General features: G+C 43.7%; 1 protein-coding gene across 3 annotated transcripts; it reads right to left on the bottom strand.

Annotated features, from left to right (window-relative positions):
- Positions 1-44,983: 44,983 nt before the first annotated feature.
- On the bottom strand, positions 44,984-93,305 carry PRAG1 (PEAK1 related, kinase-activating pseudokinase 1). Of its 3 annotated transcripts, none has more exons than XM_014867403.3 (6): positions 93,137-93,305; positions 87,733-88,149; positions 84,160-86,006; positions 64,620-64,777; positions 52,826-53,583; positions 44,984-46,344 (listed from the first exon to the last, which is right to left on the bottom strand). In XM_014867403.3, exons 2-6 carry the CDS (start codon positions 88,060-88,062, stop codon positions 45,151-45,153), a joined length of 4,287 nt encoding a protein of 1,428 aa, XP_014722889.1. In that variant the 5' UTR covers positions 88,063-88,149; positions 93,137-93,305; the 3' UTR covers positions 44,984-45,150. The 3 variants fall into 3 exon arrangements, with proteins under 3 accessions (XP_014722889.1, XP_014722888.1, XP_070355898.1); XM_014867402.3 differs by lacking the exon at positions 93,137-93,305 and adding an exon at positions 92,625-92,781; XM_070499797.1 differs by lacking the exon at positions 93,137-93,305 and adding an exon at positions 92,625-92,739 and having other exon boundaries at positions 84,160-86,042.
- Positions 93,306-144,179: the final 50,874 nt, after the last annotated feature.

The raw sequence follows: 144,179 nt of genomic DNA, 5'->3' as shown, positions 1-144,179 counted from the left end.
GAAAGCCATGGTGGTGGAGTTGGTGTTAGTTCTGAACTGTTTTAGTTCTTCTAAATGCGGTCAGCCTGACCTCAAAAAGCTGCCTCCTTGGCTCCTGCCTGATACTCTCACTTGGCAGTTCACTTCTTTTATTTTGTTTTTCTAGCCCGTTTGGCACCTTACCTTAGTTTCCACTCACTGCTTGGCCCCTGGGATTGCTGACCCAGTTTAGAATGTTTGTTTTGGCTCTGACTTTGCATTCCTCGGGGACCTGCTTTCAGTGTTCACCTGTGTGTACACTGCACCACCGCTTCCAGCACTGGAAGCCCCATTCCTCTGCCCCTTCCCAACCCCTCTGACCCAGGAAGGCAGTTGCAGAAGAGAATTCTATCGTGGAGAATCTCATTCTTCCTTTCCCTCTGCCCTACGAAGGATGCTATTCCTTCCAGGTTCTGAAGAAGTGGGAGGAAAGGGATCTGATTGAATTGATTCCATCTCATGTGTGAATTAATAATACCCATTTAAGCCTTAAGCTTATATCTTAAATGTGTTTCTGGTTTTTAGAGGTAAATAAATGTAACAGTACAAAGTGAAATATTGAATATTTGGAGTCCAGGAAGTCTCAGTGGTGTAAGCCACTCCGTCCTGGGAGGCGGGATCTCCCCAAGTCTACCCTCAGCTGTACCTTATTTTTCACCTCTTTTGTTACCCTACTCCTGAATTCACAGGTCCCATAACAGTTTCCATTTTTCAAATGACTTCTGGGGTTGTCATAGTGGGGATCACAGGTATGAGAGAACACAGATATTTAGTTTTTTTGTGGGATCCGGCTGTTTTGGTAGCAAAACACATTTGCTTTAGCCAATATTGACTTTGTGTGTGTGTGTGTGTGTGTGTGTGTGTGTGTGTGAGGAAGATGGTTGCTGGGCTAACATCTGTGCCAGTCTTCCTCTATTTTATGTGGGATGCCGCCACAGTGTAGCTTGATGAGTGGGGCTAGGTCTGTGCCCAGGATCCAAACCTGCAAACCCCAAGCAGCCAAATTGGAAGGGGCCACCGAGCCGGCCCCCAATATTGATTCTTTACTGTTTTCCTTTGCTCATTGCAGAGGGCTGATGTTCAGAACTATCTGCGTCCAATTTCTGCCTGAACGTTTACTCCAATTATTATTACTTTGTGTTTTCTGCCTCACTCTATAGAAGAGCTCCACAAAAGGGAAATGAAAGACAAGAGGGAGAATAAATTAGACTTAGAAAGAAATAAACTAGGTTTTAAAATGTAAAATAAACGATGTCTTGAATTTTCGTAGACGTCAATTGAGGTTTTATTCCTTCCTTCTACCTTGTTGTAATGGAATGTTATGAACTGCAGGTAAGCAAGACCTGCTGCTGGCGTGATTAACTTTCACCCGCTTAACTTCTATAGCAGATATTTTAAAATATAATGACGCTGTTAAGGTTAGTGTGCTATTGTGTTATAACAATAAATGTATATTTTGGTCTTCATTCTCAGCTCCTGGCCAGAGCTCCCAAAAGCTTTGTAATTTCCTAAGTGAGGAAGGTACTAAGAGCATCTTTCATCCTATTATTTGGCCTTTGACCCCAGTTCTCGACACAGAGCTCCTAAATCCCTTGGAATTTCCTGGATGAGAGGAGCCTCTTTTGTTCTAATGAGGCAACTCTTGGTGGGTTACTGGATAGCTTCATGATTGGCGCTGGTCACCAGAAAGACCAAGCCACGATTAGAAGCTTAGAACTTTCAGCTCCACTCCCCATCCTCCAGGGAGGGGAGAGGAGCCAGAAACGGAGTTAATAATCAATCAAGCCTCTGTAAAAATTCCTCAACTACAGTGTTGGAGAGCTTCCAGAGTTAGTGAACACATCCACGTGTAGGACGAGTGGCACACCCCAATTCCATGGGAACAGAAGCACTGCGCCTGGGACCCTTCTGGACTTCGCTCTATATATTGCTTCATCTGCCTGTTCATTTTTATCCTGTTTCATATCCTTTATTATATTATAAACTGATAAAAATAAGTAAGCATTTCCCTGAGTTCTGTGAGATATTATAGCAAATTATTGAATCTGAGGAGGGGATCGTTGGAACCCCCAATTTGTATTCAAGGTGAACAGAAGTGTGGATAACCTGGGCACCCATACTTAAGATCAGCCTCTGAAGTGGAGTCAGTCTTGTGGGATTGAGCCCTTAACCTGTGGGATCTGATGCTAACTCCAGGTGGACAGTGTCAGAACTGAGTTGAATTACAGGACAGTCAGTTGTTGTCAGAGAATTGGCTGATGTGGGAAAAACACATGAATCTGGTGTCAGGACTTTTGTGAGTAGAGAGTAGAGCAATAGAGTTTTTCTTTTCATTTAGTAAACTAAAGGTTAGCAGGGCCATTACCAGTGATGTCCGGTTATATGTATGAACCACGTGTTGATCCCTGAGTCAGAGATGCATATGAAATTTTGTGTGGTTTTGGAGACTCTAAGGATATAGAAATATCTGTAATTAACCCTTTACTTGCACTTACCACCAAACCTTTACTGAGAAAGCCTCTTTTACCCCTAAATCCCAGAACAGGAGCCTTTAAAATGTCTACATAGTGTGGGGGCCTGGATTTGGCCACCCCAAGATATGTCTCTTTGGCATGAGGATTATTTGGGGCTGGTTAGTTTTAATAAACTGCAGACAGGAAAGTAACTCTGAGAAGCAGCGTTTACTTACCCTTTGTTAAGAGACATTTACATTGTAAAGGAAATCTCCATCTGTAAAGGTGTTTCCCTCTCTGTACCAGGATGAAGTGGGGATGACCTTATCTCTAGAAACTCTTAATCAATGCCAAAGGCAAGGACTTAAATCTGCATTTGTTTACTGTACCTGTGTGGTAATCTCCCATGATCCACTCCCCCTCCGTCCCCAACATCCTCCTTTGTCTTTAGCTGAAGATGATATTTAAGGTGGGGTCTTCAGCCATTTTGGCGAGTTGCTCAGCTTGCCTGAGCCTGTCCCATGTATACATGTTATAAAGCTTTGTTTAATTTTCCCCTGTTATTCTGTCTCATGTGAATTTAATTCGTTCTCTGGCCAGAAGAACCCAGAGATGGTAGAGGAAATGTCTTCCTCCCCTACAATAGACAGTTCTCTCAATCACTGCCAAGACCAAGTCATTAGTTACAATAACTCTAGATGTTTTTATAAAACTGATTAATAAAAGATTTGAATATATAAACATATATAACTTCCTGCAATATATAAGACCTGTATAACTCAGGATATGATGATACTATGGAAGCCTGCAAAGGAAACAGGCCTGCTTTGGGGTCCCATTTGGTGTCCAAGTACAAGGATACTGGAACATAACCAAACTCCAGAAAATTTCCATGAGCCAATGAATTGTTTTCCAGTGACTACTCAGGACTAGCGATAGTGGGCTGTACATGAGGCCAGAGGTTTATATCAATATCAAGTTGATATTAATATCAATTTGCAAGTTTGTTTCAATTAGATGAGCTTTAAGTTTGAGAATAAGCACATTGTTGGTATAGGATGTTTATCTTCCTTCCTAGAGTGATATTAATTTTGTTGTCTCAAAAAAAAAATGGATGATTCCTGGAACATTTATCTATTTACCATGGCAAAACCAGGAAATATGTCTATTGACACTCAAAATAAGAAACATACTTGCAGCTAGAAAAAAAAAACAATAGAAAAAAATAGTTTCCGAAATTGAATACCTTTCAAATGTTTATAGATTCTTTGTTTAATCTGAGCCACTGACAATAGTTAGCCAAACAGCACAGCACTTCTTATTTTCTGTTTGAGAAGCACAGACTGAGAAGAGCCAAAAGACTGAGAAATTACAAACAACTATAAAACTGCCCTCTTTTTTCCTAATTAAAGAGTAGGCTAGTCTGATTCACAAAAGGGCCTGAGTCAGAGAACACTTTATAAGAAAGGTAATTTATGGCAGCCCTTGACAGGGATAGGAGAATGAAATTTAAAAATTTTTCAAAAACAAATATAATAAAATAGAGACATTTGTAAGGCATTCGTTATTTGTATAAAAGCTACTACTACATTGGTTTCTAATTTTTCCTTTTTTGGAAAAAATGCATGTGCCATAGCACTTAGCGACTAAACGTTCCTTCATTGATTACCACTGGCAATATGGTCCATCTGGAATGACACCAAATTGCAGATTAGTAGAGTCCAAATTAATAAACTGTGTTGGCTTTGCCTATACATATCAGAGATCTATCAGTTTGGAGGATATGTTTTTAACTTTCTCAGAAAACGAATTTACAGTTGTATGACAAAATGATTGTACATTTCTAAACGTCCACCAGAGGTCTACTCACCACTACAAATATACGAGGCCACGCTACTGAAATGTGAGCCACAGAGGATCAGTGTCCCTGTTGGTAGAAAATATGCCCTCCCTCAGACCTATTGAATCAGAACCTGCATTACAACATCCCCAGATGAGTTGTAGGTACAATAAAGTTTTGGAAGCTCTGTTCTAAGTTATGGGGAGAAAACATTTTATGTTCTATTTATGATCAAAATTAAAAGATTTTAACTCAGAGGATCTTGCCATCCAGTTTGAAGCTCAATCTCCTGTCTTGAGATCGGTTGGTTTTTCATAAAAGCATGACAACTTGAAAACCATTCTCTCCTTAAAAGCACTCGCCCTACAGTGTTCCTTTCAGGACACACTCTAATCCCATAAATTATAGTTGTGAATCTTCCTTATTTAATCTCTGACATAGGTTTTTGGAACTCCAAAAGTTCTTAAGTATTACCTAACACTAGCCTAAATCTTCTCATTTTACAGAAGAAACCCTTGGGCAGGGGATTTTCAGAACATGATGATCTAAATGAGACTCCCTTCCCCTCCACTCCCAAATCCAAGAGAGTTGCCTTTCAAGAGCCAGGACCTATGGTGGATATAAACGAGGCCTTGGGTTCTTGGTAAGGACCCTCCCCACTTTTTTCTTTGAAGAAAAAAATGGTGCTGAGCTGGGCGAGCTCAGAGAAAGGGGCAGGGCTTGTCAATCAACACATGCACAAGCCTGCAGGTAGAGTGTCCACTCCGTCCTACTTGAAAGTGCCAAGATTTCCTAAAGGGACAAGTCTTCCTTGCCATGGGCACTGGGAGAGCCCAGAGTGACATAAGAGCGGGGATGCTTCCTCTAGGTGCCTCAGTGGGGCTATGATCAGCCTCTCTACCAGGCTTACAGGGAGGAGACCTCTTGGCCTGAGAGTTTCCTGATTTTTAGATTGGTACAAGAAAATAGGTCTCCAGTTGGCCAACAGAGAAAAATAATCATGTATCTAAAGGTGTCCAGACCCAAAGAGAGTACAAATAGATACAATAATCAGACCCAGTGGAACAGACCTGCTGGAGCAGACAAATGGGTTCCTAAATAAATGTTAAAAAGAGCGCTTAAGAACAAAACTGCAGAAGAACAAATGAAATAAAAAGACTTCGTAGGGCTTTTTTAAACCTTAGCAATTCAGTAGATGAATCAAGAGGGTGGATGGTGACTGATGAGACTTGTATTAGTGGCCTGGAAGATTGATGACGATCAGCATCACAAATCACAGAGGAAAACACACAAAGAGACAGAAATCACGAGAGATTTGGAAAATGAATGCAGGATACCTATCCCTGGAATAGCAGACATTCTAAAAGAAGAAGAAAGAACATATGAAGCAGAAGAAACAATTTTAAATAACTTCGGAGAAAAGTTTCCTAAGCCAAAGAAAGACCTGAGTTTTCCAAGTAAAAAAGCTCAGAATTCTTGGCTGGATTGATAATTAAGCATATCCTGGTAAAACAAGTTTCCAGGCTTTTCCCTTTTTGACTGTCTTTGGACTTCTTATCTGCAACACAGGAAGCTAGAGGACAGTGGACTTGTATCTTTAGGCAACTGAAAGAAACCTCCAAGAATGCTATACTAGGCATTTACCATTGTTTACCTGTTAAGGCAAAAGGAAGATATTCAAGGACATACATTAATTCAGAGAATAAATCACTGTGTACCCCATCTGAGGTAAATACTCGAGAAAAGGACCTTTCCAAAGACCAAGTGAACTGAAACAGAGACTTCAAGATGGGGAAAGGTAAAGTTAGGAAAGAATTAGAGATGAATAATGCATTGGTCTTATAAATATGTCATTATATATAAATGGATAAGGATAGAGTATATGATGTCAGTCCCACATGTGGACCCTGAAAAGAAACAAATAAACAAAGAAGCAAACATTAAGTGAAATTCTGTGTTCAACCATTTCAGCAAAACCTTGAATTAAGAGTGCAAGAGGAAGTAAAATAATTCAAGAGTTTAATGAGGGATGCTTTGGAGGAGGGAAGAAAGGGTAAAAATGAAAGAATTCTAAAGATTCCATTCCATTTGGTTGATCGTAAGCAAAACATGGAGAAATCAGAAGGAGGAAATAGTGGATCTCAGTGGGAGAAACAGCTTTGAAATAATAGAGCAATAGAGGCCTTTGGTCTGATTTATAGAACATGAAAAAGCCAGGTCATTAGTTGAATGGCATATGATGGTAGAACTCCTAAATTAACAAGATGAAAATGGAATGCATAGCAACGTCATCACACCAGCAAAAATAAGAAAGGAAAAAGAGGAAAAAGTATGTGTTTGTCATGTTAAGTAAGAGCTCTAAGGTAACAGTGAAGGAATATTTAGTGTTTCCTTTCTTCCGCATTATTTTGATTTATTACAGCATTCTTTGTTTACCTTCTTAAATTTAATTTTTAGCTCATATATTTTCATCTTTTTAAAAATATAAGCATTTAAGGCTTTTGTTTTTGTTTTTTGCTAAGTATAGCTTCAGCTGCAATACACGAGTATTGATGTATAGAATTTTCCTTACTTTGTAATTCTAAGTATTTTTTTAAGAAGTTGAGACTTCTTTTGACCCATGGATTATTTATTTTTAGTTTCTAAAACCATGTTTTTTTTGAGAGGTGTGGTGGGGGATTAACTTTTTGGTATTTGTGTCTATTTTAATTGTGCTGTAGTCAGAGATTGTTGTCTATATGAAATAGATTTTAACAATATTTGTTGAGAGTGATGTCAGCAACATGGTAGAGTGAGCTGTTCCTTTTATCTCTCTCCTTTCAAACTACAAGTAAATGGACATTCATTGATAGATGGAGGATACCCACACAGTACAACAAGACTTCTGGGAGACCTGTGAAGCTATACATCTGAATGTGGATGAAGTATCTCTGGGGAGGTGGTGGAAATAGGTGAGCACTCTCCAGCCCTGCAGCAGCCCTGTGCACATGTGTGACTGCTCTCCTGGCTAGAGCACCCATACTACCACTGCAGCCCTGAGGGTGGGAATGCACCTCAGTGTGACCATGGGAACAGGTGCTGGCAGCCCTGAGCTCCCACATGATTGCTTTCCCATCTGATGGGAGAGCCCACAGTGCTGCTGTGGTCCCAGGGAATGGCCCAGGTTTGGACCCAGTGAGGAGGCCCCAGCCACCAAGCAAAATGGCTGGTGTAACCTAGGAAGAGGTGGTGGCAGATCTGCGTGCCCGAGAAAATGAGTTCCAAGCTGCTGCAAACACCCATAGTACTGTTGTGGCTCCAAAGGTGAGAGCACACCTTGGTGGGACAGTGGGAGTAGGCACTGGCATCCCTGAGCCCTTGTGTGATCACTTTCCCATTTGGTGGGAGAGCCCACGGTGCTGCCGCAGTACCAAGGAGTGGCCCAGGCTCATACAAGAACAGATGCCAGGGATTGCAGTGGGCTCAGAATACACAGCTCCTGCTCCCCACCCCTTGGTGGTGAGAGGTGGATTCTGGAACCAGATATTATCACTATGTGAAGGCACAAATCCAACCCATTGAATAGTATGAAAAGGTATATTAATACTCCAGACAAGAAGGAAAAAGAGAAACACCCAAAAATAAATCCTGAAGGCACAGAAATTTATAATCTTAATGACCCAGAATTCAAAATAGCTGTCATAAAAAACTCAATGAGTTACAAGAAAACTCAGAAAGGCAATTCAATGAATCAGGAATAAATTAATGAACAGAGGGAATTCCTCACAAAAGAGATTGAAACTATAAAGAAAAACCAATCAGAAATTTTGGAGACGAAAAACAGAATGAATAAGATAAAGAAAAATCTGGAGTCCTTAAATAACAGAGCTGATATTATGGAGGACAGAATTAGCAATCTAGAGCACAGAAATGTAGAAATGCTTCAGATGAAGGAGGAGAGAGAACTACGACTAAAAAGAAATGAATAAATTCTCCAAGAAATATCCAACTCAATTAGGAAATGCAACATAAGGATTATAGGTATTCCAGGGAGAGAAGAGAGGGAGAAAGGAACAGAGAGGTTGTTTATACAAATAATAGCTGAGAACTTCTCAAGCCTGGGGAAGAAGCTGGAATGGTAAAAGAAGCTAATGGAACTCCTAATTACATCAATGTAAAAAGACCTTCTCCAAGGCATATATTCTTAAAACTGGCAGAAGTCAATGACAAAGGAAAAATATTAAGGACAGCAAGAGAGAGGAAATAACCTACAAAGGAACCCTTATCAGGCTTTCAGTGGATTTTTCAGCAGAAACCTTACAGGCTGGGAGAGAGAGGAATGATATAATCAAAGTTCTGAAAGATGAAAACTTTCAGCCAAGAATAGGCTATCCAATGAAAATATCCTTCAGATATGATGGAGAAATAAAAACTTTCTCAGATAAGCAAAAGCTGAGGGAGTTCATCACCACAAGATGCCCCCCCCCCACACACACACACACAAGAAGTAATAAGAAGGCCCTCATACCTGAAAGAAAAAAAAGAAAGAAAGGGTTTACAAAGCCTGGAACAAGGAGATAGACAGACAAAATCAGAAAATTGCATCTCTCTATCAGAATAGGTTAGCAAACACTTAAAAAAGTATGATATTAAAGATAAAGGGAAGGTAAACATCAAGAATAGCTAAAATCACTTCATTTTAGCCACAAATTCACAACACAAAATGGAATAAGTCATGACGAAAATAACTTAGATGAAGAAGAGGAAAGGGAGGGAAACTTCTTAGACTAAGGAAATAAGAGGCTATCAGAAATTGGACTATCTCATCTATGAGATCTTTTATACAAACCTCACAGTAACCACTAAACAAAAAATCAGAACAGAGGCACAAATGATAAATAAAGAAAAAATTGAGAAAACTATCATAGAGAATCACCAAACTGAATTGGTGGTCCAAAATACACAGGATGAGAAACAAGGGAAATAGAGAACAACCAGAAAACAAGTGATAAAATGTCAGAATTAAGCCCTCATATATGAATAATCACTCTAAATGTAAATGGATTTAATTTTCAAATCCAAAGACAGAGAGTAGCAGGATGGATTAAAAACAAGACCGAAAAATATGCTGCCTCCAGGAAGCACATCTCAGCTCTAAAGACAAACACAGGCTCAGAGTGAAGGGATAGAAGATGATACTCCAAGCAAATGGCAAACAAAAGAAAGCAAGTGTTGCCATACTTATATGAGACAAAGTAGGCTTCAAGATAAAACAGTTAAAGAGAGACAAAGAGGGGCAGTGTATATCGATAAAAGTGACATTCCACCAAGAGGACATAACTCTTATAAATATATATGCACCAAACACAGGAGCACCGAACTACATAAGGCAACTATTAACAGACCTAAAAGGAGATATTAATAGTAACACAATAATAGTAGGGTACCATACCACCCCACTTACATCAATGGATAGATCATCCAGACAGAAAGTCAACAAGGAAATAGTGGAATTAAATGAAATACTAGAACATATGGACTTTATATATATAGAGAACACTCCATTCAAAAACAGCAGAATACACATTCTTCTCAAGTACACATGAAACATTCTCAAATATAGCATATGAGGGGAAATAAGGCAAGCCTAAATAAATTTAAGAAGGTTGAGCTCATATCAAACATCTTTTCTGAACATAATGCTATGAAACTAGTAATAAACTACAAGAAAACAGCTGGGAAAGTCACAAAGATGTAGTGACTAAATAACATGCTACCAAACAACCAATGGATCATTGAAGAAATTAAAGAAGAAATCAAAAGATATCTGGAGACAAATGAAAGTGAAAATACACCATACCAAATCATATGGTATGCAGCAAAAGCAGTCCTAAGAGGGAAATTAATAGCAATACAAGCTCACCATAATATAAAAGAAAAATCTCAAATAAGCCATCTTAAACTACACCTAACAGAATTAGTAAAAGAAGAATAAACAAAGGCCAAAGTCAGCAGAAGGAGGGAAATAATAAAAGTTAGAGTAGAAATAAATGAAATTGAAACCAAAAAAACAGTAGAAAGGACCAATGAAACTAACAGCTGGTTCTTTGAGAAGGTAAATAAAATAGACAAACCCTTAGCCAGACTCACTGAGAAAAAAAAGAAAGAAGGCTCAAATAAATAAAATTAGAAATGAAAGAAGAGAAATTACAATGGATACCATGGATAAATACAAAGGATTATAAGAGAATACTATGAAAAACTATATACCAACAAATTGGACAATCAATAAGAAATGGATAAATACTTAGACTCATACAACCTCCCAAAACTGAATCGAGAAGAAATAGAGAATCTGAATAGACCAATCACAACAGTAAAGACATTGAAACAATAATCAAAAACTTCCCAAAAAATAAAAGTCCAGGACCAGATGGCTTCTCTGGAGAATTCTACCAAACACTCAAAAGAAGATTTACTACCTATCCTTCTCAAACTATTCCAAAAAATTGAAGAAGTTGGAACACTTCCTAACACATTTTAAGAGGCCAACATCACCCTGATCCAAAGCTAAACAAGGACAGCACAGAGAAGGAAAATTTAAAGGCCAATATTGGCTGATGAACATAGATGCAAAAATCCTCAACAAAATATTGGCAAACTGAATACAACAATACATTAAAAGAATCATACACCATGATCAAGTGGCATTTATACCAGGGATGCAGGGATGGTTCAACATCCACAAATCAATCAATGTGATAGATCATGTTAACAAAATGAGGAATAAAAATGATATGATCATCTCAATATACGCAGAGAAAGCATTTGACAAGATCCAACATCCATTTGTGATAAAAACTCTCAATAAAATAGGTATAGAAGGAAAGCACCTTAACATAATAAAGGCCATATGTGACAGACCCACAGCCAACATCATACTCAACAAGGGAAAACTGAAAGCCATCCCTCTGAGAACAGGAATAAGACAAGGGTGCCCACTCTTGCCACTCTTATTCAACATAGTACTGAAAGTTTTGGCCAGAGCAGTTAGGCAAGAAAAAGAAATAAAAAGTTTCCAAATTGGAAAGGAAAAAGTGAAACTATCTTTGTTCGCAAATGACTTGATTTTATGTATAGAAAACCCTAAAGAATCCATCAGAAAGCTATTAAAATAATCAACAACTACAGCAAAATTGCAGGATATAAAATCAACTTACAAAAATCAGTTGTATTCCTATACTCTAATAGCAAACTAACAGAAACATAACTCAGGAATACAATCCCAGGGGCTGGCCCCATGGCTGAGTGGTTAAGTTCGTGCGCTCTGCTTCTGCAGCCCAGGGTTTCACTGGTTCAGAGCCTGGGCACGGACATGGCGCTGCTCATCAGGACATGTTGAAGAGACATCCCAAATGCCACAACTAGAAGGACTCACAACTAAATAAAATATACAACTATATACTGGGGAGATTTGGGAAGAAAAAGCAGAAAAAAGAAAGATTGGCAATGTTGTTAGCTCAGGCGCCAATCTTAAAAAAAAAAAAAAAAAGGAATACAATCCCGTTTACAATTGCAACAAAAAGAATAAAATATTAAGAATAAATTTAACCAAGGAGGTGAAAGATCTATACAATGAAAACTGTAAGACATTATTGAAAGAAACAATGATGACATAAAGAGATGGAAAGATATTCCATGCACATGGATTGGAAGAATAAACATAGTTAAAATATCCATACTACCTAAAGCAACCTACAGATTCAATGCAATCTCAATCAGAATCCCAATGACATTCTTCATGGAAATACAACAAAGAATCCTAAAGTTCATATGGGGCAACAAAAGACCCTGAATTGCTAAGGCAATCCTGAGAAAAAAGAACAAAGCTGGAGGCATCACAATCCCTGACTTCAAAACATACTACAAAGCTACAGTAATCAAAACAGCACGGTACTGGTACAAAAACAGACACACAGATCAATGGAACAGAATTGAAAGCCTAGAAATAAAACCACACATCTGTGGAAAGCTAACCTTCAACAAAGGAGCTAAGAACATACAATGGAGAAAGGAAAGTCTCTTCAATAAATGGTGTTGGGAAAACTGGATAGCCACAGGCAAAAGAATGAAAGTAGACCATTATCTTTCACCATACACAAAAATTAACTCAAAATGGATTAAAGACTTGAAGGGAAGATGTGAAACCATAAAAAACCTAGAAGAATATATAGGCAGTACGGTCTTTGACATCAGTTCTAGAAGGATCTTTTCAAATACTGTGTCTACTCAGGCAAGGGAAACAAAAGAAAAAATAAACAAATGGGACTTCATCAGACTAAAGAGCCTCTGCAAGATGAAAGAAACCAGGATAAAAAAAAAAAAAACCCCACCAACTGAGAGAAAATATTTAAAAATCATATAACCAACAAAGAGTTAATCTCCAAAATACATAGCGAACAACTCAACAACAACAAAAAAAACAAACAACCCCATGAAAAAATGGGCAGAGGATATGAACAGACATTTTTCCAAAGAAGATATGAGATGGCCAACAGGCACATGAAAAGATGTTCAACATCACTAATCATCAGGGAAATGCAAATCAAAACTACAATGAGATATCACCTTACTCCTGTTAGAATGGCTATAATTACCAAGACAAAAACCAACAGATGTCGGAGAGGTTGTGGAGAAAAGGGAACCCTCATACACTGCTGGTGGGAATGCCAACTGGTGCAGCCACTATGGAAAACAGTATAAAGATTTCTCAAAAAATTAAAACTAGAAATAACATATGACCCAGCCATCCCGCTACTGGGTATATATCCAAAGAACTTGAAATCAACAATTCAAAGAGACTTACACACCCCTATGTTCATTGCCACATTATTCACAATAGCCAAGACAGGGAAGCAACCCAAGGGCCCATTGACTGAGGAATGGATAAAGAAGATGTGGTGTATATATACAATGGAATACTACTCAGCCATAAATAAAGACAAAACCATGCCATTTGCAACAACATGGATGGAACTTGAGGGTATTAACTTAAGTGAAATAAGCCAGACAGAAAAAGACAAACACCATATGATTTCACTCATGTGGACGATAAACAAATACATGGACAAAGAGAACAGGTTAGTGTTTACCAGAGGGGAAGGGGGTGGGGAGAGGGCATAAGGGGTAAAGGGACACATGTGTATGGTGACTGACAAATAATCATTTATAACTGAAATTTCAGTGTTATAAACCATTATGACCTCAATAAAATAAAAAACATATGTATTTGTTGATACTTGCTTTATTGCCCAAACTATGACTTTTAGGTGTAACGACCTTTTGATCAAGCGTACTTTTTCTTGCCTGCTTGATCTGTCAGTTGCTAAAGAGATATATTGGAGTCTTCTACTATCATGACTGATGTGTAAATTTCTTCATGTAATTCTTCCAAATTTTGTTTTATATATTTTGAAGTTGTTTTATTGAATCTATGCAAATTTAGAATTGCTACATCTTCCTGGTGAATTGTGACTTTTATCAATATCTTCATTGTCATTAATGCTTTTAGCTTTAAAGTCTCTTTTATCACTTACTACAATAGCTATCCTCCTTTCGCCTTTGTAGGATCTGCTTGGCATATCTTTTTCTACCTTTTTTTGTTCAACCTTACTGTGTTCTAAAGTGTTAAGCTTCTTTCTTATAAACAGAATGTAGCTGGATTTCTAAAAAGATCTGGTCTGACTATCTTTATCTTTGAACTGGAGATATTAGTCCATTTATACATAATGTGCTTATTATTTTGTACTAATTGTCCTTTTCTCCCCCTCGAGGCTTCTCTCTCTCCTGCTCCTTTCTTGCTGTCTTTTGGATTAAGTTTTTGTTCCATTCCTTAATATTTTCCTTCTAGTATTTTTAAGTGATACACTGTTTCCAATTTTTAGTTTTGACCTAGAAAATATAGCATGCATATTTAATTTAACAAAATGTAAAGTTAATTAATATCTTCACCCTCTTCCAAAAAATATAAGAGCTTTTCTTTTATTTACTTTCCCTCCTGACTTGTATGCAATTTTTGTAGAGAAATTTAGGCATTACTATTATTACTTTATCAGTCAATGTTAATTTAAATGTTCTTTGTTCATTTCTTGTATTTTAGACTCTTTCTGGAGTCATTTTCCTTCTCTTATAAGGAAGTTACTTTAGAGAGGGTCTGTTGATCATGACCCCTCAATTTTTGCTTATCTAAGCATGTCTGTCTTTGTTCCTTATTATCAAAAGAGAGTTTTGCTGATATGCAATTCTAGTTGAATAATTTTTTCAGCACTTTGAAGCTATTATGCATCGTCTTTCTGGCTCTCATTGTGCTTGCTGTCAACCGAGTTGTTATTCTTGTATAGATTTGGTGACCAAATGCTCTCATTTGCCTGGCACAGTCCCAGTTTGTGCTTGCTGTACTGGTCTCATTTTTGGTTAGCACTCTCTGTCACTCTTAAAAGTATCCTGATTTGGATGATAAATTATATGGTTAGCCAACTAACAGGCAATCTAGCCTTTCCTTCTGGCTACTTTTAAGATATCCTTTTTTACCTGTGGTGCTCTGCAATTTTGTTACGTATCATGGTGTTGAATTTCTTTCTTTCTTTTTTTTTTCCTACTCCACTTAGGATTGCTTGGGTTTCCAGAATCTAAGACATGGTTTTTCTAGCAGTCCTAGAAAATTCTCAATCTTGTCTTTCCAAATACTTATCTTTCCTCCTTTCTCTCTAGTCTCTTCTTTAGGAAACATTAGACATATTTTAACATTGACTGACTGTACTCTACTCTCCAGATTTCTTAATGCTCAGATTTTCCATTTCCCTGTTTGTGCTATCATCTGGGTAATTTCACCAGCTCTATTTTCCCATTATCTATTATATATCCAATCATTGAGTTACTAATTTCCAGTTTTTCATCTTAACATATTCATTTGGTTCTTTTTCAATTCAATCTGGTCAATTTTCATAATCTCATGATATTGTCATTCTTTCAATTTGCCTTTTTTTCCTTTAAGCATACTAAACATACTTATTTTATGTTCTTTGACAATTCCCATATCTATCATGTTTGCATATCTGAATCTATAGTTTCTTGTTTCTGCTGAATCCTGCTCATAACAGCCTGCATCTGCTGTCTCATCTGTGGGAAGAAGGTCTGGTTTAGAGTGTGAGCATTCTGACAGTGGTCTGGGAACACTACTCACTTAGGCACTCTACCAGTTCAGCATCACTTTAAGTTTAAAGTTATGGTTTTTCAGACCACACAGATAGTAGAAATTCTGGCCTTGAATATCTGTTAGTATGGTCTTGTGGTTAGGCATTTTCACAGGAAAGTTTTTTTCCTGCCTTCTCTTAGTCTAACAACAACCAAAACCAATCCAGGCAGGTCTGCTCACTGTCTTCCTCTCCCCGGCAAGTTCTTTCTCGGTTCAAACTGAGCATGTCACTCATGGAGGTGCAGCTTTATGAAGGAGCTCTCGTACGGGATCTCTCAGGATGTTCAAGCTTTAGGCTTTGTCTCCTGCTCCTGTGTGTGGACTCTTAAATCCCAGGTTCTAGGTCACCAGGCCACCAAGACACCTCCAGGGCAAACTTCAGTGCCAGTGCTTGCCCCTTGGATTCAAGATTTCTTTTCATTTCTGGACACTGTGGATATTACCTTACTTTCCACCAGCTAAGCCAAGTGTAAGATACATCTATCTAGCAATCAATCATCTATCTATACATACACATAGGTTTATGTGAATACACATCTAGCATTTTTAGGAGAGTTCTATTTAAAGAGGTTTATCTGAATATCTTGTCCGCCATTATTACTAGAAATGGGACTGGTCTGTGTGTGTGTGTGCGCGTGCACTTTTTGCCTTGCTCAAGGAAGTCTAACCCTTCGCAGGGCCTTACCTTGCTGCGTGAATGACTTCAGTGTCCCAACTGGGCTGCCTCGACCGCGTACCCCTCTTCTACTCTATCCTGACAGCCTGAAAGCATTCTAAGACAGATTTTTGCTTTGACTGGATTTTTGTCATATCCAGTAGCAAGAATTTGACTGCATTTTTGTCACATCTAGTAGCAAGAATTCAGAAGCTATCTTCTAGTGGAAACATAAGATGAGAATCACATGCTTCACTGGATTTCTGGGCTACTGAAAAATTTAATAATTATACAACCAATGAATGCCAAATACAGAAATAAAGGCAGGAAAAGAAAAGAAAAGGTAAGTATATGTCAATAACCTAAAAAAGTAGAAATCCCTAGGTCTTGTAGGACGCTAGGATATTGATCCTTGATGACTGTTTATAATGAGTATTAGATAACTTTAAAGTTACACTCACTGTAAGGTGATTTGATGTCTAGTTTTTATAATGGAAAGAACCTTCTGCCTAGGTGAGCCCCACCCTTGATTAAGGAAACATCCTTCAACTCCCAGAGACCCATATTCAATGGCAATTAAAGCATAAGAACAATAGTTTCTCTAAGGAAGTAATTGTTTGAGGTACATTAAAGCTTTATTCTTTACTCTTCATTCCTTACTTCATTTTCTTACTGTTTGTTCTAATTTTCACACTTTCTTCAGAATCCACCTCAGAGTCTTCTTTTGATCAAGCTAATTATGTCACTTACTTTTTAGAAACATAATTCTATGTGTACAGCTCTGTCTTCATTTCCAAGCAATATTTATTACATTTTCCTCGCTTTCTTGAATCATATGTTGTAGTATGCCTGTCTTTGGATGACTTTATTCAGAAGAAATTTACCGATCTTTCTCCGAGTGTCATTCAGTATCGCTCTGTTGATTCATTTGTGTTGTCATTCCACCGCATGCCTGTTATAATTAATATTCAATCTAGGACATTAAGGAAAGAATTTTTAGCAATTAAATTGCCTCAAATCAAGTTAAGAAATTATTGTGGGTAGGTCTTGGTTTCTTATCTGACGTACTTGATGCATGGCAGGATAATTCACTTAAACACTAAAATATGTTTTTTCGCTCTGTTTCCCCCAGTGTTCATAGAGGCTGGACGCTGACCTCTTGTCTCAGGCGCTCTGGGCAGGGCGGAAAGCAGAAGCTAATGGTGACCACATCTCTACCTCACTTTTATGAAAGTTCGAGTTCACTGAAGACAATATATTCTGTGTTCCAGAGAGGGAAGAAAGAGACTCTGCTGTTATTGTTGCTATCGTTCTTTCTGTCCTCCTTCGTTCGTTCCTTCCCTCCCTCTCTTCTTCCCTCCCTCTCTTCCTTCTTCCCTTCCTTCCTTTCCTCCCTCTCGTCTTCCCTCCCTCTCTTCCTTCCTCCTTTCTCTTTCTTTCTGTAGTGAGATCATGAGGTCCAAGTGTAATCCTAATTTCCCCTAATCTTCGGCAGCCCCTCTGGGGAAATCCTTGTGGTATAACTAGACACCTGGGCTTCAGAAAAGGACAAGGAAGCTCTGCTTGGGCTCAGCGTGAGGAGCAGCTCACTTCCAGAGACCACAGGCTCGGAGGATTATGTGATCAGGGGCAGCAGTAGGGGCTGGAAAGCATGCGTGTCCTTCCTTCTGAGTACCATGCAGGCCTCCTGGGCTCTTGGTGTCTGAGAGAGGGGAGAGGGACATTTGTAAAGATAGAGATGGAATTTTCTGCTGGTCCCCTCAGAACGGGAATCCCAAATCAGAATTACTTTAAGTTAAAGTAAAGAAATGGTTGCATTTCTTATATATATGAATTTAGGTTTATAAATACACGTCCTCCACAAATACCTATATAGAACAGCAGCACTGTACTGGCCCAACTTCCGTAAAAGTTTTGAAGTTCTTGATGCAAAGATACCTGCAGCTCACATTGATTCTATTACTGTTAGTAATTTATAGTGTCCAGGCCTGCCGAATAAGCAAAAGTTCAAATTTGACTTAGGGTAAAAATCTCACCTCGTCCTTCCTCCCACTCATACACCCGGCTGGGGCTGCTGAGGGCTGACCCCTTGAAATGGGCAAGGAGGTCATTTCCTCTTTTGTCTCCTCCTCCCATGCAGTTTATGACACTGTGGTGTTGTGGTTTATAATAAGAAATATAGATCTGATCTTTCTGGGGTTCTAGCGCAGAGCTCTTAAAAACCCTTGGAATTTCCTAAGTGATGTGGCTTTTGTTGTGTTAATAAGGTGACTTGCAGAAAGCACCATGGGATGGGGGCTGGTTGCGGGGAGAACCAACCATATGATTGGAGGGTTGGAATTTTCACTCCTACCTCCTCACTTCTAGGGGCTGGAGGTTGACTCAATTTCCAGTGGCCAATGGTTTAGTCAATCATGCAATGTGATGAAGCCTCTATAAAAACCCAAAAGGCCAGGGTTCAGAGAGCTTCCAGGTTGGTGAACAGGTGTACCTGGAGAGGGCGTGGAAGTTCCGTGTCCTTTCCCTGCACCTTGTTCTGTGCATAGCTCCCATCTGGCTGTCCCTGAGTTATATCCTTCTATAATAAACTGGTAATCTAGCAAGCAAAATTGTTCTCTGAGTTCTGTGAGCTGCTCCAGCAAATTAATCAAACACAAGTGAAACGGGCAAACAGTTAGCCATTGGTGATTAAGTAGCAAGGAACTAAAGGTTTTTTTCCTTTCTACAATTATTGCTTATAACTTTTAGCTGTTTAATTTACCCATTGTTAACTGTGCTGTTTAGCCGATATGTTATCCGGCTCCCACTAGGGTCCTATAGATAACATCTCCCTGGAGCCTGGGTCACCATGGGAATGGGTGTGTGAGCTGTTTTTCAGGAATTAGAACCCCTTGTCCACTTCAGCCCAGTTGAGACCACCAATCCATCAACTGGGCCTGCACAGATGTCCGATAAGTGACACTTTGATGTCATGAGGCTAAAAACTCCGCCCTCAAATCATGCTAATGCCACCATTTTGTGACCATGCCTCCTATGAAGAGGCTTGAAGTCACTACACTTGCGCATATCATCAATCACCTCACCTCTCCTCACCTCCAATCACCTATCTCCACATTTCAGACCACCTTGCCCCCCTACCCCATAAATATCCCTGAGTCCCTATTTTCAGAGAAATAGATTTGAAACTCATGCTCTCGCTTCCTCACCTGGCTGCCTGGTGAGTAAACCCTCTCTCTGCTGCAATCTCATTGTCTTGGTGTTTGGCTTTCTGGGTGGAGGGCAAAAACAAACTTGGTTCAGTAACACAAGGTGGGGAGCGGGGTGGTGGGGGGCGAGCGCTGGAACCTCCAATCTACAGCCAGTTGGTCAAAAGCACAGAGAACAACCTGGACTTGTGATTGACATTTGAAAAGGACAGGGCAGTCTTGTGGGACTGAGCCCTCAACCTGTGGAATCTGATGCTGTCTCCAGGTAGACGGTGCCAGAATTGAGTTGAACTGGGGGACACCCAGCTGGTGTCTGAGAATTGCTTGTTGGTATGGAACACTCCCCTCCCCCCATTGCAACTGGTGATCAGAATGGTTTAGGCCCTATTGGGCTGATGCAGGGACAGCAAGAAGTAAAATGTGGTGGAAAGTTTTCACTTGAATGGTTGTTCTAAGATGGTTTCACCCTCTCTGAGTCCAACTCATTCTCTCCTGGGGTACTTCCGAGATTTTTCTGAGAATCTTTCCCAGGGATCAGAAAATGTTTTCCATAAAAAGCCAGGTAATAACTATTTTAGGCTTTGCAGGCCATGCAGTTTCTGTTGGCTAACTACTCAGCTCTGCCATTACAATGCCATAGAAAGTACGTCAACGAATGCGTGTGGCTGTGCTCCAATAAACCTGTAGTTACAAAAACAGGCAGCCAGCCTGCGGGCCACAGTTTGCTGATTCCTGATCTCTCCAACCTTGGGCAGCTCTCACTTATGGTTCCCTCGGCCTGGGCAAATGGAATTTATTTTGTCGTTGCCCACTCCAGTCTCAGGCTTTGGAAAGAGCAGAGCACCTCCAGCTTCTCCTCTCCTGAGGCCGGTGCTTTTCTAGAGGCCTCTTGCATAGGTTCTAAGGCAGGTCTTCATTCCTTCTGTTTGTCGTGGATGCACCAGATCAGGTGCATGAAAAACACTCATGAATTATTTGCTCCCCGAAAAAACTGAGCAGCCAGGCAGTTCTGGACCTTAGATTCCTCAGCCATGAGTCAAATCCAAGTCTACTCCATCCGTCTAGATGCCGGGACAGGAGTTTTCTGAGCGGTCCTTTGAAACCACCCCCTTGAGGTAAGAAGCAGGCATGGGTGGGACTTGAAACATGTAAGCAACAATCTACAAGTAAATAATCTTCACAAATCCCCTTCAATTTCCAACAATGCGACCTCTTTTGACCCTTACTGTAGGTGAGTCATCTGACATCCTTTCAAATTTCCATTGAAGAGTCGGTCTCACAACTCAGCTGGAATATGGCGTCTGTTGTCTTCATGCCTCAGACAAACCGAGACACAAAGTGCCCCTTTTCCCATTGTGTGAATAAAGCACCCGTCCCGGGACTGTGCTCGATAATTATCAGTTCCTGTGTTTCTCTTCCCTCCACCTGAATTCCAGTCCCTCAGTGAGTCTCCAGCTGGGGTTGTCCATTTCTATAACATAGATTTTTATTTTTATTGTAATGAGAATCTAAAAGGTGTGATGGACACACACAATAAATTAATGCATGCATGTTCACAATCTCATTCTTTCCCCCACTGCACATTTTAAATGGCAGAGAGGGGCTGCCAGAAGGAAAGAAGACAGGTTTGAGGGGAGGAGGACAAAAAGGAGAAAGTGCAGAACAGCTGTGAGAGAATTGTGTGGATGGAGGGGGGACATGGTGCGAGGAGATGGGGAGGCTGCTGCCATGGAGATTTTGGGGAAGTTGATGGGGAAGAATTTTAGCATGCTTGGCTCTGTGCATGATGCACTCATATAAAGCATTGAACCCTCCTTTGAAGAAAACCTGTAAGAACTATCTATATTCCTCTTGGAAGTTTCTGGAACAGTCTTCTTTTTTTCCCCCTTTGTTATTGTTGTTGGTGGAGCAGGTGGATAAATACAAGTATTGTTACTTGATTTCAGTGCCCACAGAGGTCTTACTAATTACAAGTCATCATTAGGTAGGGTAACCTTATGGCCCAGTTTACCCAGAACAGGCCTTATTATTGCCTCTTGTCCCAGCACGATAAGTAACAACACATTCTTGCACTTTCAAAAGTGTCCTCATTTGGCTGATGCATCATATGGTCACTCTTCCTTTGACTGACAGCTTCTAACTTCATTGCTCTGCTTCTCACTGCTCATATTGCTGAAGATTAAAGTATGTTTTATATTACGAAAAAAATAGAAGTCATTCATTATTTCTATTGACAAAAGCAATCTGGGACTTAAAAAAAATGTTCAGAGAATTAGTGACACATTTGATCCTCACAGTCTCCGGAAATGAGTAGTAATTTAATTAGCTGTGTTGCAAAAGAAGCGACAGTGACTCTACATAAATGTGGCCCAAATGTTGCCATGCTCACCTGCCTGGATACACTTTAACATCCGTAACCCGGGGAACCCCTTCTGCCCACACTTCCACACACAGGCAGTTCCCTGCACTGAGACCTCCTACCCCCCTTCCTCTCAACCAAAATATTTCTAGGACTTTCCAAATAACCAGACTTTCCAAATAATCAGTACCCCAAGACATCTGCTACATTTTCATTTCCTACTGTCTCTCCCTTTTCCACATGAGCTGCCTACAAATGTACTTGAAGGAGCCACGTTCTTGCTACAGATGATTGAGTTGCAAGTAAGGCCCAATGTCTGCGCAAAGGTGCCCTCACTCAGTGTCCCAAAGCTGCCGATCCTCAAGGGGTTGCAGCGGAGCGCTTCCTGGAGAACTGCAGGGAAGAGCTCTCTGATGGCCGCCCTTGGTCCCTGGGTCCCACAGTAGCATGCTTGAGCTCGGAGTGTTTCATTTTCTGGCCCTTAATCCTTGTTTCCATTGGGGTCCCAACCAGGCCAGAGGGCTTGATAGGAAACTCTGTGCAGTCTCTGTTCTCTTTGTTTCCCATTTCAACCTCCTTCTTTTGCTCTAAACAAAGTTCCCAATCATATCACTTCATGCACATAGATACTTGGTGAGGCACATATAAACTTCTAGAAGTATCTGGAATCTAGCCCCATCATATCACATAAGGACTTCCTAATAATTAGAACTGTTTGACAGTTGAATGGCATGCCTGCTTAGATCATGATTTGCCCCTAATATTGGCCATATTCCAGGAGTGGCAGGATCTGGTTCATTCCCCTGGGTATGACAGAAGGAGTCCCTTCATTGAGTGAGAACTTTGATGTCAAGGCCATCAAGATACCTGCAATTCTGGGTCTGCTTTTCTAAACGTAAGTTACTTCTTATCCACTGACATACTCAGAGATGTGAAAAAAAGATTTTTTCAATCATGGTACATTGATTAGATCATGTGATTTATAAACCGGAAAAAGAGAATGAATAAAAGATGTATTTTCTAATCAAAGCTACCCTTTTCCCTTACATGATTCTTCTTCTCCCCTCACTCTTAATTAATATTTTGGTTTGGGTCAAGATGTTCATTTTGGACTCTATCCTCCTGACTGATCTCCTTAGACCTGAATGTCAAACCCTTTTAAACCTGTACTTTGTAACAGAGCCAAGGCTGCCTACAGCAGCATGATGATGAATGAACCAGCCCCTGTGCTGAGGTGCATGTGGCAAGGTGCCTGGTATGCAATCGCTCAGCACTCCACCTTCCCCTTCAAGGAGAGGGGGTTGTTAGGCCTTTTATCACTTCCTGGTTTTCCATCACGTACGATTCATCAGGCAGGGTAATTGACAGGATGTATACCGAGTTATGAGTAATACTCTTTCCTCAATAGCGCCTAATTGTTTATTTGGTTGCTGTTGCCATACTGTTCGCATTTCTTACCAGGGCAAGAGGTCGGCTAGTGGAAAAGCTGACACATTTGTGAGGACGTGAAGTTTCAACAAAGGTTGCTATTATAATTGTGTTTGCAGAAAACTTAGGACTTTGGAGAATCAAAGAAAGCCAAGATAGTCTAAAAAGCTTTTGAATGCTTCGTTACACCCTCACATTTAAAAATATCACTTTACATAAGCTATGCATATGAAAACCCTATGTGATATCCGTATCCATTTCCTCCTCTGTATGTGAAGGGGCTGTAGAGCCCCTCTGCTCTCTCTCCTTCTAACAATTTGCTATGCACTCAAGCATGATGAATATGGAAATAATTAATTCTAGAAAATGTAACTCACAATGCCATCAGTTAAATGTATGTGTACAAATATTTGCATTTACCTTGCAAAAATGATATAGTCAAATACTAAAATGTACACTTCCTCTCATATGCAAGTAAATTAGGAGAGTGGCTGCTCTGCTTGTGCGTGGTGACATGAGAACTTTTCCAACTGAGCCAGGTCTGACCAAGTGGCAAGCTGTTGCTTGATGCTTCTCTGCCTTCCTAAACCTTCCCTGTTACATTCCTCCATTCCGGGTCCTGTTTCTAAGCCTGCCTCTCTAGTTTGTAACTTCACAGTGTTCCATTTTGGAATTTTGCAACTCTTTATATAGTTCTATGATCTTTTTGGATAAATTTGCTCTAAAGAGAGACAGACAGAGAGACAGAGAAATATTCTTCGTTCGTTCTTTTGATCTTTGTTACCATGTATCTCTTTCTCCTTCCGTTTCTCTCCCCTTGCTGTCTCTTTAACACTGTTAAAATAATTTTATTACATAAATACATGACAAAGTGCAATTATGGTTTGTTATTTATGCAAAAATATTTAATTAATAACCAACTGGTGGGAGTGAGAAATGTTACCCTTCGTCTTTTCTCCTCTGCCCTGCAAGTTTCTATCACCATTTGAGTTACAGCATAGGATAATGCAAGGAGCCAGAGAATCAGTCCTAGGGACCAAAGTTTGAATTCCTGTTGAGTATTATTAGGTTTGACAAGTCATGTAGCCTCCTGAGGATTCCTTCCATGCCTATCCATTTCATTCATGTTATGCAAATTTAAGAATTATGCAAATGTAGACACATAGGCATGCACATATGTAGATATACATACATATTTTTATGTGCTCATATAGTCACTACAAGCTTCATTTTCTTCTTTTGCTTTTTTCAGTATAGATTCATAGAGATTTGTGTTGCCCCAAATTTTGCACAGCTAAAGTTGATTTGGTGGAGTATACTAATATTATTTTTCATTTTGTTTTCGAATAAACAATCAACATCGGGAAGTGGAGGTGTGTGCAAGGTCTGTAAACATGTGCTCTCTGTGCGGAAGATGTCAGGTCTATGCTAACTCTCTCTTGTGTACAGAGATCATCTCTAAATCCCCTGAGTGGCTGTGCAGCTAAAGTTTAGAGTCTCTTAATCTTGTATTTGATGCTAAACCAAATAGGCCCTTAGGGAAGAATTAAGAACAAGCCAGACAGTATGAAATTCTTATTTTGCTAAAGTTGAACAGTATTTTTTGCCTTAGGTCCAACCAGGTACAACATCATCGGGTTAGCTGAGCACACTGTCTACACGCAGCCTCTACAATAAAGTGACCTAGGCATACAGATGGACTAAAGAGATGAAATACTTTTGTCTCATCATTTACCCTTCAGAGTATGGCCCATTCAGAAACCAGAACGTCATTCAGATTAACAGATAAGGTCGTGCCACCAAGACCACAACAAATTGAAATCGGGGCGGGGGAAGAGATGAATAGCAAATCTTGACCTAAATGCCATGAACTTTCTTTTTGTATTCTTGAGTCTTGGATTTTGTCCACAGAAACACTAATATTATCCAAACAATAGGAAATGGAAAAGATTCATCCGTAATTAGCAAAACTTAAAGGAAACAAAACCGAACATGAATTCCTAAAAAACTGATTTTTTAAACACCAGTTCTCCTTTGGGTTGATATTGTGATAACGTAAGATATGTTCTTTCGTCCCAGGAAAATTACTCTTCGTGAACATGTTTTTCGGCTAAAACACAAATTTTGCCTAAAATCTAAGTTACAATGAAAACAACTCAAATACTGCTCCATAAGTCTAGATGAATTTTTTTTTAATTGGAGGTTATATACACAGTAATCTCTTGTGTTTGTTGCTCTTGCCAGAGATTTTTTTCAGGGATTCTTTGGAGTTTATTTTTATATTTATTTGTGAATAAGATTATTTCTCTTTTTCTCATGTCTTCTGTTTGGACACAGCTCTGCTAGATGCTTCAGTAACTGCCAGGTCCCACCATCGCTTCCAGATGCTACAGCAGCTTTTATGTGGAACGGGGGTTCTGGCTGGGACCTGCTGCCTCTCCTGGATACCATGCTGGCTGCACCAGGTGCCAGGCCAACCTTCTGCTGAGCCCTGCCAGGCCCCTGGGTGCTTCAGTCTCTGCCGTCCTGCTGGCACCATTGCCTCCCACAGTTTACTTTCACCCCAGACACCCTGGAGCCCATACAGCAGGTTCAGATATTGAAACGTCAGGGTTGGGCTGGAGGGAGGGATGCTGAGATGCATAACGATCCTTGGAAAAGAGGGAGAAAACTCTTGACTCCCTTTGTGTGCTATGCTCCGTTAAAGTGGTCCAGAAGCCGGGCAGCTTGAATCCAAGTGTTTTGTGAAACAGCTATATTCACTTTATACTATTACTCTACTTACACTCTGTTCAATACAAGATTCAGGCATGAGTCCACAGGCTGGACCAGGAAAGAGATCTGAAAGATAAACACAGCCATCTTTTTCCTGGATGACTCCATCTTTAGTCTTGTAAGAAGCAGGTTGGCCTGCTCCTCTTTCACTTAGGACCAGTTTTATGTACGTGTGTGTTTTTCTTCTCCAGGAGTCATTTCGGTTTTCATGTAAATAGATTGCTATTTCCCAGGCTGCTCTGAGTCTCAAAGTTGGATGTACTTCAGACTTAAGCTGGCATGACACTCTGTATAATGCAACCATCTCTGGTGAGAACAGGAAGAGAAGGAGGGGAGAATTTTCTTAAACCGCTTAAGTAAGCTTGTTCATTGTAAACTTCTGTTATAATATATGCAGACTCTTAATTCTTATCTATTGCATATAGCCTTAGGTTCTTTACCTGTCTGTGCCTCAGTCTCTCCATCTGTGAAGATAGTAGTATTCCAACTCATAGGGCTTCTGGGACGCTTAAAGGAGTTAATAAATGTTTCATGCGTAGGAAAGGGCTCATATGGTGACTGCTATTTAAGTGTTAGCTATAATTATTGTCCTAGCTTTTTCTAATTCATTTGGTCATATCCTGTATTTCATTAGCTAACTTAGTGGTTTTCACAGGTGACCTAAGTTTGCTTGTTTTTCCCTTTCTCTTTTTTATTTTTGTCTCCTTACTTCCTGTGTGAGGATTTTCCTTTGAAACATCCTTCCCGCTTTTGTTTAACACTTTTGCTAGGAGTCCTTGTATGGTTGATTTCTCATTCAGTTTTTTCCCTCCCACCCTAGGCAAAAGGGGAAGGGAGGCAGTGCTTAGGAGTCAAATCAAGGGCAAGCAGGATTTGTGACAAGTGAGGCCGGATCTGGGTGAGAGGGATGTATTAATAAATCACCCCAGAGGAGGAAAGGAGGGGGGCCTGAGAGGAAAGTGTGCCACGCTCCCTACACCCTCCTCCAAGTTCAGGGACTATCTGGGCCTTAATGGAGAGTCAGGAAATGGAAGTCCCAGTCCTGGTCCCACCTACCCTGTACTCCTGTGGCTTCAGCAAACTCAGGGCACCCTCGGAGCTGTCACTCTTCAAATGCAACGTGCTTCTCAAATCTGGACCTTTGTGCACTTGTCCAGGAATGAGCACCACTTCTCTCTTTGGGAAAACTGTACTCCACCTTCAAGACCTAGCTCACAGCGTGGTCCTAACTACCCTCTAAGAAGCCTCACTCCACCCCAGCTCCCTAACAGGGCCTATTCTTTGTCCCCATTCTTCTTTCCTCTTGCCACCAGCATGGCCCTTACCAGGGGTCTGCGCAATGATTCGGGCTTATTTTTCTAATGTGAATGTGAGCCCTGGGTGGGCTGGGCCTTTTCATCCCCAGGCCTACTAAGGGTTTGGCACACACGGGAACTGCTCAATTTGGTGGTGACATGACAGACTGATTGACAGAAGAGGGAAGATAAAAGAGATAAGTTGATAAGAGGGGTTAAAAAGCAAAACTCAACTGAGTACATTTTAAAGATCTTATTGGCTTTATTCAACAATTCATGAATCGGGCAGCATTTGATCTGGCAGATAGAAAGGAGCTCCGAGGAGCTGTACGAAATGAAAGACTTTTATAGGCAGAAGGGGGCGGGAACAAGGACATTATCCTAGCAAAGAGCAGAGTGGCTGTGGCAAGGTCACTTTCCTTTAGGGGATAGCAGGGGTCTGTCAGGCTGATGACCTCACTAGCACTGATCAGGCGATTCCTGATTGACTGGTTTAAGACTCCATTTCAGGGAGAGGCCAAAAGTGTAATTAACTTAAGTCTCAGTTTGGTGATGTGGCACTTAGCATAAGTGACTCCATTTCGGGCCTATTGTCTTTTTTTTTTTTTTTTTGAGGCAGATTAGCCCTGAGCTAACTACTGCCAATCCTCCTCTTTTTTGCTGAGGAAGACTGGCCCTGAGCTAACATCCATGCCCATCTTCCTCTACTTTATATGTGGGATGCCTACCACAGCATGGCTTGATGAGCGGTGCCATGTTCGCACCCGGGATCCAAACTGGAGAACCCCAGGCTGCTGAGAAGCAGAATGTGCAAACTTAACTGCTGCGCCACCAGGCCAGGCCCTATTGTCTTATTTTTAACAGAGGTGAGATTGTCCATGTGTAAAGAATGAGGAGCTATTAGAAGCAAAATTGCCTGTCAGTCCGGGACAGTGAGATGTCTCCATGTTTTAAGAAGTAAGCAAGGACAGCGGGAGGCGGAAATCGTGAGGAAGGATTCAGTGCCGTCCCTCCTGTGAATGGGGCACTTGACCAGGACTTCCCCTGAGAATCTTCATCCACCTGGCTGCTTCAGCTGGGGCTTCCATACCTAACCCCCATGGCTCACACGGCTGAGGTCAAGTTTACCCCTCTCCGTTCACCCCTTCCTGACCATACAGTTGGCTACTCCTAGGAGGGTGAGAACGGAGCCGGGTCCATACATATAAGGCCACACCGTGCGCATCAAGGGCCAGCAAGACAGCTGACCTCCCAGCTGCCGGGGGCTTCATTCCCCTTAGCTGGACACTTTTCTTCGTGTTTCGCTCTGCTCACAGAAGTGGCTTTTTGAGCCCTTCAGAACCAGGGGCTCCCAGTTCGGTGCTCCAAGCAGTCTACCTGCCTCAGCTCCAGGTTTTGGGCCCCTCGGCCTCACGCTGTCCTGAGGCCTCAAGTCCATGATGTGCTCCCATCTCAGTAAGGCTGTGGCACCTTTGTGGAAACCACTTTCTTCCAAGTCATAGGCTGTGTTCCCCAATTAGGCCAACGTAGTCTTCTTAAAGCTGCCACATCTCATCTTCGGAGGTGCTGAGCCCGTCAATGCCATTTCTCAGTCGGTGAACTGTTCTGAGTTCCCATCCATTCTGCTGAGAAAATGTGACTCTGCAAGAGGTTGTGGGAGGATCTCTGAAAAGTGGTGCAAGTGCAGACCTCCCATTTCTCAGCTCATCGACTAAATATTCGCTGATCACCTACTACATGCCTGGGGCAAGACGCCGGCTCACCTGGTCCTCTACTGAGCAGACTCCTCTTTCCTCGTGGAGGTTGATGATGGAGGCAAGTGACATCCTCCCACTTGCTCCCAAGGAGCCTGAAAAGCAAACTCATCCAGAAAGCAACAAAAAGATTCTATTTGTTCAAAGAAGAGAATGCGTGGGATTCAATGGATGAAACCTGTGCGGAGAGTCTGCCCTGTGCCCCAGAACAGAGGAGAGTGACTAACCTCCTGTTCCCTGTTGGAGGTGGAGGGCCAACATGGCTTCCCTCCTTTTTCGGCCCCTGGAGTGCAGTTTTATTCACCTCTAGGTGGGGCTCCTCTCTACCCTCTGACTCACGGACCTTGACAGGGAGGGAGTGTTACCTAGATGCATTCCTCCAGGCTGACCTCAGCAGTCTGCTCAGCCCTGACCTCGCCCCGGTCTGCAAGGGCACTCGGGGCACTTGTGGTTCATGACCACTGCAGCTTCCTGCCTCCCCCTCAGGCCCTCTCTCTGTGAGTAGGCAACTTTTCTGGGAACTCGCAAGTAACACCTTCTTGGAGACCTTCACGCCTCCACACGGAGCGAGGCCGGTGCAGGGCAGCAAGACAAACCCTCACGGAGAGGAATCCGTGGGCCAGGAAAGGGAGATCATCAGAGCAGTACTTTGGGGGTTCCATTCCACAGTTGGGATCATTCATGGAACAACAGGACATAATCTCAGTCCTAGGCACCTCTGTGGTGCTGCTAGGGGAAAACAGGCTGCTAGGGGACCCTCCCTTCAGCCAGGCTGGGAAGGACACTAGGAAGGCAAGATGTGGCTCTGCGGAAGGGGTGGGTCGTGGGGTGAGTCCTCCCTATCTTCATGAGTCCACGTGGAAAATCCCGGGACAGGTAGGAAAGAAAGAAAAAGCAACGTCTGATGTAAAGGGACTCATCGTTAGGAGAAAACTAACATCAAAATTCAAGAAAGTCTCTCCTTCAGTGAGCCATTTGGCCGCCTTGAGAAAGCCTTAACTTCTTGGAGAAATGCTTCAGCTAAACACAAAGACTGTGGATGGATATTCCAGAGGAATGCTGGTGAGAAAGAGGACAGGATAGAGGCCCTTGTTTAGAGACTTTGATTGCGAATGGTAGCTGCAGAGGATCTTAATCATTCATGTATTTAAATAACTTTAATCATAAGTTAAAAGAATAGTCACATCCAGTCATTAACAGTTTATCTTGTACCACCTCATATGCCCCCAAACACGGCCCTCAGAGCACCCACGAAAGACAGGAGAGGCCAAATCAGATGCCACCCCAGGACCACTGACCACATGGAGGGCAGTGTCAGAGTCCCCCTGACTAGTGTCCCCCTGTGAGTCAGGCAGCCTGGGAAGGCCTCCGCCTTTATCCATGGTCCTCAGCTCAGTCTGGCTAGCGCTTGACAAGAATGGTCATGTCCAGGGCCTCATTAGGTTGGAGTGAGCCAGTCATCTGAGACAAACCTCAGCATACTGCCAGACTGTCCAAATCAAGAATCGTGGGTAAAACTTGACAGGAAAAATAAATCCCCGAATTCCCAAGGTAAACGTGAAGGTAAGGTGCTGAGGCTGCGTTAATGATAAAGTTCTCTAACATCTGTGAAAGGGCAGACATCTCCACTGCTAAGAAGACAGAAGCAGCAGTCACCGGTTTTTTAAAGGGAAATGGCCTCAGGAGAACCACAAAACTGGAAAAGATGTTCCAGATTGTCTTCTACTGTAAGCCCTGGGCTAAGTTTTTCCCAAAGAGATTTTAGATGGACTGACGATGAAAAAATGAACATATTTATAAGTGATTACTAGCAGTGAGGTGGAGCTTGAGAGACAGAAAAATAAAAGCTGTAGTTTTAATCAGGCTTTAAGGACCTGCAAGTGAGTCCTATGCTTGAGTAAAAGAACCAGCTCATGGTCTGGAAAGCTGCCCTGGACGCTCATAACAATACCTTCCCCTGCCCGCCACAGCCTGCATTTCCTGGCTCTCTACCTCACCAACTCCTCCTACCTCGTGCAGTGGAGTCCTTACCTCGGAGAAACACCTGGAAGAGCAGAGGCCACAGTGGAGGCCAGTGATAATAGAAAGAACCACTCCTCAAAGACCCTTCTCCACACGCTGCCCCGGTGGAAGGATGGTACATGGGTTCTTTCGGCACAGGCTTTTGAGGGAAACGAAGGAGGATTCTAAGCTATGAAGGCCAGTAAGATGAAATCTTTGTTAGGAGAGTAAACGAATGAAGGATTTTCTGGAAAACAATTTGCAATACGAAAAAAGACGTTTAAAATGTTCATATTGCCTCAATGATTCTTTCCCAAGAAAATTATCAGAAATGCCCCCTCCCACACATAAAATGGGCAAAAATTAAAATTAAAAAGCCTGGCCAGGCCAAGTCCTGTGGAGGAACTTGAATTCTCATACGCTGCAGCTGAGTACTGTATATATCATTGTACAACTATTCTGGAAAACTTTGTGGCAGGTTCTAAAAAGTTAAACTGACATTTACCCTATGACACAGTCATTCTACTCCTAGATGTTTACCCAAGAGGAAAGAAAGCATATGTCCATATGAAGACTTGTACATGAGTGTTCTTAGCAGCAGTTGATGAAACTAAAAACAACTCAGATGTCCATAACCGATAATGAATGCCGTGTGGTATATCCGTACAATGGAAACTGATTCAAAAATAAAAAGGAATAAACTACCTATATATATAACAACAGAGATTAATCTCAAAATAATTAATGCTGAGTCAAAAGGGTAGGAGTTCTATGATTCCATTTATATACAATTCTAAAAAATGTACATTAATGTATAGTGAAAGGAAGCATATCACTGGCTACTTGGGGATGGGATGAGTGTGGGATGGGATGAGTGTGGGATGGGATGAGTGTGGGATGGGATGAGTGAGGGATGGGTGGGGCAAGACCGGAGGAGGAGTTATAGTGGGTCACAAGGAAACTTTTGGGAGTGACGAATATGTTCATTAGCTGGATTGTGGCATGATTTCATGGGTGCATACTGTAGGGGAGGAAGAAATTTTCCTCTCCCCTTCTAGGTCCTTCTGGCTGATCTAAGAATTAAATTGACATGAGACAGAATAATAGGAGAAAATCAAACAAAGTTTAATAACATGTATACATGGGAGAGATCCAAGAAAAGTGAGTCACTCACCAAAATGGCTGGAGCCACTACCTTAAATACTATCTTCAGCTAAAGACAAAAGAGGATGTTGGGGGTAGTGGTTTGGGACTTCAAAGGAAGGAAGGCAATTTACATGGTGATAGAGAAGCAAATGTAAAGAGATGTTTGCCATGCCTTGCAGAGACAATGGAACATAGAGAGGACTTTGATCAAATGGGCCTTGCTAGGTTCCTCCCTGTCTACCACACCTAGTTCATGTTATCTATGGTGACAACTCCTTCCTGGAATGGGGCTTCTATCCTAACTTCTTTTAGACAGCTAGGGGGAAGGTCAAAGTTTCCTCCTGAGTCTTGCTTTCTTAAAAATATTCAGCCCAGGGGCTGGCCCCGTGGCCTAGTGGTTAAGTTCGCATGCTCCGCTGCAGCAGCCCAGGGTTTCACTGGTTTGGATCCTGGGCATGGACATGGCACTGCTCATCAGGCCACAGTGAGGCGGCATCCCACATGCCACAACTAGAAGGACCTGCAACTAAGATATACAGCTATGTACCAGGGGGCATTTGGGGAGATAAAGCAGAAAAAAAAAAAAAAAAAAAAAGATTGGCAAAAGTTGTTAGCTCAGGTGGCAATTTTTAAGGAAAAAAAATTAAAAAAATAATCAGCCCTAAATAATCCTCAAGCCAAAGAGACACATTTTGGAGCGGCAAATTCTGCTCCCCTACAATATATATGTCAAAACTTACCAAATCTGAAATTTAAATATGTGCAGCTTCTTATATATCAATTATACCTCAAAGTAACTGTTAAAAAATAAAATGTCCTTTCTACCCTTGTCTATCTTGCATACTTTTAATTATCCCTCAAAATTCACCTCCAATATCACTTCCTCTGTGATGTTTCCTGGTTTCTCCTCTTCCTCACTTCGTAAGGCAAAATTAGCTTTTTCCTCCTCTGTGCTCTTCCAGTACCTTAGCTCATATTACCATTATAGTTCATATTTTATAGTTCATAGTTCTAATAATTTTTGTTGTCCTTTCTTTTTAGCTATACTGGGAGCCATTCCTGTTGATAGTCTAGTCAACATTAAGATGCTTAGAAAGGTTTATGATAAAAATAACATCCTAAAGATTACGTGACCAACACCATGAGCTCTTACGAGGAGGGGTATTACAAAAACCTAGTAAATAACTCATAAAGAAATGCATAAAGCTATTGTTTAACTAAAGCAACTCGTCATGACATAAATTTGTCATGCCTGGCAAAAGCAGAGGGAAACGAGCAGTTTAATTAACGTAATAATAAAAGGAAAGCTGGGAATAGAAAGCTTGTCTTGGACTTAGCTTTTGTGTAATTATCTTAAAAAATATCTTCCCTTCAGACTGCCTTGTGCAATTAAAACATTGATTAGAAATGAAAAGTTATGAAACACTTCATTTTTTTTAATGAGTCCAGCCTAAAAGCTAGAGAAACTATATAAAGCTCCATCTACTATCTAGGATTTGGACAAGGAAAACTATAAATCCAAGATCACAATTTTCCTTTAGTAAACTAAATCTTTTGGGTGACCTTGGAAAGACCAATTAACCTGCTCACTTTCAGTTATCTCATTTACCAATCTAATGATCTAAAAGTCAGAAGACAGAAGTAGACAAGTTTATAACACCTCAGGCAAGTCAACTTCTTAGAATTCAGTTTCCTCATCTTTTAAATGGGGACAGCAGGACTTGCTGTCTCTGAATCACAAATAGGAAAATACTTTAAAAACATCAAGCATGACTCAGCAATTCCACTCCTAGGTCCATGCCCAGAAGAGATGAAAGCATATGTCCACACAAACACTTGGACATGAATGCTCACAAGAGCTTTATTCATGATAGCTAAAGGGTAGAAACAACCCAGATGTCCATCAACTGATGAATGGGCAAATAGAATATATCCACACGATGGAGTATTATTTGGCAATAAAAAAAAAGGAGTACTGATACGTTACAACATGGATGAACCTTGAAAATATTATGCTGAGTGAAAGAAGACAGTCACAAAAGAGCACATATCATATGGTCCCCTTTACATGAAATGTCCAGAATTGGCAAAACTATAATGACAGAAAGTAGATTATGGGAAAAAACTAGCGATCAGAGGCATGACCATGTCCCCCGTGACTTGGGGGGACATGGGCCTCAGGGGAAAGAGGTATTGGGAGGTGATGGCTAATGAGGGGGTTTCTTTTTGGAGTAATAAAAATGTTATAAAATTGATTACGGTGACGGATGCAAAACGGTGAATATCCTAAAAGCCATTGAATTGTACACTATAAATGAGTGAATTGTATGTATGTGAATTACATCAAAAAATGTTATCAATTATCTCCAAGTTGTTAAAAATAAAGCATTTAAATGATAATTGAGTATTACGCTTAAAGATTGAGGATCTGGAAATATGAAAGGTGTACAACAACACTCGTCAAACTTTAATGTGCATACAGATCACCTGGGGATCTTGTCAAAATGCAGTCTGATTCAAGTGGTCCTGGCTGACGCCTGAAATTTTGCATTTCTAACAACCTCCCAGGGCATGTAGATGCTGCCAGTTTGTGGATCATGTTTTAAAGGATGTTAAGAATGAAGCCTTTTTCCTTGAAGAAACTGCACAAGAATTGGTGAGACAAGGCAGCCAGAAAATATAGATTAAAGAGGACACGTTTGAGAGAGGTGTGTGTGCGCGAACTTGAAGTGCTATACAATTTTGCGAGGATTATCCAAGTTCCAGTGCTTAGAAACTCTAAGCGAATGACCATAACTTCTTTCAAGACCTGACTCAATGCTAGGTCATTTTGGCCATTGTTTCCTGACTATCCATGTCTTTAGCCAATAATCCTTTCTTTGCTTCTATCAGTCACATGTAAAAAGTCACAGGGGACATGGTCATGCCTCTGATCGCTAGTTTTTTCCCATATGGCTACCCTGTTCCTTACCAAGGAGGCTGGACAGGCGGTTCACAATTGAGAGTCAAGGTCTTACCTGGTGTACAGGTGACTTCGGGAAGCTTTCTGCCATTATCATAGCTCTCGGTAACTGAACAAAGCTACACATTCTTATCAATCAAGAAGCTATGACTGAGGAAACTGCTTAGGGCTCAGAGCATCAAACAGCAATTGCATTACAGCTCAGTGACTGGCGGACAGAAGACATGGCATTTCACCCCAGGATTGTGGCACATCACGTTTCATTGACTCTTGAATTCAGACAAATTTCCTGAGGAGCTCTATGGCTGCAAGAAAGAGTTAAATAGGAAGATTTATATATTTCTACCTCTTCTGTAACATTTATTTATTTTTGCTGAGGAAGATTCACCCTGAGCTAACATCCGTGCCAGTCTTCCTCTATTTTTCAGTATGTAGGCCACCAGCACAGCATGGCCACTAACAGAGTGGTGTAGATCCACGCCTGGAAACCCAACTCGCTCCTGTAATATTTAAACAAAATTCTGTAATATTTAAACAACAACAAAAAAATCTAATTTTAGCATCCCTCAAGATCCCAGATTTTACCAAGAGCTCGATGTTACCACCTCAGGTAGAAGGTTTAAAAGAGGTTTCATGACCTCTGTGGCACACCCAGCAGCCTCTGCACACTTTGGAGATCTTCGGTTCCTGTCCGGGTCCTCGTATTTTCTTAACTTCCTCTGACCCTTCTGGATGATGGGAGCTGGGAGAAAAGCGTAGCAGCCACAAATCGCCCTGCCGCAGAAAGAGCCCACTGCAGTCAGCCCCTGGCTCCGGACGCAGGGAATATAGTCATTCTCAGCCAAAGTAAACACTTCCTCATCTGGGAGGCCTGCTGAGTGACACGCAGCTTTTGATGTAGACATCGCTCCCCAGAGAGCTGTTTGTTTGGAGGCGGGGGGGCAAGGAAGAACTTGTCCACCGAGAGGCAGTTTTAATCCCATTTGTGCTTCCTGCAATGTGATCCTCATGAGTTTGGGTAGACGCGATCACCCTGGCACCTGAAAAGGAAAGTTGCTTCTGAAACCAGATTCTTCCTGGCAGAACCCTGGCATGCCTTTATTAGGGCTGATGAAATAATCTGCTGGGGATTTAGCTCACTGTCACAGACGTTTTTCTGAGCAGAAGTGGATAGAAACCAAGCAGAGGGCTGAACTCCACCAAGTGTAGCTGTCACGGACGCTGGGACGGGTTTGTGAGGTGTATGGATCCTTTATCCTAGAAAGATGGAGACATTCTTTGGAAAACGGAATTCCTGCCATAAAAACATAACACCGATAAGCAGCTCAAAAGCAAGGCATCCTTGGGCCATTGCCAAGAAATAGAAGTGTGTCTTAAAGCAAATGCAAATTTAAGGAAACCCAGAGAGCAGAACCCCACATAATGGAATTTTTACTCAACGGTATTCCTTTAAAATCACTGACAAACATTTCAATGATTTGCAAACTTATGTACGCTTATGGATTCAGGTGGTTCTCATCAAATTTCAGCCTAAATTTTAGTCCAGCATTGAAGAAAAATGTTAGGGAGTCACACAAGATTCTCAAGCTTTTGCTCCCTGTCTGCCCGGGGAGCCTCAGTTTGGTGCAGAAAATGGAATTTGGTGTTTTATAGCAGTCTGGTAAAGAAACCACACTGCTTTCTCTGTCCAGCTGTCCTGCTTGGGGTTGGGCACCAGCCTGACAAGCCTGAGGGAGCGAGACTCCTCAGGAAGGTGGCTGTGGAGTCACAGCAGTTTCAATGCAGGCATGCTGCCCAGGGGCCAGAAGCAGAGCCTGGCACAGGGCCTGGCATGGGGGGAAATGGGCACGAACCTTGGACATCCCCCACGGGTCCAGCTGACAGGCCCCACAAGCCCCCATCATAGTAGAAGCTGGCAGCTTGGCAGGGCACTGGCCTGGGGTGAGCAGATGACCCTGGGTTGGGAGAATGTTCTCCCTCCGGGCTACGGCAGGGGACATCATCACTCTGGGAGTGCATTTAGGGTAATTCAATGGAAAATGGTTCCAATAAAACTGGTGTGCATCTCTTACTAGCCACCTCATCACTACACATTTGAGAGGAACATATAGAGTTTGTATGACATGCCTAAGAAAATTTAAAATGCCCCTTTGCTTTTAACTTTTGATATTAATAATGGAGTACGATGCAGTCACTATTGCAGTGAAGCCACTCTGGACAGCAAAAACAGACAGCAGTTTTGGTGTAAAAGACCGAGGCTTTGGGGATCCCTATGTGAAGGCAAGTGCGCCATTCTTCAGAAGCAACAGCAGTGGCTGTTGTGGAGGAAGAATGCTGGGTTTGAATACAGACGACTTGGTTCCAGCCTGAGTCCTCTCACTCACGGGTCATAGGGACTCTCTGCCAAGTTCCTTGGTCTCTCTGCGGCTCACTGATATGCTCTGTACTTGGCAATGTTGTAGGAGTTCAGAAGGTTGGTGTGAGACAAGGGGTGTGAAAGGGCTTTACCCACTGTAAGGCCCTGTGTGATTTGTGGGCACCATTTTTCCTAGCAGTGGTGGTAGTCATCAACTATAAACCATGCATCATCATAAATGACATCAACACATTTATTAAGCACCTACTGTATATAAGGGGCTAGGGAATGGGGAAACAAAGTAGTTTCAGCCACGGTCACCGCCCTCAAGGGGCTCATAGACTTAGTGAGAAAGAATACACTGCATTGCCACTCTTATTATAATATGAAAAAAATCAGTACTTGCCTCCCCAAGAGTGACCCAGGAGTGAGTCAAGAGTGCAGGATCAAGAAGGCCCCGGGAGTGAGAGGCAGCGGAGGAGAAAGGGACACTAGCTTTCACAGGCAGGGTAAGACTTGAGCTGAATGTTGAAGGACAGCTGGGATGGTGAGCGGTCCCCAGTAAATTTGATCACACACGCGGTACAGTGGTGACTGGCAGAGAATGGAAGTTCTGGGTTTACACTACACTACACCGACCAATTCGTCTTTGCAGACCTCAATTTTCTCTTAAAATGTCAACTACCTGTCTTGATTCCTACTTATATATATCAGAGAAATGTTGTCAGAAGGTAAAATAACATTTCAAATACCAGGACTCCAAGTCTTCTGGAACAGAGAAATCAGGTAAACAAAGAGACTACTATTATGTCATTCATTGTTTTCCAATGTTTTCATTAGACGCCCAACTAAAATCTTCTGTTTATGCAGCCCAGGGAGTCTATGAATGAAAGGTTGCCCGTATTAAGGCATTCCTTTCTTGGAGCTCAGACCACAGGGTACGTGAGTGAAACTAGACAAAGGCCCTGGATTACATGGCCAGTTTCTGTGCACTAAAAGTTGGGGTGTCGGTTTACAGACACACAGACACCAAACGGGGCCGAGCTGAAGCCACTCTCAGGGCTTGTGGCGTGCTCTTAACAACATCACTCCAGGAATATTAAGTGTCTTTCTTTCCCTTCACGGTAACTTTACAGGAAACACAAAGGAGAAACTCCAGACTTTACAGGGCCTGGCCCCTGGAAGGTGATCATGCCGACCCTCTAGCAAATTGCTCCCAGAGAGCAGCTCCCAGAGGCCTGTGCTCTAGTGAAAAGCCCTTTTATGGGAGCACTTGTGAGCTGGGTGTTGTTTAGAAATGATTATCCTACCGAAAGCATAGCTGCAATCCCAATGTAACAATGCCCTTGGTTTTCTTCATTCCAGTGCTTTCTCCAATGGGCTGTTGCCTTTTCAGAGTTGAAACAAAGGGGGCTGTCCCGTGATAAGCCAGGGCTCAGCAGCTGGCGCAAGCGGGCCTGGCTGCAGGATGAGGGCTGCCATCAAATGGGTGATTCATAGCTGGGAGGAGGCTGCCAGCCCCAGCTGCAGGCGAACAGTCGGCCCTGGCCCAGAAGGCGCTCTCTGCTCTGCGCCCTCCTGAGCCTTCTGTGCTGGGAGTACAGCTCCCACCCCCCACTCCCTCCCCCAACCCTCGTCTCCACATGGAACTGTTCCACTGGACAAAACACCCAGCGAGCTCCTTCATTCTATCCATATTCAATCAGGTACTTGAAACAGCAAATGACTCATGTTGGACTCAGCCAAGACCAACAGCATCAGGCCTCTTTTGTTTAAGAGTTAACTCGAAGTTCCATAAACCATTTCAGTGAGTGGAGTCCTTGTTGCTTACATTGCTGCTCTCTCAAGTCAGGGAAAGAAATGACCACACTGGAGCCACAGAAAAGCCAAGCCACAGAGTAGCACAATCTCTTCCTTAAACACTCTTTCTGGGGATCAGCCTGGAAGTATCTTCCTCTGAGACCTAGCCATAGCCACCAGGTTGAGTTTGCTGCAAACGATCAGTGCAGAGTTGATCAAAGAAGTGTTCAGTTTCAAGCACAAGGACGAGCAGTGTCACTCCAGAGAGGAGTAAAGACTTGAGGACGAATTTCTACATGGAACTTCGGGGTCTGCTGCCAATGCTGACTATGGTCTGGGGCAAACCTCAGGATTTCCATCTGGGAGGAAAAACAGTCCATATCTCCCAGTGGAAATAAAATGGGTTGTCCTAAGAACCAAGAGGCAATACCAGTAAGGAAGCATTCAAAGTTTAATGAATTAATGCTCTTCAAGCAAAGCAAGCGATGCTTTTAACACCTGGGTAGAGGATGATGAAACTGTGCCAGTTTTTTGAATCAAGCAAGAGATCCAGTTACTGCCTCTTCGCTTTAAGAAAAGTTCTGTTGACACACTGCTAAGAGAGAAAAGCAAAGTGCTCTTGCATCTTGGATAGACTAACTTTCAAGCGAGAAAGAAGACATCTTCTTGTAGGTGCTCATTTGGGCAAACGAGATACAGGAAGCATAAAGAAATTAGTGAGTTTGTTTGCGACAGAGGGAGGGTGGGAGCAGTGTGGAAAGGATGAAGGAATGGGGGCAGAATATGGGGGAGTGATACTTCTCTGAGTATATCTTTTGCAATAATTTTGGCTTTTTGTGCCATGTTATGAATTACATACTCAAAATAAATAAAACCAGTAAGGCTGAGGAGTAAGGGAGAAGAACTCTCTGTTACTCCTTTAAAAGGAAAACTGAAAATGGTCTCCATGATGATGATAATGATGGGAATCGTCAGTAAAGAAAGGGCATAAATAAAGGGTACAATTTCTAAAGTTTTTCTCACTTTTTAAAGAATTTGCTATAAACTCCAAAATGGAAATCAACACAACCTAGAGTTCAAAACTTCCTCATCCCTCGGAATTCTTCAAGAATAGAATAGACATCTAAGTGTCTATGATCCCAGTAAAGGGCTCACAAGCGTGAGACTATAGATTGAATGTTTGCCCCCTCAAATACATATGTTGAAACCTAACCCCCAATGTGATGGTATTAAGTGGTGGGACCCTAGGGAGATGGTGAGGTCATGAGGGTGGAGCCCTCATGAATGGAGTTAGTGTCTTTATAAAAGAGACCTCCGAGAGCTCCCTTGCCCTTTCTGCCACATGAGGACACGATGAGAATACTACTGTCTGTGAACCAACAAGTGGGCTCTCACCAGAGCTGGATCTGCTGGCACCCTGATCTTAGACTTCCCAGCTTCCAGAACTGTGAGAAATAAATTTCTGTTGTTTATAAGCCACCCAGTCTGTGGTATTTTGTTATAACAGCCCGACTGGACTAAAACGAATGAATCCCCTTTAGGGGGTTGTGGGAAGTTATCAAGGTTGGATCTGGGCAAGTGGTAGAGCAGGTGGTTTGTCTCTGAATCCTTCTTTCTCATTTCCTGCCCTTTCCTCCCTCCTTAGACCACTATGCTCAGTTCCCCCAACCTGTCTCCATGCCTGGGATCCCTGATAAAGCACTAAGTTAGAAGTCTGAAGAATAACCTTTACGTCCTCATGCCACCCATAAACGATTTGATAGTCCAAGCACATCCAGTGTTGAGGGCAGTGGTTTTGTAGGAAATAACTGTAATCACTTCTAGCAAAGGATCGGACCGATTTGAATCCAACATTCAGAATATGTGATAAATGTACATGTTCAAGTCCCAACTGAGATAGTTCAATACCGAGCTGGCTTGTTGGCATGCAGAAAAATCCTGAGTAAGCTTGACTTGGCTTCTCCCACTCCGGTAAGTTTGAATGGATGTAGTCAAGTCCTGGGAAGAAAGATGCAGATGAGAGAAGACAGAGCATCCAGGATCCAGTAAGGATCCAAGTTGATCATGGGAATTCTGGCCAAATCCTAGTTCCCCCTAAATCAATGATACTGATTTTGGGTTAATTTGGGCTCCTTTTCTGGGGCCCTGGAACCCACCCGTCTACCTCATAACCCTCTTTCCAGCACACACGTCCTCCTAGGACATCTCTTGCCTGGAGGAGGTCACCTTGGCTGTCCCTTAACCCCCATTAATTAGCACTGGAAAAGAGAGGAGAGTAATTTGTCAAGACATTCGCCCCTGGGACCTTGCCCCAAACATTTTATTCTTGTCTTTTATTTTTAGCAATGACATCAGCTCGTTTAAATTTTGGTTTCTAATGAATCAATTCCATTCACATCACCCTCTATTAAATCTGCCAAGCAGATTTTACATTACAAATCTACTGCTTCTAATGAGACTTAATAAGCTTATTCTTAGATCTTCAAAGATTTATGGCTATTCAGCAGAGTGGGAAAGGGCTGCCTCGTCTACTGGCTATATATTTAAAGAACGAATCTCAGAGAAGTCATTAGAGTAACATGTGTCTTCCATCTTCAAAATCTTCATAATTGTTTTGCGTACATGTGTACATCACAAAAGAGCTTTCTCCCTCCCCAGCTCTTGAAAACCAGGAAGTGTTACACAGAGTGGTAACTACAGCTCCCTGGAGCCCTGTCTTTTGAGATCTGAGCCATGTGTTATGACAAATCAATAATCCCTGAAGTGCTTATCTTGCTTCTGGCAAGGATATAACAGCTTAGATGTATGGCTTCACAACGCCTACAGGAAAGAATTCAGGAGAAGGAAAAAAAAGATTCCGCATCTTGGCACGAGAAAGGGAAAGGCTCGTTAACAACAAAAATTACAAATGTGGAAAAGATATGCGGGCGACTTGACTCAGAGCTGGAGAGAAGAAAACCTGGAGATGTAAATACCAGTAGTTGGGTCTAAAGCCAAGAAAAAGGAGATGAACTCAGAGATACTAGGAGTATTAAATGCCCAGATGTTAAGAGACTGTCATCATACAAAGGTCCCTGCTTGTATCTGAAGCCCAGTCCTGTGGAATAAGCTATTGTTTCTGGACTTAATGTATTGAGTGCTGAGTTTTCTGAGACAAAGCTGTGCATCCCAGGTGTATTCTGAGGTAATAAAAACCAGTTATATTGAGCCTCTGAATTCACTGTGACTGAAGTTGTTTGCCAAACCTAATATTTGTAGCCACATGACTATTTATGGAAAAGGAGATGAATCTATGGAGATGAATGGGTGGCAATTACCCTATAGAATCTTCTTGATGGAATCGGGCTGGAATGCTACATACTTGAATTTCACCAATGATGGATGTAAGAAATTGCCTTAACTAAAAAAATGTCATCTTCTTTTTTTCAACCTGCTATTGGAAACATTATTCAATGTCGTTAAACAAGGAAATCCTTGACAAATTCCCTTTGGAACCAAGCTTGTTTCCTCCTGATGAAGTGAAGTGTTTCCTAAAATTGCACAAAGAATTCTGCAACCAGTTGCTTTCTACTTTTTCTAGGTTGGTGGATGGCTCAGATGCAAGTTTTATGTTTGATTGCTTTCATTCTTCTCAATCAGAATTTATTGCTCTAGGGCCGGCCCAGTGGCACAGTGGTTAAGTTCGCACATTCAGCTTTGGCGGCCTGGGGTTTGCCGGTTCGGATCCCTGGTGCGGACATGGCACCGTTTGGCAAGCCATGCTGTAGCAGGCATCCCACATATAAAGTAGAGGAAGATGGGCACGGATATTAGCTCAGGGCCAGTCTTCCTCAGCAAGAAGAGAAAGACTGGCAGCAGATGTTAGCTCAGGGCTAATCTTCCTCAAAAAAAAAAAAAAGAAAAGAATTTATTGCTCTAGTTTCTTCTCTTTCCATCTTTACTTTTGAGTTCATTTTGGTTCTTAAAAGCTTTTCCACAATCTCAATTTCTTTTTCCTGAAGTGGGTGGCATATAAACAACATGCAATTAATTCAGAGATTTAAAATGTGTCTCTTGAGACATGTGTTTCCAAATGGCACTGCAGTCCTCTGGCAGAATATTTGTTTCCTCTCTCTCCATTGTTTATTTATTCCGAGTGAGAAAGGACAAGAAAACAAAAGACAGAACATCGAGCATGGAGGGTTTGCCTGGCAAATTCCCAGAAACAAACAACTAATAAAATAATCCCCTCTGAAACAGATAGATCCTATGGAGAATCGTGATTTCCGTGTTCAAAGACTTTCTCGCTCTTGTACACAGTTGGAAGCTGGTTTCAGTCAGTTCTTTCCTCAATGCTCAAGCCAACAGCTGAAATGCCATCTTTAGCACTGATGCATGAAAATGTGGGTGTGTCTACCTGCAGTTGGAGGCTGAAGGCAGAACTTGCAAAAGGAGTGAAATTCATATGCAGAACACCTGGGAGATTGCCCCATCCTGGTTGCTAGCCACATCCCCAGATTTCTAGGACATCCACTAGGATCTTTGCATTTGTTTCAAATTGTCCATAGTGATTATTAAGATTTTAGTAATTAATTCAAAAGTTGGAAGATGACCCTTTAGGGAGAAATGTAAGGGTCTTGGGGCTGTTTTCCTTCAAATGAGTGATGAATGACTTTTGTGCGTGTCTAGTTTTAAGGAGGAAAGATGTGTTGCTTCCTAATTCTCTCTGTGCACTTTTAAAGGCATGGTAACAGATATTGACCACAGGAGAGAGGAGGTGCCAGTCAGTGTGTTAAATGAATGAGTTTTTTAAAATAGAAACCTGAAGCTTAGAACAGCAGACAGACTACTGGTTTGGGGGTGGGAACACCTGAGTTGTATTCTTGCACTGCCCTTACCTAGTACAGTAGGAACAGTGGGCTGTTTGCCACCTGGCACCCCATCTTTCCTCCCGTTTCCCTGACTGGGGAGGCGGATCTTGCTGACGGCATCACCCAGGCCCCCTTGTGTTCTGGCCCTGTTGGTCTTGGCCTGGAGATGACAGGTGGGGAACAGGAAGAGTGAACAGGTAACTCTCCATTCCAGCCCTTGTCTTTGCCTCATCATCCTTTGTTCTTTCTCTGAACCCTGCCCACACCACTCTAAGTGTTCCCCTGCTAAGGTCTTTCCACCTGAACCGTCTGGGGTGGATTCTGTTTCCAGCCAGGCCCTTGTCTGATGCAAATGGTAACCAGCTTCAGCAAACTGGTAACGGATTTGGGGCACATCAGCCGTGTCTGGATTCTTTCTGAGAGACTGCTAGGTGGGGAGAAAAGAGCGAAGACTGACTGGCAACCAGCAAGCCCGGGCCCTCATGGCCTGCTGCTCTGTCTCATGAGAAGCGTAGACCAAGGACACTTCCGGTGGCCCGGACACTGTTTCAGAGGTTCACATTCACTTTTACTCACCAAAGAAAATGATGCACTCAGGTGCTTGCAGATAAAAGAGCTTTGCTCATGACTCAACCAAAAATTTTTAAACATGGAGTTGTTTTTTTCTTTTTTTTAATAACCATTTGACAGGAGGGTAAACAGATCCCATAATGTGGTAGTGAGGCCAGCGTCCAGGTTTCACTCTGGTAGCAGAACTGTCTTAGGACCTTGCACTGAACTAGAAATGTATAATTGCAGGAGAAAAGTGGGAGGACTTGGGGAGGAGGCCAGGGTGGGCAGTGACATCCTCAGTCTTTCATATTTATATATTTTGCATATATATTACATCCAAGTATGACAGTCATTTTGTACCATTTCCCGGGGAGACACGGATGTTTCCAAGGCAAGGCAGGGCATGGGGGTCAGGATGGGGGTCAGGCACGGAGGCGGGAGATCAAGGGCGGGGCTGGGGGCGGCGCTCACAGGAGCTGCAGGAGCCTCAGCGACTGTAAGAGGGCTCCGGGCTCTGCGGCCGCCAGGTACTGGCAACAAAGCCAGTCCTCCAGCTCCACCCCACGCCTGCGGTCCACCGCCTTCTCGGCGAACTTCATCATCATCAGAGCCCGCTTCATGTCGATCCAGTTATGCAGCGTGCCGCAGAGCACCTCCTCGGAGGTGCCCGGCTGCTCCACCAGCTCCCGCCGGGGGCCCCACAGCAAGCACTGCAGCACCCGCTTGGCCTCGCCGATGCGGATGCGCTTGATGGGGTCGGCCTCGAGCAGCAGGTGGGCGAGCTGCTGCAGGCCGGGCGAGTACAGGGACAGGGTGGGCAGCGGAGGCAGGTCTTCCTGCCGGTAGTCCTGTTCCCGAAGCTGGGCCCGCACCTCGAAGGGGTTGGGCTGGTGGAGCAGCTCATAGATGAGGATGCCTGTTTGGAACTCATCGAACTTGCGGTACTGGGAGGCAGACACGATCTCCGGGGCCAGCCGGGCCTGGCTCTTTTTCTGCTGCAGGTTGGTGGTGCCGCCCGGCTTCTGCTTGGCCTTCAAGAAGTTGCTGATGATGAGCCGGGGCAAGTGCTTCTCACTGGGCACTCCCTGACAGGCACGGGCAGCTGGGGCATTGAGGGGGGCACTGGCTGGAAGGGTGGCAGAGGGGTGAGGGGAGGGAGTAGCAGCAGGAGTAGGGGATGTGGAGGTGGGAGGGGCGCTGGAGGTGGCAGAGGAGACATGGGGAGCTGGGGTGGCAGGGGAGAGGCCAGGGGAGGCCTGGGGAGTACAGTGCACTAGTAGCAGGTTCTCCAGGCACAGGTCTCGATGGATGATCCCATGCTCCTTCAGATGCTCCAGCCCATTGCAGAGCTGCAGAAGCAGGAAGCACACGCGCCGCTCGTAAACCTCGGGCTCAGACTGATGGCTGGTGGCTGAGTCCCGCACGAAGTCAGAGGCGGTCTGGTGGGGCACCTCTCGGGTGATGACCACCACACAGTCCTGCTCCTGGGCAGGGGGGTGTGAGGGCGGGGCAGGCAGAGGGGCTTTGGGTGCGTCGGGAGAGGTGAGCATGCTGGAGGGCACCGAGGCGACAAAGTGGCCGCAGTCCTGCTGGATGTTGAAGTGCACGGGCACAGAAGGGCTGCAGTATGAGGCCGTTTTGGGCTCAGGGGTTTTGCAGATCTGCAGGGAAAAGGAGAAGTGAGGTCAGGAGGGGGATCCATCATTCTGTTCAACAATAATGTCGGAACTTTGGATATCCACATGCAAAATGGTGAACTCAAACCTTTACCTCACACCATATACACAAATTAACTCCAACGGATCAAAGAGACATAAGTGTAAGAGCTAAAACATACAAATTTTAGAAGAAAACACAGGAGAGAATCTGTGAGACCTTGGGTTGGGCGAAGATTTCTCAGATATCACACCAAAAGCATGGCCCATAAAAGAAAAAATGGATAACCATCAAAATTCAAAACTTTTGTGTAGCAAAAGCTATCATTGAGAAAATGGAAAGAGCGTTAATAGATTGGGAGAAAATATTTGCAAAACACATATCTGATAAATGATTTGTATCCAGAACTTGCAAAAAAATACTTACAACTCAGTAATAAGAAGATAAACTACCCAGTCAAAAAGTGGGCAAAAGAGTATACTAATAGGTATTTCACCAAAGAAATACGTAAATGGCCATAAGCACATGAAAGGATGCTCAGCATCACATGAAACTCATTAGGGAAATGCAAATCAAAACCACAATGAGAAACTAATTGACACTCACTAGAACAGATATAATAAAAATGACAGATAATAACAAATGTCTATGAGAATGTAGAGAAATCCCCATGTTGCTGGTGGATGCAAAATGCAACACAGTTTGGGAATTTCTTTAAAAGTTAACATAAAATTACCATCCAACCCATCAAGAGTGGGGTCCCTGCAGAACACTATGCAGTGTGGCACCCTGGTATCAGTAGGAAGACATCCCTCCGCCCGAGGTATGGGCTGGACAAATTCTCAGGAAGCCAGAGAAGAGTTTCCACAGGCTGTCAGCCTTACTCCCCATCCCTCACGCTCAAATTGGCAGCTACCTGATGGAGGATGTGTTTGACCTCCCCTTCTTGGGGAATCTCAGGGGCATACGCAGACCCTAACCCTCCAGGACCTGGCCAAGTTCTCTTAGCTGCCCAAGTTTCTATGGCCAGGTCAATATGCAATACCTGCCAGCTGGCAGGACCTGCAAGCTGATTTTAGTGGAGCTGCTATGTGGAAGCCAAACGCTTTCCTCTGAGGGTGAGTCAGAGCTGAAAGAAAACAGAAGGCTCTCCAGGGAGAGGGATCCGAAAGTGCCAAAGGCACCCTCTGAACTGAAGGTGGGAACAACCACAAAAGTGAGCTCAAGCTCCTCTGGGGAATCCCCACAACCGCCGCTCCAGCAGCTTGTCCCAATGTCGGTGCCAGCCACCCCAGGATCGCCAGCAACACTAATCCGCATCTGGCTGCCACACAACTGGAGCGTCTTCAGCCAGAGATAATGGCCCTGTGGCAGGTCTCGATTTCCCTGTAATTATGCTGAAAGGGACCGAAGCTGGTCTGTGGTCTCCTATCTCAAAGGATCTTGTGCAACCTCAGCCATGATTTATGGAAGGTAAGGATCAGCATGTCATCCTGGAAGAAAGGCATCCTGCCTCTACCTACAAAACAAAACAGCATCCTGCAAACAATTCACAAACAACCCTTCGGGCTGCTGCATGCCACACTCGAATGATGACAGCAGTGTTTACGGAGCGCCACACTGTACATGGGACGCTTCTGGAAGTTCCATTGCAAGCACCTTTCCACGGAGATTTACTTGCATTGCAGCTATGCAAACCTCTCAGCATGAAACCTGGGATAAAAGAGTTCAGCCTACAAGGAAACTTTTAAAACGATAATTGGGGGGGTGGGGCAGTAACACATTCATTTAGCAGTCTCTCTATTATAGAGGTAGAATAGAAATGGAAGTACGTTTACCCCATACATTGCTTTCTATGACACCCGCAAAAATGACTTTGGAATACTTATCTAAAGAGCATTGTTCAGGCTCTTCCTTATTCCAGCCCATCTAACTGTATTCAGGTTTTAAATGGCAATCTTCTAGAACACTAGTAAACTAAAGGAAATTTGGGGGGGGTCCTTGAGAAATAGTCTTGAGTATAAATACCAACCACTGTGTATAGACTTGTCTGCTGTGCCATCTATGGATACGTGGGAAGAGCATTACTGGATGTCCGGGTCACCCCTGTCCAGTGACGGCTTCTCGACCTCAACAGACAACTACCTAACTCTGGCATGTGTGAGGCAATACGCCTACTAAGCATTTTTCACGCAGTGTCTCATTAAACCTCAAACAACTCGATGCGGTAGACGCCATGACAGAGGAGGAAACTGAGGCTTCAAGAGGTTAAACTATTTGCCCAAGATTACACAACTGAGAAGTGTTCTACAGGTCAAAAGTATGGGCTCTGGCATGACAAAGAGCTAGGTTTAAATATGAACTCTGCAAACATTGGCAGGTTCCCATCGATTCTCATTATTTGTGGTAGTTAAGTTCTACTAAGTAGCCACAAGCACTGGATTCGTGAATACAATGTGAAGATCTTGCAAGCCTCAGCTCACAACATTCTCACCAACCGGCCAAATGTCACCTTGTTTTATGTGTGCTTCTGTTGAAAGATGCCTTCTTAGTGGATACTGTTGATTCTTTAACACTGAGCTCATGGCCAACAGTACTGAAACTCGTGCCTGAACAAAGCTTACGGAGAGCTCTCCCAAAGGCACATCACCGCCTTCTTGAGCTTAGCAACCAGACAGGAGCCATTTTAAATAGCGAAATCAACAAAATAACACAAAAATGTGAAGAAAGCAGTACTGAACAGATCTCAAAAAGGACACTTGTTTTCAGTATGAGAGCTGAAACAAAAAGGCAGGGCATAGCCTTGTTCCCCTTCAGCTGGGAATCTGCATGTCTGGTGACACCAATTTCCCCCCACTCTGTGCCTGTTCAGGAACGACCACAAATCGCCACAGTATTGATTTGGGGCTACAGATAAATTTTAGCAGCGAATTCACAACTGCGGAATCCATAAATAGTGAGGATGGATGGTATTTATCCCAAAGTCTGTTTCCCCTCTGTGTATCAGCGGCAGTGACAGCCCTTCTGCACAGGGCCATGGTGAGCATTAAGGGACACAGCACAGGCATGGCTTTCAGCACAGCGCCTAGCCCACGGTGAGCGCTCACTGCGAAAAGTTGCCATGGTGACTGCTCTTGCAGGTCTGGCTGTAGCCATGCGGTGGTATGAGCAATCCAGAGCTGGCTGGCAGGTTATTGTACCAACTGGAGGATGCAGCTGCCCCGGGGCTGGGAAGTTGTTTCCAAGGATGCCTTTTCTCAAGGGTATCAAAGGCCTGGGCCCAGCAAACACTCTTGGTCAGAGCTCCAGTGGAGCTGCCGACAGTTTGCACAGAGACGTAAGTTTAGGGGCAGGGTAAATGGCCACCGGGCTGGATGCGTTTCAAATCCAGTGAGCTGGTCCTCTGGCAATACCTGCAGCTTCCTCACAGCCCCGCACCAGGGAGCCGGCGCATGTTCAGGAGCCTAGGAGCCCTGGGCGGGCGCCCCCGAGATCATTCTAGAGTGCCAAGTGCCGGGTTGGAGTGGTAGAGGAGGAGGGGGAGGTTTCTTCTTCATCCCCACCTCCCCTCACTCCTCCCCATCTCATTTTCAGAGGGTCTGCGCTTGGGTTTCGGCTCAAGACCTTCACACAAACCTTTGGTTCGGCTCCAATTTCAAATGTTTTGCTGAGCCAACTCTCCCTTTAAACTCTGGAGCCACGGCCTCATTTGCGGCTGCAAATCTGGGCTAAGTCATATCTGTTAAGTAAAAAGGGCCCAGCCGGCTTAACACAGGTCCCTAATTACTGAACTGGAGTTCTAGTCCACTGAAGAATGAAACAGCTTCGTTTGTATCCCACACAGCCAAAGATTTTTTTTCTTTGGCCACATGTTCATGGAGTAGGGCGACAAGAGCTGGCTTCACCTCCTGGCTGCTGCAGGGCGCCCAGCCCACATGCCAGGGCCCAGCATTAGCGGTAGCAGGTGCGAGCCCGCTTTTGTTAATGGGGACTCGCCACCAGTGCTCCTGCTTACTGTGCACAGATGAAATGAGCTCAGCGACAGACAGGCAATGCGGGACGGGAGACCTGCTCCCCCTCCTGTGGATTTCAGATGACTGTATTCCGTCTAGACTGTGGCGCTAATGAAGTGGAACAGCTGCACGTGCAAAATGATGTTCCACAACGAGCCCCCCACCCCCCGCCTCCTGCCCCCGCCCCATTACCAAGCCAGGCGCATTTGCAAACTGACTTTGTTGTTCCCTAGACTCTCAATATTTGAAGCTCTTCTCCAAACTTCCTATCACACATTACCGAGATAGTCCTCGAGCTGCCAAGTCTCCAGCAAAGTCAAACAGGAGACCCCTGGGACTCGCATCCTTAGAGGACCAAGGCCTATCTTCTGGTTTCTTTATGGTTTAGATTTGCAATGAAATGAGGAGCAATGTTGGTTTTTAACATCCTCTGGGAAAGCCGAGTTTTCTGCCTTGTTCTTTGGAGACTGTGGCCAATTCTACATTATTATCGAAGGTTCTAGAAGGCAAGCTACACATCACAACCACTTACGGATAAACCAAAACCCATGGCCCCGAGGTTCTGGTCCAGTGGCAGGTCTGGCGCCAGGTGGCCCCTTAGTTCTTGCATTTAGGGTCACGTCACTTTCTACCCCATGGACAAGAGGGAGTAAGCCTCTTCCACCAGGCTCTTTCCTCCTCAAAGTGGGGAGGTCAGCTGCCCCTTGACACAGAATGAACCCCCAGGGCCAGCCCAGGAGATGGTGAGAGTGACTGAGGCATCTGACTGTGGGGAGGCGGAAGGGAGCGGTGACCCACAGATGGCTCTCTCAGGTTCACTGGGGCTGGCAAAAGAGAAGAACTTCCTAAAGGCACCTCCACCCCTGGCTCTGGGCGGACGGTGAGAACCAGGATAATCACGTTTAGCTTACCAGAGGGTCCACTCACTTTGTGCTCTACCAGATACAGCACCATCTTAATAGGAAGGGAAATGCTGGAATCGTCTCTTTTTCCTTTTAACTGTGGTTGGGGGAGTGGCAGGGAAGGAGAGCTCACTAAGAAAGCAGCTGCTGGATTTAGATATAAAGAGGCAATGAAGTTCAAGAAATCCAGACTCTCATTCTGGATGTTTGCATTCTTGCGTCTAGGGCCTCCTATCCTGGCTGTATCCCCCCGGTCTTTTGGGGCCTTGATTTCTGACAATTAACTGGATCCTCCTAGTAGCCACACCCTCCCTAGTTTTTTCACAGGAAGGCAGCAAGTGACTATAGTTAGCCCCTGGAACATATAAATCAGGGGTTCCCAATCTATGTTTTAAGGTAGTGTCAACAATTTCTTAAGAAAAATCTCAAGGTAAAATTCACTGCAATTTTCCTTGGCTAATAATCATATTTTTAAAAATCTTACTAGTAAACAGGAAGCTAGCTGACCAAGGTTATTTCGCACAAGTTCACTGTTTGCGTTTTTCTAACTGAAATAAAAGACTATCTTGGGACACATGATGGCAGAAGAGAGCTCAGGAGTCCCCTCCTCACGCCCCAACAAAAGCCTGCATTTATAGAAGGGCCACAGACCCACCAGGGATTCAAGGAACTCCAAACAAAGATGAGAAAGGGGGTCATACGGAACGACCAGAGTCTGTGGCAGACAGCAGAGTGGCCAGATGGTTGCAGATGGCTCGACTAGCTTGCTCAGAGCTGCATCCTGAGAGAGAAACGGGGTGTGGTCGCAACAGCCCTGCAAGCTGTGTTGCCTTGTGCTAGTTGCTTAACTTCTCTGAACTTCATTTTTCTTAACTGACAGGATGGTAGCACAGGCTTTGGAGACAGGACAAAGCGGAGCTCAAATCCATCTGAGCTACCAGCTAGCTGTGGGCAGATTACTAAAGCATTCTGAGCCTCAGATCCCCATCTATAAACCCTTACTCTGTGAGGATTCGAGAGTATGTGGTTAATACGCCCAGCCAAGAGTCTAGTCGTATAGCAAATGCTCAAGCAATGCAATTATTCTTATTGTCCAAGATGATGCCTGGGTCAAACTCTCCTTCCAGCTCTAACATTTCAAGAACAAGATCTTTACTGCCCATCGCCCTTACGAGATGATAAGCTCCAAGGGAACCGGATGTTCACCTCTATATACTCAGATCTTTACAAAATACCTGGCATATAGCAAGCACTCAGTAAAAACCTGCTGAATAAATAAATGAACTCTCTGTTGCCTTAAAAGACAGCTGTGCCCTTAATCCAGCTAGATCCCAGAGGTTCATTCCTGAAAGCACAGAACGCCTCAGAGCCACATTAGAGATCTCACTGCACCACGTCCTGGCCCCGCAGAGAGGCAAGTCATCGAGCGCAGCAGGTGTTGAAAGGAACCTCAGGAATCAGCCCGCCCCCTACAGCCTCGAGGGCGAAAGAAAGGATCGCTCAGGGCGCAATTCTGCCCCAGCCGGGACCAGCTGGTTGCCCTGCAGGAGGGAAGGAGGGGTGGTACCTACTTTCACAGCGTAGGTGCTGCCAGGGTCCTCGGAGCAGGTGGCACAGTAATAAATAGCATCTCCCGAGTCACAACAGGGCTTGTTACAGGTCAGCTTGAAGAGCGACCAGTTATTCTCGTTGAAGTGCAGCTCCTTTTTCTGGCCGCCCATGAAGAGGTCCTCACACTTGGCCACGAGGCGGACCAGGGACTGGGCGTAGAGCCCCCCCAGCTTGGCGTAGGTGCCCTCCTTGCTGCTGATGCTACTCAGGAGGCTGTGGAGCTGAAGCTGGGTGCTGCCGGTGGAGGCCTGGCTGGACACGCTCAGCTGAGAGGACGAGGCCGAGGGGGCCCCTTTGCACTGGGGGCTGGGGCTCCCGCAGCCGCTTCTGCTGCCCGCCAGCCCCGGTGCTGGGACCCAGTGGCTGCTGCCTTTGAAAGTTTTCTCCAGAGGCTCAGAAGAGGAGAAGATAGGATGGTGGCGGCTCCCGGGGCTTGAGGAGTAGCTGAAGTGGGACTCTTCATGGACGCAGACATTGGTTTCCGAGTGGCTGAGGTTCAGCTTGGGACTCGCTGCTCTTGGCTTGGGGGAGCCTTGGGTCCAGAAGAAGCCATCTGGCGAAGAGGCCGCCCGGCTCACTAACTTCTTCTGGGGGAGGGGCGGGGGCTGCAGCGCGCCGCTGGGGGACACATCCTCAGTGGAGCCCGAAGGGAACGGGACAGGAGCAAAGAGCTTCTTGCCACTGCTGGTGGGCGAGTGAGTCGGCTCGGAGGATGGGCCTGAAAACCAGAAACAGAAACAATCAGGCTGGAGGCCTATGCCCCTCAGATCCGGGGACCTGTGTCTTTTTTTTTTGGTCAAAGCAGTTTATTTTATTTTATTTTTATCTATTTCCTAAGGAGACAATATATGCACAATGAAAAAAATTCAAAATGCAACAAAGGTGTACAGTGCCAATGACATCTTCCTCCTACTCCATCCTTTAGTACCCGGTCCCTCTGAGCAGAGGGAACCCTGTGGGAATTTCTCATGCACCTGCCTGGAGATACGCCATGCAACCCAAACAAACACACACGGACACATTTACACAAGGGAGAGCAAATGGTGCCCACTGTTTGGAATATTGCTTTTCTTCACTTGTCACTACATCTTGGAGATATGTCACATCAGATGTACAGATCTATGTAGTTATTTTTAACGGCTATCCAGTAATATATTGTCATATGCAAGTATCACAATTTATTTAACCAATCACCTCTTGATGGACACTTAGGTTGTTTCCAATATTTTGCAAACAATGCTGCAAGCAACAACAAACCAGAATGCGTGCGGTCTGACTGGACTTTTTTTAAAGTCAAGTTTACAGAAAGTACACTTTACCTATAGTAAAATTCCTCCTTTTTAGTATGTAGTTCTATGAGTTTTGACAAACGCTCTGGTGGCTTGTGAGGGAAGGCAGCCCCACAGATATTTTAGAAGACAGAGGATGGTGAGTTTACAGAAGAAGAAACAGATCTTAAGGGAAAGCAAATCTTTCCTAGGCCCCATGGCTCCCAAACTGGTGCATGTGGATCTGAATCGGATTTGGGGAAGATTCCGTCACGGCCACAGGTCTCTGCAGAGCACGGGGACGTTCAGAAACATCACAGACTGTGAGATAAAGGGCTAGTCTAGACAGGGTGAAGACTGGACTTTCTTCTTTGTATCAATGTATGAAATGGAGGTTCCACAATGTAACAAGAGTTCAGGTAAAATATATGTAGGAAGGGGGCTGGCCCCGTGGCTGAGCGGTTTAAAGTTCCATGCACTCCACTTCTGTGGCCCAGGTTTGTGGGTTTGGAGCCTGGGCGCAGACCTAGTCCGCTCATCAGCCGTGTTGTGGCTGTCAAGGCATCCCACATACAACACAGAGGAAGACTGGCATGGATGGATGTTGGCTCGGGGCTAATCTTCCTCAAGCAAAAAAAGAGGAAGATTGGCAACAGATGTTAGCTCAGGGCTAATCTTCCTCACCAAAAAAAAAAAAAAAAAGTAGGAAAAGGTGTGGACATTAGAGACAGGAAAGGGAAAATTGAAATAATACTTGTTTCTTTCATTCTAAGAACTGACTCAAAGATGTACCCACTATTTTAACAACAGCTTTTAGGGGGATTAAAAAAAATTAACTATATTCATAGGTTTTAAAATGCATCCTATTATCCTGAAGATTAAAATGTGAAAGAAATATGGGTCCTAGATTCAAGGAAATAGGTACTTATGGTGTGCATTCCTCATTTAGTTCACTGTGCCATGTCACCTGAAAGGCAGGGCATGGCCTGCCTCTCTGTCCCCTTCCTCACCGTAGCACAATGACTAGAATGAAAGAGGGGCAACAGGCACAGAGGCCCAAGGCAAAGGGAGCAAACTGTTAGTTTTGTGTCACCTCCCTCAGATGCACAAGATCTTTCCAGGGCTGCTCCGAATAACCTTCTGTACCCACACTGAGTCCTTCTGTTTTCTCCAACAAAAGTGGGGACAGAATGGGCCCCTAAGGAACAAGCACTGGCACAAAGGCCCTCACACCAACACTGGGTCTCCTTACTTGGGATGCTCAGGAGAAGGGTCCCTCTCGGGAGCAAGGTGCATGACCACATCTTAGGGCTCACCTTGCCCCAGGCAGAGTGGGTGCTGCCATCCATGCCCCAGCCTCGCTGACCCCAGACACACACCAACAGCGTGTGAGGCAGGGCCCTCCTGCCTAGTCAGACCCCAAATGCAGAGCTCACAGGAGGCCTAAGTGGGTGCATGCAGCCTGTTGAACACAGGAGCCAGAAGGAACAGGTTCACAGCAAGAGAAGCCCCGTGCAGCGGAGCAAGACTGACCCGCACCATTTCCTGGTTCCACCATCTCTCACCAGACCCAGGAGGAAGCTTCTCATGCTCACAGGCCTCCAGGACGCAATTGCTCTTGCTTCCAAGTGGTTTATCAAGATTGTAGCAAGTTTTCCTTCCCACCTCACCCTGCATTGCTAATGACAGGTGGGGCGCCTGCCAGCAAGGCTGAATGAGTGATTTATATCCCTTCCAGGAGGCCCAGGTTAATTATCAATCAAGCAGCGGTGGCGAAGTTGGGACCAGTCAACTTCCCACACCCATGTATTCTCCCCTCAGCAGTCACGACGGGGGCACGCAAGAGACAGCCAGCCAGAGGAGGGGAGACCCTGATGGCAGCTGATCTCAGCAGGCTCTGACACCCTGGGGTCCATAGGTTCCCCCAGCCCACACTCCCCAGGAAGCAGCTTTTTCCCTCCCAGGGCTCGGTCGGCAGTGTGGACAGAGGAAGCTGGGGCGGCTGATTCACTTCCTCTCCTCCTCCCTCTAGCAGCAGAGGCTGAGAGAGAAGAGGAGGATTGCTTATCAGCTGCTAGGCTCAGGAAGGGAGGAGCAAGACTCCTTATGTGCGGGGGCTGTCCAGGGACACTAAGCCTTAGCCGCCAAGCACCCAGGTGATGAGCAAGAGGACGGCAGGTGGAAACATGTCCATTTCTGGCCTTTCTGCATTCTGGACCGCAGAAGCCCGCCATCGAGGGGTCTGATCCTCAATTTATTATCTACACGCAGAAGATGGGGGTGGGGAGGAAGTGCAGCATGATCAGAATGCCCGGTCGGTGCTTTAATCAGCGCCTCCAGCGACAGGACAGCCTGTCCATGGTCAGAACTCCTGCCTATGCTCAAGGCTCCTTCTGGTCCCTAGTCCAGCTGGCTGGAGGTTGGGTGGGGGAGTGGGTTTTGTTGTTTTTTTTTTTTGAGGAAGATTAGCATCTTTTTGCTGAGGAAGATTGGCCCTGAGCTAACATCTGTGCCCATCTTCCTCTATTTTGTATGTGGGATGCCGCCACAGCATGCTTGGATAAGCAGTGCATAGGTCTGCACCTGGGATCTGAACCCGTAAACCCCAGGCTGCTGAAGCAGAGGGCATGAACTTAACTGCTACACCACCAGGCCAGCCCTTAACAATCAGTTTTTTGGCTCATCCCCTCCTTAAGCCTGTGCTTATTTCCCCATCCTTCTTGGTCTGTCTTTCTTGCCTTCCTTGCACAGCTCTCCTTGATGCCTCCACCACGTCCCTGTCTGCCTCTACTCCAATCTGAGGGCAGACAGCGGAATGACCCTTAACTAGCTGTTGACCTCACTGACCTGATTGCATCACCGAGAGGGCCCCTTCCAGCACTCACAGTCTATAATTTCAGCCACTCTCTCCATTTTCGACCTCTCCTAACGTGCATTTTGTCTCAAACCTGCTCCTGAAATAAAACACCTCTAGGCAGATGGTTATCTCGCTTCAACCGGTGGTCTCTCTATCTCTAGTTCCCACAGCTGCTTCGGGTGAACTTTCCAATCTGTAAGGATAGCAGGAATCTTAAAAAAAATCCATACACTTCCTATTCTGTAGATTACCAAAGAGAATCAAGAGGTTCTGCTTTAGCACAAAAATAACCTGTGTGTTCAGGGAGTCAAAAGAAGTGATTTTCTCCTGCACCCTGTTGTGTGCTGCTTTCCTGTGGGAAGTGTGTTAGTCACTGGCTTTCATCAGATCTATATCCCAAAACCACTTAGGCAAATCTGGCAGGAGTACTGGGTATTAGGAGGAGTTATGGCTTCAAGGTTTAGCGCACAGGCTAGTTAATTCTTCATTCTTGGATACTATGTGTTTGTTACCCAGCAATCACTCCATATAGCACATACTCATCAGAGGATGGCACTGCATGAAAACGCTCCCCAACCATGCACTTCTGCAGCAGATGCAAAGGATCATAGTTACACAAACCTCATCCGATGAAGTGAGGCTCATGGGAAATGCGGACTGTACCCACATAGCTGGGCACTATGTACGCATATTGTTTTCTGTATTCAGAAAAAAACCCTGCCTAGTTCTGTAACAGGCACACTGCCTTCCAACCTGAGGCGTCCTTCTGAACTTATGGGTTCTTTACAGCTGTTCTCCAGATGTGGAACCACAGCTGGTGAGAAGATCATAATTCACTCTGACAGCTCCCAGCCACCTCAGGACCATATAACATCTCAGCTGTTAATATCCTCAGGGCTACTCTGAAATAGAAGCCAACATGTGGTCCTTCTCCATGAAACTGGTTTCCCCACCAGGAGATAAGCAGTAGCCGTCTTCTACGGGATCAGGGACACCCCCACAGACCCACTCTGACTCTGTCATTTTCTTGCCTCTTACTTGAGGGAAGCTCCTCATAAACACGCCTGTGGGGAACACAGCAGCTCGATTCTTACTATTTGCAGCAGATGCCACACTACACTTAGAAGAGCCAGAAAGAAGAGGGAACAAATATGCCTTGACACCTAAAATAGTTTCAAAACTTACAGGCAAACCACTGGTTCAGAAAAATGTGCCTAAAAAATCCTGAAAAACTTTGGCCAACAGCTCATATTCTCAAGACTCAGCTCCAAGGGCACATGAGACAAATTCAAATATATCCTGGTTTTATGCTGGTGTGACATCACCCTGTTTCCAAATTCTGGCTTACAATTAAGGGTTTAAAAGGGGTGAGAATGGAAAATACTTTTCTGGGAAGTTGGCCTACATCATAGTTACATCATTGGTAGGTTTCTTAATGGTTTTGCATCCTAACTGGGCCAGGGAGCTCAATCCCAGTTCCTAAGTTTTCCTTTCAATTTCCAATTCTGCATATAAAGCCAGGAGCCGGCTACAGAGTAGATACACTTCTGCACCTCCTTAGTGCATGTGTTTCAGGGAAGAGAAAGTGGGGGAGTACACATCACATTGGGGCATTGGGGGGATCTTAAAAAGACCGAAAGGAAGGTATACTACTTTGGTGCCATTATATTTAGAAAGCAGAGAAATCAGGATTTCAGTGATCGGGAAAAATAGCTTAACCCCTACACAGAAATGCAGGCCAAAAGTTCAAACCTGTGAGGTTTTCCTTATTACAGAGTCTTCTCTTCTCGCTGGGTTTTAATAGGCACTTTCATTGTTCTCTACGGCCAAAATGAGAGCTGAGCTTATGGAGGAAGTGGTCAGTCCAGTTCCGAGCCCTGTGAATGAGCGCCTTCTGGCTCCCTCGGTGCCTTCTGACAGCGGCTGGGTCAGAGCAAATGTGGAGGCAAAGGGCAGAGTCCCAGCTAACAGTCCCCAAGCTCCAAACTTCAGCTTTCGTGTCTGACTATTCTCCAACTTCCGGTAAGGTAAAGCGAACTGAATTTTCTTTTGCTTGAAAATCTTGGAGTATTCTACGACAGATCGTTTTTAAAAAGGAGGGTAATATATTGTACAGCTGGAAAGGGCTGCACAGATTTATCCATTCATTCAGTCATTACTTCTTGAACAACTATTAAATGCAAGGCATAGGGGACAAAGCAAATGGAGAAAACCTCGCCCATGCCCTGTGGCCTCGTTCAGTCCCCTCACAATAAAGGTGAGAAACTAAAGCCGGCTGTGTAGGCACCTTGCCAGTGTCACACAGGAAGTGACAGTTTTGCAGGTTTCTGCCAAACCCCCTCTCCCAAGAAGACGTGATGGTGGGGGGATGTCCTAGCCTCACATGTGTAACTTTTTCCTCCAAAGGAAAATTGTGCAACCTTTTGTTTGGTCTCACAATCAGAATAAGCTCAACTCTAAATGTTTAAAAAAGAAAAGAGCAGCAAAGCATTCCTTCAAAAGGAACTCTTGCTTTTTCAAGAAGGTAAACGTGGTCTGAAAATGGAAGCATACGATTAGCCTTTTACAAGTGGATGGAAACGAGGCATTTGTGGGCAGTCTCTTGGGACCACTTCCTCATCCCAAGAAAGAATAATCAAGATGGGAATGTGATTTCCATGCAAAAGAGGAGAAGCACTATCTTCGTTTGGAAAATAGGCTCATGGAAACTATTTCATGCCTCCCGCCCCAGTGTGGTTCCGGAATCACGGTCTTTCAATCCGCTGTTATAACATAATCCTTAAGGGTTTTCCTCCAGATTCATAGTAAAACTATAAGTTAATTCAAAGCATTTTCTCAGGCTGTTGATAGAAGTGTAAACTGACATTTTTAGAGGCTAATTGGTAACATCTGTTTAAGACGCATATGCATTTTGACACATCAATTCCACTTTAAGAATTTACCTTACGGATATGTTCACCAAATTATTTCAGTGTATGTCCCAGGATCTTTCTGTAGACTTGTAATGAAAACAACGCAAACATGCATTGATAAGAGAAGGGTTTAACTGATTCATACAGTAAAAAAATTCGCATTTTAAAAAAATGAGGTAGATTTAGAGGTTCTGATTTGAAAGACTTCAAGATATAAATTAAGTATAAAAATGTGTAGAATTGAAGTTTATGATATTTGAAATATGGATAAAAATTTCTGGGATGATGTAGAAACAAATGTTCAAAGTGGTGGTGGAAGCCAGGATGGGGCTGTCTGAAGACTCTGACTTCTCATTTCACACCTTTCTCTGTTGTTTGAATTTTTACCGTAGACACGTATTAACTTTATTAAAGTAATGACGTATATTTTAAAATTCAGTTTAAAGGGAATAGCTTAAACTGAGATGAAACTTCACTTTAGAGATATTGTCAGGGCTCAGGGCACAGATAATCTTAAAAATGAACATTTTTTCCTTTGAGATAGCTTCTTCGTCTTTCTGTAATCGCTCTCCCAGAACAGAACCCATGGCCCAGTCTTTCTTCATGAGGGCTGGGGGTCAAGCAGGGACACACTGTGTTAGAACAAAATACCAATGTAATATGTAAGAGCGAACCCATCAGTTTAGGATCAAGTGTTCTAATAGTCAGGAAACACACTATTTTTAGCTAGAGAGTTTTAGATGGTTTTTTCAGGACCACCTTTTTAAGAACACTATTTCTGTCGGGGAGCCAATGCTCAGTGAAGGTCAGGCTGTCACTCATTCTGACTGATGTGTGATCTTTGTGGACTTACTGTCTCTCCCCTCGACAGGTCCTCCCACTTCTCCCAGCCCACTTCCAGGCTCGATTTTTCTGCCACCTGATACGCAGGCCACTTGACTCCTTGATCTTCCTCACTGCCCGCCTCTCCCCACTAGAATGTGAGCTCCATGAAAGAAGGGACTGGGCATTTTTTGGTCACTGCTGTATCTTTCAACATATAAAACTGTACCCAACACAGAGTTTGCATTCAACAAATAACCATCAAATCAATGATTGCATTAACGTATATATTTTAAGAATCTGCTTGGCATTATTACTGAGAAAAACAAGCTGGCTTTTGTCAAGATACTTAATTAACTTTCTGTATCTGGTTTACTAGTCATAAAAATAAGAATATCAACATTGCCCTGGTACATATCTTCATGTGAGTTATACCCACAATCACTGTATAGTTAGACTTCTTATCCTATCTATTGCTTGTGCCAACAGTTTCAGTTCCACAGAGGACTCTCTAATCTCCTGGACTATGGGAACCTGGCAGCCATAGATGTTGGTCAAACTGCTGAACTGAATTTTGTTATGCTAACACAAAAATGAAAACGATCATAATGCGACATGAGGTTTGCATATTTAAAAGTAACCATTTAAAGCACAAGAGTCTTCTGATCACCATTTCTTTTCTTTTTCTTCTGAGGACCATGTCTTTCTTTTGTCTTCTGGTGACCATTTCTGATGCTCATTTAGGCGATCGTTTCCCCCCACACCCATCCAGCCATTACCACAGATAACCTTCCCGTTGGCAGCATTCATAGATCTGTCCTGACATATGCAGTCTGTCCCTCCCAAACCAAGCATAAACCAAGCAACTGCTGAGATGAATTTTTCCTCTGAGTTCACTCACTGTTCAAGTGAACTGCCCACATGGACAAATGGCATGACAGATGTGCTTTGAGGAATATGAAATGCGGTATAAGCATAAAGAGGTGAAATTAATACTGATACAAATATATTTTGTAAACATAAAATGTAGACAAACATTTTAAAAATGCCACAAAGTTATAGACTTGAATTATGTTTGTTTTTCTTATAAAATTTAAAACTTTTTTTTCTTTGCCACAAAACTTGAATAGTAGAAAACTAACTTTAACCATCGACTCTGATAAGCTTCCAAGAAGTTTACATAAGCTACTATTATGTATGTCCTGGAATGACTTTGTCCTCAACTCACTCTGGCCAGCCTATACTGCGGATACAAAAATGGGTCATTTTCATCAGTGAATTTCTATTGACAAAATAAATGTACAGTTTAATGGTATCTTTTGACTTAGTATATAATATTTAGAAAGGCAGACACCACATTCTGATTTCAAAAAACTTCAGCTTGAACTTGCTCATTCCAAACCAGTCTCTCAGCTTCAGTACTAGAAGGCAAATAGTAACAAAAGGCACGAGGGGTGAACATCTTTGCTATGAGGTAAAAGCGAATAAGGACTCTGGGGCTGAAATACAATTGTTCAATTACTGACCTAAGGCAAGCTGCCTTGGTTAATGATGAGAAGCTGAATGAAGGGTTTCTTACATTCCATGACCAGTGGTTCTGGATATTCCCCAGATTAATGTTTAAGAGATGTTGAAAAGGTAAAAAAAAAAAAGAAAGAGAGAATGCCTTTGATCTTGCCAGTTTCAAAGCATGGTTCCGGGTACAGAGCCATACGCAGGAGCAGCAGATAGAAATGGTTCATTCTAAGGACCCAGAGTCCAGTAACAAGGTCTATGCCTTCTTGTCAATCTAGGAATCCAAATTTTGGAGTGCATTTCCATTGGGTAACTGGCTCATGATAAAGGAATAACCATGAAAATGTTTTCATTTTAGTTCAAAAATGTCTGAGTTAGGTGTCACCATTGTACTCAGAAACCCCCAGTGGCTCCCTATTTCTGAACTCCACAAACTGGTTTCAAGAACTCTGTACAATCCATCCTCCAGCTTCCCACCAACCTCACGCCCATTTTCCCCTCACTTGCCTCCACTGACGTGCGTACAGCTGGTCTGACCCTTTTCCCAATGTGTTCTGCGAACCTTATGTCTTCACTCTGCCTTTATTCTTTCCTTAACCTGCAAAGCCTTCTCGTCCACCCTTTACTTCCTCAATTCTAACCACACTTAAAACATGAACTAAAGTTTTATCTTCTCACAAAGCCATCTCTGAACCTCCACTAGCCCTCATTGATTCCTCTCTCTTCTGGAAGCCTTTATAAGGGTTTGTGTTTTGGGCAGCCCAATTTCCTATCTCTACAAACACTTAGGTTCTGGGCAGCCCAGTTTCCTCGCTTAGCCCATCCACCCTCATGTCATGCATTTTTTGTTGTTTTTTTGAGGAAGATTAGCCCTGAGCTAACATCTGTCACCAATCCTCCCCTTTCTGCTGAGGAAGACTGGCCCTGAGCTAACATCCATGCCCATCTTCCTCTGCTTCATATGTGGGACACCTGCTACACCATGGCTTGACAAGCAGTGCGTAGGTCTGCCCCTGGGATCCGAACCAGCAAACTCCGGGCCTCTGAAGCCGAATGTGTGAACTTTACTGCTGCACCACCAGGCTGGCCCTCATGTCATGCATTTTAATCTTACCTTCCTGGCTAGACCCTGAGAGCAGACAGGATGATTTGCTGGTTCTGAGCAGCAAAGTGCTGAGGCAATTAAGTCCAGCTCTCATCAACACCAGCTGGCCTGTGGCCCATGGAGGGCTCCACTGTACTCTGCTCCATCAGAATGGGTGACCACCCCCAAGAGAGCAGGTCAGGGCTGACCAGCACAGGGACTAATGGTTCACGTGCCCAGCCAAACCCCCTGTGGAATAATCTGCCTCGTGGAATTTTTGCACAATGGGATGGGAAAAGGAAAAAGATAGAAGCCCAGGGAAATCTGCAGAAAAAGAAAATCCAGAAATCAAGACTAAGACATTTCCTGTTTTTAAGTCAGAGCTGTCAGACGTTCCCCATCAGAACACACCACAGACTGACTTATAATTATGCTTTTGTCTTAGCGGTACTCATCTTTTAGACACAAAAATGTGGGTGACAGTAAATTTACAATGGAATCCTCTACTCCAAAATTGCCTACTGAGAAGAAATACTTCATAGAGTGGGAAAGGCAGTCATGTTGGCACATGTTGAAACCTAACATGCTAAAGCAAGTCTACGAGAAATGTGGGAGAGGACACACACACACACAAAGAATGCTGGAAGGGTGAGAGGTTTTAATACTACTTATCACAACTACAGAAAAACAAGAGTTCCTTTTAAGGGACATACCCAATTAGGACAGACTCACATATTACGCCTTAGAGCTTCTTCCAGAAAAGTGGGATGGATGGTGGTGTAATCCTTTAATTTAACAAGCATTTGTATGAACACCTGCTGTGTGTCCAAGTAAGTGTGTGCATGTGTGCACGTATGTGTCCATGCATTTGCAGGAAAGATAGAGCACAGACAGAGAGATGGGGGGAGGGCTGTGTGTGAAAACCTGTGGTTGGTATGTACCCCATCCCTTGAGAACTAATCCTGAGGACAGAAATGGAGTGCAGACTCATATGTAGATGGCTCATTACCCAGGGAATAGGGAGTCTTTCAATATGCTTTCAAATTCGGCCTCCTCCCACCTTGCTGCCATGTGGATGCACTGTGTATAACTGGAGAGGCCCATATGAGATGAGGCGCCTTGTCATAATTCAATAGGAAATTAACATCAACCGCTCCCTGATAGAGTCTACCTTATGGGGAGAACAGGGCCAAGACAGTAGGTCTACCTGAGCCCTTCCAAATCCTGGCAATTAATCCAGGCCTGGCCTTGCAGACTTGAGAATCTAAGGCTCCCCATCAAGGTCGAGTCTGTTACCTCCGTCACTGCAGGTCCTGGAGTCCGAGGCCAGGCTGTCCGTGGAGCCCGTGGTGAAACTGACGTGGACGCCCCTGAAGGACGGGCTGAGGCTCTCTGCCGAGCCCTGGCTCACTTTTTCCAAATCAGAGCTGCTCTTGTTCATTTTTAAAAGGTGCCTGGAAAATGGAGGAACAAACAATAAAAGTAATTAATTTGGTTTCTTTTCAAAAACCAGGCTGATGGATCATGGACCTGCTATGCTTTTGACACCTGAACAACGCCAGCAAGTTTTGCAAAAATGATTTGGGGAAGAGAGAACAGGGGCTCTTCTGAAACATTAGGCACGTGCACGGTAGAAGATGTCTATGGTACAGTTAGGAGAAATGAGTCTATGAAGTTTAGACAAATGTCAAAATCATGATTTGGGAGGAACTGCCTTTATATTCTGATCTCATCTGCCAAAACATTTACGTCATCTATTACATTCTGTGTAACATCTCTACAAAGAAAAATTGAACATTATCATACAAGCCAGTGTATAGAGATATACAGAGACTGGGCAGCTTCTGCACAATCACAGAACAAGTGAATTGCAAATTAGGGACCAAAAATGTGGGATTTCTTTTTTACTCTCTTGACATCGCTTCAAAGGGTCTAGGTTGTTCCTCGGAATTAAGGAAAATTTTATTTCAATTTTAGCCAGACTCCTAGTGCAATGTTCACACAGAACCATGTTACCATAATCCTTATCAAAGAACTATGGAATAAATCTGCCCTTAGGCTTTCTAGGAAATCTTCTGTCGCATCCCTAGGACAGCATTTCCACCATATCAGGAACAGGAACACCAAGTTCAAGAAAAAAGAACTCGCCTTGGAGAAAAGAGTTCCATTATTAGGTAGAGTGTTTAGCTTATTGATTTCTCCTCCCCTGCTCTAAGCACCACATGAATATTCACTCGGACCTGACATTTTCACCACGCAGTGGGGCAAATCAATCCAGCTCTTTCCCTGTTGGTGGTAACCCAGATTTGTTTGAACTGATACTTCCTGATGAGATTGCTGTTCCCACTACAGCAGATCTATACCGCAATATCTGCTGTAGGAAAACTACAGTATTGTATTGACTTGGCATCAGAACGGCCTTATTTATGCACATGACCTTACAGTCAAGAATGTATCGATTGTTCTTTGTGTTCAACATTGCCAAGCCCTGAAGTGATCTTCACTGTCACTGGAATCCCTTGTTCTTTAACAGAAAAGTTTAGAGAAAGTTTGTTTGCTACTATGAAAAGTGCTCTTTAGAAACATACCTCTCTCTCCACCACCAACCCTTGGAAATACATGAAAAAATGTTTTAAAGGTGTTAAACCTAAGTGCGACAGTCACGGCAATGTTACGTCTAATAGTAGTCCTTATGTTTCACGTCACTGTGGGGATCTTGCAAATATCAAATCCTTAGGAAGTACTATGGCTGTAGATTATCTTTATTTTACCTTCTGGCAAAATATAATCATAGACAGGTTCCTAAAATACTTTTATCCTCACCAGATCCATCAATAACGGCTTTTCCAGATGAAGCCAAGATATGAAGTTGTGAATAATGACAACTCCTTAATCCAGGAGAGGAGCCAGCTCTATGGCAACCCAACTACTGTGCCCCCGCCAAAGTGTCTCTGGAGTCTCTTGGTCTTCAGGCCTGGAAAACTGACAGGGGAGAAATTCCAGCGCCATAGCCGCTGAGCTGGCACAGCTCCCCGTGCCATAAACTTAGGAAAACACTCAGTGAAATGTATAGAAATAGACAAAACTAAAAAATACATAAACCTGTGCGTATGTGAGTATACACACACACACAACTATTTAAACCAGCAGCAAAGCAAAACATAAAAGTGTGCATATGTGAGTATACACACAGACACACACACAGACACACACAACTATTTAAACTAACAGCAAAGCATTGAAAGAAAGAAAAATTCCCAGGTGCCAGATGCAAAGAGGGAGCTCAATATCAGAGTGGGATAAGGGATGTTTCCACACGAAGTGCATGTTTGCTGTAGGTTTTAGCAGATGTTCTTTATCAGGTTAAGGAAGAGTGTTTCTATTCTAAGTTATCTAAACACTTTATCTTTTTAAATCATTTATAGTTTTTGGATTTTATCAAAGGCTTTTCCCACATCTATAAAAAAATCATATCGCTTTCCTTCTTTATTCTGCCAACGTGATGAACTACATTAATAACTTTTCTTAAATTGACCCATGCTTGCACACTTTGCAGAAACTTATTTTACTACACAATGCTGGATTTAGTTTTTCTAATATTCAATTTAAGATTTTTACATTTACTTTAAAATGTGAGCTTAGTCCATAATTTTTCTGTCTTGTACCGTTCTCGTCTAGTTTTGGTATAAAGGTCAAATTAGAGTCATGAAGCGACCTGGGTGACTTTTTCTCTTTTTCAATCACCTCACGTGGTTTGTATAAGACAGGGATGACGCGTCCCTCGAAAGATTGCGACAACTTGCCTGTACCACCATCTAGACCTGGTGGCAGTATATGTGAGATCAGTAAAGGTTTGTTTCTGATACATCTAGGGCCAATGTTTTCAGGACAGAGATCTAAGACACAGACCTCTGCATACAGGAACTTGCTATGTGACAAAGGTAGTGTTGCATCAGTGATGGAAGGAGGGACATGTCAGTTAATGACCCTCATACACTAGCTATTTACAGTAGGACAAAAAAAAAAAGGAAAGCAACGCTATATCTCACACCACGTACAAACATGAATTTTCAACAGAAAAAAACCCAAGATTTTAAAATCTGTTAGAAGAAAATCGAGAAAATCTTTATGATCTTGGCATATAGGGCAGGATCTCTTAAATGAGATTAAAAAAGAAAAAAGAACCATAAAGGAAAACATAGATAAATTTGATTACTTTAAAATTTAAAACTTCTGTCTGATAAAATAAAACACACCACAAAGAAAGTGAAAAAAAGCAAGCCTTGGAGTGGGCAACCCACACGTTTGCAATCTACATAACTGATAAAGGATTGGTATCCAGAACATCAAAAGAATGCAACAGACAGACAAATGACCCCATTCAAAAAAGGGCAATGAACACAAGCAGACAATTCAAAAAGAAAAAAAAAAATCAATCAACACATGAAAAGGTGATCAAACTTAGTAGTTATCAGATTTAAAAAACAACATTCCATTTTACACCTATCAGATCAGTCTGGCAATATCAGATATTGTTAAAGATGTGGGAAAATGGGAAGTTTCTTGCACTGTCTGTGGGATTGAAGATCGGTACACACACTCACATACACACACACACACTCTGGATAACACTTTGATGAATCCTGTAAAGTTGAATATGCATATTCCTGTAATGAACTTGTGCCATTTTTAGGTATATATCCTTGAGCGATGATATTCAAATGACTAGTAGTGAATGAATGGCTAAGTCAATTTAGTGAGCCACGGCAGTTTATTGACCAGCAGTTTATTTTAATAAACTAGAACAGACCAGAAAATATGAAAATATGTTGTAAGGATTTGTGAAACTTTGCGTGTGAAACTTTTGTTTCAGGGGTGTGTGTGTTGGATAACGATATTAAATATATTTCTTTTGTGGGTTCTGGTTAAAAGAAGGTTAAAAATCATTGCTCTAGAATAGGGGTCAACAAACTTTTCCTTAAAGGGACAGATGGTAAATGGTTTAGGCATGTGGGTCATACGGTGTCTGTTGCAACTACTCAACTCTGCTGTTTTAGCAGGAAAGAAGCCACAGACTGTATGTAAATAAATGGGCATGTTTTCCAGCAAAATTTTACTTACAAACACAGCTGGCTGGCTTGTGGGCTGTAGATTACTAACTCCTGGTCTAGAACAGCCTTGTCCAATAGAAATGTAACGCAAGACATACATATAATTTAAATGTTTTTAGTAGCCAAATTATAGGTGAAATTCATTTTAATAACATTTTATTTAACAACATATATAAAAATATTGTCATTTCAGCATGCAATGAATATAAAAATTATTAATGAGATACTTTACATTCTTCCTTTTTCATTCTAAGTCTTCAAAATCTGGTGTGTATTTTATATTTACAGCACATTGCAATTTAGACTGGCCACATTTTAAGCTAGCGGCTACCGTATGTACGGTGCAGATCTAGAGAAACTTTCATACATGGACAAGGTTGTTTACAGTGTTACTAATAGCAAAAACAAAATTGTAATCAGTCCAATGTCCATCAATAAAGAAATGGATACATTGTGGTATATAGTCTTATAATGGAATACTATATACCGTTCAAAAATAAATGAACTCGATTTTAATGTACCAACGTGAAAATGATTCTTCAAATGTTGAATATTAAAAGTAGCTTGCAAAAGGCTCAAGTACAGTGTGATACCATTTATATATGTTTTAAAACACATAACAATGCTATATATTTTTTGGATATCCCATATATGTAGTAAAATGGAAATACTACTCATCAAATTCAAGATAGGAATTACTCTGAGTAGCAATGGGAAATTGAAATGGAAATAGGGAGGGATCTTCCACTGTACCCGTAATATTTTATTTAAAAAAATCTAAAACAAATGGAAAAATGTTAATACTTGAAAAATCTTAGGGGGACACATAAGAGTTAAATTATTCTTTGCACTTCATTGTTTGCTTGAAATATTTGATAAATTGAAAATGAACATTCTAGAAGGAAACAAAGTCACTAGAGCCTGAATAAGCACAGGGCCACTCCTGTTGACTTGTTGCTGAGCCTCTGAAAGGCAAACAGCACATCGGATGACCCAGTGGGATTTCCAGCAGGCCCCACATGAGGGTTGGTTCCACCACAGAAGAGCCTGGTGAATGGAAAAAGTTATTTCTCACACCCAATGACTCTTCTGAGACTTAGGGGATTAATCCTTCTGCATCTAGTCACCATGAGGGAGAATTTACAGCTTCGAAGACTCACCAAGAGAATGCAGATAAAATCAGACGATTCCTGTGATCACAGGATAAGTTCTTCACAGCGGTGTGTGTGTTTGTGTGTGTCTGTGTGTGGGTGTGTGTGTGTACAGGAAAGTGGGGAGTCTCCAAAAGGAGACCTTGGTAAATCTTAGTATCCTAGCCACAAAGGGAGTTTTCATGGCGTCTCAGGATATTACTGCTGTTTCTCTGCTCAAAAAACTCCAGAAGCCCAGGTTCCCACCAGGTAACTAAAACCCAACAGGCATCTGGAACGCTCAGGTGTATGGGGAGGGAAAGCAGTGACCTTCCCTCTGAAGAGCAAAATCTTGGGAGTGAAGACTCTTTCCTATGAACTGCATCGAAAATCTTCCACCTTGGAAACTCATGTAATCTGCACTCTTAGAGAACTGCCACTTTAGCTAGGGAATAAGCAAAACCACATCAGATTTATAAATAAAAGAGGAAGCTTGCTGTCAGGGCAGAGCCAGACGCCCCAGTTGTTTTTATGTCTTCCATCTCTGTGTGCAAGAGGTTTCTTAAGAATCTCTGGAAAAGGCTTAATATTCCAAAGGTGACTTTTCTGAGCCTTACTGGATTGTTCTGTCAGACATAGGCTAAAGGACAATCCGAGCGCACTCAACAATGCACGGCAAGACTATACTTCTTTTTGTCCAAGGCACTTTTCCCTCATTAATGATAGTTTGATTTGTCTTTCATAAAACTGGTGCAAACCATCTAGAAGATGAAATTGGATGTCATGTAATTTAAGGAAGTGGCTTCAATGGGCCAAAACCACATACTCTGGTCCTTCCTCTTTGGGTGGTGAATAACATTCTTATCAGCTGCGGCGAGAGCACGGCCCGCACAGATGTCTTTGCTCCCTCGGTGTGATAAATGGCTTGTGCTTGCTCAGACTTCCTCTCCTGCCTCCCCTTCTTGATTAGACACAGTCACAGGAGATGAGGGTGAAATACACGGCCAGTGGCACAGTGTCCTCAGAGACTCGGAGCCCCGCAGCTGCTGCCCAGTGTTTTCAGAATGGCTTTTCCCCTCATTGTCCTTAGAGAAAGAAGCCTTGCCAGAAGTTTTCTCCGTACTGTATTGGTAGAAAGCTGGAAAAAAATATCCAGCCGGAAGAGCCATCTGCTAGACTTCCTCATTTGTAGGAACAAGCCTCATCTAAAAATACTCCCCAAGCTTTCAGAATGTCCGAAATTCCTAACAGAGGCTGGGCCCTGGTGTGTCACAGAGACTGTACCTCCGACTTCACATGGTTGCTAGAATCTTCATATGACAGCACAAGCGCAAGTGCGACAGAGGGAAATTGTCATTCTCACCTCCCTGACTTTTGTTTAGTTCACATAGATTACTTGGTTCAGAGCTTTTTGCCTCTGGAACGGAAGATACGAAAACTCAACGCTCGCGAGCAGTTTTAGACCAGCTCTCTAGACCCCAGGACACATTCACACCCCCAAGACTTTGCATTGGTCAAATTCACTGCCAAGTTTAGTATGACCTGGAGAAGACCTGGGAGGGAGCTCTAAAGGCACGCACATGTTAGATAATTCTAGATACATTCTTTCAGTTACCAAGAGAAGTGAAAACAGGTTGGTTTTAGATGCAAATAAATCAAGTCACGCCTAAACCAAAGAAGAACCACCTCTTACCATCCTAGACTCCAGCCCGGGGTGCCGTCCTCATCAGCATGGCCTCCCGGAGCCCCGTGCCGGGCTGGACCAGCGGCTGCGGGGTCCCGTAGCGCAGCCTGGAGGATGAAGGGCCAGCTACAGCGGCCGGGAGTGCCCTGTCAGCCTGCTGTGAATTCACCAGCCCAGAGCTCTCCGTTTCCCCTCAGTTCCTCTCTCACTTTTCTATAAAATGCACTTCCTGCAACAGCACAGGAAAATAGGGACGGCTCTGCCCATGACCTGCAGCTTTCAATCTCCAATTGCTTTGTTGGGCTCCATCATTAGAAGCAATTCTCCCTCTAAAATACATTGTTTCACCCCATTTATTCTCTGCCGTTGGGCCACATCCTAAAGTCAAAAATCATTAAGCGATTCAAGCTGAAAAGCCAGGGTTACATGGTGAACAAGAACACCCAGTTATTAACTTATCTTATGCCTGTATGACCTGCAGGGCGTCCCCCGTCCCGTCTATCCTGAATACCATTCCCAGGTTTTTCGACAAATAAATACTGACTTCCTGCTCTGTGCTGAGCACTGGGTTAGGCACTGGGATACAAGAGTAAGTAGAGATGACACCATCCCTGCTTCAACAAAGCTGCAATCTGGTTGATAAATATTTATCGAGCTCCTATAAAAAAGAATACGGAGGGTTCTGTATACTTGACACACATCTTCAGAAAAGATTGCAGCCTTGAAGCAGAGCATCCTGACTAAAAATCTTTCTAAAATACTGCTCTCATAATGATGGCTGACCCCGAAGAGCCTTACACAGAGCTCTATAAGGATTCTCGACCTCAGCCACCATATTGGATCAGCTCAGGTCCTCTGTGGCGACAGAAACACACACCCCAGGTTTTCTTTGACACTCTCGATTTCAAATACTGCCCCCCCATCTATACATTAGAACACATGCCTAGATTTCTTGTTTGGAAAAAAATTATCACCATTTTGGTTAATATACTCCTACTTCCCCTCATAAACCCTTTGCTCTAATTGGGCTAGTCTCTCATTGTCCCCAAAGCATAGTGCATTCCTGTCCCCTCCCCACCCTGGCACAAAGGAAACAATTCTCTCTCCCCTTCAAACCTTTTTCATCCTCAAGCAACCGTATCACTTACCTACAAATCCCTCACAAGCCATTTTCAGTCTTCTCTGTCTGGTGTCCCCTCTGGAACTCTCACTGAACTGAGTCTGATTCATATCACTGAGCGTTCGGTTATAATCCTAGTTAGATTATTCTAATTGTTTCATGTGAAATAGGCTTGTTACCATCCCCAAATTGTAAACCGTTTGAGGAGCTGTGTCACAGGCAGGACATGCTGGAACACAGAGCAATTATTAAATACTTCTTGATTGAGTTTATCTGCCTCTGTTTCAATAACTCGGTGGCATCTGAGAGAATAAATGTTTCCTTTAAGAAAAGAATTACATTTGCCTGGCAAAACTTGCAAAAGACAGGACACTGAGCAAACAAGCCTCAGGAAAGCTGGATTCCATAGCGGAACCTTTCTCACATCTACGAAAAACACCAGTTCCCAAATATCCTGAATTTGCATACATCTTAGTTTTTAAATTTTTCTTTTTTCCAGGAGATGGGATGAGAAAGGTAGATCACTAAGCTGGAAAGGTTTTTATTGTTTTTGTCTTTGGTGCTCTTTGATGAAGATGCTAAGGAGTTCTTTTGCAAGAGTCCAAGTGCCACCTGAAAGGACTAATGTCTTCGTTCTGCTCTGGGGGCCTGTTTCCCCACTGATTTGTTTGCATGTATAAAGATAGGAAATCAGTTTCATTTTAGGTCAGATGACTTCCATGGTTCCCACCCTGCAGGCCTGTTAATTTGCATTTGCAGTTAACGCACTAGTGACCACTGGGGCTCTGCAAGCTGAAAAACCCTTTGGTTCCACCTAAAGATGAAGGCACTTTGCATTCAGTGGAACCATTTAAAAATAAGAATAAAGCCATACTTATTTTTAAAGATAGACACACACACACGTTTAGGTCACTGGTTAGTTTTAGACAAGGATAAAAAGGTTTAAATAAGTCAAATGGAAATTTGCAGGCATTTGCCCTGACTATATGCAGATATACTTTGGCAGTGAGGGAAGCAAATATTTTTAAAAGATGACCTTTCAGGTCTCAGAAAATCAAAGTCCTTTACTTGCAGCCCCAGTCTGCATAGTTGTGTCTGTTCCTAAAGAAGCTCTGGGCTGCCTGGTCCAGGAGTGAGGACGGCAGATGTGTGGAGTTACCTAGCATGGGGAGGGTTCAGCGAAGGCTGAGGACAGGGAGACAAGCTGTTGAGGAGCAGGGAAGCGAGAGCTGCGGAACTCATGACCCCATCGCCCAGTCCACCGCACTTTCATCTCCCGCGCGTTTGCCTAAGAACAATGAGTGTCCCACTCCTGGCCTGGAAAGTCAAGGAGGACGCTCTTACATCTCTGCACACAAGGGGCAGATGGGAAGAAAAGATGAAAAGAAGGAGATGAAGAACAAAGGGAAGTCAAGACTGAGCAAGTGCAATCCACAGAGCGGCACCTCCCACCAGGTGCCCAGCCTACGTGCCAGCACAGTGTGAGAGGACCCTCAGGAGCCTTTGGGAAGAACAGCGATACAAGCATATGAATAACTTCCCAGATGGACTTCAGAGTCACCTAGGAAGGCCACTGATGTGGTGCTTAAGGGCATGAACACTGGGGCTTCACTGCCTGGGTTTAGGTCCTGGCGCCAGTGTTTACTGGCTGACGGCTGAGTGCCTTGGAAAAGGCACTTAATCTCTGTGCTTCAGCTTCCCCTCTACAAAATGAGGATAACAATAACACTTATCTCATGGGGCTGTTAGGAAGATTCAATGAGTTAATATTTAATAAGTGCTAAAAACAGCGTCAGGTACATCGAAAGTGCTAGTAATATAGAAAGATGGACGGATAGATGGATGGATGGATGGAAGACAGAGACACAGACAGAGAGAGGAGTTCAGCAGCTGCCAGTAAACCCGGTAATTCTTTTGGCTACCTGGATGGAAGCAGAAAACAGCAGACGGGCTAGAGATCTCACTCTCTCCGGATACTTCCACTTTATTATGGTTCTTTAAAGAAACCCAAAGAAAGATGTTCATCAGGGTGATGCCTTGAGGACATGCATTATTCTAAAATAACTAGGAAAAGCTGACTGGTTCATCAACCAGACCTCAGTTTGAATCTAAGTCTTCAAGAGCTGGGTAATTTATAGAGTAGCCCCCCTGGTTAGGGGCTGACATACTTCTCAGCTAACCAGGTTGCTTAGCTTCTTATACAAAAATTTTGAAACAAAAGAACCTCTTTTATTATATAAATCTGCCTTCTCCCTACAAAAAAAAGAACCTCCCATGATTCCTTCCCCCTTCACACCACGTCCCCACCCTCCAGCACACAGAGGACTCTGGAGATTAAACCAAAACAGTAGCGAGCTGTTACTCACCAACTTGGGAGTCGCTGCTGTTCTAGTCCTGACCTATTCCTGCTGGAATCCATCCACCAAGAAGATCTGTGCCTCACCAGAATCTTTTTGTTGCTAAACTATTGGTTTTGGCAACCCTGCTTTCAGAATTATCTCTCCCTTCTTCTCTTGATTCAGCGAATACTTCAAATCCACTTTGTTGACCCAGCTTCTGAGCCCAACTATTTGGCTTAAGAAATCTGTGTGTATTTATATTAGACTTCATTCCTGCCCTCCCGGCTTGGGAGATTCAGGCTATTTGTAACAAAGCTACCAGGAAGATCTACTTCTTCACTCCCTGCTCTGGTCTAGCCTGCTGCCTAGTAAGGATGAGGCTCCTCTCCCACTCCCAAGTCAGTTGCTCAGCACTCTCTTACCTGCTCCTCAAAAGCTTCATCTCCCTGTCCCTCAGCCTTAGCTGAAACCTGCTCTCCCCCCCACCCCCCCCCCCAGGTAAGGGTTCTGGTCACCCAGTTTCAGGGTGGGGGAGGCTCCTAACACCATGAATTCTCAGACAGCAGCTGGGTGTCCTACAATTCAACTCAATTCTGACACTGTCTACCCAGAGATAACATCAGGTCCCAAAGGTTAAGAGCTCAGTCCCACAAGACTGCCGTCTGTTGCAGATGCCAATTGCAAGTCCAGGTTGTCACCTGTGCTTCGGGCTGACCAGCTACAGATTGGAGGTTCCAAAGACCCCGCTCCTCGACTTTGACTAATTTGGTAGAGCAGCTCCCAGAACTCAGAGAAACATTTTACTTAAAAAGATACAACTCAGGAACAGCCAGATGGAAGAGATGCGTAGGGCAAGGTATGTGGGAAGGAGCGTGGGGCTTCCATGCTCTCTCTGAGTGCGCCACTCTGCCCACATCTCCACATGTTCACCAACCTGGAAGCTCTCTGAACTCCATCCTTTTGGGGTTTTATGGAGGCTTTGTTACACAGGCATGATTGATTAAATCATTTAAATCATTGGACACTGGGGATTGATTCAATGTCCTGCCCCTTTCTCCTCTCCAGGCGGTCAACCCTCTAATCACATGGTTGGTTTCCCCGGCAACCACCTCCATCCTAGGTGGGATCCAAAAGTCACCCAATTAACATAATAAAAGACATGTTTATGGCTCTCAGCACTTGGGAAATTCTGAGTTTCAGGAACTCTGTGCCAGAAACGGACAAAGACCAAATACATATTTCTTATAAATCACAACATCACACCAGGTAACTCCAAACATCTTCCATCTTTCCCCTTGCACTGGGCAGCCCAATGCTTCTCTGGGAAAGACCACAACTATGCAGACTGGAACCACAATTAATTCACGCTTCCTCCCTTCAGCCAGCTCTTGGGGCCGCCTCGCAATCCTTGCACTTGACCTCTCATTCTCCAAAGAGCTGTTCCAAACATTCATCACTTTTCTTGATGTTCTTAATCACCATCCTTACCTCTTTCCAGTAAGTCCTCTCTCTCTCTCCATGGTCTACAGTCTCTCTTCCTGTTCATATTTACTTCAAGTACAGAAAGGTGAATCATATGCCTCAATTAATGATACACTCTCCCTTTGATCTCCACCTTCCCTTCACCCCATCTCCAGTCTAATTCTCTACTTTCCCAATTTCCCAGGTACTCACACTGTATTTCCTTGGACATATATATATTATCTTTGGATTTATCTTTAAAAAAGATAGAGTGTAACTTGGTTTTAAATTTATATTAATTACATTGTGTTACAGATTTTGTTCTGTTTCTTAGTTATTTCACTCAATACTAGTTTAAGGTCCATCCATTCTGTCCATAGCTTCTGATCGCTGTTAAGTATTTCATTTCATACTCACTACATCTGACTTTTCTATTTCCCTAGAGATGAATATGTGGATTTGCTCCAACTACCTGCTCCTGTGAACAAAGTGGTAATGATCTCCTTTGTATATGTCCCCTTACTGACGTACGTGTGTGTTTCTCTGAGGCATATACTTAGGATGAGGATTGTGGGGGCATAGTGTATTCTTATACTTAGTTTTACTGCGTAATTCAAATTAGGTCCACCTACAACAAGTCCTCACTATTTAGTGATTCAGTGGCTGTCAAGATCAAGAAAATCTCAGACTCTGAACTGTAGGAAGAGTGTCTTTCGTTATCTTTCTCTGCTTTTCTAGGCAGCATGGACAAGCACTGAGAGTAGGATAAGAAGCAGGATTAAGGGGCCGGACTAAGGATTCGCTGTACAGACAACGTCCCTGTTTCAAGTTTTGGAGAGAAGACATTTTGAGAGATTTGAAGGGCAGTCACCAAGCACATATAACAGATGCGCGAATATTCCCGTCCTGGTTTTCTTCTACTTTCTCTTAGGAAGCACATGCTCTGTCCCCAAGGTGAACATCTCTATGAAAAAGATAGCCTAACATCACCAGTCAAGAAGACTCAGAAAAATTATATGTACTATGTACTAGGAAAACATAGTTTTGTTCTTATTTCCCAAACTTAAATTTATATAATAATATTTAACTTCCACTTTCAAACTATCCCTTCAAAAGATTCTGACACACCTCCTGCCCCTTGCCATCACCCTCCAATCAGGCGCATAGATAATCAGTGCTACAAGCTGAAGAGTGTAAGGCTCAGTGAACATACATTGTTTAACACGTTTTAAGGACTGAAAAAGCAAGTTTAAGGTCTATAAAGAGAAATGGTACTTTAAATAATGGACAATTGACTTAATGGTAACTGTTATTTACTAAAATATAGAGCTCCAAAAACTTATGAAATATTCATCATCACTCATTACAACTCATGAAATATTCATAATTACTCATTAAGAAGAAACAAAACATTCTGTCATGACAGCCTGAAATTTGAGGCTGTAATCAAAGAGGATGGCCATCTTTTGCCAAACACGTTGCTTAGGTCTGCCTGAGCTGGACAGACCACAGATCCCCTCCCAGGTATGGGAACACTTAAATTCTTCAATTAGTAGGAAGAACAGTCCTTGACCATCAATGATTTTGCATTATAGATGATAAATTCTAGATTCTAAAGCTGGATTGGCAAATAGCTGGCACACGTGTCTGCACTCCTCGCTTACATAGCCCGCCTTCCTGAAGGAGGCGCACGGCCTCACTGTTTTCCACGTGGAGCTGCAGACTGCTACTCCAGTTGACTGGTAGCGGTGTGGAGGATGCAATCTAAATGCCCTCAAGATTCAAGAACATGCGGTCACAACATCTTCCTTTTGATCTGTACATATTAACAACTATTTGAAGCGCTATCCCCACTATGGCTGATTTTTAAATTCCAAAGACTCTTCTTCTCTTTCTTCCTGATCTTCAAGGTCATATTACTTATTAATATGTCGATTTAGCTCAATGATTCTCGTGCTTATCCAGTGTGGTTGTGTTTTCATTCATTTTGACTGCTGTATGGAGCTCCTGAAGAGCAGGAGCCATTCTGAAGGGCTGTCTACAATTCAGGCACATCCAGTGGTAACACCACCAGTTACTTGCCTAGGTCTTAGACTTTGGGAAAGTTTTTATAGCACATTAGTAGGCATGAAATGGCTAAAAACCAACTACCAGGAAGTCACGGGGATCATGTGATAGTGATAGATACTAAAATCAACTGGAGAATAGAATATATGAATAAAAAGGGAAGGATTTTTTTAAAGCAGTCTTTAATGTGGAAGTTCCCCTTCTCCCCTAATGAGGAACAGTTATTTATATGTCTTCCTGTTAGAGAAGCACAGAGGAGAAGCCCTCCAGCGCATCAGACAAAGGCTAATTGAAGCAAGGACTTCTATAGAGCGATATGGGGACAGCATGAACACCCTTAACACCCAAAATTTTTAGGAATCTGCCCACAAGTTCATAGAAAGAAATTAACAAGCAATTCCAACACAAAGAGGAAGACACTGATCTTAAACTGAAAGTTATGAGCTGCCTGCAGAAAGGGACGCTGAGTGTTCATTGCACTTTGTTTATCGACCCTGCCAGAGGGAAATGCAAGCTGTTTCATGAACACGTTCACAATCCCAAAATAACAACAAATCACTTGCACCACAAACAGGGAAAACTTCTCACCAACTGGTGTGTTCCACACCCAAAAAGTAGGCCGGCCATTTTAGGAACAAAGTCCCTCTGATCACTTCATGGACAGAGAGCGCTTGATCATACAGCTCAGGCTTGTGTTTGCAATTGGACCCAGAAAGCATGGAAAATCTATTCTCGGAGAGGCAAAACCACACCCTAGAATTCCTTGCAACTCACTGATGGGGGAAAAAAGTCCTTAGGTGATTACTACCTGAAAGACACATTCTTGTGGCAAGAGGGCTGGCTCCACACACCTGCTCAGCTTTAAAAAAAAAATCAGAGTAAGAACCCAGTTGCAAAAGTGAAATGTACAATCTTTGGAGAGTAATTAATCCATGAAAGGATGCATTGTGCCCACATGGTGTTTGCCCACCTTGAAGCATTAATAATTATTAACTTCAGCTTCTTTAACTCAAGGTGACAATGTTCTGCTGAGCAAGACTAGCCACAGAATTAGAATGGGGTAGCCAGTGAAAACTCAGGCCAAGATGTATAGTTCACTCCAGGCTTTTTTTTTCTAATTCAATAATCCTTTATTGAATACCTACTATGTACCAGGCACTGTGCTAAGGTATCCTATGGGAAAGTCAAAGAAAAATGTATGAAACATGGTCCCTGTACTCCCAGGAGTTTACAATTTCTTGAGGAGATGTAAACATGGACTCACTCCAACGCAGTGCAAGCAAGACACACTGTGTTAATCACCAAAACAGAGGCAGAAACAGAGCACACGGGCAACCCAGAGACCTGGGTTTCAGAAAGATACTTTGATACAAGTATTTAAAGCTACTTATTCCTTTCTTCAACATTTCTTGATGTGCTAAGCATAGTTAAGCGCTTTTGGAAAAATTGAAATAAACAAAGCATGGTCTCTGCCTACAACTATTTGACAAACATTTCTTGAGCATCTATTATGTGCCGGGCACCAAAGAGGATACCATGGAATTACACACAGCTAAGTATGCTGTTTACCCTCAAGGAGCATCTGTCCTTTTTATTTTATTTTTATTTTATAAATGGTTTACATGCCTATACTAAACTTGATCTTGGATCAGGTCAAAAGACAGTTCAAGGAAAGGCTATTCTTTCACTGTTCCTGGGCACCACGCTGAGCTCACCTTTGCATTACTGAACAGAGCACGGAATGTGGGGAGAATCCAAAAGCTACCATAGCCAGCCTCATTAAAGGGAATCAAAGCGGGGCTGTGACTTTGTGCCTTGCAGGGGGCAGAATATAAACTTGCATTGTTGATACAAGTGCTTTGTTTTGTTTTTCAAGCTCGGTGTGCATGAGTGGGGGGCATTTTCTCCCCCTGAAATATCCCCAGTAGTCATTCCCCCCTCCTTGACCTCTAGCCTACTTATTTCAGTTTTGTCAAAAAGGCTAAAAATAGAGAAGATTCTTGAAGCAAATATAGTGCTTTCTCATACAAACTGTGATTTTCAAAATGCCACACGAAAAAAAGCCCGTTACGCATCAAGACTATGGGATTTCCTAGTAAGCTGCTGCCATCCCACTGTAATCCACTACAGTGAAAAGTGCCTCGAGAATAAAGCATCTGGAGCTTTAATCAGATTGGCTATGGAGTCTGGAGACAAATGCCCATTCCACTCCCATCCTCGGGGCTCACGCTGAGAGACCATGTTACAGAGAGACCACACAATGAAGTCATTTCGATTCCTCTGGTTAGCAAAGTGGCCACTTTTGTGGACAGAAAAGTGCTCCATCTATGACACTGTCACCACCTGTCTGCTGAAGCAACATGGGTGGGAGGGAGGGAGAGAGGGGAATTAAGAATGAGTAAAGCCGAGACTCAGTCTCCACTGTTCAGAATCCCCAGAGCTGGGGAGAAACTTAAGCAGTGGGTTAAAATTACAACCAGCATGAGTGATAACTTAAAAACAAAAACATCTCTCACTTTCTTGGAGAAACTTTTCTTCCTTTTGATTGGTCTCACCTGGGTGGGGCCAGACCGTTTGGCAACTAAAACCATATAAACTTGTCTTATTTCTTATTCACTTGCCGTCCTCCAATTCCACCTGAGTTCAGGCCTATTGTCCTAATTTGGGATTTCTTTGTGATCTGCTTGTCTCCCTAATCAAATGATTCTCCCTCAACTGACCTTGTCACTCAAAAGCCATAAGTCATTTAAGACCAGGTTTGCATCCGAGAAGAAATAAAAGGCAGAAATAAATTTGATTCTTTTGCATCTTAATTATTTCCCCAGGCACTGCTGTTCTCATTAAACAACCTTAAGCCTTGAATGTGACATTTAAACTAAGAAATCCACACTTCCTTCGGGCAGTTTTTAGTTTCTTAAGCACCAGTACTTGTCGATCCTCACCTTCTAACTCAGCCCTAAACTGGGGCACGGGTGACCCAGAGATTCGGTGGGGTCCGTCAGTCTAAGTACGTGTTAGTTTGTGTGAGCAGGATGTTGCCTTGGCAACAGGAACTATGGAAGGACCCAGACTCTGCCTTACCTGCCCAGGAGGTGAGCTGGACACCTCTAATGGGCTTTCAGCAGATTAAATGAGCACCGAGCGCCTCTGTCCTCCATGGCAGAAACCTCCAGAGCGAGAGGTTTCTCAGGAATCCCAATGGGAGTTTACAGAGGACAACCTCTCAGATAGATAAGCTGCTGCCAAACATTCGAAACCAGACCACAGGAAAGCCGAGTCCTTCTCAACATCTATTTTTTTTTTCCCCTCCAAGTCAGAGTCACTTTTGTCAAACAGGACCATAGGCAAGCCGGAACATTATTCTCTGTTCTTCCATAGTGGCCCTGGAAAGCAGATGGATCGAAGGAAGTGTAAGTGAAAAGTCACACTGCCCTGTATGAAACGACCCTTTCTCCAGAGTTTTGCGTGTGTATAATACACATCATGAGATCCGTTATCTTTGCTTGCAGGTGAAGCTGATCCTTAGAAATAAGACTTATTTAACAGACGGCCCATGTGAAGACGTTAAGTGAGCCTTGTATGCTGCTCAAAGACCTTCTAACACTTCTCCATCTTGGAAATTGACATCAGCCTGCCATAGTTACCAGTGTGGTACTAGCATTGGTACTGGATCAACTGTGGGCTACCTTCTCCTTAATACTCTGATTTGCCATCACCTGACCTGCTAAGTTTGAAGATTGTGGGTCCCTGGCCCCGTCTTCAGAGGAATTCACTAAGTACTGAGCTTCAGAAATAAAAGTCAGCTTATTGTCCCAAGCCTGCCCTTTTATCTCCTCAAGGGGGAAAGGTGACAACTCAAGAGAGAATGTCTATAATGCTTGAAAATTCTTCCCCAAATCAAAATATATACTAGTTTGAGTTATTTCAAATAGTACGAAATGCTCTTTTCTTTTCTCTGAGTTCTCTTAAGCTACTTAAAATTTTACTTCCTACATTTTTCTCCCAAAAGTCTTGAAAAGAAGAACTTTTCTTTTCTTTTAAGAGCTGGAACCCAGAACCTCTGAGATTCTCACCTGGTTTGAGCTGTATATAATCTAATGATTTTATCATAACAAACTGGGCAAAAAACTCTGATTTCCACCCAGATGCTAATAAAACCCTCCCTGAGTCATGTTGCTATGGCGACTGGGGCTTCTCTAAGCCCTGTGATTCTTAAATGGGAAAGTTTTAGTTTCTTCTCCACGGCTCAGGTGGTGCTCCTGGAAGTGCACCAGGCCCGTTTCTATAGGGTGTGGGGGCCACAGCCAACAGCTTGGGGTGGCTTTTGCCTACATAATAACTAACCTCCACATTGGATTCTGTTCGTCTCATGTGAGCCTTTCAACAACAGGCTGTTATAAAAGTATTGTTATTATCCTCGTTTGAGAGAAGAGTAACCTGGAGGCTCCGTCATGGCAAGTGGCTTGCTCAAGATCCATCAGCCCGTAGGTGAGACAGATGCAACATGAATTTGATTTTCTGAGGCCAGAGCCTGTGTTTCTCACTAAGCGACGCCGCCCGAGGCTGAGAGAGCCATGCCCACGTTACTCTCACACTCTGCTCACGTCCTGTGCCCAAGGATTTGCCCTATGTCTTTAGCACAGACTTTGCAGCCAGAGTGCCAGGTACGGCTGTGCAACCTTGGCAGTGACTTCAGTTCTCTCCATCTCTGTTCTGTCATCTGTAAATTGGAGGTGGTAATTCCTGCCTCTAAGAGCTGCTTTGAGGATCAAATGAGTTCATATGTCTAACTCCCTTAGCTCCATGCCCGGCCTATAGTAAGCACCATATAAATGGAAGCTATTCTTAGCTGCTGAACGCTTCACTCATTCAGGGCATTAAAACTGTAGCCACAGAGAGTCTGCAGGCACCTGAGCATCTGGGGGGGAGTCTAGTCCGCACGGCAGGAGGACAATGCAATACCAGAACAAAGTCGTGGTAACGGAAAAAGCCTGTGTTAGAAGGCATCACAGCCTGAGATGCCTTGATGTTCAAAGCCAAGTGTCACAGCTGCTTCTGACATCAACCTGGAGGCACGCGAGCCGAAACAGAGCCACTGAAAATGACATGACTAGAGAAAGTGTGTTCAGGAAGGCTGTCAGTTTTTGAAAAACAGCAGGTTTCTCCCTTCCCTGATAGGAATCAGTTTTTTGCTCTAATAGAAAGAATTTTTTTCCCCAGAATTTAAATTCTGTGCACAACTCAATACCTTAAAAAAGGCATTTATTTTTTCTCGAGCCTTTGAAAGGTCCTTTAAACCGGCAGGCGACAGCAGGGAGGGAGCCAAGAAAGCTGTGAGTTTCGGCAAGCTGAAATGAAACTCCATTTTTTTTCTTTAAAAATATACATCTAAGGATTACTAACCACGTGCAGGGCCTCCTCCTGTTCTGCTTTTGGGCCCAGGGCCTAATCGCCATCACGGTAACAGTTTTTGGAGCACACCTGTAGAAAGGCCTTTTTGTCTCCCCATCTCTTTGCCCCTCCAAACATTGTAGCAGAGCCTCCTTAGGCCTTCTTTTGCATGTTTAAATAAATGGAGAATTTCAGGGTTTCCTTGCAAAAGCTTGCTGAAGATACTTCAGAGAGATGGAGAGAGAAAGACCACCAAATTATAAAATTATGAACACCAGGAAAGAGTCCTTGTAAATAGCCAATCCCGAGAAGCACGGCCTGGAGGTGTGTTTGCTGAGCGCTGACATGAGCAACAACTCTCAGAAACTGACAGCAAGGCTCAAGGGCCTTTGGGCAGACACTGGTGCCTGGAGTGCAAGACTCCGAGCCTGAGTCCGAAGCCCTTTGGCAAAGGAGGCAAAGACAAAGGTTTCTGGAAGAGCCCTCTGTCCTGCCAGGTGAGCTCTGAGTCACATATAGACAACTGTACTCACCTGGACTTTGGAGGCGGTGGGGGAGGTGGGAACGCCTCCATCCCACTTCTGTCCTTGGGGAACTCAAAGGCAAAGGAGGCCGATTTGCTCATCCCGGTCCCGGCTTTGCTGCTCTCTCCAGAGGAGCCGTCTGTGGGGCGCAGACGGTGCCAGGTGGAGGAGGTGGAGGGGTCCATGGTGCCATTTTCCATCTCTCTTCCCCTTTGACTCAACAAGTCGGGCTCCAGCTCCTCCTCTTCCTCTATCCGGCACTGACGACTCCAGGCCCCAGTCTGGAACCGGGGCCGCCGCTGGTCCGAGGCTGAGCTGGTGATGGCAGGCGGGGGGCACCTGACAGAGTCGCTAGTGGGGACACCGTTGGCCCGGGAAGAAGAAGCGGGGTCAGTGGGGCCCCTGGATGAAGGCTGGGGCCCAATGACACCACTGCAGCTCCCCTCACTGAGGTCAGATAGTGGGGAGGGAGATGGTGACACTGGGGACCCTCCAGGGCTACTCTTGGACAGTTTGGGGGGAATGGCAGGCCTCCCCTTGGGTGTGTTCTCACTTGCAACATGACGGTGGCTTTCCCTGGAGCTCAGCCCCTGGCCAGCTGAAGTCTCTTCTTCGCCGGCCTCAGAGTCCTGGCTCAAGGGCCCGCGTGGCCACTGCACCCCCACTGCAGAGTCAGGGCTGCTCAGGTAGATGGTCCGGTGGTCCTCCTCTGGGTGGGCCGCCATGACTGTGATGGTGGCTGCTACCTGGGGGGCCATATCTGCCATCTCAGGGGCCACATCGGGGCCTTCCCGGTCCCGGCCCCAGCCAGATGCTGTTTTCTGAGCCCAGGTGCTGGCTGTCCGTACCTGGCCCTTGCCCTGAGCAGCTGCCACCTGTTCTGCCTTGGCCTGTGGCCTGGAAAGCCCTGGAACCTTCTTCCTCTTTGTGCTCTCAGCATAGATGGGTTCAGGCTGTACAGCCTCCCTGGGGTGGGCTGGGGGCTGGGGCTCCCCAGTTGGCCCAAGGCCCCTGTTCAAGGTCACAACATGGCAGCCAGTGTCCTGCTGCTTCCCAGACACAGGTTCCTTCACAAGGGAACAGTAATCACTCTCGAAATGGGGGGCAAAGGGGCTGCTGGTGCCGCTGCTGGCACTGCCACAGGAGAGGCCATCCGAAGAACTGGCGGCCTCTGAGTGAAGGGACGGCTTCTTGGGGCCCAGGCGGGGCAGGTTCTCTGTCGGGCCCTGGCCACAGCACTCCTTCGGGAAGCTCACAACTCGCTTCTCCTCCTCACTTGGCCCTGCACAGGATCTCTGCTCCCAGCATGTTGGCGAGCAGTCCCCTCCACCATGTCTGTGCCGGGAACCCTCAGCCTGTGAGGCATCTTTAGCGACAGGGCTCCCAGGGCAACAGTCCAGGATGGAGCAGTATTCTCCCCCTTCGCTGTCCCCCGAGGGTGAGCACCTTGGATCGCTGTCATCCTCCGAGGGCAGGGACTCCCGCAGGGGCTGTGGAGAGGCAAAGGGCCCAGGGCCCTTATGACAGCCTGATGTCATCCCGGCAAAGGCAGCCAGTTTCTGGCGGAAGCTCTCCTGAGGGGAGGTCAGCTCTTGGTAGGGAAACGTGGGTTTATCTTCTCGCCCAACCTTCTCATCGGGGAAGCTGACCGGGTGGAAGGCAGTGCTCCGGTCCCCCCGGGCCTCTCGGCCATGCAGGCCGACCATGGCATACGCAGGGGGGCAGCGCGAGTGGCCATCTGCGGAGGTCGAGGGCCCAGCAGGTTTCTGGAGGCCGCGGAAGCTGCTCAGGTAAACTAGCGGCACATCTTCCTGCTTCGGGAGCGGGAGCTTGCCGGGGGCTCGTCTCCAGATGACCTACACAGCCCCAAGGTTAAAAGACTTACATTAGACCTTGTCAGAGAAAAAAGGAAGAGAGAAAAAGTGAGAGGGCAGTGCCGTGGCATTGTCGACTGTCTTCTGTGCTGTAGCACGCCCACCTTCTGATCTCCCCACTGCCTTCTCATCATTGCCGGGGCACCGGGGAGCCACCGGTCTTCCTAGACACTGAGCTGTGCCTCCCACCCATGGTCTGTCATTCTTTTGGCAAAGTCTGTGAGGCAGGGCAAAAGAAACTCTAAAAAAAGAACATTTTGCCTTCTCCCTCGAAACTGCCAGATGAGATAAGTTCTCCAACGGGCTTTGAAAATAGAGTTTTGGATTTTGTTTAACTTTTGCTTTGTGTTGGTTAGTCTTTTGATAACCGTGTCACAGCACATTCCTGAAGGAACCAAAGTCATAAGGCTTTTTAAAACACCTTGGGTGGCTGGTGGGACAGGGGGCAGGAGACAAGGGGGGGGTTTCTGAGCTGGGTCCCGGCTTCTTTCTTTATTACCTATTTCTTCTCTCTGGGCCATGCCAAAGAGCTGCTCTGGCTCCCAGTTACAGGCAGTGACCTCAGTCCGAGCCTGCAGAAGTGGCTGGACTAGTTGAGCTATGACACAGAGACACGGACTGGCCGTTCCCATCACTGATGTCGCTGTCTTCTCCTCCTTCCCTTTTAAAGTCTCCCCCATCCCCACCTTTAGCAGCACCCTCAAAGTAGGGCCTGCACCTAGCTCCTTTCCAAGGTGATTCTGAACTGAAAGAGTCCCTGGCTGGCATCTATGAAGGCTGAAGGCAGCGAGAATGGCCCGGTGAAGGGATGTAACCGGCTGATGAAAATGGAGCAGGCCTGAGGGGAATGGAGCTCAGTGCAACCACAGGAAATAGTTTAGAGAAACTAGAACAGGCAAGAAGTCAAACAGGTCGAAAGCAGTTCTTAAGAACATGCCCTAGACAGAGAGCTTCCTAGACATGTCTGGAGGAGGCAAGCTCTATGCACCCTCAAAATAACTGGATTTTTCTAAGGGTCACCTGTGTGCTGAGCAGAATGGTCTAATCTCTAGGATGTCACTGTTTTTAGTGATCCTAGATCAAAGCCCACAAAACCCAAACTTCAAAACTGAAAATAGGAACACTGGCTGGGAATTGGATGATATCAAGGAGTTACTGCTAATATTTTTAAGTGCGATAATGATATTGTGGTTACATTTTTATAAAGGCTCTCTTTTTAAAGATGTACTGAAATAACGTGATGTCAGGGCTTTGCTTTAAAATCACAGGGAAGGGAGGATGGGGTGGGGGGTAGCGATGAAACAAGACTGGTCATGACTAGATGATTGTTGATGCTCAGGCTGAGAGTGGTAGATGCATGGAATTCATTATGCAATTATTGCTACTTATCTACACACATGAAATTATTGATTGAAAAATTTTAAAAACTTTTTTAAAAAAGCTTCCTTTTTGTGCCCTTATATGTATCCAAATCAATAATTAATACAGTCTCCAAATAAACTTTGAGAGACTGGATTAATGGTTCTTAGCCTAAAGGAACAGAGAGAAAGGAGGGCTGCCGTCAGGATGGAGCAGTCTTGGGGCAAGCTGGCAGAATGCCATCTTCCAGGAGTCTTGCTCTACAGTGCCCTGTGGCTGCCAGCCAGTCACCAAGGGTTACGACAGGAGCAGCCCCTGTAAAAATACCACTGGGCTTGGTCAGCCTCACCTGCGAGACGTCAGCACTCATGTTCCCCTCTGTCCACACATCAGAGGCCTCGGAGCTCATCATGGTGGGCTTCACAGCGATGGTGGGCTTGGAGTAGGGCGAGCTGTTCACACCTTCATCTTCCAGGCGGCAGTTGTCAGGCCTGGGGGGCAGGCGCGGAGGAGGGGGCAGGCTGCCTGCTCTCGGCTGGGGGTGGCCAGGCGCCAGCTGGTGGTCACTCCGCAGGCAGAAGCAGTTCTTGCAGGACCCGGGCTTCCAGATGTGCTCCACAAAGTCACTGCACGCAGACATTTTCAGGGTCTCAGGGTTCAGTCGGATGGTCTGGTGCATCTTGAGTGGACGGTGTGCTGGTTCATCTTGCGCCCGGCTCTCTGGCGTGGTCTTGTGGGAGGCAGCGGTGGGTCACAGAGCAGCTTCCTGGAAAAGCAGAACACCGGCCTGGTCAGACATCTCCCTGCCGAGGGATGGGTGCCTTATCAATTTGAGTCTGATTGTTTGACGGGGAGTGGAAGAGGGAGGCAGGAGGAGAAAAACGGTAAAGATCAGTATTCCGTTTATTCCAAGGCCCTCATCCATTTGTCATAAGGCTCCTAAAGTCACTCTCTAGTGGTGTGGCCTTATCAGAAGCTGTAAAAACTAAACACAACTCTGTTACATGAACAGAGAGCCTAAAAGCACTTCAGTCCCCTAAAATCCTGAGCGCTTGGAGATTTGGGCACAGTGATGGGAAGAAATCACAGAGATCCGAGATGAGAAGCCTGGATCTCATTCATGCATTCCCTGCTGCTTGGGGTCTAGCAACTGGGACTATAACGTAGAAAAACAAGACTTTCCAAGTAGTACAGCAAACAAAAGTGGTGGCTTAGGGTAATAAGAACCGTGTGAGCGGGGAGGCAAGGCTGGGCCCTGCCCTCACACTGTAATCCACCCTTGTGACCAGGTGGAGATGGGCTGGGTGAGAATGGGGAGTGGTGCCGTGCTGGCCTGCCCCCCAAGGAAACCGCGTCAGGAGGTCTGGCATCTTGGGAACCTGTCCCCCTCCCCTTGCTTAATATTCCTTATTCAACCCAGTGCTCAGTGGGGTCAACAAAGCTGGAGCTGCAGGCCAAGAGGGAAAACAGAAAGAGAAATGCATGATCACTACAGTCCTGTGGTCCAGGGGTGGCTGGATAGAATACGACGGAGGGAAAAGATTATCACACAGTTATTTTTTCCCGCGGTAACCCTGGAGGTGGGGCGGTGAGCTTGCTGAAAGAATCGGTTGCCTCTGAGGGTAAAACTGAAAGAAAAGACTCTGCACCATAGAACAGAGTCATTCACCAGTAAAGAGGAGCTCAAAGGGTTGAGGATATTAACCAAGTAACCTGAAGAACACCCTGTCAGGTAGCTGTTATGCCCATTATACAGATGGGAAAACAGTGGCAATGACGTAAACTAAGGCCTGTCCATAGACACAGAGAATTTGGTCCTAGAAAGAGAAACCCACTTTGCTGGCAGCCCTCACTGCGTCACTCATCACACTGAGTCACTCGCCATTATCTGTCTGGGGCTCCTTGCTCTTCTCTCCTCATTAAATGAACCGACTTCCTCATAAGGAGCGCATTCATGAGAAAATCATCCTTAAGGACCTAAGGCGAACAGATTCTCATTAAATAAGGAGGGGTTTAGCCCTGGGGTCTGCTCTCCACTTTCTTCCCGTGAGAATTTGCTTTGAGGTTGATGCTCTCTAAACTATCAACAGGACTAACTAGCTGGAATGAGCCAGGAGCCCCAAAGATCATGCCAGAATCTTTGTGGGAAGTGCTCTCTTTCTGGTCTCCCCCACACTCACAGTCAGGGGTGCTTATTCAACAAGAGCTGAAGCTAAATTTGCCTCCTTTCCCTCCAAAGTCCACCTTGAAGCTCACCGCATCTTTAAGCTAAATGGATGCTCTGAAATAAAAGACAAGCATCTGTCTTTCAGCCGTCGTTGTAAGGATCTTCTGCATCCCTCTCCTTAAGACGATCCCAGGTTAGGTTCTTCTCCCCTAAATACACCCATGTAGTAGGTTCATTCTTTGCCAAGTTCCCCAGAAGAGGTCACTAAGCTTCAACAAGCAGAGGAGGATAGCAAGGATTTTTCTTTTTCCTAGGATCTCAGGCTGCTGAGAGCTTTAGGTTCTGTGCTAAATTTTGGAAGGAAGAAAAAGAGGAGGAAGCATTTTCTGTGTTCAACAGGGCAGGTCTCCCTACCCCTGCCCCAAGGCGGGGAGCAGGTCCTTTGCTGCGGAGCTGTTGAAGGGTGCCTAGCTCTTCTTGGCCATGGAAAAAGACAGGTCCCTCTCTCCTGCAGCCAGAGGCTCCCACGCCCCTCAGCGGATGCAGGAAGAGAGCCTGGAGACCAGTTCTGTGTGGGCCCCTCATGTTCCAGCAGCTTCACATAAGGCTGCGCTATCTGAGGAGGTGGGTGTCCAACCACTTCCTCAAGGCTACCACAGATGCACAAAGAAGCAGTTTTGGGTGGCCACGTCTCATTTCCTCCTCAACAGGCAGCCCACAGACCAAGCTTGTCATGGCTGCTTGGGGCCAGGGGTCCCCCTGTCCTTTGTAGCCATGGCCCACTACAGCCGGGGACTCTTGGTAGGCTCTGGATTACTGACGCGTGTGCAGGAAGCTTCCCTCAGAGCCTCTCATGAGTGTATGAGCGCTCTCTTCGCTCCCATCCTCAGCTCTGAAATTCTCTCACCATCGGCACAACTTTCACGACCCAACTGCTCAGAGAGGCACAGGTTTTTAAGGAGAAGTCTTTGAAGAAGAGAACAGAATGAAGCCCTAGGCTTCTCAGCATCCTTGACTCGCTGCAACCTGTTAAAACTGGCTTCTCAGTTGGAGCAAACAGAATTTACCACCATGTCAAGCCAGAAAGATACTTATCCCGTTCGATCTGTCCAGAGCGGTTCTGTGCCTGCAAGTATCTCCTACGTGTTTTAAGTAGAAGATGAAAAGCTCAAGTGGCACTCAGAAAGCAGGCGCAGCGAGCGCCTACCAGTGCCAGCTCTCTCAGAAGCCTGGGAATGGCACCTTCCCAGCCCACATTCCTTACCTCTGAAGGGAGGTGGCTTCCAGAATTATGCAAATTCCCCTATTTCAGTGGGAGGCGGCAGTGTAAGATTAGAAAAAGATCTCAGCATTCTTTCTGATCCAAGTCATGATAAAATATCTTTGCCTCTGCAACCTTCTGCACTAGATTTGTGGCCACAATTTGCAAGACTGAAGCTGTCAGATACATTCCCACCCCATTGCAAAAAGAATCTGAAGAGGCCAGCTGCGTGGCATAGTGGTTAAGTTCATGGGCCCTACTTCGGTAGCCAGGAGTTCACAGGTTCGGGGCACAGACCTACACACTGCTCGTCAAGCCATGCTGTGGTGGCATCCCACATACAAAATAGGGGAAGATTGGCACGCAAAAAGAGGAAGATTGGCAAGAGATGTTAGCTCAGGGCCAATCTTTCTCAACCCCCCCCCAAAAAAGTCTGAAGAATCGTGGCCAGTTTCATAAAATTAAATATTTTGGCTCAAAATATTGTCCCTCATCCTTGCATCAAAAGTTGTTTATGCTTTACCCTGAAGTTACAGAATTCCAGAAAACATTCATCTAAACAATTTATATATATTACAATTAAATTAACACAACACTGAAAAAAGGAAATATGCATGGAAAGTGCTTGTCTAGATTTCAACATGCCATTGACAGGGGTGACAGGGGTGGAGAAAGTGACAACATTAACACCTCCCTGCCCTGCCAAACACAGGGAAAGTCATGATATTCCCCCAACCTTTTAGTCTCTTTTTTCTTCTCCAATGCTAGGTAATCTAATCTCAGGGGTAGGAATGTGGTTTTTGTGGGTTAGAGCCATTACAGTCTAAACCAGTAAGAAGCATACCCAGTTCCACAGGACCCCATGATAGCAAAATAAGCGTAGAATTCCCCAGGGCTTCCTATTAAATTTCTCTCTCAAAAAGGGAAAGGGTTGTTAACATAGTTCAGGCCAGTGATCAATAAGGCCTTAGGAACCTGACTCTGGACCGAACGCATTGCAAAACTCCTCCCCTCTAGACCTTTGGGCTCTGCTATCGCTCTGCAAAGCCATGTGCTTGCTGATTGAGCTTCACCCAAGAGAAATATACACAGTCAGCCGGCCCTGCCTCCATTCCGATTCACGGGACCCGAAAGTGGAAAGATTCTACTTTGTGTGTGTGTGTGTGTGTGTGTGTGTGTCCGGCTGGGGAGTGAGCAGCACAAGCAAAGGTTAGGAACATGTCCACAGCACGCCTTTCAGAAGGCTCAGCCAGGGCTCAGGAAAAAGGCATCATCTCGGCCCCCCTGGAGACTCCGAGGCTGGCACCTAGCCCGGTGCCGCATCAGAGGCAGCCACTAACCTGGGGCCCCAAGCCATCAACCCGGGGTCCTGGTCCGGGCAGCCCGGACAGTCTTTCCTTCTCTGCTCCATTGACAATACTGCTGCCCAGGAAAGGAAGTCTCCACACTGGCAGTCCCCAAAGCGTGTCAGCCTCCTGCCCCAAGCAGAGCAGCCAGACCGACAGAACAGTCGGTTTCCCCTCCCGGAACTCGAAGGAAAGTTTCCCCGTTTTAAAGAGCGCGATTCTCGAATGAATCGAAAACAGCCCTCCGGCTTCCCTGTCCTCCGGTCTCAGCGTCTCCACCTCGGGCACAACCCTGGGCGCACGCGGTCCGGACGCCCCACCCTCCCCAAGCGGCCGCCTGTCACCCCGGGGGACGCCGACAGGGGGTCGCCCGCTCGGCGACCGCAGCGCTCCTCCGAAGCTCCCCTCTGCGGCCACGTTTGCCAGACAAAAAGAGGCCAAATTTGGAGAAAGCGTCGCGGGCTCACCTCGGGGCCGCGCTCCCCCGGCCTCGCCGTCGGTCTCCGAGCCGCCAGGCGCCCCGCCGGGCGCCTCGGAGCATTGTTTGGAGAGAGTGCGCGCGGTGCGTGCCCGGCCGCGGGCGGGTGTCGTCTGCCGGCCCGGCCGGGTGGCAGCTGCGAGCGCGGCTCCGCCCCCTCCGCCTCCGGTTACGCCGCCCGCCCCGGCTCCCGCCGCACCTCCGCAGTCCCCGCCGCCGCCCCGCGCCCCCCTGGTTGAGCGCACCCTGCCGCTCGGCTCGCGCGCCTCCAGCTCCCACCCCGGCGGACTCCGAATCTCCAGCCCCGGATTCCTCCAAACTCTCCATGCCCGGTCCCTCCCTTCCTCCCCACCCTCCCGCTCCAGATCAAGAGGCTCCGCCCCTAGCCCGAGACTTGGCGCCGTCTGACCCCCGAGCAGAGCCCCGTTTGCGCCCCTCCCCAAGGATGTCTCTGCGCGCTTCGGCATGGGCGAGTTTCGGTGTTTGCAACCTTCCTCTTACCATAATGTATGCACAGGTATTGTAGGTGTCCGGCATTCCTTCATCCAGCCGGCTCTTCGAGACCCTCGGGGGAGGGGGCGGGGAGGATAAAGCACGAGAGCTGGAGTGGCAGAACAAGAAAGCCAGGGATCGGGAGAGGAATGATGAGGTCAGGATCCCAGACGGTTCCGAAAGCAGCGTGGGCACCGCAATTGTCAGTTACCGTTGCCAGTGGGAGGAGGGTCCCGTGGGACGGAGCTGGGCTGGGAATCCTGACAGCGGGTTCCAGGTCCCGCTCAGTCCCTCGGCTGATTCGAGGCCTCAGGCAAAGCTCCTTGAGCTTTGGCTTTCTGGATGTGGAATGCAAGGGCTGGACTGGAGAGAGCTGGTCTTCCACCACGCTGGGACACTCAGGACTTCCGCAGGCCAATCTTACACCTGTGTTACACGGTTTCCAGTAAGTGACTCATTCACTGAGATAAAACCGAGTCCAAGATAGTCTTCTGGCTAAAAATGTTTTAACAGAGAGTATGACAGCCATGACTCGGTCAGTCCCCTCCCTTCCTCCTGCTGCCTACAATAGGCTCGCACCTTGACCTGGGTGTTTCCTCAGGGAGCCAGCGCCAAGGTCACCGCCTTGTGCTTGCAGGTGGGCATGTGGCAAAATGGAACAGGGAAAAGACCCCAGAAAAACACCCGTGGCCTTCTCTCTGGCTCTTCCCCTCCCCAGAGAGGCAGTGTGCTGTAATTCCAGTTAGGGTCCACTCCCTGTCAGCCCGCAGGATAAGCCTGGGAGCCCCCACCTGGCTAAGAGCAGGAAGGCTTGTTCCCCTTGAGATCCCCCGGCTGTCCTTGTGATGTGGCAGTGACATAGAAGGACTGAGGGTGAGGACGTAGGTGGAGGAAACGGAGGGAGAAGACATAGTTTCCAGGTTTGGCTTCCGGAAGAGGTCAAAGGTAGAAGGGATATGGAGACTACTTCCTCTGTGTCACTAATGTCTACTGAGTATGAATAGAATGGGGGGGGGGAGGTGTAGAAGGATGGAACCAACATTCAGTAAGTACCTGCCCTGTGCCAAGCAACCCCATGAGAGGAATTTATAAAATTCTAAAATCTATAAAATTTATAAAATCCCCATTTTATAGAGAAGAAAACAGAGGTGCAGAGGGCCACATGATTTATCAGGGCTCAACAGCTAAAATGTGGTAGTGCTGGAATTGGAACCAACAGCTCTCTGGCTCCACTGATGGGCAATTCCACTCTGCCTCACTGCCCTCCCCAAGTACTGGTAGTCCACTCCTACTTTTCTTTCTTCCCAAAGTCAGGGGAGACCATTTGAACAAACATGGAAGGAAAACTCTAGTTAGGTTCCATTAGCATCCAACAAAACTGAAGGGTCCAGCTTGTTCACTTACCAAGACCCAGGAAGGAAAAGTGTTGCTCAGCAGGTGGGGACAAACTGATCTGCACTGGAGAAAGACAAAAATGATGTCAGGAAGTGCATACAATTCAGTTACAATGGGAGAGGTCAACCCCAGTGTTTGAGGAGTTCCCGGTCCCACCTCACAGAATTGAGCGAAGAGGAAGCATTCATTTTCCCACTTTACTTTTTTCTCTATGCTCAATTTATCCTTAATACATGAACAGGCTAAGGAACGTATTCAGAAGAGGCGAAGGCTGTAGTGTGAACAGGTTGGTGGTTCTGTGGCCTGGGACAGCAATGGAAATGTTAATCCAGTCTTTCTGAAAAATCAACTGTTCTCAACTGTTTTGCTGTGCTCACACAAAATAAATGCATTATACTGTAGCTGCTGACACATAATGTGCATCTTTTTATGCTAGCAACGTGGCCTTAGAGATGGCTTCATCTTGCCTAATGAAAAGAATCAAAAAATACTTCAAAAGACTCACTTAGATGCGCATAAAATACCCATTCTCTTAGGCAGTGCTCCACCAGTGACTGTTAAGTATGTTATCTCCTCAGTAAAGCTACGGTAAGCTCATGCATTTTAATAAACAATTCTTGCTTGAACTTCCAGCTGCACCCTGCAATGCAGTACAATTTGTGTGTACACAGCATTCTGCAGCTAGCTACTTATCAGTTCATTTTCATGACACTTTTAACTGCAGGGCTTGGGTTCCCTGACAGAGACCTTGAACAAGAGCGATACCCTTCAGGGTTTTAGTCCACGAGCACCATTCTGTAGAAGAGAGTGGTTAAATTTGGGGAAATTAAGACAAAGGCTGGGACAGGTAGTGCTTTGGGGTGGGTAAGGTAAAGTAGTTTGGAATTGGAAAGGCAAAAAGGCAGAATGAGGAATGCCCACCGTTAAATTATACTGAGAAATGCTAGCTGGAGTATTTGAGGGGTTAGACAACATGAAGATTGGACCAAAGTAATCCCATGCATGATATCTCTCCCCAGCTAGAGAATAGATCTCAAATAATAGAGAGGAATCTCTCACTTTAAAGAGAGAAGAGTGATCCATTTTAGTCAACGAACATTTATTGAACACTTATTGCTACTTATGATGCACTGAATGAGGTACGATAGAGGAGAAAAAAGAAAACTGAGTAAGAAGAGGATACAGGAGCAGTGGGGGTTCAAAGGAGGAAAGGACAGAAACACAAAAAGTGGTTTCATGGCAGAAGGGGGCCTTGGAAGATGAGAAGGATTTTGATTTGCGGACAATGGGGACTTTGCAGATTGAGAGAATGGTACCCACAAAGGAATGGACGTGGGAGAGGCAGACGACTTTTTCAGAGATTTCCCATGCAGTCAGGCTGGAGCATGGTTGTTGGAGACAAGCCTGGAAATGGAATGTGGCACGGGGCAGGAAAGGCTTGGTTTCCAAGTGAGCCAACAAGAGAGTATTGACATTTCTGATCAGCCAAATGACATTATCCAAGTCCGTGTTTCATTAGCTCTACCTGGATCTTATATCCCAGATGGATTAGGAAATGGGAGAAGAGATTGGAGACAAGGGGACTGGCTTAGAGTTTCTATCCCTGGTCCAGAGGGGAGGAAAAGGGCCTTGATAAGGGAGATGGTGGGGGGACTGGAGAGGATGGATGGTATATGGATGGTTTTGCAAGACTTGAAGAGGGAGAGATGGGGACTGGCTTCTTACTGATTCACTATGAGCCATAAGATATTAACTAATCATAGCTTACATTATGGGGCACTTACTCTGCGGCAGGCCCCACGTGCTAGATGATTCACATGCCTTCTCTCATTTGAACTTCACAGAAACTCGGAGGTAGGTGCTATGACGGAGGGAGAGGAAGGAATCAAAGATGACCAAAAGAACTTTAACCACAAGAGACTGATAGATAGCATCACAAGTACAAATAGGGGAGTCAGAGGATTTAGTTTGGGGACTCTTGAGTCTGAAGTGTGTGGTAGCCATTTGGTGAACGAAGTTAGCCTACCAGAGTGGAGTTTGGACAGATAGGAAAAATGAAAGAGGCTGGAAGAGTATGGTGAAGAAGGACAAAGATGACACAAAGAGGTAAAGGAGTGGAGACACAGTCATCCGGAAGAGGCTGTGAAGAAAAGGTGTGGACGCTCTCTTCCAGACCTCGTTAAATCCAGAGCAGTGTGAAGAGAAGTCCCTTGGAGAAGATAGCCAGGGAGGAGGTGTCATCAAGGGGATTGCAGGTTTCAGTTGATTGCATGAGGTGGGGAGTGTTTGAGACCAGCTTAAACTCTTAGTTACTTTGTTTGTAACAGGCGGAGTTCCCGTGGAAGAATAAGTCAGATGGGAGGACAAATGGGAAGGAAAAGGTGGGCTTGATAGGGATGCAGGTAGTGAACAGCATTTCACAAGGCCAGGAGGGAGGCTGCAGGTGAGAGAGGATGGACGCCTGGAAGCCATGGGCATGCGCTGGGTCTTCCTTGGTGGCATCTGCGGTCCCAAAACCACCATGGAAGGGATTGGGAAAGTAAGGAGGTAAGGACAAAATTCTTCTGGGCTGCTTCTGTCCTGCTAGATATTCTCAGCAAGCCAGTTGAAGGTTGGTCTAGCAAGGGTACACAGCCCCACTCCCCTCTTTCTTCCCTCTTTCTTTCCTCCTGAGCGATAGTCAGCTCTTTGAGTTGCCAACCTGAAGTTATCTCTCCCTCCTCAAGGGGTGGAAATTCAAGTAATCTTATCGGTTAATCCTTGTCCTGTGATTATGGCATCACATCCTTGTGTCCCAACTTTTTTTAAAACCTTTTCCAACATCCATTCTTCCCTGACTTTAGTCCTAGGCAGTCCTACACAGGATAAAAACCTTCTAAGTAATTTACGGGATCATATTTCAAGCACTGAATAGAATTTTTTTTTCTTTTTTTGCCCAAACTGAAAGCTATTATTTAAATAACTGCAGGATGTCAGAATCTCAAACCACATGAGACTGAGAGCCAGGGGTTCAAGATTGTTGTGATCTTTCTTTGTGCTCAAGTGCCACAGAGCTGAGATGTCAGGTGTTGAAGAAGGAAAGCACTTTTTTTCTTTTTATAAGATAATTACAGTTAGATGTGCATTCGGCGACAGATACCTTATTGAAAACCTCATTTTTTCAAAATGTTACTGTTACAGCTTGAATTGCGTTCCTCCACCTCCCCCAAAAAGAGATATTGATGTCTTAGTCCCCAGTACCTCAGACTGTGGCCTTATTTGGAAGTAAGGTCTTTACAGAGGTTAAAGTGAGTTAAAATCAGGTCATTAGGGTGGTCCCTAAGCAAAACGACTGGTGTCCTTATGAGAAGGGGAAATTTGGACCCAGAGACAGACACACACAGAGGGAAGACAGTGTGAAGACACATGGGCGAAGAGGCCATGTAACTGAAGTGATGCATCTGCTAGCCAAGGAGCGCCAAGAATTGCCAGTATATACCAGAAGCTAGACGAGCCAAGGAAGGATTCTTCCCTGGAGGCGTCAGAGAGAGCCTGGACCTGCGGACGCTTGATTTCGGACTTCTAGCTTCCAGAACTATGAGACAATACATTTCTGTTGTTTTAAGCTATCCAGTGTTTGGTACTTTGTTAGAGCAGCCCTAGCAAACTAATATGGTTTCTAAAATGAAAATGTTCCAGTGATGATATACACTACTGCTTCTAGACAGAAGCTAAGGAATTTTCCAAAATCAACTCAAAAGAACATGACATGCAGGAGACATATTAATTAAAGCCCACAGCTGATGTAATGCTAGACAGTTCACTGTAATAAGAAGGTCAGAGTGTCCTTCCATTCTCTGTATGGGCGCTTCAACCTGCCCTACAAAGGAAATGGTCATTCTTTCACCTACAGCTCCCTCTTTTCCCAGTTTTAGGATCTGTGGTTAGGAGAAAGCCCCCATTCCTTCACCGAGCTGGTATTTGCACGGCTGAGAAACTCTACCCCGCACCCAGGCAGTGTGAACTAAGACGTATCATGAAGCCCATAAAGGGATTGTTCTGGGTCCACGTCCACTTCCAGAGACGCTGTTCATGAGCATTAGTGGTCATCTAGGCCCAACCCTGCACTGACACATGGGGACACTGAGGATCTAAAGGACCAACGTGACTGGCCCAAGGTCTCTTAGGACATTTCATAACCCTGTTCCTCTGAGCTTTCGAAATTGTTTGGTTTGAATGTGCACTCAGCTGTGAGTTAAGGATGTCAAAATGAGAACTATTTGAGGAATTAATTCATGACTCCCACTGCTTGGATTTCTTACTAAGCTGGGGTCAGAGTTGGAAAGAAGCAGAATATTCTACATTAGGAAGGGTCACAAAGGAAAAACAAACCCATTTGAAAGATCTGTTTATTTACCCTAAAGAAAACCTCCTAATGGTGTAGCCACTTTGGAAAAAAAGTTCGACAGTCTTTTTAAAAAGTTAACTATAGGGGCTGGCCCCGTGGCCGAGTGGTTAAGTTCGTGAGCTCCGCTGCAGGCGCCCCAGTGTTTCATTGGTTCGAATCCTGGGCGCGGACATGGCACTGCTCATCAAACCATGCTGAGGCAGCGTCCCACATGCCACAACTAAAAGGACCCACAACAAAGAACATACAACTATGTACCGGGGGGCTTTGGGGAGAAAAAGGAAAAAAATAAAATCTTAAAAAAAAAAAGTTAACTATAAATTTGTCATATGGCCCAGCAACCCCACTCCTAGATATCTACCTAAGAGAAATGAAAACATGCCCATACAAAAACTTGCACACAAATGTTTATACAGCATTGTTCGATTAGCTAAAGAGTGGAAACAGCCCAAATGCCCACCAACTGGTGAAAGAATAAACAATATATGATATATCCATACAATGGAATACTATTCAGTAATAAAAAAGAATGAAATACTGATACATGTGCCAACATGGATGAACCTCAAAAATGTTATGCTAAGTGAAAGAAGCCAGACACAAAAGACTATGTAATGTATGATTCCATTTACATGAAATATCCAGAAAAGGCAACTCTGTAGGGATAGAAAGTAGGTCAGCTGTTGCCTAGGGCTGGGGCTAAGAAAGGGATATGGGAGTGAACATTAACTGTAAATGAGAGTGAGGGATCTTATCGAGATGATGAAAATGTTCTAAAACTGGATTGTGGTGGTAATTGAATAACTTGACAAATTTACTAAAAATTATTGAATTGTCTGCTTGAAGTGGTTCAACTTTATGGTAGGTAAATTATACCTCAATAAACTTGTTTATAAAAAGAGAAAGAATGGAATATTATTCAGCCTTAAAAAGGAAGGAAACTCTGACACATACTACAATATGGATGGACCTTGACGACATTGTGCTAAGTGAAATGAGCCAGACATAAAACGGCCAATGCTGTGTGATTCCACTTATATGAGATCCCTGAGCAGTCAGATTCATAGAGACAAAGGGCTGAGAGAGGGGTGACTGGGGGGTTAGTGTTTAACGGGTACAGTTGCAGTTTGGGGAAGATGAGAAAGTTCTGGAGATGGATGATGGTGATGGTTGCACAACAATGTGAATGTGTTTAATACCATGGAACTGTACACTTAGAAATAGTTAAAATTGTAAATTTTATGCTATATGTGTTTTATACAATTAAAACAGAGAGAGAGAAATGACCTGTTTTTCTGTAAGTGAACGGCCTGTTTCTGAACGTCATAACAGTTCTGAGAAATTTCATGTTATCTTTAGGTCAATAAGCTTTACTCATTCAAAAGTCATCAGGTTTTCAACTCCTGTAGGAAACAGATCAATTCATAATTCTATAAAATTACAGAATCTCCAGGCCTATTGCTATCTGATAAACCATGGATGAGAAAACATCACATGCTTTATTGTGGTTCAGTAGTCCCCACATTGTCCCCATGGCAGATTCGGTTTTGGTTTTACTAGGTTAGTAGGCTTCCGAATGTTCTGACCTCTGACCTCTGCATTGTTTCTGTTGACTTTAACCAGAAGCTTCTGCGTAACGTTACCTCTGAGACCTAGTTATCATTTGCCAAAACTCAGCCATGTGAATGTCATTATGTGGACCATATCTTAGAGGTTTTTATTTACAAAACTAAGTAAATCTGAATCAAATTTTCCTGAGGATTGTTCAATGGTAGAAAAAAAAAGTTTCTATTTATCTAAAAAGGATGTCATTGCCATCTGTTGTAAAGTTTTATAAACCTGTTAAAAGAAAAGTGTTTCCTTTGCTTATTCACCCTTGAAGTGAGGTGGCCTTTTCTCTTTCCTTTCTTTTTTTCTTACAGTTCTCATAGAAAATAAACTATAAAAGAATCTTAAGATGATCTTTTGGACACATAGAGCATTTGACTAATAATGAGCATTGGCTCTTTCTGGGAGGAAACTCTCGTTTTGATAGAGCAGGAGTGACTCTGGTGAAATGTCTTCTTTCTCTCCATGGTAGACCACATGGTGAAACCTGAAAAAGACTCTACCCTGATTCCTCCCTCCTTTCAGATTTCTGAGAGCATGAACTCAGTCACGAGACAGATGATGCCTGCTTTCTGCTTGGGGTGGGGTAAGGTGAAATGACATGGAGGAACAAATAAACCTTCCTGTCTAGGACCTGCAGACATGTGCAGCCTTCCTTCCATTTCAGGTCCACAGTATGTAATTGACGGAGATTAGCTATGCCAACCCCAGAACCTTCTACAAACACTGACTCTTATTAGCAAATTACTTCTCCCCATGTCATAATATCATAGAATTAACATTCTGATTTTGCATCTCCGTAAAGTGACCTGAGAGGACCTGCATAGACAGACCAGTCAGTAATCAAGTATAAAAGATTGGAGAAAAAAAAAGGATTTATTTGTCTCCCAGATGCCCTAGTTAAACTCCTCAATGGCGTGACATACAATGTCACCATTGCCTCACTTTGTGGAGTCAGGATGACCTGCTTGTGGGTTTACATTCCTAACTGTTTCTGACATATGGTAATGGTGGCTGAAGGGCTCCCAGAGGGACACTTGGTAGAATGTCCAGTGGCCACAGAATGTAGCAGAGTCAAGGAGCTTTGCAGAGACCAATGAATGGTGGCAGGGGAGGGGGGGCACCATGTCTAGAAAGGGGAGGGGAGCAAAAGCTTGAATTAATTTTCTGGAAAGCCCCAGGCCTTGTTAAGGAGTCTTTAGGATAATAGCTCTTTTGACTGGCTGTTCAGTTTTTTCCCTTTTAGAAGTAGCAGTGGTGGCTGTCTGGGAGAGGTGGGGAGAGAGCAGGGTAGGCAGACACGTGATGGGGCTCATTAACAAGTAAGCTTTGTAAGCAGTGGCAGGGGACACCTGCAGCTCTTCCAGACATGCCTGCCCAGTAGGGGTTGTTTGAATGAGAAAACAGCTTCCAAAAAGATGTAACACAAGCGCATAAAAGGAAAAGAAAAATGTGTATTTGTGAGATGAAGGAATTGTAGAGTTTTATCCCTGATTCTCCTTTAAGTAAACCTTTTTTTATCTAATGTTCTCACCCGTAGGTCAGGGCTCACAAATTGACGAGAGACCACTCATCACCAGGGCACAGAGCTGCTGTTTTGCTCAAAAAGGAATTTGCTTTCAAACAGACATGGATTCACTAATCTCTTTTCTTTAAAACAACAAAAAAAATAAAACAAACACCAAATCTCTTCCAGCTCAGCTGACTAAGTCCGAGTGGGGATGACAGCAGCATTCACGTGGATGATCCCACAGAGCTAGTGTCCAGAATGAAAATAAATGTGACTTTTCATATCAGGGCATAGTGTTGCTTTGTTTGTAATTCCATCACAGCACAGGCATTACAATGCTATTGTATGACAGAGGAGATAGGAAAGAGATGCACATCTTTTGGGCTGTAGTACAGCTAAACCTGTGCTTGACAGGCTGGCATCAGTATCTTAAGAGAGGCAGAAGGGGACAGTTCCTGGTTGCCAAGGAGCTATGCTTGGTAGGGAGTGGGGGGTGCAAAGAAAAAAATGCCCATACCTTCCATGGTCAACCACCTTAGCCCAGATCTATTCCAGATGATTATGTCTCATTTTATTGATATTTCCCACAGCTAATAGAGCCTTGGTAAATATCAATTGTGTGATCATATATGTGAGAGATGCATATCTCACATATATCCTTATTGAGATACTAAATGGACAGATAAGGTCAACTACTTAAATTTGGTTTTAGCAGGACTTGGAAGGAATCAAGTAGGATGTCATCCCTGTCACCTTCGGAAAGCCTTCCCTGACCCTGGAAGCTGCGTTGGATGGATGTTCCTTCTTGATGCTTCCACTGGCTCCAATTTCCTTGTCTGTAAAACACAGTTAGTGATACCTTCCTCAAAAGGTTGTTTTGAAAATTAAGTAACTCATGTAAAATGTCTAGTTCAGAACCTGGTGGCTTAGTCTGTTCAAGTTGCTATAACAAAGTACCATGGACCATTGGTGTATAAACAACAAACATTTATTTGTCACAGTTCTAGAGGCTGGGAAGTCCAAGATCAAGGCACCAGTGGATTCAGTGTCTGGTGAGAGCCTGCTTCCTGATTCACAGAAGGCTGTCTTTTTGCTGTGTCCCCACATGGTGGAAGGGATGAGGGAGCTCTCTGGGGTCATTTTTATAAAGGCACTAATCCCATTCGTGAGGGCTCCACTCTTGTGACTGAATCACCTCCCAAAGACCCCACCTCCTAACCATCACCTTGCGGGTTAGGTTTCAATATATGAATTTTGGGGGGACTCAAACAATCAGTCTATAGCACCTGGCATATACTACGATCTCATAAATGATGGGCATTTTTAGAGCGTTCATCAGAAAGTTAAATCCATTCAACCATTCATTCACTCATTCAGCACATTTTTACTGAGGACACACTGTGCCAGGCTCTAAGCAAGGCCCTGCCAAATGGATTTGCTTCCTGATTTTCTGAATCAGACAGTATAGTGGGGGGCAATCACACAGCCAAACAGGACCATGAATTTTTTTTTAGCAAATTGTGACAGGTGCTCTGAAGGGCCAATGCTCTATAAGGTCACAGAGCAGGACAACTCCATCGTCTAGCGTATCAAGGAGCTCTTCCCTATGAATGGACATTGTTGCTGAGATTGCAGGGATAAGGGCTGGCCACTGGAAGAATGGGACACCTGACAGAATCAGGATGTGGGAAAGGGTATCTGTCCTATTGAGATTTAATGTCACACTCTTGGAGGATCAGGATCTTTACTGGTATGAACTTGGAAGAACTAAATTCCAGTACTTTTTCTGGCATATGAGCTGTGATCCTCTGGCATCATAGAGAATGCAGACAATGCAAGGAAGGAGGTTAGGGGCTCTGCAGTGAAGACACCTGGAGGAAGATTACGGAGGCAAATAGGAAGGCACCAATAGGATCCTGGGACAAATACAAAGAGCACTGGGCTGAGAGGGAGGAGAGCTGAATCCTGTCCCTGGCTAGCAGTCCTAGTTTACAGAAGAGAAAATTGGGTTCAAAAAGCTTATACATTTACCCAGAATATACACCTAGTAGGTTGTGGAACTTAGACTAAAATCCAGGCCTTTTTGTTAACCAGGTCTCTTGACTACACCACAAATGGAAGAGTTGGGAAAAGAACTGCTAAGATTCCTTCCAGATCTAAAATTCAGTGTTATGAAAGATCCGTATAGTGCTTCCTCACCAGTAAAAAGAAAGAAGAGAAGGAAAGTTAAAGTCAGCAAAGAAGGAAGGAAAGAGAGAGAGAAAGAAAAAGAGAAAGAAAGGAGAAAAGAAAAGAGTCTTAACTTCTATCCATGACTTTTCAACTTTGGAATATGTCCAATTTGATCATTTATAGAACCATTAAAATCCACATCAGAGCAATCACCAGTTGAGTGTTCTGTCTCCATCCCACTGCAAGGGCAATCGCTAGGAGAGACGCGGGCTTTCTCCACCATGTTATCATAATGGTTACTTCAGCCAATGCTTGATTGTCTGTGCCAAATGGAGGGCAAGCCGTGGAGACATGAACCCCTGCGAGAGATCAAAACCGTTCTGAGTCATTACCTCCAATATCCTCAAGGCTCCGAAAGCAGCCAAGCTGGAGGTTTCTGCTGAGCTGCATTCCCTTAACCACTTGCATGCTATTGTTTTGAGCTTGTAGGTGAGAAATTAGAGATGGCACACAGCAAAGAAACAATTTGCTTTGCACCCAGGGTAGACAGCAGGTTAAATCATCAGGCTGAAATTAGCATCTTGAGTCTAGGCAATGTCTTGTCCTTTCATTATTTGCACCAAACCTTCTTTTGTCTGCTCCAGGTAAATGGAAATATGCTCCTCCTAAAGGCCTTTTTGGCATTTCTCTATTTCTTAAGCCAGGACGACTGAAGACACTGTTCTTCATGCCAACGTCTGCTTCCCTACCCTCATCTGCCACACACAATTTCTTTGTTTACCCTTCTGTAAAAAATTTACATGTGTTGCCAGTTAAACATAATATCAAAGGCCCCAAGGTGATTATTTCCATTTCTCTATTAGAAGAAAGAAATCATGCTAAAAATTTTGCTTTGCGGTTCTAATAGAATTTAAATATTTTAAAAATAAAATGTTGGTAAGAAATATGTATCCCTTCTTCACCAAAAACCCCTCATTTTATAAAACAAATGTTTAAAAAGAAGTGGAATCTTCTCTTTTTGTGGACTAGAGACCCAGGAGTGACATTGAAACTTGTTAGTAATACATAGCAATAGCTCCTGGGCTCTCTGTGGTGTAGAAAGAGAAAACTAGGAGCTAAAACTGAGATACTCTGACATAACACTATGTATAAGAATAAATCATTGGTAAAAACAGCATATTAATAATACACTTCATTTAACCAAAGTTACGGTAAAACAGAAGGATCTTCTCGACACATCTCAAATTCCATTATTTAAGACTTTTCAAGTGTCAGGGGAATATCTAGAAATGTACAAACTAGAAAGTGCAGTGGACTTACAAGACGATGGAGAGAGAAAATGAGGCCAGATACACTAAGTATTTCAACGAAAACTGACCACTTTTTAAAGAGAAAGTCCCCTATTTTGAAGATTAAGCCATTAGAGAACATTTCTGTTCGGAAATGGCATCTCTTGGATTCCCCATGGAATCCCCAGTCTAAGATATAACTCAAGACTGGCTACATTGGGACTTGCCATTGGAGAGCAACTCCCATCTACTTTAGAAAAGAAAAGATATTTTGCCCTTTGAGATGCTGACCCAGCTCAGGACACAGACATAGCCCTAGTTTCTCTTAATAACCCATCAAGTGTATATAAACTATGTTTATATTCACACTTTTGAATATATACATTTAGTCTGTATCTTTTAAGATGAACAAGTTCTATAAGGTTTCCACTTACTTTGCTAAGTAATAATTTATTTTACTTGCTCCAAATGCTGTCATTTTCTACCTTTCTCCCACACTTCTGCAAGTTTTCCTTACACCTCTCTTGGTCTTCCCCTAAACTTCACTACATAAGTTCATCCGAGACACCCCTTCTCAAATCTGTCATCATTGACGGAATTCATTTACTCTACCAGTGAGTTTTTCCCTCCATATTTTCTATTTTAATCAGTTCTACCTACAAAGATCTTTTCTCACCACCACCACCCCGCCCACTCAATCTAAATTCTAGTCATCCTTCAAAGTTCATCTTCAGGTCATTACCCCCACTCCCCCCACGATGTCCTTTCCTCTTAGTCCAATCCACTCGGAACTCCTATATCATATATAGTGTTCCTCTTTCATGTTGCTTCCATGCCTCCTTTCACTGTTCTTAACCATTTTGTAGATTTCTCTCTTGCTCTTGCCTGGACAGTAAGAGCCCAAAGGTCAGAAACCCTGATTTACACTCGTTTTGTATCCCTCTTAGTCTGTAGGGAGCAGCTCTGCTTCAAGCTCCTCAAGGAGCCATATGCTGTGTTTTAGAGTCTTTGATGGTTTCCCTTTGTCAAGAAAATCTTTAGTTTAAGTCTGTCCTCTTGCCAAGTTTATTCCCCACCTAGATCACTTTTGTTGCTGTCTGTGCATACAAGGGCACCTGAGGTGACTGGAAGCTGGTTATTTCAATATGAAGAAGCAGGAAAAGGATCCAACAGATTATTAATCTTGTAGATGAGGATCATGCGGTATACAGAGGATCTACAGATTTCATGGAGGCATTTGACTAAAAATTCCGTGATATCTTTGTTTGAAAGAAGGAGAAATAAATTGTGTTTAATCTGAGCCATTTCTGGATCCTGAAGCAGTTATTACTCATTCTAAAGTAATTCACTGGCCCTCTGGATTTATACGCTGTATCAGTCTCACACACGTGCCCTGCCACCAACAGACAGTGTGACTGACCTTCAGGGTGCTGATAGAGTCTGGGTTCTCTGCCCTGGTCAGACTCACCACACACAAACCCAATTCTCATCACTACTTTTCTGAGCCAGGGATCTCATCTTTTCCTTGTGCAATCTCTATCACTACAAACTCAGGTTATGCCAACAATAAGGTGATGGGTTATCAAAAAAGTCAATGCAATCTTCGCCTCATTGCAATGTTGGGTGACAGGGTGCTGGGCAGAGCTGAAGGCTTGGCAGAACTAGAAGTCTGGACACTGTTGCAAGAAACAGTAAAAGGCTGGAAGCTGTATTCTCCAGACAAAAGGATTTGATGCAGAGAGGGAGCAGCAGGACCATATTTTCATCGACATGTGCTGGGAGGTAATGTGGAAGTGGGTCTTTGTTTATATGAAAGCTAAGACTAGTAAGGTTAAATTATAGAGAGGCTCAATAAGTGTAAAAATTGAGAGCTGCATTGCAACGTGGTGAGCATGCTCCCATTACTGTTAAGATATAAGGACTAGAGTTCAGATAATTAAGATGTTATGGAAGAGATTCCTGCATCGTGTGGAACTAAACAGTAGGTGCCCCCTAATGATACACACAAATCCCTCCAACTCCAAGTTTCTTGGACACTATGATGGTTTACAATTCATTTATGTCTTTCATGAGATGTAGCACCTGTAAACAAATAAGATTATAGCTTCAGATGTACAGATGAATCAAGATTTTATGCAAGGACAGGATTTGGAGGGGGGTATGTGAGAAGGGGAAAGGTTTGTCCAATATCAGTCTTAATGTCTTCATTCTAGTAGGTCTTTCTTGAAAACATGGCAGCCATTCAGAAGGCAATACTAATGTTGTTACCTCCTTCACAACCTGTACACAAGTCAATATACACACCAGGATTTTAGGCATTCTAAAACCTTTAAAAGTTTGAAAAACACTGATGGGTTGGTTCAAATGTGTCCAGCTTTCTTTTCATGTCAATGTTCAATGACTAGGAGTAGCAAATAATTAGACTTTTGGGGAATTATTCTTTGGAGAAAAAGTGCCATTTATTGAGTTACTCATACATATAGCACATTTAACCTTTAAAATAATTCTATGAGATAAGCGTTATTCCAACTTTACAGTTGATAGAGTTGGGGAGAGCAAGCAACTCACTCACACAACCATCAACTTGTTGAGCTTGTAGTTGAACCTGGACCTGTCTGATGCCGCAGCCCTTTGCATAGAATCCTTTGGCCAGCCCCTAATCATATATCCTGCATATTTTTGAAAGATAGAGGCTGTGTTTAGAGATGCCCATTACTTCTGAAAGAAATGGCTTGGCTTTACAAGGAGGGAGCAGTCTTTGCTTACTGGGTAGGAACTCTGGCTTTGACAACACGCTGACATGGGTTTGGATATCCATTCTGACCTCTAAATAGCTGAGTGCCCTTCGGGTCTCTGTATCCTTATCTGAAAAATGGGAGTGCTAACAGTACCTTCCTCCCAGGGCTGCTTCTAATCGTTAAGTGAAATAATACATGGAAAGCACCTACGACAGTGTGAACATAAAAAGTAAGTTTTAACCATTTTGAAGAATATGTATTCTTTTTTTACTTTATATCTCTCTACCCTGACGGGAGCTGGTGGGGGTCAAGGGACAACAGTGAAGAGTCAAGTTATAGGGAAGACCATAGGAGTGAGAGGCAGGAGACACAGATTTTCCTTGGAAGCTAGAATTACTGATAAGAGCAGCACTCGCATTGGCTCCAAGTGAATTCTTTTTAAAGGTTATTCTCTATAGTTGGTTCTGATAATCTTTCTATCTCTCCATCAGTGCCTAGCACAGTCCTCGAATGCTCATTGCCTGATTCACCCATGAGCACAATGAATGGTCTTGACTGTGGGCAGAAAAGAGCACACAGCTTGGGAAAGGCAGGCATCTGCAGCTTGTACAACTTGCAGACCGAGGTGATAAACAGCCTTGGTGATAATGATGTGTTGTATTTTTCTGAGGACCTCAAAGCAAGGTACAGACTACAGTCCCAGTGCAAGTCAGCAGGATGGCAGGGCTGCCCAAATGGCTTCAGCACTTTCCCCTACAGGGAGAATGCGGAGCATGGATTAATGACCCTATTTTGCAGGGGAAAAAACAGACATAAAACCCCAGCAAATAAGGGGCATGCTTGGCACTAGGAAAGGAGATCTTTAAATTATATTCTGGAGGTAGTTATGTTGCCCTAGTCACCGTTGATACAGTGTGAGGTGCTCCCTTCCACCTATAAAGAACTGGATGCTCTTATCTTTCTCTCACCTCCCTCTTCCCACCCCATCAAGCCTCCCATTTCACCTCCTCTCATCTTATGAAAATTAGGATTTAATCAGCCTGTTTCTGCTAAGAGTCCCTGCCTTTGAATCGAAATGCAACTTTGCCTGGCGCTTTTAGTGACACATCACTGTCCCTGAAACTCCTTTGCTAACTTATTCTGGCAACTTCCCCCATGCCCTCCTTTTTTTTTTAGCTCTTCAAAGCAAATTATAAACTTGTCTTTTTTTGTTTCCCTGGTATACCATACTGAGATGCAGTCCAGAAATAAAAAGAAGGAAACCAGACTAGCTCAGTTGGCATCCATTTAGTGCCCTCTTGAAGAAAGTACACCAGCTGGAATGGGAAAGAGGCTCGCCTTCTGGGAGAGTCACCCCTTACAGCATCTTCATTCATCGAGAAGATTTACATTGACTCGTGTGTTTTCATCCTTCCAAGAGAGAGTGAAAGTGCTTGGTAAATAAGCCAAAGCCCTGGCAAATCTCAGCAGAAGCGTTCAGAACTGGGTGGGGAACAGAGTTTGCACTCGGCCACTTCCCTTCCTCCTCGCTTCCAAACCTCTTGCTCAGTGTTCTTACCTCACTGCTGAATTGAGCTCTGGCAGAGCTTGAAGGGTTTAGCAGCCTTTCATAACTGCCACTCTGTTTCCTTTGAAACCATTTTCCAGAAACCATTGTCCTTCTCTCCACACATTTGCATTTCAGACATCTTTTGTTTAGAAGTTGTGTTTATTGAGGCATAATTTATATACAGTAAATTCGCCCTTTTTAAGTGTTACAGTTCTATGAATTTTGACAAATGTATGCAGTCATGTAACCACCACCACAATCAAGATGTAGACTATTTCCATCACCCCAGAAAGGTCCCTCATGCCTCTTTGTGGTCAACCCCTTCCTGCCATTTCTAGCCCCTGGCAATTGCTGATCTGATTTCTGTCCTCAGAGTTTTGCCTTTTCCAGAAAATCATATTAGGAGAATCACGCAGTATGTAGCATTTTGAGTCTGGCTTCTTTCACTTAGCATAATGCTTTTGAGATCCACCCATGTTGTTTCGTGTAGTAGTAATTTGTTCTTTGTTACTGCTAAGTAGTATTCCGTTATACGGATAGATCACGATTTGTTTGCCCATTCATCAATTGATGGACATTTGATTTTTTTCTCAGTTTTGATGATTTTGAATAAAAATTCGTTTTGAAAGGGCCTTTTTGCAAGTGAAGTCATTGTTGTTTTTTAGCAACTTTCTATAACTTACTCATGTAGCAATTAGCAATTGTACTTTGAGTTTGATTTGATATTAAGAAATTATCTTCTACCTTTCCAGCTGAAGCATTTGTTCTGAAATATGGTCATAGCCAGGGCAGGCTGGTGATGGGAATTTGTCACAGATGTTCCAATAAGTAGCCTGCTTTCTGCACTTGTCATTCCAGCCTGCGACTATCCACACGGCAAACAGAACACTATTTACTATCCATATCTAAACAAGTAAACATACTGCTGCATGAAGGGACTCAGAAGGTCGTGGCTGCAGCTGCCTGAGATCCAGTCATCCCTTTTGCAATAAGGCTAGGATGGAACGAATCGTCTGTGAATGGGTTTTCAGTTTTACTCATAGGAAATTGGGAGCCAAATTTTAATTCTTTTAACTCAGTTACATTTTGAAAATTACCTCCCTGAGAAATAAGAAGAAAAGTACATATAAAGACATCAAAGTTCTAAGATATGTAAGGGTGATTTATTATATAGTGTGTGCACTTAAAATGGAATTTGTCTTTTAGATACGTTTGCCTCAGGCATAATAGTGTTGCAACATGCCGTGGTATCACGTTGCAAAACTATTACTGTTGAAACTTCTCTCTCTCTCTCCAACCTCCTTCTTTTCCCAGAAAAAGGGGAGACAAAGATGAAGCAAGAGAGAAAAGGGGGTGAGGAGTGGAGAAGGAGTTAAAAAGCTGGGTAATTATACAGCAACTTTTATCTCAGAATCTCAAAAGTTGTTTTAAAAATCAAGTCACTTGATATTACCTGATAGTCAGGACATGGGAAACTAGGGAGGAACTGGGGTGGGTTTTTGTGGAGAACCGCAGTGTGACGGTGAATTTTATGTATCAACTTGGCTGGGCCATGGGAAGACCAGATATTTGATCAAACATTATTCTGGATGTTTCTGCAAAAGTGTTTTTTGGGATGAGATTAACATTTAAATTGGTGGACTTTGAGTAAAGTAGATTAAGCTCCATAATGTGGGTAGCCCTTGTCCAGTCATCTGAAGGGCTGAGTAAAACAAAGACTTGACTTTCAGAACAAGAAGGAATTCTGCCAGGCGACTGCCTTTGAACTTGAACTGCAGCTCTTCCCTGGGTCTCCAGCCTGACAGCCTACTCTCTAGATTTTGGTTTTATCAAACCTCAACAGTTACATGAGCCAATCCCTTAAAACAAATCTCTTCCCTTTCTCTCTCTCTTTCTCTACACACACACATATGTGTATATACACACATCTATAGACACATATCCTGTTGGTTCTGTTTCTCTGGAGAACCTTGACTAATTCATACAGCAAGTCAGTGGCAGATGGAGTGCAGTGGTTAATGACCGAGGCTCTGGAGCCAATTATCTGATTTCAGATTAAGGCTCTGCCAGTCGTCATCTGTCTGCTTAGTCTCCTTATCTGGGTGGCAATTCTACCTAGCTTATGGAAACGAGAAGGAGCAAGGACTCTGGAAACCCAGTTGCCATTATCATTATAATTAATATCTGAGTCCAGGTGGCGCGTTCCTAGGACTTGGCCGCCCCTGTCAAGGAAATGTGCTGCTTCTAGAAACCCTGAAAACGGGAGCATTAAAAAGTTTCCAGAGGATTGAACAGTTATAGCACTTCTATCAAGATTTATCTACTTAGTATTGAGCACTTACAATCCTTCTGTCACCCTGCCAAGTGTTTTACCTAATTGAATCCTCCCAACAAACACACAAGGTAAGCATTATTATGCCAATTTTGTAGGCGAGGAAAGAGACCAGGGAGGTGAAGAACCTCATCTGAGGCCGCACGAAGGGACAACAGCTCAGGTCTTGGGGGATTTGTCACCACGATATCAAACCGAAAGCAAACATACACATGCACAACTTCCTAAAAAATCACAGAACTTCTGCATTTGCGAAAATATTAAAGACAATTTGTTCCAACCCTCCCCCAAGCCCTAAATCTCTTCTCTCGCATCTGCCTAAACAAGCATTGAGCCTCCGCTGAATATTTTCTGCCCAGGAACCCACTGGCCACTGAAGCAGCTACTTTATAGGGGGGATAGCTCTAATTGCTGCAGGTTTTGTTGCTTTGTTTGTTTGTTTCATATAGCAGGCTCAATCTATTTCCCAGTGTCTTCTACCCTTTGGCCCAACCCCATTCCCAGGCCCCATGCAGGCTATTTGGGTACAGGTACACATCCCCCTTGTCCTATTCATCTTAACTTGAGTGATTTATGTGACAGAATAATTTTGAAATATTGACTAGTTTTGTCGGTGTGTTTATTTCTACCACATTTCTGTGTACCCGTTGTCCTTCCTCCACAAGTCACCTAGAACATTCTTGCCTTCTGCCCCTAGGAAGAGAAGAGAGCAGAACACAGAGGACAGAATCCATTCTGGGTGCCTGGAAAGAGCAGGGACAGAGCAGAAAGAGCACTTCCTCTGAAGGAACTGCCCGGATAGCTATGAGGCATAGCACAGATGGACTTGCATGCCTGACGACCAGGGCCTGGCAGGACAGTGGGCCTCTTGGCGATACTAGTTGGATGGGCGATGTCCAACGACTAAATGAACCTTAGATCCCACAGTGCCTTAGATACAATGATGGGGCAAGAAAGGGGAACTGGAACTGCCTGGGTTTAATTCTGTACTACTGGGTAAAGGCATGGAACAAAATTTTTCTTGGGTTACAGAAAAACCTAGTTACATTTCTTGTCCAACTGAGTGTATAGAATGAGATCTACATTTACTTTTATCCATCACTGAAAAGAACTTAGAGAAAATGATTCTTTGCTTTGAGACTAGTTCTGTCTCTAGAAGGGTCTAGATATAAGGATGGGAAATCGTGGTCCCAGGGAAATCCTTGAGAGTCACAGGCATCTTCTTCTGTCTTCTATTGGTTCCTCAACTCATTCCATCCAGTTACCAATATTCCTTCAAAAGACATTTCTTAAGTGCTTGGTATATGCTGGCACTGCGCCAATCATTGGAAACTCAGAGATGAAAGAGCCCTTGTTCCCAGGTGGAGAATACTGAACTGTGAGCAGGTGCAGTTACATAACAATCTTAAATTAGTTTAAAAACATGTAAAAAGGACTCAGTTTCCTTTCCTATGTAGACCTGCTTAAAGGCAGCTACCTGAATTTTTATCCTTAAAGGTGATCATTATGAAACCAAGGTGCCATTGAGTCTATCTCTTGAAGCTTGTGAGACCCTGAAGGAGACAGTCAGGGGATGGAAATTCTAGGGAGCTGAACTTTATAATGGTGGGGACCACCCTGTAGAGTGTAAATTCACTCAGAGTTCACAGGCAGGTGAGGCGTTCCTGACTTTCTTGGTGATTGTTGCATTTTCCAGGACAATGTAAATGCATGGGATAGATAACATTATTGAGCAGTTGTGCTCGGCTCTTGGCAGATATTATTTTACTTAATGCTCACAACAACCAAGTAAAATAAATACCATTGTTAACCTGTGTTATTGATAAGGAAAGCAAGCTTTAAAAAGTTAAGTAGCATGCCTAATGTCGCACAGGTAATCAGGAGCAGAGCAAAAATTTAAACCCAGGTCCGATCCAGAACAAAATCCTTTACCCACTATACAGTATCGCACCCTAAAAAAATTCACAACAGGCATTTGAAAACCCAAAGAGTTGTAAACCTTTTCTCATACCTCTGTTATATCATCAACTATAATAGGAATCAGCAGGCTCTTTGCCTGTTTTTGTAAATGAAGTTTTATTGAAACACAGCCATGGACATGAAAACTTGTCTGTTCATTTACATATTTCCTATGGCTACTTTCTCCCTACAATGGCAGAGTTGCGTAGCTGTGACAGAGACAATACGGCATGCAAAGATGAAAATATTTACCATCTAGCCCATTCTAGGCAGTTTGCTGACTTCTGGACTCTGATATGCAAAAATCTGACAGTAATACTTACAAGTAATTTGACTAGATAATGTTCTTTTTAGTCAGGAATCATGTTCTTCCATATCTGTCTTGAAGTTGGTCTTCTTGTATTAGAGTTAAAGGATTTTAGAGGTATCAGACAATCTTGCTTGGTCTCTGTGACCCAGTTTATCACGTTTGAGCAGAAATTAGTCATCCTCATGGCTATTTGAGTTGGGTCCTTCTGGGTGGATTAAAAGTGCTGGTATCATGAGGAACAGACTTCTCAAGGATCTCATTTTTGATCAGTTTGGGAATTAGTAATTTGGCCTAACCACCTTGGAGAGAAGGACAGAAATAATTACTTTAAAACTTGGAACATTATCTGGGTTTGGGAGTGACACAGTAAGTGATTCTGCTGGGATTATCTCTTTTGAATTAGTGCCAGTCATGGCATGCCAAGAAAATTTCTCTCAAAAGCAAAAGGGAACATGTCTAGAGTGGCTGATACATTCGTTTCCAAAATCATGTATATGCTGTATTCATAGTTATGTATCCTTACACATGTATGCGTGCACGCAAACACATTTCAGGCACACCAGTCTTCTCCCTGTTGAGATTTATTTTGTTATAATTCCTCTATTGCTTCCAAGAGACAGAGTTAGCGCTGTCTTCACCATGTTCTTCTCTTCCAATCTGAAACTGACTGCATTCGCCTTGGCCTTCTTCTGCTGCTGAAATCCACACGGGGGATTACAGAGTATGCTGTGTTCAGCCTTGCAAGTCACTCTCCTCCCCAACACTTTCCCTCCACCCCTCATTATCACCATTCTCACTTCTCTTTACACTTGTTTCCAGGACAAATGTTCAAGCAGTGACTGGGATGCTCATGCACTGCTAGAGTAATGACACCATAAGGAAGATTCAGGGGGTGCCCCTCCAACCCGAGGGTGGTGCCTGCTACAAGATGTGATGGGAACATGGGGATGTGGATGGGGACAACTAGTTATCCTGGCACAAGGGATATTTCTTGGCAGAGGTGGTGTCTGATTAGAAGCTTAAAGGATGAGCAATGGCTATTTCCAGGAAAATGAAGGGGACAGCAAGGAAAGGGAGGGAAGAGTTTGGACAGAAAGGTACAAATGCTCGGGAGTCCCTGGCAGGCGCTGGATCATTGGTTCTGGATAGCCTTCCTCTTGATTGAATTCCTGCCTCATCCTCCTGCCCATTGCCACATTGCCAATGCTGCCACCTGCATAATTGAGGGAAGAGGCCTCTGCCCTCTGCCCTCTTTTAAGCCCTAAATTCTCTCTGTTTCTTCCTCTGGTAACCGTGCTTTATGTAGGAAACACACTGTCAGCTTTTTCCTCCGCACAACTTGCAGGATAGGCTCATCCTGGGTGATGCCAGTTATAGCTACTCCACAGAACTCTCTTTATCTGGACCAGATGAGAGGCATGATCTGCCAGTGATGTCGTTTTAATCAAAGAAATGCCTTTGGGGCTTTCCTTATTTAGCAAAACTATTGTTGACAAACCAGAACTCCATGCAGACTCGCAACCAGAGTTTATTCAAGCCAGGTAATATACTAGGCGCCTTGTGTAAGCAACAGTTTCTTTCTTCTCAGAAACCTCCGGAAAGGAGAGTTCAGATGTCAGTTGGGTGGTTTCATAAACATCTTCCATTAAGATTCAGTGTTAGCAAAGTCATTGCAGGATCCAATTTAAACATGAAAAAGCTCAGTGGGGCATGTATAATTTTTTCCTCTGATGTTCACAAACTTAGAAATAGCTCTTTCCTGAATCAAATAATAAATAAGAATTTTTATAAAACACTCCCTGAATAAAAACTTTAGAAAGTCTGCTGCTAAGTTTGACGGTGGGAAGACAGAGCTGATCAATCGTTTCGGAGCTCAGATGTCAGTGTTAATATTTGCTGGTGGCCCTTACCTAGCCTATGTAATATGGTTTTGTGTAGTGACATGGACCCTGCCTTACGCAGTAATATGACATGAGTCCACGATATGCAACACATTTTAGAGCAAAAGCATGACACTAATGCCCTTCTGAGAGGCTTCCTCTCTGCCGCTTGTAACATTACAGTGGGGACATTCTTTTCCCAAGATGGTCATTGAGAACAGCACTAACAGATGCTGGCTTGATAGCTTTTTATCACTTTGAGTCCAGGTAAAAACCAGGCATCCCTAACCGCTCACAACTTAAAAACAATGTTATCAGAGAAGAAAGTTTTAAAGAAATACTCAAAAAATTATTTCACTAACTTTCTAAACCCTTAAAGAAATCTGGCTTTCCACTTAAATATTTGGCTAAATGAAACGCGAAGCAGTTAAATCTGATCACTTTTCTAAAGCCCCTCTGTTTTAGTATTTAACATGGAGAGGGCCAGAGGACAGGAAGAATTTCACTGCTCCTTCCAGGATTGGTCACAAACACCTTGTTTTTTACTTCTAGGAGGTATTACAAAGGGAAGTAGGGACACGATAAGAAAGAAGGCTTGGCTGATTCTGTTACATCTGATACATTTGTCAATTGACTGAAATGATCAAGTTTCAGATGTACCTCAGGACAGAGGAAGGAATCTGCTGAAAGTGAAAACCCAGTGTTGGGTGAGGGAGGGGTCTACCCAGAGAGGGCTCCTCCTGTCTGAGTCACAGCCTTCCGTCCTGTGTTCTCATGGTAAGCATCCTTTTGCACATCTCTAGCTTAATATTTACCGTAATGAGGTTTAATTATCTGCCCATTCATCTGCTTCTCCGACTAGACTGTGAGCTCCTTGATATCAACCATATGTTATTTATATTTCATTTTCTAAATCCTGGCCAGAGTAGATGCTCAGTAAGCATTCTGGAAGGAAGAAAATAAGGCAGGGAGGAAGGAAGGAAAGTGGGAAAGAAGAGAGAGAGGGAGAGGCAATAATTCCCTTATAATGTTTATAAAGGCATTGGACAAAATAGAACATGTATTTAATTTGATGAGTCATTTTATTAATAACCGAGTATGATTTATTTAGTATTGAAGCATGTTATAATTTAACAGGTGCTATGGGCCTTACATAATGAAAAATAAGTGGAACACATTTTGAAAGGCTTTCAAGTATTAAACATAAACTAAACGGATGAGATTTTTCATCCTCAAGACTTACCTGAGATATTAGCTTTGCAAACAGTAAAAGATAAAAAGAACGAAATTGCTGAAATGAGGTCAAGTGGATTATTTGCATAAATGTGTACAGTCACTGTAAACTTCCAAAGGATTTTAAAAGTGAACAAGGAAATATTGCCAAAATAAGGCATCTTTACTTATCAGCTTTATATATTATGAAAACAAAACGTTTTAGTAAGTCTTACTGATAAGTGGTTGATTTAATTCTTTGTAAATGAAATTCCTTTTTTTTAACCTGGAAAATGTAAATATGTTGGTTAATCATTAGAGGACTCCCAGGCGTCCTCTTTGTTCTACTCCTTAAACAACAAGAAGATTATAAATCCTTGAAGTTTCCTTGGAGTTATCTTAGGCAAAGTCCAGAGTTTAAGGTAGTGTTCCACAAACCATAAACCTTGCCACCAAATGCTCCTAACAGCAGAGTCAGAGGGCACCCTGACATTCTGGGATAGTCCTTACTCAGCCCGCCTTCAACTCATTTCTTTGAAGATTCATCGTACGTGAACTTTTATCCCATGACCTCTGCAGAGTTTTAAAAAATCAGCTTTCTATTTTAAAGCAGCTTTAGATTTATAGAAAAATTGCAGTGATAGTACAGAGACTTCCCACATACCTTGAATCCAATTGCTCCTATCGTTAGCATCTTATATTAATATGGTACATTTGTTACAATTAATGAATCAATATTTCTACATTGTTATTAACTAAAGCCATAATTTCCTCCGATTTCCTTAATTTTTATCTAATATTCTTTTTCTGTTCCAGTATTCTGTCCAGGATATCACATTATATTTAGTTGTCAAATCTTCCTAGCCTTCCCTTGGCTATAGCAGTTACTCAGACTGTCCTTGTCCTTGATGATTTTGACAATTTTGAGGACTAGGGCTTGGGTATTTTCTGGAATGTCCCTCAACTGGGATTTGTCTGATGTTCTTCTCGTGGTTAGACTGGGGTTACAGGTTTTTAGGAGGAAGACCACAGATCAAGGGCGCTTATCATCATCATCATCATCATCATCAGGTGAACATGCTATCCAAGTGACCTGTCTCTATTGATGCTGACCTTGGTCTCCTGGCCGAGGCAGTGTTTGTCAGTTTTCTCCTCTGCAGAGTTACTCTTCTTCTCCGTTTCCGTACTGTCCTCTTTGGAAGCACAATCCACACTTAAGAAGTGGACAGTGACGCTCCACCCCCTGGAGGGCAGAGTACAGAAATTATTGGGAATTTGTCTGCACAGGAGATTGGTCTCTTCCTCCCCATTCATTTATTCATTCAATCATTTATTTCTGTAGGCATAGACTTATGGATATTTGTTTCCACTTTAGGTTATAATCCAATTCTACTTCGTTTACTTTCTTGCTCAAATTCTTCCAATTTTGGCCATCAAGAGCCGTTTCACCTGGCTCCTCTGCCCCTTTGACATACCTCTATTATTGTGGAATTTTGCGTGGTTGTTTTTTTTTTTTGGTACTTTTGAACTTTCTGGCACCATAAGATACTGCAGGCTCATCTTCTCTCTTTCCTGCTCTGGTCCTAGAATAGGCCGTTTCTCTAAGGAGTCCTGGTCCCTTTTGTTGTACAACGCTATAAAAAACCAGGGTTTGAGTTCTAGGTGTGCTTGGTATCCTTGTTTCTGGGTCCTCTTAGCTGACAGAGCAAGGAATATATGTGTGTGCACTAACCTGTATATATACACGTCTATAAATATTTGTGTATGTAACCAAATTACATGCAGATACATCTATTCCTATGTTCAGGTAAACATAAGTTCATACAATGTTTCCAGTGTGAATCCTTTAACACTGGGATCATTCTAGCCTTCTCCCTTTGCTTAGCTAACTTTCTAACTTTCTAACAGTGAGAATGCTGACTCCCACCATTAGTCGTCTGTTTGTTCATTTCCAGGATACATATGTAGCAGTATCTGAATTGTATGCCTGTGGGAAATGACTTTATCAATTAGAGCACAAGCTTATGTACAGTTCCCTTTGCCTCTGGTCTTACAGACTCCACTCATTTCCAAAGTTACTAAGGTCAGCACCGTTTCCCCCAGCCCCTCGGGGAGGCTGTCTCACACATTTACAATACAGCCAGATTGTTTCATCACATCCTGCATTCCATCCTGGGATCTCCAGCCTTCTAGATGATTTCTTAAAATTTGCATACACTAAGGTTCACGCTTAGTGCAGGTTTGCTTTAATATTAAAATAATGTTGTAAATTACTTAACATCCAGCAAAACTGATAAACCATGGAGATTCATTAATTCAGCAAATATTTCCTGAGTGCCTCCCTTGTGTCACGCCCTATAACAAGGCCACTCTGTGGGGCTTTATCTTGTAGTCTCCTTGGAACATCCCTGGCACATCCCTGCCTAGTAAGGGCATAGGCATCCCAGTTTAGGAAGCACTGACTAAGGAAACTGGATGGTGATATTTATGGCGGCACCTCTAAAATTCTAGGATTCCTTAGATTTGTGTAACCACATCTCCCTCAGTGGTTCCAGAATCTGCAAAAATAATCTGTTTGGAGAACTGCATTTACATAAGGTTAGAATTGTTTTTTTCTTGCTGCTCTTTTGCTCTTAGTGAAAAAGCAATTTAAACTGCAGAGGAGACTAATAACTACTAATGTCAATGCTAGCTTTTGTCTAAAACAAATGCCATCAGCACAGTTTAAATTATAATCCCCTTTGTCAATCTGGGTTTCTTGAAAACAACAATTAAGAAGCTCTACACTTGCCAGTGATCTACTATGTTGTTTTTTTATGGGCTTTATTTGTTGCACCAACCACATTCGCTAAACAGCTAATGAAACTGCATGTGTAAAATTATGCCAGTAAAGGAAGGGAAGGCAATCTTTTGTTGCTCTTACTGGTGGGGGTGGGGGTGGGGATGGGGGGGATGGACTTGCCAGCTTTAGCAAATTAGTGAATGGATTATCTTTCTTAAGGACATCAATGCTTTGTACATCTTTCCGTCTTCATCTTGCCTAACTCCCAGGATGACCATCTGCCCCATGGTGGTATAAGGTTGTCCCCAGTGCGGAATATGTATTTCTACTGCTGCCATAACAGGTTGAGGACTTGGTGGAAGCAAAGCTGTGGAGCTGTATGATTGAGTTGAAAACTTTAAGAAAAACGTACTCAAAATCTTAACATTTATGTAATAAGACCCTGGACTGCATCTTTTGGTGTACAAAACACTGCCACACTGGGGCTGGCCTGGCGGTGCAGTGGTTAAGTTTGAACATTCCACTTTGGTGGCCTGTGGTTCATCAGTTTGGATCCCGGGTGTGGACCTACGCACCACTTGGCAAGCCATGCTGTGGCAGGCATCCCACACATAAAGTAGAGGAAGATGGGCACAGATGTTAGCTCAGGGCCAGTCTTCCTCAGCGAAAAAAAGAGGAGGATTGGCAGCAGATGTTAGCTAAGGGCTAATCTTCCTCAAAAAAAGCCTAAAACACTGCCACACTGGGGGATGGGAGCACTCTTTCGGGGTGGTGCCTCCCCTGGGGTAGGAGGGGCTGTTTGGTATGAACTTTCAGTGTGTTAGTTATAAAGCAAACAATTGCCCCCGGTGCAGAGGGAAACTTAGAACCCAGAGAAGGAATCCTGGTGCAGATGCTTCAGGCTGAGATGTTATTAGGGGCTTACAACATTGATTAGATATAATAACAGAACCACATGTCTGAAGAGATAGAAAATGGTTTTCTCCCAAACTTTCTAGAATATTATTTTTGTTCATGGGAGGTATGTGTGTTTTGTTGTCCAAACATTTGCTTTTGAATAGTTGGGAGCAAGAACCAGCTTAGCCAGGAAGGACAAGCTTACCTGAAGTCTGCTCACGTCAGGCTGGAGGAAGGAACGAGAAAAGGAATGGCTGGGCTGGGATCGTGCAGCCTGGACTGCTGTCAGTACTCATAGGAGCCATTATTTAAGACGAAACGTGCCAGACAGCGGGAGAGTTCTCGCGACTCCTGCGATCGCCACGCCCAAGTCCTGAGGGTCTGACTATACCTGGCGGGGAGAAGGGTGGGATTTCACCCAAATGGAAGGAGCAATGGTCACTTATCTCAGAAGGGGGGAGCGGTTGGGTTTTGGACCGAGCTGGGAAGATTGTTCTCTTTTTTCTAGGAACTAAGTTGGGCTTGGACTGTGAGGTGTGGGGAGGCCTCAGGAACCCAGACCAGGGTATAGATGTGGGGTCTGACTCGTGAATTCTAAGAGTGAACAATTCTTGAAGCAGTTGTGAATTTCACTTAGTTATGGCCACGTCTTCTGTACGGTCTTACTAAAAGCCTGATCTCAGATGTACTGTGCACTATGTAGAAATGTACTATGGGAGGTTAGGGAGACCCATGTCCCTCCTGGAGGCTGCAGAAAGGGATGCTTATGATGACAGAGATGCCCGGCCTGGGAAAGCTACACTCTTATAAGGGACAGCAGCAGCAAAGCCTGCAGACCAAGAAGCAGGAAATAAGCAAACCCCAAAACTTGCCCCTGAGAACATGTAACACGGCGCCTTGAGAAACCTCAGATTAGCTGGGAGGCATGGGATAAGGGTGTACGTGAGTTCTGGGGTGTGGGGCCCACATTTGAGTAAGTAAACCAGAGGGACTCATGCACTAACGTCTGGGGAGTGCAAAGACAGTAACTTAATTTCAGTTCAATGTCACAGTTTGGGAATGCCAGGGACACAGAATTTACACTTGTTTTCTCCAGTTCCTTAACTCTTTTCTACAAATTTTCCACCATGAAAGGTATGCTATTGCTTGTCAGAAACAACTTCAGTAAGTAATTTGAAAAAACTAGCATTTAAACATAGAACACTATTTCAAACATTTTAACCCTATCGGAGTCACACCGCCCCTTTCTCTTCTTCATGTTGCTCCTAACGTGTGTGAGTTTGCGTGCTCACACATTCACTGTCTCTCTCCAATACCCTCAGTGCAGGTGGAGGACTTATGTTCTTACAATGCTAAAACCTTCGATTATAACCCAGGCTAAAATAACAAAGGTAATAAGATGTGTAGGTGGAAGCTTGCCAAACATTTGTAAAGTACCTTACTGTTCATAAAGCACTTTAAAAATGTTTGATCTCATTGGAATAACGCTTTCCTGCCATTGTAACTATATAAGTTTGTTTCTTTTTTATTTTATTTTTAAACAAAGGTATATACAACAGTTCATTTGAAAAGCTTAGCAGACATCAGCTCTGACTGGCTTTCTAGATTTAGCACACGGGAAAACTACGTTCAATTTCCTTTTTTGGTATCACGGGCCTTGATCTCTGAACAAATGCTTGAAGTGGGTCTCTAAACTCTGAGTGGAAGTAAGCAATCATTGACATTCAAGACACTCTGCTACTTGACACACACAGACAATAAATGCTCAGCCGCTCGGCAGACTAAGTTTCTACAGTGCCGAAGAATGCTCCCCTTAAGGGGCCCACAGCTTTGCTGAGGTGTTTGGCACACTGTGACCTGTCTGCTCCTCTTTCAGCATCCTTCAGAGTGCCCAGCTCAGAGAGTGGCACAAAGGGAGTGGTTACTGTGTACTTGTTGAACAAGGAAAAATAAGGTAATTGTCACCAAAGGAGCGCTCCCTCGGTCCCAGGTGTTTACTACAAGTGAGAAAATGAATCTTCCCAACTACCATGTGATGTATTGATAATAATCCTATTTCACAGGTGGAGAAACTGAGGCTATGATATTGTGATATAATAAGAAATATATATTTGATCTTTGTCCTCGGTTCCTGACACAGGGCTCTTAAAACCCTTGTAATTTCCTGAACGAAACGGGTGACAAGAGCATCTTTTGTTCTAATACTTGGTCTTAGTCCCTGGTTTCTGACATAAGAGTTTCTAAGCTCTCGGGATTCTGGAGTGACAAGAATGTCTTTTTGTTTGCTAATGAGATGACTGGTGGCGGAGGTCCCCTGGATAGCTTCAGGATGGGGTCTGGTCACCAGAAAGACCAAGGCGTGATTAGAGGACTGGAACTTTCATCCCTATCACATGACTTCTGGGGAAAGGGAGGAGCTGGAGATTGAGGTAATCGCCGATGGCCATGATTTAATTAATCATGCTTATGTAATAAACCTCCATAAAAATCTACTGGGGGGGGCGGGGGTGGGGAGTGGTCAGAGAGCTTCCCAGATGGCGAAGACATGGAGGTGCTGGGAGGGTGGATGCCTGGAGAGGGCCTGGAAGCTCCAGGTCCTTTCCCACACACCTTGCCCTCTGCATCTCTTCCATTTGGCTGTTCCTGAGTTGTGTATTTTGTAAGACGGTAATTGTAAGTAAAGTGTCTTCTTGAGTTTTGTGAGCTGTTGTAGCAAATTACTAAACCCAAGGAGAGGGTTGTGGGAATGCCGAATTCACAGCCAGTTGGTCAGAAGTATGGGAAGCCCAGGACTTGCACTTGGTGTCTGAGGTGGGGGCAGTTTTGTGGGACTGAGCCCTTAACCTCTGGCGTCTGATGCTAGCTCCGTCAGAGTTGAATTGAATTGTAGGGCACTCAGCTGGCATCCAGAGAGTGGGAAAGTTGCTTGGTGTGGAAAATCCACATTTAATGTCACAAATGTTATGAGGAAAAACAGTTTCTAGAGGCTCAGAGAGATTGACTTGTCTAAGTTCACACAGCATGAGAGTGGAGGGGAGGGATATGAATCAAATTCCCCAGATTTTAATTCTGTGATAACATATTGTCTACTCTTTTTAACTTCTGGAAGGTTTATATTAATCATGGTGCTGATGAAAAATGTATTTCATGAGAAACCCACAATAGCACTTCAAAATGAACACTTTTGGAAACTTTACCAGAGTAAACCAAGGCATAAATACAACACTGAATGTCCCAGTGAGTTTCTATGGCTGGCAGGCTATGTCTGGAAATTAAAGCTCTGGTCCGACGTTCAGTATGGACTAAAAATATTAATTCTGATAAGATATGTGGTCTCTTCCTTTGGCTCATTTTCCTCTACTCTTTCAAAACGTAAGTAACTCATTATCCATGTTTTTGCTTCTGAGATAATGTGAAACCTCAGGAAACCACATTGTCCACTTCAGTGGGACCAACTGGGAGAAAGTGTGATAAAAAGTTGAAAGATCACTCCCTCTAATAAAAATTCCACAACCACCACCAGCGGAAGCAGCAGCGTAACCACCACAACCACCACCGTAATCATTGCCATCATCTTCCTCATCATCGCCATCACTACCACCATCAGGTTTTCTTAGAATAGGACAGATGTGGTGGTTTTCTCTCCCTCATGTGAATATCACATTTATGGTTTTCTTTTTACTAAATAGTTATATCCCATAATTACCCATGCCTGTTCAAACTTCAAATATTTTAAACATGACTTTGACAGGATACAGACTTTTCGTAAGTAAAACAAATACCCAAGTGGCATTAATGGCAGAGGTAGTTTACAAACTTCTCTCTTTGATCAGTCAAATTCTTCTTATTGTTTATTTGGAAGTGGTCAACCTTCAAAAATGTCTTTGAAGTAAGTTTGAATATATGCTTTTCCTGACTCATCCCCCCGACACCTCCCAGAACACAGACATGCACACTTGCTTCTCTAGTAACATCGAAGTCTTGCTTGTGGACTTATGTTATACAAATACAAATGCCTTCTCCCATTGCCTGTCTTTCAAGGCCCTAGATTAATACATTGTATGATTAATAAACTAGGATCAGACTTTGCTCTCTACATTGTAGCTTCTAATATATAGCGACTTGCATTATAAGAACAATCCCTATGTTTAAAAACTGTAATTAGTAGATTTGGCTGTGAAGGTTAATTTTCCTAGTCATCCAATTAAATTTTGAGCACAAACAGATATTGTCCTTTTCTGAATATAAATATGAAAAGTCTTTAAGAATCCATCTGAAACTGCCCTCAAAGTCTGTGACATCTCTTATTTAATGGTGGCAAACTCTCCCTATTCAAAATGGATTCAATTTTTGAAAAAGGCCTCATTCAGAGGCAGGCTGCGGAATAAAGGGAATAGTCAAGCTGAATATTAAACTGTTTTTTGTTTTTGTGGTTAAAAACAAGCTTTTACTAAAATGTGATGCAGCAATTCTCCATGGATAAGTAAAAATGCTGGGGATGGTGGGTTGGTGGTGTATTTTGCATGAAGTATTTTGAATGAAAATGCATTCATAGATGAAAAATAGAAAAAGAAAGTCTTGATTTCATTAAAAAAAACAGCAAAAAAATAAATTTTGACTTTAAATTTAAACTTTCTTGGATGATATGATCAGCGATATGGATTTCAGAGAATTAGCTGACCGTCTTTTAAAAAATTTTTTTCCCATTTCAGAAAGATATATGAGTTTAAAAAGGTTAAAAAATATTGTAATAAGACTGGTTTTCTTGTTGTTGTTCCTAACGTAACCCAACCTGAGTTTCTTGGACACCTCCTGTCTTTAAAAGCAATTCACAAAAGAGAACTCCAGAAATATTTTGAGAAGTGGCTGCTGCATTAAAATACAGGTATGGCCTTCTGGGGTGACTATTTGGAAGGCTAATGATCATTTAATATTAAAGTTCTAGTACTCACTTAAAAATTAGATTAATACTTGATATTCAGCTTTCTTTCTTTTCTTTTTTCTTTTTTTTTTGCTGAGGAAGATCCACCCTGAGCTAACACCCACTGCCAATCTTCCTCTTTTTGTATGTGAGCCACCTCCACAGCATGGCCACTGAGATACGCGTAGCATAGGTCCACGCCTGGGAACCAAACCCTGGCCACGGAAGCACAGTGTGCCAATTTTAACCACTAGGTCACTGGTGCTGGCCCATATAATCATCTTTCTTATCCAGCTATTTCCCTCAAGAGCTGAAAGGCTTTGCAGATTTTAGACTACAATTTTCCACAATCCTTATGAAAAAATAGCAAGTTATATAATGTCTCTTTATATGGGTTCTCAGATTTTCTGAAATTTCAGGTCCTATAGAAATACCAAACGTAGTTTAGCACCACTTAGTTATTTATATATATATATATATATATATATATATATATATTGGTGTTTTTAGCCATAAAAAATGCAGGTTATTGGGTCTAACCCCTAAATTTTGGGTTAGAGTCAATAACATACCTCAGTGTGATCATGATTTCTTCTGAAGGAAAACGGATCTGGGAACCACCTCTCCAGGCTTTTCCTGCCCAGATGGAGTCAGCTGGTATTATCAAGCCCCATAAAGATCGTTGTGATAGGATCTAGATAAAGAAAGACGCGGATGCTGGTTTCTGCCCTGTAGTTTCCCTACTGCCTAATCTGACAGGCAGGGTGGACACACAAGTGTGGTGCATTACTGCACCTGAAACGGAAGCAGAAATGTATTTCCTGCCCTGCGCAGCTCCCCTCCTCTGGACATATAGTTTTCTCCAATGTCCAGTTTCTCACACAAGAAAACAGCCAGTCCAATGCAGGGTCACTAATGACCAGTGTTTCTAAGATCTAAGACCCTTTGTTTCAGCACTGTGTGGCAGTTTTGCATCGCCCAGGCAGCTGTGCATTCATGGCAATCCATTGAAGTCAAATGTCGGGAAGGAATTCTCTGATTGGGCTCAGAACATGATTCAGCTATTTTTAGGGTTTCAGCTGGTGTCCTTCCCAGTTTCACATGATCTAGAAGTTGCTCCACTTCCTTCTATTGAGATAATTTGAGAAATGAGTGTTAGACGGAATTTTAGTCTTTGCGTCCATCACTGTTGCTGCTTTAAACTAAACAAGTTCTGAAATTCTTTCCACCAGCCTGATAAAATCTAACTGCCGTCTCAGGTTTGGGGGCTTGGAAAGTATGGGAAAATCAACTAAAGTGAGTTGAGGATCTTGGGTCTCTATTGCTTGATGAGTGAGTGGAAGAGTGAGCCTCACCTGGGATCCCCTTGCACTGTAACTTTCCTGCTTGGCTCTGCAGAGCATCACCAAGGATAACAGATTTTGAGATTGTGGGGCAGGCCACAGCTTCTGCATCCCCTGGGGGGCTTGTTAAGATTCAGACTCTCAGACCCCACCCAAATCTTCTGATCAGACTCTCCAGGGTTAGACCCAATACCTTGCATTTTTTGGACTCCAGGTGATTCATACATACACTGAAGCTTGAGAACCACTGCTGACTAGGAGTCCACAGAACTAGGAGCTGGAAATTGGAGTTCTGGGCTGCCCCCACCCCCATTCCGCATTCGTCTGTTTTACATGTTGGAATCCCCTCTATGCTTTCATTTGTAGAAACATTTGTGTGTCCAAATAAAAAAAGTTAGAAACAATTGCTCCAGCAGAAGCATCTGAAAGAGACCTTATCATGCTTATCTTCCCTGAGGATTCCTTTTTGGTTAGAACACAAGTGAATGCACAAGAAAGCGAGTCTGTCCAGATAACTTTAGGACACAGAAAGCCACTTGCTTCATCTACTGTGGGGACATAGCTCCCAACCTCCAGCTGCAACTGATTTTTACAACTCAGGAGTCCCTGAAGACCCCCATGAGTGTTGGCCTGGCTATGTGGGATTAATGCTCTACTCCCAGTTGTACAGTGGGACTCTAAACGTCATCCAATACTCACATCCTGCCTTTGGCCCAAGACGAGTTCATTTCAGACCAAGTTTAAGAACGGGGTGTATACAAACATGGTCACAGAATGCATTCCACATGCTGGCTTTTAGGTCATACAGAATGAAGACATTAAGAACATGTTAACACGGTTGCTTGTAAGACAACTTTGTATTGTGGTGTTTTGCTCTCCTAAATGCCTGAAGTAAGTCTTTCCTATTGTGTCAAATTTAGCAAGCAATCTAGAAGATGAAAGAAACTGGTGGACTTTCAAATTTTAAAACCATCCAAAACTCATATAGTGTTCATATATTATAAAAATTCATTAATAAGAGTTGGATGACTTTAAGTTCATAAAATATGGTACACAGTAACTCACATTTGTTCATTTATTTATTAAGCACCCACTATATACAAAACTCCATACTAAGTATTTTGTAAAAACTACAAAGGAAATAATACAAGGAGTCCTTCAGGAAATGTTTAATCAAACAGAGGATAAAGAAAAGAAGGGTAGTACTCATTTTACACTCCATAGGAAATGCAAGAACTGGAGCTCTGTCGCTATATAGGTGAGAGGAAGGAAAGTCAGGAGGTCATTTAGCTGTTTTACTCTCACAAAGGTGAGGTACACTGTTAAAGATGCTCCATTTGCCGTGGGTTCTTCACTGTATTTGCGTATGAGTATGTGTGTGTCTGCTTTTCTCTGGGTATTTGGTTCTGTGTGTTTTTTCTCCTGCTTTTACTTTGTAAGTTTTTAAAAGAAGTGTTCCTTTTGAATACATATGCACTAGAAAATTCAAAAGTCAATCCAGAGGCAATTACTGTTGTCAGTTTCCTATGTATCTTTCAGAGATACTTTGTGAAAATCCAAGCATACTGTGTGTATATATTCTTTGTTCCCCTCCTTTTTTTTAAACAACAAATAGTAGCACATGATATACACTATCTTTGCTTTTACCTTGGAGATCATTTCAAAGAAATACATATATAGTTACTGCATTTCTAAAATGGCTGCATAGTATTCTATAGTGTGAATTCTATTCATAGTGTTCTATTATGCATAATTATTTTAACCAGTTTTCTGCTAATAATCATTTATAATATTTTCAGTTTCTTGCTATTCTTGTAAATTCCCAGAAGTAGAATTGTGGAGTATATGCATTGTATTCCTTTTATGGTTACCTTGGCAATTTTTAATATGAATGTAAACTTAAAGTCTAAAATTAATCAATATCTTTACTATTCACCCAAACAATTCAGTCTAGAAACACATTACCTGTAATTACCTCCTCGTTACCTCTAAACCATTGTTGTATTTTTCGTTCTGTCTTTTTTGTTTAACTCTGAAAGAATATATTATTACTACTGTTTCCACATTAAATGTTTGTTTATGCATACCACAGTTTTACTAATTTCTTTACTCACCATTCTTTCTTTCACCTCAGACTTTTTGTCTAGGATTAGTTTCTTTCTATGTGAAATGCTTATCTAGAAGTTTTTGTAGCAAAGTTCTGTTTGTTGGAAACTCCATTAGCTTTTGTTTGTCTTAAAATATCTTTATTTCATTCTTATTTTTGAATGATAAATTTTTGAGTTATCTTTTTGCTCAGCGTATTAAAAATACTATTCCACTGTCTTCTGACTTGCGTCATTGTTATAAAGAAGTCAGCTACCAGTGTAATTGTTACTCCTTTGTAGATGATATTTCTTTTCTTTCTGTTCTCTTTACAATTGTCTCAGTAATTCCCCTCTGCAATTTGATAATGATGTATATAGCTGTAGGTGTTTAAAAACTTGATCTTCTTTAAATGTGTTCATCTTTCTAATATGAGTATTGGAATTTTTCGACAGTAATAGAAAATTCTTAGCCATTTTCAATTTGAATATTGGCTCTTCTCCATTTTCTTTATTATCTCCTTCTGAAACTCTGTGATTCTGTGACTCTACAGCTCACTCTATACTACAAAGTTCTTAAAGACTTTTTAATTTTTTCCTACTCATTTTTCTCTGTGCTGCATCCTGGGTAATTTTTGCTGAACTATTTTCCATTTCACTAAATTCCTCTTAAACTGTGTCTGCTGTGTAACCTGAATATTGGGCTTTGACTTTCAATTGTTATATTTTTGTTTTTAGACATTCTTTAGGATTCTTTTTGAATCTTCTTGATTGAATTTATAATCTCTCATCCATGATGCCTTGTGTTTATGTGTTTGTTGTGGTATTGACTCTGCCCTCGTGTTCCTTGGAATTTTCCCTGTAGTAATTTTTGAGGCGTTAGTTGAAGGTAAATTCTTTCCGAGAGAATAATATGTATTTACTTCTACCTGGCACCAAGAGAGCACTCCCCCCAGTCAGAGGCTACTTTAAAATCAATTCTAGATTTGAAGTAGAGTGAATTTGGGCTAAAAATTCCCATGAAAGCTGGATTACGGTTATGAAGTCTCAGGAGAGACATTTTCTCTTTAACTTAGCTCCAAAGTTGAGAGAAACAAGCACTTTTTAATAGTCCCTTCTGTGTGTTCTTAGTTTTGTCCGATGTGCCTGGATTGCTCATGGGTTTTCCTTTCAGATTATCCCTTTGGTTGGGCTCAAGGATTTTTCTTGCGTCTCACACTCTGCACAATTGTCAAAAACGGGTCTCAGAGTAATCAGGGTTTAAAAGATTCCCCCAAAGCAAAAGCCAGATTCAGTGCTTAGTTACCTACGTGTATTTCTCCTTTTAATTAACTTTTACACTCCGCTGATTTTTCTTTTTCTTTCTTGCTCATGCATGCATTTAGAAAGAGATTTATTTAAAAAAAAATAAACAAAAACAGCGTCTATCTTTGTTGTTTTCAGTGGAAGAGAAAATTAGGCCATCTCTTCAAAATTATGGAAAGAAACAGCAGCCACAAACTTCTCAAGAGCTGAGCTTCAGTGTCTAATTACTTCCCACAGACACTTCAGTTCTTGCCTCTCTGGGGTACATACTAAAATCATGATAATGGAGCAGTTATAGGACAGTGCAGTGGGGAAGCTGGTGCACTTCTGATGGAGAAGCAGCACAGGGCTGCACGGATCCTGCATCCCTCTGCTTGCCCAAGGCAGAGGGATGTTGTGTGAGCTCCTCATACCTCCCAACATTCCTGACACTATTGATGTTTGTTAGTTGATACTAATTTTACGACAACGTTGAAGAAAGCATTACCTTGAGTTGAATGACCATGTATATCTATGTTTATACCGTTCAGGGTACAGTAATAATGTGGCAAGTTTTCTGAGAGTGCATTTGTCAGCTTGGGCTGCCATAACAAAATACCACAGACTGAATGGCTTGAACAATAGAAATTTGTTTTCTCACCGTTCTAGAGGCTGGAAGCCCCAGATCAAGGTCTGGCAGGCCTGGATCCTGGTAGGAGCTCTCTTCCTGGCTTGCAAATGGCTGCCATCTCTCTGTGTGCTCATACGGTCTTGCTTAGGTGCAAGCATAGAGAGAGAGAGGGAGAGAGAGGAGAGTGAAAGAGAGAGAGATGGAAAGCACAGTCTCTTGTGTCTCTTCTTATAAGGACGCTAAACCCACCTAATCCAATCAGATCAGGACCCCACCCTTATGACCTCATTTAACCTTAATTACTTCGTTAGAGGCCCCCATCTCCAAACATAGCCACAGCAGGGTCTATGGCTTTAATATAGGAATTTGAGGGGACACAAGTATTCAGTCCATAACAGAGACTCTTGCAAATTCACTTGCAGGAATAGAGGGTGTTAGGGAGACCGTGACAGCCAGTTTAAAGCTTTTGGAGGACTCTGCTCTGATGATTATTTGTTTGATGGTACACTAGGCCCATGTTTCAAACAGGAGGCTTAAGTCTCCAAGGGGAATGGACAGCCTATTGGGAGAGAGAATAGAATATTAGAGCCCTGTTTATGATCATTCCATCTCATTGTTTTATAATTTATTTTGGTGGTATTTTATAATATACAGACTATATTAGTACAGTGTTACATGTATGCAATTTATATAATAAAAAATATACTCATAATGGGGAATATGCCTAGAATAGTTACTGCTGGCTGTGCAGTCACAGAGGCTCAGAGACCATTTGTATGAAACAGAGATGGCTTTTCTTTTTTTTTTGGTGAGGAGGATGGGCCCTGAGCAAACATCTGTGCCAATCTTCTTCTATTTTGTATGTGGGGTACCACTACAGCGTGGCTTGATGAGCCATGTGTAGGTCCACGCCTGGGATCCGAACCCACAACCCTGGGCTGCCAAAGCAGAGTGTGTGAACTTAACCGCTACCCCACCGGACAGCCCCGAGGTGGCTTTTTTCATGGTGTAGAAATCCATGAACATGCATAAAATGCTAAAACTTGATAGCAAGAATGGATCACAAGAAAAAATCATCAAAGAAATAGAGACTAATGATAGGAAGGAATGAGAAGGATAAACTGTGCCACCCCAACGTGAGAGGAGAAGAAAAGGGAAACGGGAAGGAAGCAGGTATTGTTATGATTTCCCAGTGTCTTTTAGCTGTCTGCCTTGTTTGCCCTACTTATTCTTAATAATCATCCTGGTAGCGTGATTCCAACTAACCACAAATGATGACCATGGAAGCGTCTGCTCTGGCAGGGCACGACAATTTCTTGCAGACGCCTCTGAGTTGCTGACAGAGTTTATCCTGAACCATCTCTGTATTTCCCTCAGTGAAAGAAGAATGATTGGCCTTGACCCACACCTTCTCTCTGCTGCTTGGCTGGAGAATTGAGTAGCTGAGTTAACTGTACTTCCACGATACTCTGGAGGTGCAGAAAAATCCATTTATTGTTTTCTTTGAGAAGGGATTTTAAAACTTGAAGTGTTGAATTCCATTGTGAAAAGAGGAAAAACCAGTCGGGGATTGGCTGCCGAGCAGTAATGGGTGGAAAGGAGTCCTCTGTGGGCTTATAAAGAAGCCAAGAGCCTCAGTCCATTTCTATCTGGCTCCTACGAGGTACGTAGAGTTTTACTCACACCCCTAAATTGTCCAAAAATCAAAGTGGCCCCTTTTAATCGGTTTCTGCAAACAGCTAGTACATGTCTCTCAGAGGCAAATGCCCAGGCATCCAATTCACCAAGAACAAAGTCCTTCCAGCACCAGGCATTTACAAAGCATCTGGGCTGGATAAAGTGGAGGGGAGCATTTTCTGTATCTTACAGTACCAGAGAGAGACATCACGGATGCTGGCGGTTGGTGTGGAGCATAGAATTAATTTATTCTATGCTTGGTATTGAAGGTACAGAAATGAGTAAAGCCACTTCCCTTCCAGGAAGAATTCACACACAGTACAAAGCTCAGTAATCTGCCTAAAGTTTTATGACGAATTGTATGTGCATTTGGATTACGCACCTGTTTTTCCTAAGGAGGTACTTCATAGATTGCAAAAAGGTCTGCAACCCCGACAAATGTTAAGAATAATTGCTCTAGAGGAAATAGAAGCCCACAGGTGGTTTTTCTTGGGCATCTTTTCATTTAGAAAGGATGTTAGTTCTTAGAATTTGATAGAACCATCGAAGGGATGCAGAGTGAAAAGTATGGAATTGGCACACGTTTCCAGAGTCAGTCTTCTGACTCTTGTGATAAAATGCTTCCAGGCAGGGGCCAGCCCTGTGGCCGGGTGGTTAAGTTCACGGGTTCTGCTTTGGCGGCCCAGGGTTTCGCTGGTTCAGATCCTGGGTGTGGACATGGCACCGCTCATCAGGCCATGTTGAGGCGGCATCCCACATGCCACAACTAGCAGGACTCACAACTAAAAGATACAACTATGTACTGGGGAATGGGGGAGAAAAAGCAGGAACAACAAAAAAGAACCTTTCCAGGCAGATGGAGGCAGTGGCATTGGTGGTGGTGGTGTGAGATTCTATTTTTAAAGACTATTAGGCATCTTTTTTTTTGACATTCACATGGATGACCGATAGAGTTCTCATAAAAATCAAAATTTGATAAATCTCAGCATAAGCACTTTGAATAGAAAGAGAAAGCTCCATCATAATATTTTTAAACTTTTCTTTTCCTACACATCTTCAACGAAGATGAATCTACAATAAAAATAAGATGCAGGGCAGGGTTTTTATTAGTGAGAAGGTATGATTTTTTTTTTTTTAAAGATTTTATTTTTTCCTTTTTCTCCCCAAAGCCCCCCGGTACAGAGTTGTATATTCTTCGTTGTGGGTCCTTCTAGTTGTGGCATGTGGGACGGGGCCCCAGCGTGGTCTGACGAGCAGTGCCATGTCCGCGCCCAGGATTCGAACTAACGAAACACTGGGCCGCCTGTAGCGAAGCGCGCGAACTTAACCACATGGGGCCAGCCCCGAGAAGGTATGATTTTAATGGTTAAGAGCGTAGACTCTGGAGCCAGACTGCCTGGGTTCAAGTCCCGGCTCCTCTGTTTGGGCTCCACTTAACCCCAGTTTCGTCATCTGTAAAATGGGAATAATAACAGTGTCTGTCTCTTTGGGCTGCTGAGAGTTAATGAGCTCATGGATGGAAAGTCCTTAGAACAGCGCCTGATTCACTGTAAATGGTACCTTAGTGTTTGATAACACTCTTAACATACTTGCCCCTCCAATTCCCTCTTATACTTACCCCTTCTCTCCATTCAACAACTAGCCAGTGGTAGGGGATCATTGACAAGGAAGGGATGTGACAGGAAAGATCAGAGGCAAAAACGTCTCTTTGTGGCCTTTGAGTTTCAAAAGAATAGACTCTGAGGAAATGGAAATGGGACAGAGTTGATAGATTGGTAGATATCAGATGAGTAGTGGGAGGGTGGCCCTCCCTTCGCCTCCACTTACACACTGGCTAGAAAAGGATGTCACAGACGGGAGGAAAGTGAATTGCACTGGGGAGCTATGAAGTGTGGATGCTAGTAAGTCCCTGAGAAAGGAGACTATGAGCCCTTTTTCTCATATCAAGTGTTAGGATGCTGGAACCTAAAACCAAACAAACAAAATCGAAACCAGCCAACCAACCCAAAAGCCCCCACTTACAAGTTTACTGGATCAGAGAACAGACTGAACCCATGTCCTCTCTCTTTAAGGTTCTGGGGAAGTGGCAATGACATATAGTGTGACGTGGCAGATGTGGCCTTAGTCAGCCTACAGAGTTCACTGGATCTATTATGGCCCCAAGATGGTTTCTTGGGCCCTAAGAGTGGCACAGAGGATGGGAATGAGGTCTCAGCAACCCCCTGGGTGGATAGTGATGTTAGATGAGATGGCGCTTCCCTGCGGGAGTGAAGAGATGACACTGAGGATGAAGAAAAGGTACACCCTCACCCAGACACCACCTAAAGCCCCCTGGCCCTCAGATGCCACACTAGGGAGAAGGGACAGTAGGGAAAACAGACTCTGCCACCCTAGGGAAAAAATGGAACTTGAAATAGAAATTAGGGGCTGACCCAGTGGCGCAGTGGTTACATTCACACATTCCACTTTGGTGGCCCAGGGTTTGCCAGTTCGGATCCCAGGTGGGGACCTACACACTGCTTTTCAAGCCATGCTGTGGTAGGCGTCCCACATATAAAGTAGAGGAAGATGGGCATGGATGGTAGCTTAGGGCCAGTGTTCCTCAGCAAAAAGAGGAGGATTGGCAGCAGATGTTAGCTCAGGGCTAATCTTCCTCAAAAGAAAAAAAAAAGAGAGAGAGAGAAATAGAAATTAAATGATTACAACAAATCCAAGATATGCATTTTCGTACATTCAAATTTGCAGACAGAGATTCATACCTGCTCTACCTGTTTCCTACAGGACTCAGACATGGCCTTCCTTTGGGGAACATGAAGTAAGTTTTGGCTTGAAAGATTTCTTTCACCACAGGTGATATACGAGTCACCGGGGTGTGTCTCCACTGCCTGTCAAGGCCCCACAAAGATGAGAAGAGCCTGGGAACCCAAGCAGCTGACATCATGAGCTCATAGTTACAGCACGTCAAGATGAGGCAGGCAGGACTGTGAGCCGGCGCTCGGGTGCTCTCCATTGTGAGGGATCGGGGAGGGGAGCATTGCTCAGATTGTTAGACCTCTGTTCAAGGCAGGAACTGCAGTAATATCCATCCTGTAAGATTGGAATACTGCAATCTTATATTCCTATTCTGTTCCAGCCAGGATTCTCTAGACAAACGTTAATTGCTGTCTACTGTATTCCTGGCACTGTGTTGGATGCTGGGAACATTTCTGGGTGAACAAGATGTGGTCCTTGCCCCCAGAGTGTCCATTCCAGGCTCACAAAGAGATCCTTAATGTCAAGCGGGCAGCAGGCAGGACGGGAGCACAGGGGAGGAGAGTTCGTCTAGTTTGAGGGCTCTGGAGAAATTCCTAGAAAAGAGGGCTCCAAAGGCTGGGTCTTGGAGGATAATTGAGTGTTTGTACATCAGACAGAGATGGGTGGGAAAGACATCTCTGGCAGAGGACGTACCCCAAGCCAAAGTGTGCAGGTGAGGAGCAGCAGAGACTGCAGAGAGAACAAAGCATTCATCATCTCTGACAGTCCGGTCAAGTCACCCAGTGGAGAGAGGTGAGATTGGGGATGGAAATTTAGGCCAAGTCACAGAGGGCCTTGCATGCTGTGATTAGAAATTTAGCCTCTATTCTGTACCTGATGGGTAGCTACTTGCAGGTTTCCTGCAAGAGAGTGGTAGAGTCAGGTGTATATTTTACAAAGATGTGTCTGGCAGCATCTGGGCGTCAAATGGGAGAAGACTTGAAGAGTGACAAGAAGCTAGTTAAGATTGTCCTGACTTCCTTTCACTGCCCACCCGCCTCCAACAAGTCCCCAGACTGGATCACAGGCTTCGCAGACCCATCCACCACGTCAAAGGAGGTCCACAGGAAGTTTCTGCCTACAGGGAAACAGTTTAGGATGAGATGTGTCTGAGCTGAGAGCTGGGACTTAGGCTGGCTTCTAATCACTGAGAAGAGCAACAGACGACTCTCCCTGGCTTCGGGACCTCGGCCAGGCTCCCCTCTGGCAACCTCAAGATCTAGATTTCCCTACTTCCCTGCTTCTATGTGGACCTTCCACCCCCAGCTCCTCTCTCCATCCCTGTCCAGCTGCAGCCCACCCGGTGTAGCAATGATATTCTTGGAATGAGCAAGCCAGCCGTCTTGTCGGTCATCGCACTAGCCAGTCAATGCAATGGGGTCAAGAAAGGTCTCTGCACCTTCCAGAGCTCCCAGCTTCAGCCCCAAAGCAGGGTATAAAGCTTCAGCCTGCCTGTGGATGATTGCAGATTCCTCCTTTGTCAGAACTGCTTTTTCATAATTAACAGTGTGTCTGGGGCTTCAGGAGACTACAGAAACTAGATACCGCCTCTCGCTACATCATTTGGCTCCATTTCCAAGATACTGTTCTCAGTTCCGACTGGCTTCAGTCTGGCTCTCCCAATTCATTATTCATGCCTGTGTCTCAGATCTTCACATCCTCACAGCCATCAGTGGCCCAGCAACAGCGGCTGGCAAATAAAGGAGTCCGAAGAAGGGCGAGAGCATAGCAAGTGGGGGAGATGGGAAATTACAGGGGGTGGTGGGGGCACATGGCAGCGGGGCAGATCTGTGGACAACGGGACTTGAGGATGCAAAGGTTAAACAGGAGTAAGAGGCACAAAAGCTCTGCGAGACAAGAGAACAGGGCAAGGAGACGTGTGGCGCTGCCCTGGAAAAGGAAATTATGTGACATGATTACAAGATCAAAATGCAGTGCTTGCTATTGATTAAATTAGTTTATCTCTGCAGCACAGCGCTGGGCTGCAAAAGAGAAGTCGTTGCTGGACGTGAACAGACAAATCAGCTCGCTGTGCAGAGTTCCGAGAGAAAAAAGAGCAGGCTTTGCTGCTGTCCTGCAGTTGTTTTAGGAACCAGGATGATTCTTTTTTAACAATAGGTCCTTCCCTCCCTCCTTCAAACTCCCCAGTTTTTAGGTTGGGTAGTCCAGTTAATTACATTGATTGTTTCAGCAGATCCTGTTGGAGCTGCGGCCCTAATGACTTGCACACTTGGAACCGAGGGCTGGCAGGGTGGACAGCCAAGGAGATGGAGCTCACCCCGTGGACCCCGGAGCTGACAGAAGCGAGGCCAGCAGCGCTGGCTCTGGAGAGACCTTAGAGACCGCCTAGCCAGCAGTTCTCCACCCTGGCTGCACCTAGACTCACCTGGGAGCTTTAAAAAAGATACGCGTGTCTGATTCCACCCCGGAAGCTTACTTGAACTGTCTCGGTAAGGCCCTTGTATCACTATTAAAAAAAAGGAAAGTCAGGAGAGTCTACTGTGCAGCCAGGTAGCGATCCATGACTTCGTCCAGACTTTTCATTTTACAGGTAAGAGAACTGAGGCCCCCAAAGGTGATGTCACCTGCCCCGATTTTCACAGCTAAGAAAGGCAAGGGTCTTCTGACCCTCCCACCCGACTCCTGGCCAATGCTCGCTCTGCTGAGATAGATGCCTGTCAGCAGGAGTGCCTTCATGGCCCGACTTCTGCCCCTTCCTATGAAGAGGGGACTCAGTGGTTACTCCCTAACATGTCCATTTGGAGCTTAGCACCCTCCAGAGAGGTTCATCCAAGCCTGCAGAATATTTTGTAAAAGCCTGAAGAGAGATTAGACATATAAATAACTCCTCTTTATGGAAACACGCACATTGAGTGTCCCCCAACCCGACACCCACACCCACACGTCCACAAGCACACAAAGACTCAGTGTTCCTTCACTCGTATTTGATAGCAGGGGGCTTTGTTTCTGAAACTTAGTCACTGCTAATAATAAAAAAATGTGCAGTGGAAAAAGTGAACCAAGTGGGCTCCACCGCTGATATTCCATTCCAGGAGCATCCCCTTGGATCCTGGTGGGGGCAGGCATTTCTTAGGAAGCTTGGACTTCACACACATTTGACTGAACACCACGGGCTGGGGATGGTGAAAGTGAACCCTGATGTGGAGAAAGCAGGCAAAAGGATGTATGTCTCTCTTTACGGGAGAAATCCAGTTTGTGGACAGCTGGTGGAATTTCAAATGTGGAACACACTGATTGCTTTCTCTTTTTAACATCAAACTTCAAATGGCTTTTCCTTTTTCTTTTTTCCTTTTTTTTAAAAAAAAAAAAAAAGGATAGCCGGGGCAGGTCTGGTGGCTCAGAGGTTAAGTGTGCACATTCCACTTTTCAGCGGCCCAGGGTTCACTGGTTCGGATCCTGGGTGCGGACATGGCACCGCTTGGCACACCATGTTGTGGTAGGCATCCCACATATAAAGTAGAGGAAGATGGGCATGGATGTTAGCTCAGGGCCAGGCTTCCTCAGCAAAAAGAGGAGGACTGGCAGTAGTTAGCTCAGGGCTAATCTTCCTCAAAAAACAAAAAAAAAAGAATAGTTTGCAGCCTAATAATACTCAGGACAAATATTCTCTGATAAATTATAAAGGAGACATTAATTTGATTTCATACAAGGCTGCATTCCATTTTGGTCACATTTAAGTGCAAAAGGAAAAGATAACAGATGAAATAGCTTAACATGGAAAAAGAACATTCTTGAACATTTGTTTTAATTCATTCCCAAGTCCAACTGAGCATGATAGAGAGTAATGGCTTTTACAACAATGACTTGAGGCAACCTCCCCCACAGAATGTTTCTGGTTACCTGCTAAACCTTAGATCGTGGAAGATGAAATAACATCTTGTAACATACCTGGCAGTTGGCAGCCTATGGTCCTGGGAGAAATATCTCCCCCAAATGTTGTAGTGACAGGCTTAATTTATACATACCATGGAATTCATATTCATGTGCCCTCCATTTAGGCTTCATTATGTTTACAAATATTCTGATGAATAAGAAGTTAATAATCAGAGGAACCGTAGATGTAGAAACAGAAGAGAATAGAATAGAGCATCCATGACAATAAATGCCAGCCCAGAGGTGCAGTCTCATGGAGTGTAAGACAATGGCAAGCATCAAGTGAACTTGTGCAGGTACCTAATGGTAAAACTTGCAACTATTTATCTCAGAAAGGGGCACTGGAAATTTAAATTGTTTAAAAACAGACTTCTTATCGGTGTATTATTGAGATTTTTATGTCTTGAGTGGACAATTTCAATACCCTCTCTGAGAGTTTCCAGATAAAAAATTCTTCCAAAGTTCTATGAGAAAGGAGAGCCAAACTTCACCCATGACTACAGACTCCATGCGACCTCAAAGTCAGTGCAAGGGACGAAATGTCACCTGCAGGCAGAACAGGTAATGCTATACACAGATGGGCCATCATATCTCATCATCATGCATTTTATCATTCCAATCAGTATCATTTAGAAGTTTAAAACCTTTTTTTTTTAATTTTAGAAAGAGATTCTATATTTGCAGAAGCTAGGAACCATTGGCATAAAATTTTGGCCTCTGATGACCCATTTATTTGTGGTTTAGTGTATTCCCCAAACTGTTTTCTGAAGAAAGCCTTGGTTTCCTACTATATGGTTGGTTGGTTTGGTGGATGGGGGAGCTATTCAAATACAATTCCTTGTTGAGCCCCTTCATTTTCATACGATGATGTGAAGACCTGGGAACCCGAGTCATCACTGTCGAGTTTCCGCATTTCAGTCTCTCACCCCACAGTCTAACGCTGTGTGCTTTCTCACGCTCTGGTTCATTGGACCCCTCCTACTTGAAAGACCCAACCTCAACACTCTCAAATGATGCAAGTACGGCCAGTTACTCTCCTTTGTGATTCTAGATCCAGTGGTTGTTTCTGTAGGTGGGGACATGGCCCATGCTGGCTAAATTTAGACCTCCTCTGCGGATTTTCTAAATTTGAACTGGAGAGTATTTTTTCTCTTTCTTCTTGCCTTGTGGACTCTGAAGTGCCTAGAATGGTGCCTAGTAAAGACATATTAATTGTCTTTTCTCATTATTGTTGTCTGGGTATGCCTTTGGCCATGGCCTCCTCTACATGAAGGAGCCTCCAAGAATAAAGGGAAACAAAAACAAAAGCTGGATGAGAGGTGAAGAGAGATACGTGGTACCATTCACGCAAAACTATCTTTTCCATGGTCTGGTTCCGTATGCATCCCTTTTTCTTGTTTAATCTAATTTGAGTTGGGATTCTGCCATTTGTAATAAAAAGTTCTAACAATAAAGGTAGTGTGATGTTATTTACCAAATGGCTAGAAGTATGAAATAGAAAAGCGTAAAGAATGATACAGGCATTTCTAGCAGGGTGGACTCAGGTACTGAGACAAAAAACCAGGAGACAGGTTGTGGAGATGAGGATAACGAACTTAATTTTGGACATATTGAGTTTGAAGATCTTTGGATTTTTCCATGTGGAGCTGTCCATTCAGTGTTTGGAAATATGGATAGAAAACTCAGGAGAGAGTTCAGAGATGGGGAAGTAGATGTGGCAGTCAACAGAATGGACCTGTAGCTCAAGCCCATGATACTGGCTGGGGTCTAGAGTGAGACCAGGAGAAAGCAAAGGACCAGCCCAGAGGAGAAACAGACACCTGGAGGTGAGGTGGCCCAGAGGGAAGGATGAGGAGAGTCAAGATATGTAATGTGAGGGAGGTCAAAAGAGGATAATTCTAACACTCTCAAATGATGCAGAGGCTGGGATGGGTGAGAACTTAGATGAGGCATTGTGTTTTACAAGTAGTTTACTGGTACCCCCAAAAGAAAATTTCAGTTTAGCAATAGTAAACCCCAGACTGCACAGGGTTGAGAAATGGATGGGAGAAATGGATGAGAAAGGATCGGGGGTGGGGGGCAATGAAAAGAGGGAAAGGTGTGTGAATTCTGTAGTTTCAGTGGAATTAGATCATCTCTTTTTTTTCCTTAAAAGTAGTTGTGATTTAAGCACCTTTGTATATTGAAGAGAAGTCAAAAGGCAGAAAAAATACATCAGATGGGTAAAGATTGAAGAAGCAAGTTAAAAGAGGAAGTAATAGAGGGTAAAGGAAGAAGCTTCAGAGAGGAGAAAATAATTTCCTTATTTAAGCAATAGGGCAGGAGAAAATGACCATGATGAGCCTGGGAAAATTTAGTGAAGAGGAGTGAATGCTAGCTGGAGTTCCATCAAATGATGTTGAACTCGGGAAGGTAGATGACAAAGTCGCATGCTACATGATGGGTGGGTGAAGGAATCTAAGTGTGGAAAGAACTTGGAACTGTTATGAGAAATCAATGAAGTTTATTGTAATAATTTTGGAGCAGCACTGAGGTTCGAAAGAACAAATTGGCAGTGGCTTCAGTCGGTTGCTACTAGCAGCCCAAGATCAAAAACCAAAGTTGCATTTGCCCAATCCAATAGAAAGTCGAAGAACCAGGAAATCTAGGATGCTGGTGAGTCTTGCTGAGCAAAGGGAGCACACTTGTCTCATTTATTAGCTTGATATCAGGGACTTGTCTTACTGTGGCTGCAAGGTAGCACAGTATCCGGCACTTAGGGACATGCAATAAAGATTCACTTCATTAAATAAAAAGGCACTCTAACTTGTATGATGTACTCTTTCATCTAGTTTCAGCTCTGAAACACAGGAACCACTTTCCTTTCTTCTCCACATTTGTTCTGGCAGTTTGATTAAAAAGAACAAGATGTTTTTGGAATCATCCCTGTGGAGAGAGAGGGTGGTGGTGGCAATGGGAAAAATGTGGAGTAGAAATTCAAGAAAAATACATGAATGTATTTGCACTAGCATTGTGAGGAAGGAAGTGGGATGTTCAGTGTGTGTGTGTGTGTGTGTTGTAGGGGACAAGTGCTGATGGTTTGAGATGAGGCAATGCATGAGTCAGACAGAAGGGGAGCTTTTATAAGGAAATAGATAGCGAACAAAGAGATCTGGGCATACGTAGGGTGACCAACTGTCTCAGTTAGCCTGCGATGGAAGGTGGATGTGGGACTTTCAGTGCTAAAATGGGAAAGTTCCAGGGAAACCAGGACGATTAGTCATCCTAATATATGCAGAGAAACATGGACAAATATATTCAACATCCATTTCTCCCTACATAGAGTAGTTTCAGAACTCCTAGAGACTTTGTGTAAGATGGCACCCTAGGAAGACCCCTGAGAAGGAACATTTGATTTATGTCCGTAGACTAAAAATTGTTAACTCCACGAACTACAGACATTTCTAAATTGAGCTTCTTGAAAGATTTCTAAAACTTCTGAAGCTAAAAGTGTAAACCCAGCCTTTATGATGACACCTGAGATGTACTATCTTATTGCCTCATTCTTAAACATAGTATTTTTATTAGGACATGGACGTGTCGTTTAAGGCCACTTACCAACTTTCTTGCAGTAGTCTATAGACTACTGGGGAATAAAACTAATTCCCTTTGCCCGTCTGCCCTCTCCCAGCTGAGGAAACAGCATGGTGAGGACCATTGATTGTCTCCAATGTTAAGCATCAGATGAGATGTTTGCGTGTTTCAAAGGCCAAACAAAAATTAAACCATATGGGGCCTTATTAGCCTGCTTTGGAGCTGATCTGAACCAACAGCTGAATAAAATGAATAAACGTGAGAAGAACACTGCAGACAAAGTCCACCAGAGAAGAGACATACAGATGATAGAAACATAATGGTCTTTATTTCTTTTTCAATTATTTCATCGAGGTCATAATGTTTATAACATCATGCAATTTAGGTCCTAGCAGCATCTTGTCAAATACCATGTCTGCTTGGGCAAGGGAAACAAAAGAAAAAATAAACAAATGGGACCACAGCAGACTAAAAAGCTTCCGCAAGGCAAAGGAAACAAAATGAAAAGACAACCCACCACCAACTGGGAGAAAGTATTTGCAAATCATATAACCAAAATATATAAAGAACTCATCCAACTCAACAACAAAAAAAACAAAAAACCCAATCAAAAAAAGGGTAGAGGATATGAACAGACATTTCTCCAAAGAAGATATACAGATGACCAACAGGCACATGAAAAGATGTTCAGCATCATTAATGATTAGGGAAACAGAATTGTCTTTAATTTTCCAATTTGCATCAGCTCCGAGGGCCTGGAATGAATGGAGCCTCCTCTTGGATCTTCCTTGTCACTAGTCGGTGAGTTGAATAACAATGGTGGTAGTGGTGA

The sequence above is a fragment of the Equus asinus genome, chromosome 27 (assembly GCF_041296235.1).
Source record: "Equus asinus isolate D_3611 breed Donkey chromosome 27, EquAss-T2T_v2, whole genome shotgun sequence".
In the NCBI taxonomy this organism is placed as follows: Eukaryota; Metazoa; Chordata; class Mammalia; order Perissodactyla; family Equidae; genus Equus; species Equus asinus.
Note: the sequence above shows the minus strand (reverse complement) of the source record. Positions and strands in the feature narration are given on the sequence as shown.

What these genes read in the sequence shown, in the direction of transcription:
- PRAG1 (XM_014867403.3), bottom strand. Translation starts at nt 88,062, where the DNA reads ATGCACCAGACCATCCGACTGAACCCTGAGACCCTGAAAATGTCTGCG. An exon ending in CCACCGCCTCCAAAGTCCAG is followed by an intron (nt 64,778 to 84,159) that starts GTGAGTACAGTT and finishes TCCATTTTCCAG; the next exon opens with GCACCTTTTAAAAATGAACA. An exon ending in CAGGACCTGCAGTGACGGAG is followed by an intron (nt 53,584 to 64,619) that starts GTAACAGACTCG and finishes TCTGGTTTTCAG; the next exon opens with GCCCATCCTCCGAGCCGACT.